Source organism: Crinia signifera, chromosome 1 (genome assembly GCF_055691185.1).
Source record: "Crinia signifera chromosome 1, ASM5569118v1, whole genome shotgun sequence".
In the NCBI taxonomy this organism is placed as follows: domain Eukaryota; kingdom Metazoa; phylum Chordata; class Amphibia; order Anura; family Myobatrachidae; genus Crinia; species Crinia signifera.
The window spans coordinates 332,684,069-332,813,195 of NC_139217.1; the positions used below are offsets into that span (position 1 = coordinate 332,684,069).

Here is a 129,127-nt window from a genome sequence, read left to right on the forward strand (position 1 = left end):
GGACTTCCTTGATGTCCGTATCACCAAAAATGGCAATATGATTAGTACCCAGCTTTACACCAAGCCCACTGACCGCAACATGATGTTGCAATATCAAAGCTTTCATCCCCGGGCCACTACGGCCAGTTTACCCTACTCACAATTTATACAAGTGTGTAGGGTGAACAGTGACAAGTCAGTGAGAGATTCCCAATTAGAAGGTACAAATTTCTAGAGAGGGGGTATCCCTACCAACTATTGCAGGAGGCCAAACAAAAGGCGATTAACATCTCCCATCTGGAATTGCTTAAAGCTAAAGCCCAAAAACCTAGTACCAACACAGGGACCTTCACATGGGTAAAGCACTTTACAGAAAAAAGCCCCAGAATAGTGAAGCAGGCCAAAAACATGTGGTCCATTGTCGCCACAGATCCTCATATCCCCAGCCTTAATAACACCCGGCTACAGACAGGCTACGTGAGAGGTAGAAGTATAGGGGACAGGATTGTGAAGACAGACATCTCCACTTTACAGAGTAAACCTACTCACTTCCTATCCCGCAAAGGGGGCAGCTACAGGTGCACTGGCTGTGTAACCTGTAGCTACATGACTTCTGGTACATCTTTCCGTCATCCCCACACGGGCAAGGTATATAACATCAAACATGTGCTAACGTGTATGTCAAACTATGTTGTTTATTTGTTGACATGCCCGTGTGGGTTGAACTATGTCGTTAAAACCATTTGCACAATTAAGGAGCGCATGGCAAACCACAGGACGGCCATTTGGGCAGCTTTAGAAAAGGGCCACAGTGAGCAAACAGTGGCCAGACATTTTCTGGAGGCCAGGCATGGGGTGGCTAATCTACGGTTCCAGTTAATTGACCAGGCACCCGAGTCCCTGAGAGGGGGGGACAGAGGGAAGAACCTCCTTCAAATTGAGAGTAGGTGGATCCATACATTGGGGACCCTAAAACCTGGAGGTCTTAACGAAACTCTGAATTTAGGTAGCTTCTTGTAGGAGCATGACAGGAGACACTAATACTCCTTATCATAATACATTTTTGAAGGGGGTCATATTATATTGCATCTTGTATAATAGCAGTGTTGAAGGATCTGCAGATGTTGTTTATTATTAGTAGGATTGTCTGGTATGTCCACGATTAATCCCTGAACGGCATAGATATTACAAAAGAAATACTAAGATCTATACAATAGTATTAACATCATTATATATGGATTATATGGCACCACACTGCCATCTGGTGGTTGCTCAATTGTAACAAGCCCAGGGAAGGTGCACTCGTTTTTTTACACAAAGATTCTTTTATTAAGTGTTGTTTTGTAATGTATTCACTGTCATTAGAGCACTGTTTAATATTGTATAACATTGATGACAAGCACTTAGCACTTTATCAGTATTTTAAAGTATTGGCATTATTTCACTTTTCCCTAGTGTGGCCTCCTCCACTGCCAAGACGGACGGGTCACTTCCGGGAGATCCCGGAAGTTGTCAGAAGGAGTCCCAGATGGAGGAGGAAGCTACATGGCGGGTCCCCTATATGTAAGTTCATTTTTTTCTGTACACTGTTGTTGCACGTTTGACTGTCTTCTGGTCCTGACGAAGGGTTAACTCCCGAAACGCCGTTGACCACCTAGAAGCTAATAAATCACTTTTGCTTTCACAAGTCCCGGAGTGACGCCTCTATTTTGGAAAGTGTACTGGTGGCTGCAACGCCACATAGGAAGGCACCCGGGCAAGCAAAATCATCGATAAGCGAGGAGTGCCGGACATTCACCTACCTGTGTATATATATATATATATATATAATCCACGTGAGCCCGGCACTCAGGCCCCCAAAGGGTTATCTTGCTCAGTTGCCCTCCGCACAAGCGAAATGCTTGATGTACACAGCTCCAGAACAGCACTCTGAGACTTGCTTGAAAATGACAAAAGTGAACTTTATTGTCTAAATGTTTCGGGGTGGCTACCCCGTCTTCAGGACAAAAAACAAAGTGAACACACTGTGATATAAATACCCCACACAAAACTTACCCCTCCCGTCGGCTTTCCCGCGCCTCCAGAGCCGCCTCCCATCGTCGCCGTCCATTCACCGGATGTCTGTAAGCCGGAAGTTGCTGCGCTGACTCCGGCGGTTGCCAAGGCGACCAGAGGACTCTCACCCCTCTGGTACGCCCATCACCATCCTGCATCATCACGTCTCCCTCCTCCATTCTCCGGGTACTTCCGGGGATGCCTGGGTGGGTTGTCATAGAAACGCTGAAGCCCCTGTATAAAATACACAATAGGTAGATATATTAAGAAAGTGTTACAGAACCAGACATATTATTTTAAACACAGTGTGGGCTAAGCCCTGAGCTAATATACTAATATTTTAAAACATTAGTGTACATTACAGGGTGATCCTGGTGAATAAAACACATATAAAACAGAGCTCCCAAAAAAAACTATTTTCTTATTGTTCTCGCACTCAATTTAATATGGGGAGCCCTTACGTTGAAGTGCACTAATTCTAAATGTGATATATGAAGTGCCAATACCATGCTAAAGAATGTATATTTGTGTCAAAAGTGCACATTAAAATGCAATGCCCCGGGGGGCACATACTGACATGGCTGGTCAAAAAGTGGAGACCCAATGCAGTTAACCTGGATTGGGGTCACCTTCCTCAATATTTATTGATGTCCTGCTGCTATATTACTTGACATGGGTAACACAGACTATAGCTATACCCAATCTGCTTCAAAAGAGGTTAGGGTGCCCTATCATTCTGATAAATGGTACTCATAAAAAATGTATGAGGCCTAGGGATTCATTAAGCCCTTTGGGTTTTAACATATGTAACCTAGAGATCCAATGGGCTTCTAATTGTAGTACAGGTCGAGTATCCCGTATCCGAGTATCCGTTATCCGAATTATTCCGAAATACGGACATTCCAGAAAGTGAAAAAAAAAATTTTTTTTGCTAAAAACTCACTGGGGACATTTGTAACAGCATCACTGGGGACATGATATGTAACTGGCACTATATATGTGCAAGACAATGATTGCTTGGCATTCAAATTCAGTGCTGAGATAGTACACACATTTTGTTTCACGTTTTGAAACCTTGTTTTTTGAACAATTAAAATATATTTGTGTGTATTTTATGTGGTAATAAAATATATTTGTGTGTATATTATGTGTTTATACAGCATACATGCAAGATACTTCAAAATACATCATTGAAATATTAAAATATTCCGAAATACGGAATAATCCGTTATCCAAAATTCTCCTGGTCCCGAGCATTTTGGATACGGGATACTCAACCTGTAGTGCTTTTCCCCGATTGCCACCTCTTAAGCTATCTGGTACTTGGTCTATGATTTTATATTTCAGGGTAGCCATGCCATGCTTCATGTTGGCAAAGTGCCTGGCAACTGGCTGTTCACTGGTCCCAGTGTTCAGGGCCTGGCGGATGGCCTGGCGGTGTTGTGCCATGCGGACCTTAAACTGGCACTCTGTTTTTCTGATGTAATAAAGCCCGCATGGACACATCACCGCATACACCACGAAATTCGAGGTGCAAGTTAGGGGCCCATTGATCTTATATCTCTTCCCAGAATTTGGGTGTAAAATGGTATCCCCTATGGCCATGTAACTACATTTCCGGCAGCCCAAACATTTATAGCATCCGTTACGTCTGCTCAAAAATGTTTCCGCAACCGTGGTCTTCTTCTTTTTAAATTGGGTGATGTCAGTCTTAACCACTAGGTCCCTGATGTTATGCCCTCTGGTGTAACAGGGCATGAGACGGGTTTGTTTGAAGCATTGTAGCTCAGGATCAGTGGCCACAATGGGCCAGAGTTCCTTTGCTCTTCTGGTTGTCTCACTACTATTTACCGTGTATTGGTTAACCCAAGGGAACACTTGTTCTGTTTTTTTTTCTTTTTTATTTGGGTAACAAGCTCTATTCTATTTTTCTGTCGAGCTTTCTGCAAGGCTGGTACCAGGGTACCCCCGTTCCCTAAATTTAGAAAACATCACTGTTAGTTGTTAATCAAGAATGTCCTGATCATTGGTAGTACAGCACACACGGATGAACTGGGAATATGGAAGGCTGCGCACCGCAGCTCATGGATGATGGCTCTCGTACCGCAAAAGCGTATTGCGGTCCGTGGGTTTGGTGTAAAGAGAGGTCTCAATTTTCCCCTTCTCTACCTTCAAAAGGATATCCAAAAAACAAATTTTCGTTTTGCTACTATTTAAAGTAAGATTTATGGGACTGTCCAAATGATGGATTGCTATCCTGAACAAGTGCGCAATGGACCTGATTTTATTGGTGGTGGAGGAGGCAACCAGGGAGCATACGTGACATTGGATAAAATCTCTGCATTCCAACAAGAACATCAGATTTCCAATGACCCAGAACATAAACCCACCTAGAATCACAGCTCGAACAATATCGAATTGAGCTGTTGAAATATAAAAGAGAAAAATTCTGCAAGGTGCAACAAGACTATGCCACTCATCGCGTATACAATTGGCTCAACAATATACAGTTAAATCCTAAGAAAACTTCTGGCCCCAGATTCCGTAGACAATACGCATATCCACATGTCTCTAGTACCTCAGCAAGTGAGTTGGAAGAACAGCCATCGGGATCCGCTTCCACAGGTTCCCTCCCTTTAGGGGTCAACACCCGGGCACTCACAACCGGCAGAGGCAGAGGCCGACCCGTCGGGGGGACAAACAAGGCGGCAAAAAGAGACCCCCCCGCGGAGAGCCAAAGTTTAATATTCAACCTATCTCCAGTTCCCCTTATGGTGACAGAAGAACAGGTCCTCAGTAAGGGACTGTCTTTTGTCCCCACCAATAGGGGTAACGCATTCCAATGGAAATTTGACACTTTTAAGTTGCATCGGGCTTTAAAATTAAAATAACATTTTCAAAAGAATCCAGTAATGGCTCAGAGCCCATCTCTACCCGACAGGATCCAGAAACTGGGGCCAAGGTCTCGTTTTGACCCACAGTCACACAGTGCGTCTATTAAGACTTTAAACTGTCTCCTAGAACAAGCAGAATCCCTCCCTGTCGACAGACCGGTCCATTCTAATTTAACCCGGGAAAAAGCCTCAGCATTAAAAGCATTAAGTCAAAGACAAGACATCATAATACGAGGGGCAGACAAAGGCGGGTCCATTGTCATACAAAGTATTGAGAAGTATGCCACAGAATGTCAAAGACTTTTAGGTGATTCTAACACGTATGAGCTGTTGTCCAGACACCCCACTTGGCCATTTCAACAAGAACTGAGTGGCATATTAGACGAGGCCATCACAGAAGGGACTATCTCCAAGTCACTAAGGGTCAAACTTTTTGTAGAGTTTCCCAAAGTCCCAATTTTTTATAGCATCCCAAAAATTCACAAGGATGCCCGGTGCCCCCATGGTCGGCCCATAATTTCGGCCAGGGGGTCATTGTGCGAGTCCTTGGCTATCTACCTGGATGCTTTTTTGCAAGGCACGTTCACTTAATTACGTGATTCAGGGATGTTGTTGCATAGAATGATGGAGATAGATGTTGTCCCAGAAGGCCTGGTGTTGGCAACTTTAGACGTGACAAGCCTCTACACATGTATTCCACATGAGATGGGACTCACAGCGTTAAGGAGGCTTGTCACGGGTAATCCCAGGTATACTGGTCCTGACATTGAACTGCTAGGGTTTACCCTCTCCCACAATAATTTCTTGTATGACGGGCAATTTTATCGCCAAGTCACAGGGTGTGCGATGGGGTCCCCAGTGGCCCCATCGTTCGCCAATATTTACATGTGGGAGACTGAATGTAACATTTTCTTTTCTTCTCCTAGTGTCACCCATTTTTGTTTATTTCCGGTACATAGATGATCTTATGGTTCTGTGGACCGGGGATGAACTTACACTAGAAGACATAGTAGTCCAACAGAATTTATCTGACAGTCCCATAAAACTTACATTAAATAGTAGCAAAATGGAAATTTGTTTTTTGGATATCCTTTTGAAGGTAGAGAAAGGGAAAATTGAGACCTCTCTTTACACCAAACCCATGGACCGCAATACGCTTTTGCGGTACAAGAGCCATCACCCATGAGCTGCAGTGCGCGGCCTTCCATATTCCCAGTTCATCCGTGTGTGCCGTACTACCAGTGATCAGGACATTCTTGATCAACAACTAACAGTGATGTTTTCTAAATTTAGGGAATGGGGGTACCCTGCTAAGGAATTACAAGCCTTGCAGAAAGCTCGACAGAAAAATAGAATAGAGCTTGTTACCTAAATAAAAAAGAAAAAAAAACAGAACAAGTGTTCCCTTGGGTTAACCAATACACGGTAAATAGTAGTGAGACAACCAGAAGAGCAAAGGAACTCTGGCCTATTATGGCCACTGATCCTGAGCTACAATGCTTCAAACAAACCCGTCTCATGCCCTGTTACACCAGAGGGTGTAACATCAGGGACCTAGTGGTTAAGACTGACATCACCCAATTTAAAAAGAAGAAGATCACGGTTGCGGAAACATTTTAGAGCAGACGTAACGGATGCTATAAATGTTTGGGCTGCCTGAAATGTAGTTACATGGCCATAGGGGATACCATTTTACACCCACATTCTGGGAAGAGATATAAGATCAATTGGCCCCTAATTTACACCTCGAATTTCGTGGTGTATGCGGTGATGTGTCCATGCGGGCTTTATTACATCGGAAAAACTGAGTGCCAGTTTAAGGTCCGCATGGCACAACACCGCCAGGCCATCCGCCAGGCCCTGAACACTGGGACCAGTGAACAGCCAGTCGCCAGGCACTTTGCCAGCATGAAGACCACGTGTCAGCTTTGGGGAGCCAGCAGTGTGTGGGGAGTGCCCGCCGTGAGGGCCCTGGGAAGTTGTTGTACCGGGGCCCAGGATTTCTCTTGGCGGCCCTGGGTTTGTGCTGTGCAGACTCAGAGGCGTGTTGTGCAGAGGGGTGTTGTGCAATGCAGAAGAGTTTGTGCTGTGCAGAGGGGTTTGTGGCAGTGCAGTGCAGAGCTGAGGGGTTTGTGCAGTGCAGAGGGGTGTGTGCTGTGCAAACTGCAGAGGGGTTTGTGTGCTGGGGTTTGTGCTAGGTTACATATATATATATATATATATATATATATATAGATAGATATATAGATAGATATATAGATATATATATATAGATAGATAGATAGATAGATAGATATATAGATAGATATGAATATATATCTATATCTATCTATATATATATATATATATATAGATATATATATATATATCTATATATATATAGGGTGGACAATTAGAGGCAAGCACACCAAATAAAGTTGAAAGCATGAGAGTCTTTATCATAAAAGTGAAGGCAAAAATCCAACTTGCAGTATAATCATGACAAAAGGTTTGTTACCAATGCAGGAGATCATCATCCAATATGCAAATAGCAAAAGTACAGGACTGCAGGGATGCCATATTCATAGCTCGATGTATATATATAAAATTAATTATACTGTAGTAATTGTACTGGTCGTACCGGCTGGCTGTCAGTCAGTGTAGTGGGGTACACAGGCAGGCAGGCAGTCAGTCAGCTTTTCATTGTTAATTTTTTTTTCATTGTGGTGTGTGGTCACTGTGGTGTACTGCAATCCAATACACCATGTACTACTGTCCGAAGCAGAACAAGTTCTGTGTGTGATTGTTCTGCCTCCACAGTCCACGCAGTGTTATACATGACCCATCCATTAAAAAAAAAATCAATAAAAATAAATTTTGCTGTTCTTTATTTCTTTGGTGTATACTGCACCCCAATAGTATACCACAAGTTCCGCGTGAGATTTTTCTGCATCCACACAGCGTTATACAAGCTGCGCATTAAAAATAATTAAAGTAATAAAATCCAATCAATTTTTCTCTTTAATTAATTTAATTTGTTTTTAATGTGCAGCTTGTATTATACAAGCTGCACATTAAAAACAAATTTAATTAATTATTATAAGGTCCATGTGTGATTGTTCGGCCTTCATGCAGCATTATACAAGCTGCGCATTAAAAACAACTTTAATTAAAGTAAAAACATCCAAATCAATTTTTCTCTTCTTTATTCATTGTTTGTGTGTACTGCACCCATAGTATACTGTCAGAAGTTCCGTGTGTGATTGTTCGGCCTTCATGCAGTATTATACAAGCTGCGCATTAAAAACAACTTTAATTAAAGTAAAAACATCCAAATCAATTTTTCTCTTCTTTATTCATTGTTTGTGTGTACTGCACCCATAGTATACTGTCAGAAGGTCCGTGTGATTGTTCGGCCTTCATGCAGCATTATACAAGTTGTGCATTAAAAATAAATTAAGATATTAAACTAAAAAAATCCAAATAAATTTTTCTCTTCTTTATTCTTTGTGTGTACTGCACCCCTAGTATACTGTCAGAAGTTCCGTGTGTGATTGTTCAGCCTCCACGCAGCGTTATACAAGCTGCGCATTAAACAAAATAAAATACAAAAAAAAAATATTTTGCTCTTCTTTATTGTTTGTGTGTACTGCACACCAATACACCATACTGATACTGTCAGAAGTTCTGTGTGTTACTAAACAGCCAGCTTGCTGCAGACCTTGGCCTAAATTGAATGAAAACAACATTGTGAGCTGTAAAGTGGTCAAAATTGTCTGGAAAGGTCTGGAAATGTATGTTATTGAGGTTAATATTACTCTAGGGCAGTGGTTCCCAAACTGTGCGCCGTGGCTCCCTGGGGTGCCTCGGTACACATGCAGGGATGCCCTGGATTGGTGCTCCAGGACCAACTCAAATTATTAATGGTTAATTGTTTATGAGCAAAATCAGTGCTGGTGGCTGCCAATCATAAAATGTGTACAAACAGAAGCAAATCCTGCCCTTTACCACACAACTAACCCTAAGAATCACATATAAACCCAATCTAATTAATTTAGGGGGGGCCTAGGGGTGCTGTAAAAAAAATTCTGATACTCTAGGGTGCCGTGAATTCAAAAAGATTGGGAACCCCTGCTCTAGGGACAAAAAATGCAAAAATTACGCGATTTTGGTCCAAAGCCTTTCACCGCTGTTTGACAAAGCCAAATCCAAATCCCGGCGACGAATCCAAATCCAAATCTTTGGCCCCGGCGCTCATCTCTAGTCTCTACCTGCCCACTGTACTATCTTGGAATATGGCATTGCCATCGACTGATACATACAATTGGTCAACCACTGAAGGTCGACAGGTCTTAGGTCGACACCTGAAATAGGTTGACCTGGTTAAGGTTGACAGGGTCGGAAGGTCGACACAAGCATTAGGTAGATAATAAGAAGGTCGACAGTCAATATGTCTAAATGATTTTTTCATGTTTTTTTCCCGAATGTCGACATAGATGACATGGACACACATGGCTTGTTGCACTTGCCATGCTTCGGGCATGGTGCCTCACTGCACTCGGCACACTATTATATTCTCTCACCATGCCATAATGAATGGTAGGGCATGAAGTAATGTGAAAGTGAAAAACTCATGTTGACCTTTTGACTGTTGACCATCCTATTGTCGACCTAATGATTGCGTCAACCTTCCACCTTTGTCAACCTTATCCAAGTTGACATATTTCAGTTGTCGACCTAAGCCCTTTCAACCTCCAATGGTTGACCCCGTGTACGTTAACCTAGTGACCATGGCCGTTATTCTGGTTCACTCGCAAAGGCAAATTACTTCTCAAAATGGATAAAACCATGTGCGCTGCAGATGGGGCAGATGTTACTTGTGCAGAGAGAATTAGATTTGGGTGGGGTTTTACTTCAAAGTGAGATCTATATTGCAGTGTAAAAATAAAGCAGTCAGTATTTTCCCTGCATGGAAACAAAACAACTCACCAAATCAAACTCTCTTTGCACATGTTACATCTGCCCCCCCCCCCCCCCCCCCCAGGGCCGGATTTGTGCCTAGGCCCGTGAGGCACCGGCCTCAGGGCGGCACCAATTAAGGGCGGCATGCAGGCTGACATTCTGTTAAATGGCAGAGTGGGTGGGCATCGGCGAGTGACAAGCGCCGCCGCCCCAGACATGAATTATCATATGTCGGCGGCAGCGCCGCTCGTCACCCGCCACTGCCTACCCACTCTGCCATGCACATTACATCACTTAGTGGCTGGGTCCGACGGTCCCCTGCATGTCTGGAACACACAGTCTATTGGCTGCTGTGTATCCAACAGCTGAGCTGAGCGGCGCGCAGATCCTCCTTGCGCTCAGTCAGTTACAGTGTGTGAGCCGGAGAGAGACTGATGGAGACACTGTGCTAATCACTGTACTAATAAGTGCCTCCCTCCCTCCGGATCCTCCGTACAGTGAGCAGTCCAGAGTGCTTAAAAAAATATTAAGGTGGGCTACAGTTTTTAATGAAATATATAAATAACAATGTATATACATATATGATTACTTTAAAATAGGGGGGGGGCACAAAAATGTTGTGCCTAGGGGCGGCCTGACCCCTAAATTCGCCCCTGAAGATAGAGCCAGGTCACTTGCCATCCTTTTTGTTTCTGTACATGTAAGCGTTACATGGTAAATAGTAACTACAAACAGATGAGAGGTGCAGGTAGAAAATGTTTTCTGTCTTCCTATTAATGATGATCAATTTCTAAAGATTGAGTACATTATGCACATGGACGATATAAAAACCATAATAAAAGTTAATAGTGTGAACAGAGCACTGATTAATAATGCCATCTGTTGTATCAAAGTTGTGTCATAATGCCATTAGGGGACCAAAGTCCCAATAAATGTGATTACTGGCATTAGCACCACAAAATTCTAGTTCACTCTGGGCCTTATTCTGGTCGATGCGTAATTTTCCGAATTCTTTCGGATGGTGTTTTTTAGCCGTCTGCGCATGCATGGGCAATGCTATGCGCATGTGCCACGCAAGGTCTCCGTACTCGTTCTCACTAATACCGTACATAAAAGTGCACCGTATTCACTCGGGAAATATGGGCGTAATATGGGCGTCATTCGGAAGTACACAGGGGCGTAGTCTCAAAGTGGGCTAAACTGGGCGTAAACATGGGCGTACACGAGGGAGTGCACTAATTCTGGTAGGCGTGCATTCGGACAGCACACCGACTGCACACGAACAAAAAGGCAGGAAATATGCGGTCTTCATAAGCAAGTATTGCTTTGCGGACACCACTCGGTCATGCGCTAGGCATTCGGAACGCCCAATCAGTATGGCCGCACCTGAACCAATGTCAGCTGAACACAATACAATCCACTCCTTTACTCATTAATTACACTGTTTTCATTGCTTCAATTGGAACCATTGCAGCTTAAATGGACCATTACAAAACACACAAATATATGCTGAAAGCACGGCTGCATTTTTTACACACATTTACACTGTAAGCAATGGACAGAACTTGCTATCACTAATATAAATGTATATGTCACTTTTACATTCACCAATAACAGCACACATTTGGGGATAAAAAGAAAAATTTATTACAGGAAGATTTAAAACATAACATTTTAAAAGCATGTTCTTTGGCACATGCCAAAAATTAAAGTTTCCATATCAGGAATTTTAAATTGAAAAAAAAAAAAATATGTATTCTTTGCATACATAACCACAGCAGAATCATTAGGAACACATCAGGTGGCTTCACAACAAAAGTATAGCACCAACACTTCAAATACAGCAGACAATAATGGTAGCCGAAAGAGGGCAACAGGGGAACCAAACAAAACATTCGAACCGAGGGCAAATGTGGGTACCCTGTGCACGGTATTGGATTGCACACAGGAAGCTGACACACACAGTTAAATGAAAGATTTGGGAAGACATAAGGGTGGAGATTAATGCGGACACAAGTTCATTTGCGGGACTTTTTGGCCGTGGTAGGGCCCTTGCCACGTGCAGCAGCTCCTTGGCCACGGCCAAGTTGGGATGGTGGGGCAGGTGGAGCAGATGCTGTTGAAGGGGGGGATGGTGTTCCCCTTCTGCCAGCAGGGAGTGCTGGTGTTGGAAATGCACCAGAAATGACTGACAATAGGGCCCTATTGGTGGTAACTAGCTCCACCATAAGCTCATTATGGTGGAGGAGGAGGTCATTTTGGCGCAGGGCTTGATCTGCCAGCACCTGGAGGCTGGCAGCTATGGCCTGCTGGGTGCCAGCCATGGCCTGCTGGGTGTCAGCAATTGCATGCTGGCTTCCAGCTATTGCCTGCTGGGTGCTGACAATACCCTGCATGACCTCCTCGGTCCTATGCAGCGGCTCTGATGCTAACTCTCCCTGCTGGCGAATCTGCCCAAGCATCTGCACCCACCTGTCCAAATCCGGTGTGGCCGTTGGCTGCTGCTGCTGCACATGGCTGCCACTGGTGGCAGGTGGCACTGACTCCTCCGCCTCCTCAAGAGATTCACGACCAAATGGTGGGGATGCTGCTGAAAGAGAAACTTACAATTACAACACATTCCTGGAAAATTAGTACAAACTACTTATGCCATGCAAACAAATTACCTTCTAAATCAGCAACAAAAACGTCCACTGGGGCCTCACTATCCATGTTGTTCACCCCCCGGACCTCCTCAATTGCTATACAGCCCTCAGCCATCTCCTCCAGGGGGGTGAGCTTCAGAGGTGTGGCTGTGTTCCCACCGTTTGGTCAGTTTCTTCTTGAGGTTGGTTTTGAAGTCATGCCACCTGCAACCAAAGTTTACATATTACTACATGTCACTCCTGACGTTTGATGTAGCAGCCATTGCAATCTGCTACAGATTACAACATGTGCTTCATTCCACATAATTTACATTATGTTAAACTATAAAACCAACCCTTAGAAGATACATTCACACTCACCCTACAATAAATATAGACTAAGTGACATGGCAATCATGTCTGTTGCTCCTAGCAACGTGACCGACCATTTACCAACTCCATCTAACATCTATTAAAGACATTACTGGTCTTGTTCTGCTCAAATGTAACATACTTGAACTTGCCTCTTCTTCACATGCTCCGCCTCACGAACTTGTGGAGCTACCGCATTAATCTCCACAGTTATGTCCTCCCAAATCTTCCATCTCCTTGTGTGTGTCAACCTCTCCTGTACACACTCTATCCAATCCCGTGCATGGGGTATCAGTATGGCAAGCTCCTGCGGTTCGAATGCCATGTTCCTGCTGCTTGGTTCCTCTGTTGGCCTCTTTCGGCCACGCCCACGGCCACGGCCACCAGTCACTGTACTTGAAGTGCTGGCCAGGCTACTCTCTTGGGAAGCCACCTGCTGTGTTCCCAATGATTCTGCTGAGGCAGAAGATGTCCCAGCTGCAGATTGGGCATCTGTCGATAGGGCTGATGTTGATGGCCCAGCTGCCTGCTCTCCTCCCAATGGCTGGTCTCTGTTGATGGGCACATAGGAGTCCAGCCGAGCTATGAGGCTCTGATACTCTTGCTCTCCCTCTGATTGAAAACCAGACATGTTTGCAACACCATTTTGTTATTCTAGCACACCTTTTTATACAATTTCTGTCATTGGCGTACATCAGCCACACCCTGCATTCTTTGCGGCAGCGTTTCATATAGCAGCGTTCCGTACAGCAGCGTACACCGTGCGGCGCTTAGGCCACGCCCATACCAGCGGACAAACAAAAGTACAAAACCAGGCATACTTTCAAAGTCTGATTTTGTACTTATTGGCAGATTTGAACACCAATAAACACCTACAACTTTGGCCAGACATAAAATCTATATGTGAATGTTCATTTGTACTGTGCACTTGTTTGGTATGTACAACAAATGACACTAACCCATTCCATATGTTAATCCAGTCCACAACTCATGCATTAGTAATCACTGCTTGCATCCAAATCACATGTGATAGGCCTATAAATACTGCCTTGATGCTAGGTACATAAATGGCACCATGGGAATGGGAAAAGGTATAGCACTATTTTGTATGTTAGTGGTGTATTGCTTTCTGAACAATAAGGCTGACTAATGTAGTACCTTGTACAGATATGTGTAACTGTATATTGTGGCACACTATTTCACCTGTCGTTTTCTGCCATGTTTGGTGATTATATTGGTTTTCAAACTTCTTTCACCCTGTCTGTTTTGAATATACTGGCAAGGTTAGCTCGGCGATGCCAACCTACAGCAAGTGTTGTTTTGCCATGCGATGTTTTAGCCGTTTGTTGTGGCGCATACACGTTGTTAATGTAAAAATGAACAATAAAGTTAATACCAAATAACAATCTTACCAACCAATTACAGTCCATGATTGTTTGTGGTGCCCCATTGGGAAAATGGTGACCTACCATCGTGCTGCGCCATTCTGTGCTGCTGAGCTAAGGACCCTGGTCTCTGTAATGGAGACCAGGCTAGGGCGTGCGGGGCCCTTTATTACAAATGCACAAAAGCGCCAGGCCTATTGTGCAACCCGCAGACGGATCTTCGCACGCTTACAGGTGCGGAGGTCCGTGGCCCAATTGGAGCGAAGGTGGTCAGATCTGCGGTGCCGGCAGCCTGAGCTACTGCAACGCCTAAGGCTACAGATCGCAAGTTGTGAGTTTTTATGCAAATATTACATGTTTACCAGTGAATGTTTTAAATAGATTATTTATGTAAATGTGGGTAAATGGCTGTTAATGATTTGAAAAATCATTCACTATATATGTGTGACTTCCTGTTTGACATGCTGTAATGTAGGTATAATATGTCATTGTTTTTGGTGAATGGTGAATGAAAAAATCATGTGCCTTAATTAACACTCTGCATTTTTTATTTTTTAACAGCACGTGAACGCGCAAGACAGGCCCGGGAGGAGGCCGAGGAGTAGCAGGGCCGGGAGGAGGTGGCAGAGGAAGATGTTGTGGAGGAGGAGGTTGTGGAGGAGGAGGTTGTGGGGGAGGAGGTTGTGGAGGAGGAGGCTGCAGAGGTGGTTGTCGAGGAGGAGACTGCAGAGGTGGTGATCGAGGAGGAGGCTGCAGAGGTGGAGGTTGCGGAGGAGGAGTTTACGGAGGAGGAAGTGGGAGAGGAGGTGCTGACGGAGGAGGAGGCCTGTGAGGTGCAGGTGGCAGAAAGTGGTAGGTATACTTAATGCATCACTACTAATTTGTAGCCCTAATATTTGTAATGTAGCACTGCAGAATCAATTGTGTATTACTATAGTATTCAGTAAAAAAACAAAGTGGGTAACAACATACACACTTAGGGGTTAGATAGGGTGACCAAGTCATCCCTTTCATCTGGGACACATCTTAATCACACAGGTTCTGGGGATGGCTTTCACCTCGATTGAAACTGCCACAGATCCTGTGTAGTTAATCTGTATCATGGATTAAAGGGATGAGTTGGTGACCTTAGGGTTACAGGCCCCTGCTGCAAGCGTACAATCTGTAGCCTCATATAGGTGATTAGAGTTTATAGTTGAATTTTATTTCTAAACAAGATTAAGTATGGCATAAATGGAGTATGGACAGGCGTTGCTTATAATGGAGTCACACAGGGCCGGTGTAAGGCTTCTCATCACCCTAGGCAAAACTTCAACCTACTGCCACTCCCCCCCCCCCCCCCCATAATGCCACCAATAACCATATTCCAACATCAATGCATACTTGCCTAACATTCTGGAATGCCAGGGAGCCTCCAAAAATTGAGTGGTCTTCCCAGCCCCTCGGGTAGGTGGGAAAGACCCTGCTTTCTCTGGAGGCCCCCAGCACCCTCCCCTTTGCCACCCACGACAGAGTACAGGAAGAGAAGGCATCAAAATAGGAAAGTATGCCTCTAGAGGAAGTATGGAGGTGAGGTCGTAGAGGTTCCACAGCAACCACCTGCATTAAGTACAACAAGGATCCTCACAGACATCCTTGATTTTTTGCTAGGCAGACTTGGTGGTGCCCCCCTAGATCCTGGCACCCTAGGCAGCTGCCTAAAGCTGCCTAGTGGTAGAGCCGGTCCTGCAGTCACAAGTGGTCAGTGCCCATGGGCCCTCCTCTAGCTAGCCACCCCCTGTGGTTGGAATGTATTTTTGCCAACATAATTGTTGGTTGATTTTGTCTTAATAATGATTTTGTGCATGGGAGTGGGTTAGTGCTGCAGCTTCACCTAACTGGCAATATGACAATGATTTATGGAGCAGACCATCAGCAGCCAAGCCATCCATGATTGCACAAGTGTACTGTGCATTCCTGAGAGTTGACTAAGTCCCATGCCACGTTGCATCAGAGAACAGACACTGAGCGGTTTTTGATGAGTTGTTATTGGTGGAGCTCATTACATGCTTCTCATAGCTTAGTCATGGGTGGGTTGGGATTCAGAAGGAGCACTATGACTGTGAGGTCTTCTACAGAGTAAAGGGTAGAGGGACAAAAACAGGCTTTACATTTAGTATGTATGCATGTATGTATAGATGTATATGTCATTTATATTTATATATGTCTCTATATATATATATATATATATATATATATTCACACATGTCACCTTGCATTTATTAGATTTATGTATGACTATGTTAAATGTATTCATGATTATCATTACTAATTTTACCCCCTTTAACACACCCACAGATGAGCCTACCCAAGCAGATGAGGGTGTACGTGGGGCCCTCCTGAGACTCAGAGAACACATGCACCTGGTCCTGGCAGATCTGCAGGACCTAACTGACCTGCTGCTGTAATTTTTTTTTTTATCCAGTTTTAATTTTAAATATTTTGTGACACAAATAAATAGTTGATTACAGTTAGAAGTTGTCTGTGTGTTTTTTGACATTAAACAGTATATGTGTAAATTGTTTAGAATATTTTTAAGTAGCAAAAGGTATATACTGTATATAGATGTATGTTATTGTAGTGTGCAGATCCTTGCAATACACAAATGTACTATAATTGTAGAGCAATTAACATTATCCGAACAACAAAATACACACACACACACTCTGTTTATAACTGTTGTTAAGTTTCCTTTAGTATGTGTTAGTAATAATTAGCACATTGTAGAATATTGCATTTCACGTGCAATTATGATATAATATGCATACATAAAACATAGATAAAGGGGTGACAATGAATAAATAGCACTTCACATGATGTAAGGGTTAATGTCTGTAATGAATGTGGTAGTAATGTGTTTAAGTATCTATTAGGATTTAATTGATTTCAATTCCAAACAAACACTTTTTAATGAGGTTGCCTAATTGCATAAGTGGGTCATGTGACCGATTTCGGAGTTCAGATAATAGTGGTGAGTTTTGCGAAAATACACCGCATCGGTGCGTACGGGCAGGTTCCCGTCCATTCTGACGCGGTTAGACCGTGCAAACGCTGTAAGACCGTGCAGAATATGTGTGTGTCCACCGCACATGCAAGGTTTGGATGTCGTCCGTAAACACGCCCTGTTCTTAAAGTGTGAGTCCGTCCGTATGCGGAGGACCGGTGGGCGTTTCTTCGTACGATGTCCGCACAGCGTGGCGTGCGGACCGCTCCGAAAGAATTCCGAAATTTACGCACCAACCTGAATAACCTCCACAGTGACATTGATATAATAGTGACAAATATAAAAGATATTAGACACAACCCAATAACCAGACGGAAACAAAGCCAGTTGCCTATAAGTGCAAAGTGCAGTAATGGCTTAGCAATGGCCAAATTCCTGTCATAGGAGTGTAAATGCAAACTCTCTATTGTTCCGTGTTCCAAATATATATATAGCCCAGGATAGAAGTAGTTACTCTCTCAGACAGAGGAAATAGCAGCAGGGTCCTATTCAATTAGGTCTTCCCCGACAGCACTGAACAGGGATCTCAGCAGAATGGGTTCGACTTTACAAGCAGTCGGGCCCGTTCTGCCGAGAATCGTTGAGCTTCCAGATGCAGCTTGATGATTTCAAGCTGTTTCTCACAGCCAACCCCCTTTTTCAGGGCTCTTTGGATCCCGCCTGCCGAGCTGACGTTGAGCCGGCCGAGAAGAGACCGGGTCACACCTGTCAGGCTAGATAAAATGCTTATTTAAAATGTATATGGTAATTTGAAGATGAAGGTTGGTGCACAATAATCAGGCAGTGTTCTAAGCAGGTCACCATATAAGCCAGTGGTTCCCAAACTTTTTGATCTCAGCTCCCTATATTAAAGGAAAATTTGTTGTGGCACCCCTAGGCCAAAAATTTCTTATTAAGTATTTTAGAAAAAAATATTAAATTAAGTAAATTGTGTTTGTCATCCTGAGGGTCAGTGAGGGTTAGGGTTTGCTTCTGTTTGTCCACATTTTTTATGATTGCAAGTCATAAGTACTGGTTTTGCCTGTTACAATAACCAAAAATAGATTTGAATTGGTCATGGACCAACAATCCAGAGCACCCCTGCAAGTGCTCTGAGGCATGCCAGGATGCCATGGCACACAGTTTGGGAACCACTGAGATAAGCCATCAGTAAGAAAGTAAATTATGAAATTTTAAATATATGTAGATCCCAGAATCCAGTACTTCAATGACAGCTGTACAATTTTCTTTCTGCGTTGCCTGCAAAGTAAATAAGAAAGGACGTAAGCAAAGGTGAAAAATGCATCAGATTATTGTTCATTGTAAATTATGTTTGAGATTATTCATAAGCAGATAAAATCTCATGTGATAAAACTAATTAACAGTATTGGCGGTATCCAATTACACCTTAAAAATAATGTTCACGCCCATGTGTATTTTCGTGCAACAAACAGGGTTTTTAAAAAAAAAAAAAGAAATTTAGAGCTTTCCTAAATCTCAAATTTTTCATGCAAAAATACACACGGTTCATGAAAAGCCACAGAAGTATCTATTTTTGCAGCTGTGTGGGAAAAAAAGCCAGTTTATTGTGCTGGTTGTAAAGAGACTGTGTAACAAAGCCTGCAGTCATACTACCTACGTGTCACTTGTGCTGTGCACCCACTTGTCAATTGCTTATCCCTGCTGGTTGTAAAGAGACTGTGTAACAAAGCCTACAACCACATTACCTGCCTGTTATGTGTGCACCTGCTTGTCAATTGTTTACCCCCAGATGCATACCTCCCAACATCTGGGATCCCGGTGGCGGGACAGGGTGCGCGGCGAAGGTGCGCGCCAAATTTTTTGGGGCATGACCTGTCTGAAAGGTGGCATGGCCTATACCGCGAGGCCACGCCCCCATTTTCCGCTGCGGTGGGAGCATGCCCAGCAGCTCTGTGAGCTGCTGGCCAGCCCCCAGCCCCTCTGCCTGCAAGAATAGACGCTGTGCACATGCGCACAGCGTCTATTCACGGACTATAGGGGGGGACTCCCAACTGCCCCCCCCCCCGCCGCGGGACACTGCCGGCGGCAGGAAGGACGCAGGAATGTCCCAAAATATCGGGACGTTCCCGCGATTAGCTGGGAGGTATGCAGATGGTTGTAAAGAGACTGTGTAACAAAGCCTGCAACTACACTCTCTGCCTGTCATGTGTGCACTTGCTTGTCACTTGCTCATCACTGCTGGTTGTAAAGAGACTGTTGAAAGGAAAAAAGTAAGAAACTCCGTGAGGTGCACGCTAAATCCCCAAAGTGAAGTTATTCTATGCTTGTTTAGAATTTTTGGTACTTGTGTATTTGCAGGGCGCCCACTAAGCTATTTGCTTAGTGGGCTATTCTGCGTAGTGAAATCGCATTGCATCACATGCAATTTTGCGGCACTATGCGATGTGATGCGATTTACCTTAGTTAATTTTTAGTGCACCCCTGCCCGCATCGCATGCCATTTGCGATGCGATTTTTCACTGTATAAGCATCCATGCGATGAGATGTGATGGTACTTCATTTGAAAAGCACCCATGCACACCCCCAGGTACTTGTGTATTATCACGGCGCCCCCGATATTAAGTTTAAAAAAAAAAAATTTGATCTAACTTAAATTCATTAATTGTGAGGCTTTAATGTCCAAAAAATATATATTTAATTAAGTTGCTTTAATACCTGGAAATGTTTGAATATTTATAATGATATTAATAATAATAACAGACGTATAATTGATGTTAGTTATTTATTTGTTAATTATCTGATTGTCCATCATATATCCTTAACATCGATACACCATTGATATTATAGGTGTTTCACTCAATCAATTTGAGATAAGGATTTAATCATAGGTCAAAAAATAAAAATTCAAAAAGACAAAAAAATAAAGTATGTACATTTTACCATATAAACATTTATACAACTCTCTCCTCTCAATTATTATGTCTTTTTTTACCTTGATTATGGAAAAAGAAATGCTGTTATCCATATTCCTATACAGTTCTCTACTTCCCCTGCCTATTTCTTAATGCTACGAGACTTCAACAATGTATTTGGAGGTGAATAGCAATAAAACATGAAGGGTGACATTTAATAGGATGAGAGTTTTAGCAGCTTTTCAAAATCACCCATTACCGCACTTTTTAAAATTGCATTTTTTGCAGTACATTTGCATATTTAATGAGCTGCATATTCAAGGCAAAAAAGTGCAATATGGTGCGATAATGGGCGATTTTTAGTCATGAAAATGTGTGAATTTCAGTTATGAAAATATGCGAATTTGAGGAAATGTGCGAATTTGTGTAAAAAAAAAAAAAGAAAAAAAATGGCGTGAGATCCCCCTCCTGAGCATAACCAGCCCCAGGCTCATTGAGCCAGACCTGATTCCAAAACTAAGGGGGACAAAAACGGTAGGGGTCCGCCGTATTTCTGAGCCCCAGGCTGATCACTGTGGCCGGCTGTAATAGCTATATTGATAGAGGATCTGTGAACAGCAGCTCATTCCTTGAATGCTCATTCCGTCTCACTGTATACCCAGCTTATCAAGTATACAACAAATGTAGAGGTGCAACTCAACCGATGTTTAACTTTGAATTTCATACCGGATTAAGATGGTTAAAAGAATCACCTTATGATAGAAAACTACAAGTTACACACCCGCAACATCAAAAACAACCCAATTTGGGTTTGTACAAAAATGTTGGGGTCATAGGAGGAGGAAATGTGATGTTGTTTTATACTAAATAATCCCTGGGGTTCTTTCCTCTAGTATATGCACTCATGAGATTTTTATTGTGTAGTGAGTGCAAAAATGGATCCTATTTAACTGTCAGCCATTGTGTTTTGGATATGCGGTTACTGTTGGTGCAGACTGCCTGCTGTGAGTTGACCCATATTAGTTTGTTATCTATGTTGTTCTTTGTGCTGGGAGATAAAGCTTTCTCCCTGGAGAGAGCTGCGACTCTTTTATTGACCACTTCAAGGTCTGTTCTGGGATATCCGTGTTCAATAAATCTGTCAACCATCACCGAAAGGGACCTTTCTAGATCGTTAAGGTCACTGGTTATATGGTGAATCCACAACATTTGTGAAAAAGGAAGGCTCTTTTTCAATGGAACTGGATGTAACAGGATGTTGTTCCTGTAGGTAGACTTGGCATACACAGATGTGGTAACCAGTGCCTCAATAAGTTTGATGTTGACATCGAGGTATTGTACTTCGTGTGGACCAATACCATTAGTTTGACCGGTGAATCCATGACATTTTGGGTATCAATGAGATTTATCAATGATAAATTAGGAGATCGTCGATGTATCTCTTGTATAGCATTAAGTGTTTACGACTACTGGAATTTTAGTGAACAGAGCCTGTTCAACTACAAACATATAAGAGTTGGCGAACTATGGGGCCACTGAAGACACCATCGCACACTCTTTGAGTTGCAGATAATACCTGCCATTAAACATAAAAAAATATATTTGTTCAAGAGTTAACTCTAGTAAGTTGAGAAAAAATGGTACAGTGGGGCCCATGTGAAGTGGGTTGTCAGAAATCAGTAATCTTACGGCATCCAAGCCTGCATCATGCGGTATGCATGTATACAGGATTGAGATGTCGAAAGTGCTAAGCACACAATTGGTAGTTACAGGGGATAAATTGGAGAGCTTTTTCAACAAGGAATTGGTATCTTTTAAATAGGCACTTTCCTCTTGGATGCATGGCTGTAAGCAAATAATCCAAATACACAGAGGTGGCTTGGTATAATGAACCCCAGGCAGTATCACTGTGTACATACACTTAACAACATGCAAAGCAGCTCATTGTCAGCTAATATAGCACCTACTTCACAAACCTGTGTTGAGCTTTCACATAGTTCTAACTTCAGTTATGATAAAGTCTTATTCAAGGAAGATCTGTTATCATTCAGTGGTACTCCAGATCCTATTCAGTTATACCAAAAATCTAGAAACCTAAAGAGACTGATAACCACTACCCTGGGGGGTAACCCTATCAAACCATGTAAGGAATAAGAAAATCCTGCATGGATTTCACATCAAAAATGGTCCCTCTATAGGGCATTATAATATCCCCTTTTGCACATTATGATGGTCCATACTTAACAAATGCTTGTTTGATATAATGGTTGTGGTCATTAAAGAAGTCACACGAGAATAAACTGCCATTCGCAGAAAGATTACAACTTTTGAACTCCAACACAAGTATACACTAATCAATGACCCTTCCACTAAATGGATGGAGAAAATAACTCTCCAGGTTGCTAAATACAAGAAGGAGCTTTTCAATTATAAGAAAAACAAAAAAAGACAAAGTCAATAAAAACTATGAAAAACACCTTGTTTATTCTTGGCTCACAGGAGGTGAGAGTTGGATTGGAAACCAAGTCTTCTAGAGACAAACAACCTTTGGTTAGTGATTTGAATAATGTAGCCATCAGCCAGGGGGAGCCGCCGTTAGGGGTTCGCACCCTGACCCAACTAGCATGCGGTCAAAAAAAATTTACTGGACAAGAATTTCCAGACTTAGGTTTTTCCAGAATCTTATGGAAGACAGAACCAGAAACAGGTAATAACCAAAATGCACGTACCAACTGAATATCACCGGCAAGAAGGTGTGGGCCGGAAACACATTTAAATTGAGTCTTAATAATAATAATAATAATAATAATAATAATATTTTTTATTGTCACTACAACATTAAAAATGCATAAGTGAAATTCAAAATGAAAAGAGAAGAGAGATAAGGAAATTCTCATCATATCACATACTACAATTCAAACACAAAACAACAGATGGGAAAAAACTATTCCGCAACCGACTAGTACGGCAGCTCAAGCACCTGTAACGTTTCCCAGAAGGCAACAAGGAGAAAAGAGAATTGCAAGGGTGACTAGAGTCTGAAATAATTTTTGTAGCCTTCGCTTTTCCTCTCTTTAAAAAAATTTCTGCCATCCTAGGTAGGGGTTGGCCAATGACTTTTTCAGCAGCCTTGACAATCCTGTCTAAAGATCTTCGATCAGAGCTCCTGGAATTTCCATACCATACCGCAATGGCATAAGTCAACAGACTCTCAATTACACAACTGTAGAAATTCATAAGCATGGGCCTAGATAGACCAGCTGCTCGTAATCTTCTCAGAAAAAAAAGGCGTTGCTGAGCCTTCCCAACTGCCACTGCGGTATGTTTGGACCAGGACAGATCTTCCGAAAACGTAATACCCAAAAATGTAGTGTCTGTAACCCTTTCCACCTCCTCACCATTTAAGACCAAAGGACTGGTGATTGAACTTCTGGATCTTCTAAAATCAACAACCACCTCCTTAGTCTTTTTACTATTCAGGAGTAGGTTGTTAGCCTCGCCCCACTCAATCAAATGCTGCACCTCTGACCTATAGCTTTCTTCCTTACCCCCACTAATCAAACCGACCACTGTAGTATCGTCAGCAAATTTAACAATGAGGTTAGACTCTGAGTTTGAGAAACAATCTGAAGTGTACAAAGAGTACAAAAAGGGACTAAAAACACTCCCTTGAGGGACACCAATGTTCAGGACAAGTTCTGACGAAGAAGAAGAACCCACCCTAACTGACTGAGGACGATTCGTCAGAAAGTCCAACAGCCAGTCACAGATGGGAAGACTATAACCTATCTCCCGAAGCTTCGCAATCAGCACCGCAGGCACAACCGTATTAAAAGCGGAGCTATAATCCACAAATAACAGTCTAACATAGGAGTCCTTTGTTTCCAAATGACAGAGAATCTTATGGAGGGCAGTAAGAGCAGCATCCTTGGTGGATCGGTTTGACCTATACGCAAACTGATAACGGTCAAAATCCACCGGGATGACGCTCTTTAAGTGATTCAAAACCACTCTCTCTAAGCACTTCATAACTAGAGAAGTGAGGGCAATCGGACGGTAATCGTTTAAACAAGATGCCCCCGCCAACTTAGGGACTGGGATAATTTTTGTAACTTTAAAACATTGTGGAACAAATACAAGATGCTAAATTCCTGATAATTGGTCAGCACAAACACGTAGGACCCTGCCTGGAATGCCATCTGGGCCAGGGGCTTTCCTAACATTAGTTTGCCGTAGACACAGCCTAACTTCTGACAATAACCAGAAATCGGGCTACAGACAGGTACTGTTAGTAAGACAGGTAAGGGATAGGTGTCCTGCTGTAGCTGTGTGGCCAAAGCGTAGCTAGCCAACCCAAGATGCGGAGAAAGCTCAGCATCCTGGCTGCCTAGCAACAGAGGAAGTCCCACTGATATGCGCAGTGACAAAATCTCAGCCGTTGGACAATGGCCGGCCCATACACCAGGTTCCAGCACCGCTGACACCTACAGGAAGGGCAGCACTGCAGGAAGGGAAAGCCTCCACAGGGTACCTCCAGACCGCCGTATTGTGGTGACTAACAGTACCCCCCTGCTTTAAATAATGAGCAATGAAACATATTGTTGATTTTCAATTACTTTGGCAACAACAATTGAAAAGCTACTGGATTCGCTTTGATAATATGAAATGGCCTAATGAAATGAAGACCACATTTCTAAGAAAGCTGGTGAAGCTTGATATTGCCAATGGAAAGCCACACTAAATCTCCCACCAGGCCTCCTACGTCAATCAACAATAGAGATTGCTCGGCCTCATGGACAAAGAAAGGCAGAGGTCTTGAAAAAGCCACCCTGTGAGTGGTGAAACATTTACTAGTTCACCAGCTGCTCTAGCGCCACACGACATACTTTATTTTAATTTAAAAAAAATATGCTGTGTTTTACACAAAAAAAGTAACAGCATAAGTGACAGGTTCAATACTTAATCCTCAACATTTTGATTCCCTCAGGATCTTCTTCAGAAGTCACACCATATCCAACAATTCAATATATCACAGGTTCTCAAACTTGGTCCTGAGGACCCCACGCATGTTTTGCAGGTCTCCTCACAGATTTATAACCTTTATAAGCTATCCTACTAAAGTACATCCCCTCTATACAGTCCACACATAGCCTTTCATATTTTGTCTTCATTTCACATCCTCCTGCCCCCTGGCCAACATTGCTGTGTGACTATATAATACAGCCATTTGCAATCTGGCTGGATCATTTTGCAATATTGTAGATGTTCTGAAAACACATCCCCTCGCATGTGCCCGTTGCTGGAGAAATCATTTGATGGTCCTCAAGCATCAAATGATTTCTTCAGGGCTCGCAAATATAAGTCAATGGAGACTTACAGTATACAGTATATGTGGGTTTCCAGCCAAAGACAGGGCAGGCTGCTGACATCATGTGATGTCAGCCACCCAGCCCCGGAACCCTATGTCACCAATTACATGGGAACACCCCTGAAACACTGGGTGTTCCCATGTCGGAGCGCCGCCACCACCCCCTTGCTTCCCCCCACCTCAGTGTGAGTGCCACGTCGATACTGCAGGTCAGCGAAGGAGCTCGTTTAGAACCCTGCACATGCGCATATGACAATAATATGCGCATGCGCAGCGGGGGTTTTACCATATTTTCCTATTTACCATTAGCCGTCCGCCCCATCTCCGCTGGGCAGGGTATCGCCACCCTCTGGGTGGCGATACCCTATGCAAGCCTATGGGCTTCTATCGCCGGCCACAGTCCGCCGTCCGCGCGCCCCCCCTCCCGTCCTCCATTGTCTCCTCCTCTCCCAGCAGGTGTCACAGCCAGGAGGACATCCGGGTGCAGGGGGGAGGAGGAGATGCAGGGGGACACTGCCAGCCGCCGGGATGTGACGGAGACCCCCGCAGACCACATCACAGGTATCGCGGGGGTCTCCGTCACCGCAACCCGATGCTAGCTGCATATGTTAGTACATATGCGGCAGCATCGCGGCGGCTGGCAGGCGAAGGGCGGCGATGTATATTTATACATCCCGCCCTAAGCCCCAGCGCAGAGACCTCAGTCACAGCAATGCCCCTTCCTGTTACAAGACAGCTAACCTGCATCCAGTGCTAATTGGAATAAACGTTCAGTGATATTTGCACAGGAGATTGATACTGTTAACCCTGCTAGCATGAGAGACTAATTAGATAGCCTATTTGTTATAGCTAAAACAAAAGAACAGGACATACAGTTAGCTTCAAGGAAAGATAACTGATTGGTGTAACGTCAGGGAAATAACTACAGAGAGGATACAGAGAAATAATCCACTCAGACATTCCTCAGGAGTTAGTAGCCTTTATTGTCTCCCACCCAACTATTTGACATCTAGGATATTACAGTCAACAGCATTATTGTGCAGGAGTTACCTGGTTTAAATTTCACCTTGGATTACAAATGCCTAGGGAGTAGACTGTTCAGCGTGGGACCTTAAAGCCTGCAAAGGAGCAAAACATATAGTCCAAATTAGCACTTAAATAGAAGGTAACTGCAGTAATAACAGGGTTAACCCAAGACTATTGTAGTTATAATGAATTATTGCGCAATAATAATAATAATAAGCTAAAGTAATTGAGCAAATAGAGGACTCATAGTGTTGGTAAAGTGTTGTTGAAACGTTTAACATTGTAACTGTTATTAATACATTGTAAGTGCATTGGCAACAACTGATTTATCTTATTGCAGTAGTATAAGTTATAGAGTTGATATCGTTATACACAAGTATTTTACCACTGTTACACGCAAAGTGATCTTACTATTTATCTCTATGGGCCTTATTCTGGTCTGTGCGTACTTTCACGCACTCTTTCGGATGGCGTTTTTTAGCCATCTGCTCATGCATGGGCAACGCTATGCGCATGCGCCACGCAAGGTCTCCGTACTTGTTCTCACCAATACCATACAGAAATGTTCACCGCATTCACTCGGGAAATATGGGCGTATTATGGGCGTCATTCGGAAATACACAGGGGCGTAGTTTCAAAGTGGGCTAAACTGGGCGTAAACATGGGCGTACACGAGGGAGTGCACTAATTCTGGTACGCGTACATTCGGACAGCACACCGAATGCACGCGAACAAAAAGGCAGGAAACATGCGGTCTTCATAAGCAAGTATTGCTTTGCGGACACCACTCGGTCATGCGCTAGGCATTCGGAACGCCCAATCAGTACGGGCGCACCTCAACCAATTTCAGCTGAACACAATACAATCCACTCCTTTACTCATTACTCATTAGTTACACTCTTGTCATTGCTTCAATTGGAAACCTTGTAGCTTAAATGGTCCATTACTAAACACACAAATATATGCTGCATTTTTGACACACATTTACACTGCAAGCAATGGAAAGAACTTACTATCACTAATATAAATATACATGTCACTTGTACATTTACCAATAAAACCACACATTTGGGGATCAAAATATAAATTTATTACACTAACGTCAAACATAAAATGGAAAAAGCATGTTTTCGGACACATGCAACAAATTAAAGGTACCATACCAGGAATGTAGAAAAATAAATAAAAATATAACAATGTATTATTGACATACATAGCCACAGCAGAATCATTAGGAACACATCAGGTGGCTTCACAACAAAAGTATAGCACCAACACTTCAAGTACAGCAGACAGTAATGGCAGCCAAAAGAGGCCAACAGAGGAACCAAACACAGCATTCGAACCGAGGGCAAATGTGGGTACCCTGTGCAGGGGATTGGTTTGCACACAGGAGGCTGACACACACACACAGCAAAATGAAAGATTTGTGAAGACATAAGGGTGGAGATTAATGTGGACATAAGTTCATGTGCGGGGCTTTTTTGCCTTGGAAGGGCCCTTGCCACATGCAGCAGCAGCTCCTCGCCCACGGCCATGGCCACGTTGGGATGATGGGGCAGGTGGGGCAGATGATGGCGAAGGGGATGATGCTCTTCCCCTTCTGCCAGCAGGGAGTGCTGGTGGTGGGAAAGCACCAGAGACAGCTGCCAATAGGGCCCGATTGGTGGTAACTAGGTCTTGGATGAGGTCATTCATCCGGCAGGATTGATCTGCCAGCACCCGCAAGGCTGGCAGCTACGGACTGCTGGGTGCTGACAAGACCCATCATGACCTCCTCCGTCCTACGCATCCGCTTTGATGCTATCTCTCCCTGCTGGTGAATCTGGCCAAGCATCTCCACCCACCTATCCACATCCTGTGTGGCCAGTGGCTGCTGCACATGTCTGGCAGTGGTGGCAGGTGGCACAGACTCCTCCACCTCCTGAAGACTTGCCTGACCAAACGGCGGGGATGCTGGTGAAAGAGAAAATTACAATTACAACACATTCCTTGAAAATTAGTACCAACTACTTATGCCATGCCAAATAATTACCTTCAACATAAGCAGCAAAGACTTCCACTGGGGCCTCGCTATCCATGTTGCTCACCCCCCGGATCTCCTCTATGGCTATGCAGCCAACTGCCATCTCTTCCAGGGGGGTGAGCTTCAATTTTGCTGGCATGGGGCCAGCCCCAGAGGTTTGGCTGTGTTCCCGCCGTTTGGTCAGCTTCTTCTTCAGGTTGGTTTTGAAGTTGTGCCACCTGCATGCAAAGTTCTCATATTAATACATTTCACCCCTAACGTTTGATGTAGCATGCATTGCAATCTGCTACCGATGTCAACGTGTGCTTCATTCTACATAACTTACATTATGTAAAACTATCAACACAACACTTAGAACAAACATTCCCACTCATCCTCCAATAAATATAGAAGAAGAGACATGCCATTCATGTCTGTTGCTCCTAGCAACGTCACCGACCATTCACCAACTCCATCTAACATATAATACAAACATTACTGGTCTACTTCGTCACAAATGTAGCACACTTTAACTTGCCTCTTCTTCACATGCTCCCTCTCACGAACTTGTGGAGCTACCACATTAATCTCCGCGGTTATGTCATCCCAAATCTTCCATTTCCTGGTGTGTGTCAGCTTCTCCTGTGGACACTCTATCCAATCCCTTGCTCGGGGTACCAGAATGGCAAGCTCCTGCGGTTCGAATGCCATGTTCCTGGTGTCTGGATCCTCTGTTGGGCTCTTTTGACCACGGCCACCTGTCGCTGTACCTGAAGTGCTGGCCATGCTACTATCTTGGGAAGCCACCTGCTGTGTTCCCAATGATTCTGCTGAGGCAGAAGATGGGCCAGCTGCCTGCTCTCCTCCAAATGCCTGTTGTTGGAGGGGCACATAGGAGGTGCTGGAGTCCAGGCGTTCCATGAGGCTCTGGAAGTCTTGCTCTCCCATTAGAATGAGAGCCAGCCATGTTTGCAACACCATTTTGTGGTTCTAGCACACCTTTATATACTATTTCTTTCAGTCGCGTACTTCAGCTCCACCCTGTGTTTTTTGCGGCAGCGTTCCGTACGGCAGCGTTCCGTACGGCAGCGTACGCCGTGCTGTTTGTGCGGAGCATAGGCCACGCCCATAGTAGCGGCAATTCGAATGTACAAAACCTGGCGTACCTTCAAAATCTAATTTAGGTGAAATCTGGTAATATTTTCTATAATGGCCACCTCCAACGTTATAAAATCATAAATGCTATCTGTGATTGTTCATTAGTACTGTGCTCTTGTTGTGAATGTACCAAAAATGTAAGTAACCCAATCCATTTGGAAATCCACCCCACAAGTCATGCAATATTCATCACTGATGTCATGCACAACACATGTGATAGGCCTATAAATAGTGGTTTGCTGCTAGATTCATTTGTCTCCAGATCTGTATTGTGGCCGGTTCTAAGGTAAGCTCTCCCATGGTCATTGTAGAGATGATATACATTAACAATGTAAGGGTAATAATGTATGCACCATTTGTTCACATATTACAGATTTTTTGTTCAGCAAAGGCTTGTTAGCATTAATGAATCATGTTACCTGGCCACCATTTAACACACAGGTGTTAAACCTGTGGGCCACCATATATTGGTGAACTACATGTCCCATCAATAGTTGAAATGTGTCCCATACTGTTACAGTTCACAATGGTGGTTATTCATGTTACAACATTCCCTTTCACACCATCAGAAGGCGCACACTTTGATGTCCCATGCATTTTCACCCAACATATTCTTTCAATTTGTCATACATGTGTCAGACTACATGATTTCATGATCAATTGTTCTTACATATAATACTTAATTAGTGTTTAGGTGTTAAATGTAATAGAGATATTTGTGTTTTAAAAGTTGTGTGGTGAGGTAATATTATTGTTACATCATTATGGATATTCGGGACTTCACTGGGCAGCCGTCTATTGTACGTATGGATTCATATAATTATACAAATTTTTTGGGATGAGCATTCTTTGTTCCATTTCATTTGATCTTTTCTTTGTAGGTTGCTGAAGCAATGATGGACTTTGTGGCTAATGGGCTAAGGGCACTTGCGGCTCAACCCACTCGTCGCCCAAGGAGGCCAGGACGTGCAAGAATCTTTCCTTCATGGGCTCACGACGGCAATTCCGCCTCACACTCAGCTGCTGGCGGTCTTGCATTTCTGCGCCTCAGGATCATTCCAACAAGTAGTAGCAGTACTTGCTGGAATATCCCAGCCGGCTTTCAGCAGAATCCTGAGGCGTGTGACGTCAGCCATGTTTAGGCGCAAGGGGCACTTCATGGCCATGTCTTTTGCCCAAGAGACCCTTCACAGAAGCCAGCAGGCATTCCCTCAAATTGTTGGCTTCCCTAATATGATAGGGGCTGTGGATGGCACCCATGTACCATTTGTGCTTCCATCACGAAGTAAGAAGATCTATAGGAACCGAAAATTGTTTCACTCACTCAACGTGATGGTGGTATGTGGCCCATCCATGGAAATTCTCGCCTTCAACTCGAAGTTTCCCGGAAGTGCCCATGACTCTCATGTTATCCGACAAACCAGGATTTGGCAGAGACTCCAAGAGCTTGAAGGCCGTGAAGCGTGGGTTCTGGGTGACTCCGGTTACCCATGTACGCCCTGGCTGCTTACGCCGTACAGCTCCCCAGCACCAGGCCCACAGGAGGCATTCAATAGGGCGCATTTTGCCACCAGGCAAGTGGTGGAGCGCTCAATTGGCCTGTTAAAGGGTCGATTTAGAGTGCTCCACCGGACTGGTGGTGACTTACAGTATGCGCCTGAAATGGTGTCGAGGATTGTGGGCTTGTGTGCATTCTTTCACAACATAGCTGTGCGGCGTGAGATACCCTTTGATGAGTGGGATGTTCCATCTGAGCCGCAAGATCCTCCCCTGCGCCCATCCCGCTCCCCGGAAAGCCGTCGGGGATACCAGCTGCGGGACTCTGTTGCCCAAAGATTCTTCAGGTACATTTTTGAATGTTGCACAGACCAACCCAATTTGTGATCAATTTCACCCATCAAGGTGGAAAATGATGTTAATTTTGTGTCCTCAAAATTAATAATTAGGCACCATGGCCTCTTAATGCCAATATCAATTGCACTACGTATTATGTTTGAGGTGTATTGGTTTTAGACCAATATTGCAGGTCACAGTTATACCTTGTTCATAGATTTTAAAATGTTTTTTATGTTTCCAATATTGTAGCTGAGGTTATCATCCATGTCTGGTGAGTAGATTGATTTTCATACTTTTTTCACTCATGTTTGGTATGTGTTGGTGATTATTTCATTTGTATATATATATATATATATATTTTTTTTTAATGGTTTAAATATTTTTGAAGTAGGAGCCAGGCAGGCAGGCAGCCAGCGTAGGTGTATAATGTGTCCAATATAATGGTGTAGTCAGGAGAACTGCACGTATGTGTATGTGTATTTTTTTATAAATGTACGCATACACATAAATGCATACATTAAGTAATGCGAAGTCCAGCTATGCGATGCCAAGCTATAGCACGCGTTGCTTGGCGGTGCGTTGCTTTAGCTGATTATTGTAGCGCATACACACTGTGCATGAAAAAATTAACAATAAAGTTAATACCAAATAACAATCTTGTTTGTGTTGGCCCATTGGGAAAATGGCGACCTCGCAACGTGCTGCGCCGTTCAGTGAGGCTGAACTAAGGGCCCTGGTCTCTGTAATGGAGACCAGGCTAGGGTGTGCAGGGCCCTTTATAACGAATGCCCAAAAGCGGCATGCCTATCGGGCAGCACGCAGACGGATCTTCGCACGCACACAGGTGCAGAGATCCGTCGCCCAATTGGAGCGTCACTGGTCGGATCTACGCCGCCGGCAGCCGGAGCTTTTGCAACGCCTAAGGCAGCAGATCGCAAGAGGTGAGTTTATATGCTAATATTACATATTTACCAGTGAATGTTTAAGATTCTTTATGTAAATGTGGGTAAATGGCTGTTAATGAATTGAAAAATCAATCACTATATATGTGTAACTTCCTGTTTGACATGCTGTAATGTGGGTATAATATGTCATTGTTTTTGGTGAATGATGAATGAAAAAACATGTGCCTTATTTAACACTCTGCATTTTGAATTTTTTAACAGCATGTAAACACGCAAGACAGGCCCATGAGGAGGCCCAGGAGGAGCAGGGCCAGGAGGAGCAGGCCCAGGAGGAGCAGGGCCAGGAGGAGCAGGGCCAGGAGGAGCAGGGCCAGGAGGAGCTGGCCGAGGAGGTGGTGGCCGAGGAGGAGCTGGCCGAGGAGATGGTGGCCGAGGAGGAGCTGGCCGAGGAGATGGTGGCCGAGGAGGTGGTGGGCGAGGAGGTCATCTTGTCGGAGGAGGAGGCCTGCGAGGTGGTGCAGCTGGAAGAAAGTGGTAGGTAAACATAAGGCATCATTAATAATTGTTGGTACTACTATTTGTTATGTACCACTGATGAATCTAGTGTGTTTTACTATATTATCAGCGGTGTAGCTAGGTGCCATGGTGCCCGGAGCAAGGGCATATTTCGCGCCCCCCCCCCCCCCCTCGGTAATGAATTGGGGGCGTGGCTAACATGTGTTGGCATGTTACGTTTGAAAAGAAAAAAATTAAAAAAATATAAATGGATAAAAGGGTCCATTCTTTACTGTAACGGAATCTGCTGCGTTATATAAGACGCTGTAACGGAATCTGCTGTGCTATATAAGATGCTGTAACGGAATCTGCTGCGCTATATAAGACGCTGTAACAGAATCTGCTGCGCTATATAAGACACTGTAATGGAATCTGCTGCGCTATATAAGACGCTGTAACGGAATCTGCTGTGCTATATAAGACGCTGTAATGGAATCTGCTGCGCTATATAAGACGCTGTAACGGAATCTGCTGCGCTATATAAGGCACTGTAACGGAATCTGCTGTGCTATATAAGACAATGTAACGGAATCGGCTGCGCTATATAAGACAATGTAATGCAATCTGCTGCGCTATATAAGATGCTGTAACTGAATCTGCTATGATCCGGCCCAGGGGGGGTTACATTGGGCACTGAGCAGGGCTTACAGCGGGCACTGAGCAGGGGTTACATCGGGTACTGAGCAGGGCTTACAGCGGGTACTGAGCAGGGCTTACAGCGAGCACTGAGCAGGGCTTACAGCGGGCACTGAGCAGATGTTACAGCGGGCACTGAGCAGGGGTTACACTGGGCACTGAGCAGGGCTTACAGGGGGCACTGAGCAGGGCTTACAGCGGACACTGAGCAGATGTTACAGCGGGCACTGAGCAGGGCTTACACGGGGCACTGAGCAGGGCTTACAGGGGGCACTGAGCAGGGCTTACAGGGGGCACTGAGCAGGGCTTACAGGGGGCACTGAGCAGGCTTTACAGGGGGCACTGAGCAGGGCTTACAGGGGGCACTGAGCAGGGGTTACAGTGGGCACTGAGCAGGTGTTACAGGAGGGGGGGGGGTGTTGTGCTGCTGGTGACACTCACCAGCTGGAGCTCCGTGCAGATCTCTCAGCGCTTTGTGCTGTTACAGCCCGGGACCCAGAAGCACATGAAAACTCCCCAGACGCTGCCTTCTCCCTCCTGATCAGTGCTGCAGCGTCCGTCTGAGCTTACTGAAGGGGTCTTTAGGCGACGGCGCCGCTGTTCTCCTCGGGAGCTTCCTCCAGCACTGTCGGTGGCGTGCGGAAGCTGCTGGAGGGCGCAGCGTGTATACATGGTGTGCCGCAGGCCGCCGTGTCATTCCGCGGGCGGACGGGCGTTGGGGGGGGGGCTGCAAACCGGGTGAGCTGAGCAGGGTAGGAGGCACGCGCCGGCGAACGCTTTGCGGAGGGGGGGCGGGCCAGCGGCGCCATTCGGCCAATCGGCGCCCGGAGCGTGAGCTCCAGTGGCTCCGCCCTCCCTACGCCTCTGTATATTATTAATTAATAAACAAAAGTGGGTTACAACAGACACACTTTGGGGTTATAGGGCCATGCTGCAAACGTGGAATCTGGAGGCTCACGTAGGTGATGAGTGTTTATTTATGGAGGGTCTTTCTATACAAGCACAAATAAAACATAAATGGAGTATGGCCAGGCCTGATTTATAATGGAGCCACAAGTGGGCAGTTCCCCTTGGCCCCCCTCTAGCCAGTGGGCCCGTGTTGTTGCCATGTATTTTTGAAAGCTATTATGTAGGATGGATTTACCTTAGAAATTGTTTGGTGCATGGAAGAGGATTAGTGCTGCACTTTCACCTATCTGGCAATGTAACAATGATTCATGAAGTAAGGGGTAGAGCAGTGTTTTTCAACCACTGTGCCGTGGCACACTAGTGTGCCTTGAGCTGTTCTCAAGTGTGCCCCCAGATCTAGAGATGCCCAAACCAGTTTACAGCCACCACCAGTTCAAATGTTATTTACTTGTCTCTTCTTTTCATGTAAAGGGCCAATGTATTTTATTTTGTTACCTGTGGGGACCAGTGTGATTGATTTTTATATGGGGGCCAATAGGTTTGTTATTTTTCCTGTAGGGGCCAATGTGTTTTGCCCTGTGGGGATCTCCTGGTGTGCCTTGGCAATTTTCAAAATCTTATTTAGTGAACCGCAAGGTAAAAAGGTTGAAAATCACTGGGGTAGAGGGAGTAGCCTAGCCTTTTAATGTGGTATCTATCTATCTATCTATCTATCTATCTATCTATCTATCTATCTACCTAACTATGATGCAGTTTAGCTATTAAGCAGTGACATGCAGGTTTATATGTATGGCAAAATGTGACAAGTTCTAGTGGATGTAGCTTTTTAGTACATTGGTGAGTGTTAAGGCAGGACAAGTGTGAGTGAGGCTCAAGTGTTGTTGTGATTTTGATACATACATTGGCAATTTTATCAGTCACATATTCTGTAGTGTAAGCCACTGTGTGTGTGTGTGGCACCATCATAGTTTTTTTTTTATTTGAAAGACTATTGCCTATGTAATTGTTTGTATGTATGATTTATCATGCTTTAGGTACTTAGGATTGACTGTACAAGGTCTACCTGAATAGCATAATTAATGTTGAACCCCCTTTAACATGCCCACAGATGATCAGCGGGAAGAAGGCGAGGGTGTGAGAGGGGCCCTCCTAAGGCTGCGCCAGCACCTGCTGATCCTGGCTGCAGATGTGCAGGACCTCTGCGACCTCCTGCTGTGAGTTTTTTTTTTTTTTTTTTTTTATGTAAATACATTTTTTGTTGAAAGTTAGAAGTGGTCTGTGTGTTATTGTATTATTTTACAGTATAAGTATAAATAGTGCTGTTTATTTATGTAAGGTGCAAAAGGTATATACAGTATATAGATGGGTTTATTGCATACAAGTGGTTGAAAGTGAAGGGTAATGTAAAGATGTACATAGTGTGTTGATGTGTATGTGTGTGTTTGCATGTGAAGAATAATTTATGATGTAATATGCATACATAACACATGGGCGTAAAGGGGAAAGAAAGTATGTTGTGAACTTAGCATGATGTAAGGGTTAATCTAAAGTGGTAGTAAAGTGTTTAATTATCAATTTGAGAACTAATAGATGACCATTAAAAAAAATCCCTTTTTAATGAGGTTGCCTAATTGCATAAGTGGGTCATGTTACAGATTTCGGTGTTCAGATAATAGTGGTGATTTTTGCGGAAATACACCGCATCCGTGCGTACGGGCACGTTCCCGTCCGTTCTGACGCGGTAAGACCGTGCAGACGCTGTAAGACCGTGCATACGCTGTAAGACCGTGCAGAATATGTGTGTGTCCACTGCACACGCAAAGGTTTGGATGTCGTCCATAAACACGCCCTCTTCTTAAAGAGTGAGTCCGTCCGAATGCGGAGGACCGGTGGGCGTTTCTTCGCACGATGTCCGCACAACGTGGCGTGCGGACCTCTCCGAAATAAATCGGAAATATACGCACCAACCAGAATGAGGGCCTATATGTTGTTACTTATACACTGGAATGACCTTGACTTTATTCATCCTCAAAGCTGAGTTCCAGTGTAATAAAGCATTTGTTATTGTTTTATTGATGTAATTTATTGTGGTGAACTGTTAAAGTCTGTTAACCCCTTCCCGACATTTGACGTATATATACGTCATGGCCGGGATGTACTTCCCGACACATGACGTATATATACGTCATGACTTTAAACTGTCCCCGCGTCTATAGACGCGGTGACAGTTTAAACATGTCTGCTGTCCCTGACAGCAGACATGTCCCTGCATGCCCAGGGGGGGCTGCGATGCCGCCCCCCCGTCGGCGATCGCTGTGATTGGCTGTTCAGTGTGAACAGCCATTCACAGCGTTTTCCTGTGTTACCGGCGAATCAGACGCTCGGTAACACAGGTGTCAATCACCGCCGGGCGTCAGGGGGCATGAGGGGGTCATCGGTGACGACGACACCTCACCCCACCTGCCCCCAAGGCTGTGATTGGCTCGTCGGACCGACGAGCCAATCACAGCCAAGGCGCGCCATTTAAACTAACGGTGACTGTGCTGCAGACGCCATTCCGGTCTGGAATTGCGTGCAGAGCGGTCACCGGACACTCTGTCCTGCTATACATACCTGAACCTTGCCTTATACTTACCTGATCACCGCTGATCACCGCTGGTAGCGTGCTGCCAGCAGCTGGATGCTTCCTGGATCTTGTGACTTCCTGTGTCCTGCTGCTGCAGTGTCATAGAGTCCAAGATAGTGATAGATAGTGAGAGATAGTGACAGAGAGTGACAGAGAGTGATAGAGAGTGATAGAGAGTGATAGAGAGTGAAATATTTTGTGTCTGCTGCACCCCCTTTTGTGCTGATCACTATATCAGCAACTTTTTGGGGGTGCAGAGGTTTTTTTTTTATATATATACCTGTCAGTTGCACCAAAGGTTGTGCTGCCTTTGCAACTGACTGCTGCCCCCCCTGCTGCCCCCCCTTTTTTGCTGATTAGTTTAAATTAATTAATCAGCAACTTTTTGGGGGTCCAGGGTTTTTTTTTTTATATATATATACCTGTCAGTTGCACCAAAGGTTGTGCTGCGTGTGCAACTGACTAATGCCCCCCCCCCCTGCTGCCCCCCCTTTTGTGCTGATTAGTTTAAATTAATTAATCAGCAACTTTTTGGGGGTCCAGGTTTTTTTTTTTATATATATACCCTGTCAGGTTGCACACAGTTGTGTGCCTGCTGCCCCTCACTGCTAATCAGTGTTCACTGATCACTGCATCACTGATCTGCAGTTTTTTTTTTTTGGAGAGTGTAGTGGGGTTTTGTTTTTACACCCACGTTGCTTTTGTGGGTGTCCTGTGGCCGCTGAGCGCTGATCAGTGACGTACAATCACTGAACAGCATTTTTGGCACAGGGTTGATTTAATTTTTTTTCTGCAGTTTTTTTAAATTTTTTTTATTTTTTTGGAGAGTGCTGTGGTATATTTTTTTTAATTGTTTTTACACCCACGTTGCTTTTGTGGGTGTCCTGTGGCCACTGATCAGTGACGTACATCACTGAACAACATTTTTGGCACAGGGTTGATATAATTTTTTTCTGCAGTTTTTTTTAATTGTTTTTTTTTTTGTTTTTACACCCACGTTGCTTTTGTGGGTGTCCTGTTGCCTTTGAGCGCTGTTCAGTGACGGTCATTACTGACCAACATCTGTGCTCAATTTTTGGCGCAGGACCTTTTTTTTTTTTTTTTAACCCCTTCAATTTTTATTTTTTTTAACCCCTTCAATTTTTTTTTTTTTATTGGGATCAAATTCCTGTGTAAAGTATTTTTTTTTTTCTGCACTACATACACACTACACACTACATTCTACCCGTGTTGAAATAAAGTTTGTACCCCCCCTACACTATACACGTGTTGAAACATTACACTTACAGAAACACAAAAATAAAAATGGCATCCCAAATGTCATCCCAAATGTCATCCCAGTCCTCCAGAAGAATGTATTCAGCGGAGGAGGCATATGCCATGCTTGCCTCTGACTCTGACACAGCCAGTGAGGCAAGCGGGGAATTTGAAGGATTCGTCTTAAGCTCCTCTTCCTCCTCTGGTGATGAGGGACCCCCTCAAAGACGCCCCCGTAGAGCAGCTGAGACACCCCCCCCCAAATGATTGATCCCGTATGGACCCCACCACCAGACAATTTTGAGCCCCAGGTTCCTGAGTTTTTGGCCATGCCAGGAATCCAATTTGATAGCAGAGGTCTCAGAGAAATTGACTTTTTCAAAAAAAAATTCTCTGATGATTTTATAAATTTAATGGTGGACCAAAGTAATTTATATGCCCAGCAGTTTATTGCTCAAAACCCCACGTCATCATTTGCTAGGTGGACCCCTGTAGATGCAGTAGAGATGATGACGTTTTGGGGTCTGGTGTTACATATGGGCATAGTAAAAAAGCCAGAAATTAGGCAATATTGGAGTACAGATGTTCTGTACAGCACCCCATTTTACCGTATGGCCATGACTCGGACTCGTTTTGAAGCAATCCTTAAATTTATACATTACACCGATAATGCACAGTGCCCACCCAGAGATGATCCCACCTTTGACCGGCTATTCAAAGTCAGGCCGGTCATTGATCATTTCAGTGCCAAATTTGCAGAGATGTACATCCCTGACAGATTTATTTGTATCGACGAGTCCCTTATACATTTTAAAGGAAGGGTTAAATTCCGCCAGTACCTTCCCAGTAAGAGGGCAAGGTATGGCATAAAAATGTATAAACTGTGTGAAAGCACCTCAGGGTACACCCACAGGTTTAGGGTTTATGAAGGGAAGGATTCAAGAATTGAACCGCCAGAATGCCCCCCCTCCCTCGTAGGTGTTAGTGGAAAAATTGTCTGGGATTTAGTGCACCCCTTCCTGGATAAAGGTTATCACCTCTATGTGGATAACTTTTACACTAGCATCCCCCTGTTTAAGGCCCTTGGTTCAAGAGGTACAGCAGCTTGCGGTACTGTGTGCAAGAACCAAAGAGGCCTCCCAAAAACGCACATTGCCCAAGTACTGAGAAGGGGTGAAAGCAGGGGAATATACACCGAAAATATGTTGTTGGTCAAATATAAGGACAAGAGGGATGTCCTTATACTGACAACAATTCATGGAGACAGTACCACCTCCGTCCCTGTACGAGGTACCAGTACCCACACCTCAAAACCTAATTGTATCCTAGATTACAATAGGTACATGGGCGGAGTGGATCTTTCAGATCAGGTACTGAAACCGTACAGTGCCCTGCGGAAAACAAAAATCTGGTACAAGAAGCTGGCCGTGTATATCATCCAGATGGCACTGTATAACGCTTACGTGCTATTCCGTTCTACCAGCCAGAGGGGGACATTTATGCACTTTCAAGAGGAAGTCATAAAGGGCCTAATATTTGGGAACCAGCAGGCAGAGGGCCCCAGTACTTCTAGTACTGGCCCCCGTATTGTACCAGGGCAGCATTTTCCAAACGAAATCCCCTCCACTGCAAGAAAGGGCAGGACACAAAAAAGGTGCAAAGTTTGCTATAAAAAGGGAATAAGAAAGGATACTAGGTACTTGTTTCCTAGAACGGCCACAATCGTGAGTGATCGTGGCTCTTAATTAAGGGACACGATCCTCACGATGTGGCCGATTTTTTACATTTTTTTCCCTTTGATTGACAGAAATCGGGTCAATCGGTCGGTCGCGACCAATTAAAATCGGCCGCGATGCGACCGACCGATTGACCCGATTTTTCCATAGACTTCAATGTTAAAAAATCTTTTAACATTGAAATCGGGAGGATCTTGTCGGTCTTGTGCCATTATAATGGCACAAGATGAGATGGACTTGATTAAGTCCATCTCACATAGGGAAAAATTTTAAAAAAGGTGAAATGGGCCAATATGACCCATTTCACATTTTTTATGTGCCCGCCATGACCCCACGATAGACGTCAACCCGAAGCGTGGCGAGCGCAGCGAGCCCGCGAGGGGCGGCGGTGCGCGTCCTCCGACCTTTTCATTCCCCTACTATCCACTAGGGCGTGGAGTGAGAATAGAATAGTGTGGCGAGCGCAGCGAGCCACCGAGCCCGAAGCGTGGCGAGCGCAGCGAGCCCCGCGAGGGGACGCGTATACCTGTGAAGTTAGACGCGTCCCCTCGCGGGGCTCGCTGCGCTCGCCACGCTTCGGGCTCGGTGGCTCGCTGCGCTCGCCACACTATTCTATTCTCACTCCACGCCCTAGTGGATAGTAGGGGAATGAAAAGGTCGGAGGACGCGCACCGCCGCCCCTCGCGGGCTCGCTGCGCTCGCCACGCTTCGGGTTGACGTCTATCGTGGGGTCTAGCCCACTTAGTAACATTTGTGGGGGCAATTGAAAATAATCAGGTGAAAAAAAAAAAAAATCGGGTGAAAAATCGGTCGATCGGATCGGTCGCATCGTATGCGACCAAATCGCATGCGATGCGATCGATCCGATTTTTTATCTTACGACCACAACGATCTAAATCGTTGTGGCCGTTCTAGGAAACAAGTACCGGATACTATTTTCCACTGTGAAACTTGCCCCAACAAACCCGGCCTATGTATAAAGGAGTGTTTTAAAATATACCACACATCTATGAATTATTAGGTTCATCATTTCACCAGAATCTGAGCTGCAAAATCCAAAAATCACTCCTTCCCTTCTGAGTCCTGCCATGCACCCAACTGGTATTTTTTGGTCACATATGAGGCATTGCCATACTCGGGAGAAATTGGGGCATAGATTTTCGGGTGCTTTTTCTCCTTCATACCTTATGAAAATGAAAAATTTTGAGTCAGAACTGCATTTTTGTGTAAAAAAATGTAATTTTTCATTTTCACTGCCCAGTTGTATCAAAATTGGTGAAACCCCTGGGGGTTTGAAATGTACACTATACCCCTAGATGAATTCCCTGAGGGGTGTAGTTTGCAAAATGGGGTCACTTGTGGGGGGGTTCCACTGTATTGGTGCTTCGGGGGTCTTGCTAATGCGACATAGCACCCACCAACATTCCACCAGAATCTGTGCTGCAAAATCCAAATATCACTCCTTCCCTTCTGAGTCCTGCCATTTTTTGGTCACACATGAGGCATTGCCGTACTCGGGAGAAATTGGGGCACAGATTTTGGGGTGCTTTGTCTCCTTCATTCCTTGTGAAAATGAAAAATTTTGAGCCAGAACTGCATTTTTGTGTAAAAAATGTAATTTTTCATTTGCACAGCCCAGTTGTATCAAAATTGGTGAAACCCCTGGGGGTTTGAAATGTACACTATAGCCCTAGATGAATTCCCTGAGGGGTGTAGTTTGCAAAATGGGGTCACTTGTGGGGGGTTCCACTGTATTGGTGCTTCGGGGGTCTTGCTAATGCGACATAGCACCCACCAACATTCCACCAGAATCTGAGCTGCAAAATCCAAAAATCACTCCTTCCCTTCTGAGTCCTGCCATGCACCCAAATGGTATTTTTTGGTCACATGTGAGGCATTGCCGTACTCGGGAGAAATTGGGGCACATATTTTGGGGTGCTTTGTCTCCTTCATTCCTTGGGAAAATGAAAAATTTTGAGCCAGAACTGCATTTTTGTGTAAAAAAATGTAATTTTTCATTTTCACTGCCCAGTTGTACCACAATTGGTGAAACCCCTGGGGGTTTGAAATGTACACTATACCCCTAGATGAATTCCCTGAGGGGTGTAGTTTGCAAAATGGGGTCACTTGTGGGGGGGTTCCACTGTATTGGTGCTTCGGGGGTCTTGCTAATGCGACATAGCACCCACCAACATTCCACCAGAATCTGAGCTGCAAAATCCAAAAATCACTCCTTCCCTTCTGAGTCCTGCCATGCACCCAAATGGTATTTTTTGGTCACATGTGAGGCATTGCCGTACTCGGGAGAAATTGGGGCACAGATTTTGGGGTGCTTTGTCTCCTTCATTCCTTGTGAAAATGAAAAATTTTGAGCCAGAACTGCATTTTTGTGTAAAAAATGTAATTTTTCATTTGCACAGCCCAGTTGTATCAAAATTGGTGAAACCCCTGGGGGTTTGAAATGTACACTATACCCCTAGATGAATTCCCTGAGGGGTGTAGTTTGCAAAATGGGATCACTTGTGGGGGGGTTCCTAACTTTTAGCATCTTATGGTGCCTAGAAACCTACATGGTGCCTAAAAAATAATCTCAGAAAAAGGAGGCTCCAAAATCAAGTAGGTGCTCCTTCTATTATGAAGCCTGTGGTTTGGTCAACGTGCACACTAGGGCCACATATAGGATATTTATGAAAACAAAAGAATTGGGGAATCAATTTTTAGTCACATTTCTCTAGTAAAATCTACTGTGTTCCTTAGAAAAATGTATTAAAATTGCAAATCTGCAAAAAAAAATGAAATTTTGAAATTTCACCTACACTTTGTTTTAATTCCTGTGAAACACCTAAAGGGTTAACAAACTTCCAAAATGCTGTTTTGAATACTGTGAGGGGTGCAGTTTTTGAAATGGCATCATTTATGAGGGTGTCTCACATACAAGTCCCTCAAAGTCACATCAGAACTGAACTGGTCCCTAAAAAAATCAGTGTTTGAAATTTTCTTGAAAATTTGAGAATTTGCTATTCATATTTTAAGCCTCCTAGTGTCCAAAAAAATTAAAAGGAGGTTGAAATAATGATGGAAACATAAAGTAGACATATGGTCTATGTTAGTTATTAACTATTTTGAGTGGTATGATTATTTGTCTCACAAGCAGAAAATTTAACATTTTGAAAATCGCAAAATTTTCCATTTTTTTACGACATTTTGGTATTTTTCACAAAAAAACACAGACTGTATCGACCAAAATTTACCACTAACTTGAAGTACAATGTGTCACGAGAAAACAATCTCAAAATCACTGGGATAAGTAAAAGCAAAAAAAAGTTATACCCACTTAAGTGATACATGTCAGATTTGAAAAAAATGGCTCTGTCAGGAAGGCAAAAACTGGCTGCGTCAGGAAGGGGTTAATAACAAAGTACCTGTGGAGCAAAAGAATACTTACCAGAGTGGATATTTCCCTCTGATAGATTTCACATTGCAGTGTAAAAATAAAGCAGCCAGTATTTACCCTGCACAGAAACAAAATAATTCACCCAAATCTAATTCTATCTGCACCTGTTACATCTGCCCCCCTGCAGTGCACATGGTTTTGTCCAGCTAAGAAGGAATTTGCCTCTAAGAGTGAACTATAATAAGGCCAATGTGCCACAGATTACACTTTCAAGGAGAAAGGGGAGGGACGCCACAGCCTCTAATGAAAGAAAGCATATAATGAATGACAGGTTAAAAATAGAAACCATATTCAAGATATTTCAGCCTCTACATAGAATTTCTATGGCATGCATTGTGGTTATGGTATCTGTATTAAATGCATAGATCTATAGCATAGGAGAAAAGGCAGCTTATGAAAACAATCTTATGAATGTTAACAAGTGGGAAGCTCTGATTCGCCGTATGGCAGATGCCAGGACCAGCATGCACTGCAAGTTTAACTGTCCTGTGAATCCTGCAAATGCTCATGACTGGAAGTAATCCACAGACATTAAAGGCAAAGCAGAGTATTTTCACCTTGTAGCCCTGGTGAATTCCTGACTCATTTTCTACAGAAATAGGGAGGTAAGTGTGACGGATCTTGTAGAAAAATGGCACGTCATGTTATAAATGTGTTGCTTTTTAAAGTGTTTCTTGTTTCAGATTTAGGATTTTCAATTATTATTTGTAAACAGAATAATAACTGTTTGCATCTGGTTTCCTACTGTGACCAGCATCACTGACAGATATCATATCAAGTTTTTTCTACCAAAAATCAGGACTAGCGTCTGGCAGGCAGCAACCATTTTCTCCTGATTATTTACTTTAAAAACGACATAGGGGTTTATTCTAGTTCATTCTTTCTGACAAAATTATTCTTAGATGGACAAAACCATGTGCACTGCAGGGGGGCAGATGTAACATGTGCAGAGAGAATTAGATTTGGGTGAGTTTTTTTGTTTCTGTGCAGGGAAAATACTGACTGCATGATTTTACACTGCAATATAGATCTCACTTTGAAGAAAAACCCCACCCAAATCTAATTCTCTCTGCACAAGTTACATCTGCCCCACCCGCAGTGCACATGGTTTTGTCCATCTAAGAAGGATTTTGTCAGAAAGAATGAACTAGAATAACCCCCATAGTTATTGCACTCTGTAAATTAATACGGTATAACTATTAAATAAATAAAAATGTAAGACTGTACAGCATATTTATATGCTAAATTTGTTACCTGATGTGTGGGGGGAAAAAATCATGCCTGTCTTTCAAGTTGTGTAATGTATGTCTTTATATTTCGCTGTCGACCCCCTGTTATTTCTCTAGACATAGAGAAATGTATGAATTCACTGATTGCGCAGCAGTCATTTTACCAGCAGTACAACTAAACTGTTGCCTGCTAATATACACTGTATTTAATTAGTCGTGCCTGGTGTACAGTAGAAGTTACATAAATTATGTAGTGCTTACAATTACATATGTATTTATATAGCAGGGTTGCCTACCCTCCAGGAATGGCCAGGAGGGTCCCGAAAATCGGTTCACCCTCCCGGCCCCCCGGAAAGGTGGCCAACCCTCCCGGATTCTGGGGGACCCCCGCTCCCCCCCTCTGATTGCGCCCCCCCCCCCCCCTGACCGCGGCGTTTAAATTACCTTATGTCTGCAGAACTCTGGGGAGGGGGCGGGGCTAAATTGTCATAATCGCGTCATTTAGCCCCGCCCCCTCCACGGAGATAGGCAAACTAAGTAACTTTCCTTCATGGGGGCGGGGCTTAATTATGTCACGTTAAAGCCCCGCCCCTGAGCTCCTGCTGAAAGTCTCCTCTCCGGGCTTCTCCCGGAGAGGAGCTTTTAAAAGTCGCAACCCTGTTAAATAGTGATCATGCTAACATTGTGTGTGCATTTTTTCAGAAAGGGCATAAAACTGAACAAAGTGTATATCTATACTTTTGGAATTGTGATGCAAGAGTTTTGAGTTTTGTTTAAGAAAAGGTATCAATGGGAAGTAAGGTATTTAAGAAGTCCAAAGGAAACTACCACTCTAGAGCAAATCATTCAGCATCTTTGCACCCTGGGGCGTCCATGATGGTTGATGGTCTGATTGCGATCTGTACCTAGTTGAAGGAATCATTTTCAAATCCTGACTGCAGCAGGTAGGACCTGCAAAACAACCAAACGACCAGCGGGAATGCGCATCAGATCGGAATCGGAACTAAAACCAAATTTACATACAATCAGTCGAGATTGTATCAAAATTGGGTGAACTGAGACCAAATCGTTCTGGTGTGTACCCAGCATTACACCACTAAGACAACCAATCAGATCCGGTCTATTATCTTCTAGAAGGTGCTAAATAAATAAGAAGTAGATTTCATTGTTTGCTATAACAATCTTTACTAGAACTCCCATCTTAGTAACTAAACCTTTCTGTGTCTGGGGCCAGGCTTGTGTCTTTTCTGCACTTGTCTAGTCTGCGCCGGCCATTGTGTGTTCGGAGCCAAGCTAGAGTCTGTAGTGTAGTAGGTTGGCTGTGTCGCAGCCATGGCCCGCCGAGAGGGGGGGGTGGAGCGAGTACTAAATACCAGGGCCTGGGCTTGATACAGGGGCCCAGCTGGGGGCCTGGGCTTGATACAGGGACCCAGCTGGGGGCCCAGGTCCGACCCCCTCACCCTCCCTCCAGGGCAGCAGCAGCAGCATGACCTCTCATTTTGTCAGTGCAGCACACACTGTAGTGTGCTGTGCTGCAGAGAGGCAATGGAGGGGGGAGGACGATGAAATTGTCCCCCTGATCGGTGGCTGTTTTAAAAAGGGGGTGTGGCTATGCCTCCCACAATTAGACCATGCCCCCAAATAAATAAATAAATTTCATAGCAATCTATCTATTTAACCTGACATCTAATTCCATGTCCAGGTACGTAATCCCTTTTGATGTGTACTTTTCAGTTTTTCTAAATAAATGACGTTTTATTACAATTCATAGTACAGACTGAGTAGTGTTTGTGTTTCTGAAAAGTGACTTTGAAAAATAAAGCTTAGAAAACTTGGGTGGTGGCCAAGGATACATGATCTTCTATATAAAGCGGAAGAGATGCATATTCATTATATTTTACAATCTGAACACAATCCCAGCACAAAGTACAAAGGCTCTAATACGGTAGCAATCAGTTATACTGTTGCTACATTTCATATCCTTTGAATCATTTATTTCAACTTTATTTTATTTCTTGTTATTGCAGGTAAGCTATTCCTTACTGAAACTGTAGCAAATCAGTATATCCTATGGAGACTAGAAAGGTGAGTGCCTTTTTATTTAAAGTAATTTGATAATACAGAGATTACACAGTGGTTCTTATTTAAAAATATTGTATAGCGATAAGTAATTGCAAATAGCTGTTAGCTTTAATGTTCATTTTCTGTGCTAGAAAAGAAACCTTTCACCAAATCAATTGATATAGTTGCATACCTCCCAACTGTCTCTTTTTTTTTTGCGTGACCGGGGCTGGCAGTGTCCCACAGTGGGGGGGGGGGGGGACAGTTGGGGCAGTTGGGGGCAGTTGGGAGTCCCCCCAGCCTGAAGTGAATAGACGCTGTGCTCATGAAACAATGAGGGTGAAATAATTGGTGCCCTCCTTTGCATATACCGCACCCTCACTTGCATAAGCCACACCCCCTTTCGGGCTCTGGCACCGATTCTGCAGATTAAGAAGTTGGGAGTTATGCAGTTGATAAATCATATGTGCATTGCACCTTTATTAATTGACTAAATATATAACTCTGTCTGTGCATATCTTCCTTATTGCATACAAAATATGCTATATTGTAGGTTGTAGGCCAGATGCACTAAGCTTCAAAAGTGATAAAATAAATATGATAAACAGCCAGCCAATCAGCTCCTACCTGCATTGTCACAGACTGTGTTTGAAAAATGTCAGATAGGAGTGGATTAGTTGGTTGTTTATCACGCTATAAGCACATGAATAAAAATAACATGCCCCTTCACAGAAAAAAAATCCTGATTTATTTTGACACCAAAATAAAAAAAAAAAAACCTTTTAGTTTAAAAGTTCACATTCCAGTTCTCCATGAAAAGATGGAGAATTGCTACACGGAGAGACACGGCGAAAATCACTTAAAAAGACGGCGAAAATATCACATTGAATAGGGTGGTTCACTTTTGGAGAGCAAAATGCTCCTTCCAACGCGAAAATAGCACAAACTCGCCATAAAACAAGGCAAATTTTTCTCATTGAATACTGGCCTAAGAGTCATTGCAAATTGTACATTCCGGATCTTCAAAGTAAAGGTTTAGCTATTATTACCCATCTACTGGCATATAGAGCTGTAACTGAAGCCCCATACACACAGTGAGATATTGGCTCATGGACAATGTTAACTAAGCAATTTTGACTAGATGCACAATAGATTTTGGCTAAATGATTTTGTGTAAGTAATGATAGTCTATAGCCATATACACAAGTGGCGATTTATCTAGGTATACGGTCATATTGTCTACAACAGGGGTGTCCAAACTTTTTGCGACGAGGGCCAGATTTGGTGAAGTGTAAATGTGTGAGGGCCAACCATTCAGCCTGACATTTTTTGAATCATTGATCACATCAGAATGGTCCCCCACTCTGCCCCCATTCACTCTATGTCCCCCAGCCTGCCCCTTCACTGTATTTACCCCAGCCTTCCCCCATTCACTGTATGTCCCCCAGCCTGCGCCTCCTTCACTGTATGTCCCCCATTCACTGTATGTTCCCCACTCTGCACCCATTCACTCTGTCCCCCAGCCTGCCCCCCTTCTCTTAATGTCCATTAGTGCCTCCATTCATTGTATGTCCCCAAGCCTGACCCTCCTTCACTCTATGACACCCATTCAATGTATAACCCCCATTCACAATGTACCCCACTCTGCCCCCATTCACTGTATGTCCCCCAGCCTGCCCCTGCTCCCCCTTCTCTGAATGGCCATCACTGCCTCCATTCACTGTATGTCCCCCAGCCTGACCCTCCTTCACTGTATGTCCCCCACTCTGCCCCCTCCCTTCTCTGTATGTTTCACAGCCCCTTGTGCAAGCCAGAGGAAGGAGAGGCAAAGCAGGCACTGCAAGGACAGGAGATGCTTGGGTTCCCACTGCTGCCCTCCTCCGCTCTGCATGTTTTACGGGAGCAAGCTTCCCCCTTGCTGCCCCCCTCCCCAAACACTGCTGTCACTGTGATTGTGGAGTAGGGTGATATCCGATTGCAGCAGTAGGGGTAGGACGCCAAACACATCTGACTGTGGCAGCTGACACCTCCTCACTGCAGGAGACAGCAAGGTAAAGGCGCGCTCGCCGGGGCCCCACCTTTAGTGTCCTGTGCTGTGCTTCCCACATCTGATGCTCTGCCCGCTTCCAGCTGGAGGCTGCGGGCCGCTTGAAATGACTGCACGGGCCGCAATTGGCCCCCGGGCCTGACTTTTGGACATGCCTGGTCTACAACAACTAGGTCGACAAGCATTGGGTTGACACCACTAGGCCAACATGCAGTAAGGTCGACATGGGTCTAGGTCGACATTGGTCTAGGTCGACGTGGGTTTAGGTCAACAGGTTATTAGGTCGACACAAGCATTAGGTCGTCATGGACAAGGTTGACAGTCAAAATGTCGACGTGGGGTTTTTCACCGTTTTTTGAGCCGACATGTGCCGACATACAGTATTTCATGCCCTACCATCCACTAGGGTATGGTGGGAGAGTAAAATAGTGTGCCAAGCGTAGCGAGGCACCATGCCGAAGCATCGCAAGTGCAGCGAGCGATGCGAGGGGATGCGGTGCACTCCAAAATGTGTCCATGTCAACATTCGGGTAAAAAAAACAGTGAAAAACCCCATGTTAACCTTTTGACTGTCAACCTTGCCCATGTCGACCTAATACTTGTGTTGACCTAATGACCCTGTCCCATGTCAACCTAAACCCATGTCGACCTTGCGTCATGTCGACCTAGTGGTGTCAACCCAATGCTTGTCGACCTAGTTGCTGTAGACAATATGATCCACACCCTTTATCTAAGCGATTTTTACTACATCGTCAAAATCGCTTAGAAGGGTTCCCTGAATTGCCCCGTGTTTAGCTAAGGTGCCAACAGGCCCCCCTACCATCTACTATCATGCCCTACCATCCACTAGGACATGGAGGGAGAATAGAATAGTGTGCCGATCGTATCGAGGCACCGTGCCGGAAGCATGGCGAGGAGATGCGGTGTACTGTTTCCATGTTGATTGTGTCGACATTCGGGACAAAAAGATGAAAAACACATGTCGACATTTTGACTGTTGACCATCACATTGTTGACATAATGCTTGTGTCAACGTTTTGGCCCTGTCGACTTTAGTCATGTCAACCTTTTTCAGGTGTCGACCTAAGGCCTGTTGACCTTCAGTGGTCAGATCAATCTATGTCGACCTTGATAGTGTCGACCCAACGACCCATACCATCCCTATCTGCTCCTGCCTCCAATCTCTGTCTTCACCGCTCCCTCTCTCCATATCCAGCAAGTTTAAAACAGATCAGTGTTCCTTCAAAAATTGCTTTCACTTTCTGTTATGACATCTTTTAGCACATAAAGGAGGAATTGTGTCCATTGAGTGGCCTCTAGAGGTTAAAGGTGGTACTTCACCTCATAGAGGTGAGGAGTAGTTAGTCTTTCATAAATATAGTGTAGATTGAGTCATTTATTACAAGTTTTGAAAACACTGCTGTTCTCTTAGGCTGTGTCTACACATTGCCTTTTGACAGTTGAACAGGATCCTGTTTAGAGGGATGACGCTTCTTGCGTCTACACACATCCTGTTTAGCAAGATGCAGCAGGCTTTTGTTTGTAAGTCTTAAATAGGCATCCTTTTAAACATCTCCTGTTGGACTGCATCCTGCTAAAAGGCAATGTGTAGACGCAGCCCTATAATTATAGTGCTATTAAGTATATGTGCTACTTACCTTGTATTTATAAACACTGTTACTTATTTTCCAGCAGAAGGAAATCAATATTGTGTATAAGGCATGTTCTCCTTCAGAGTAAGTATGACCAGCTGATTTGCAGCCATAACAATGGTTATGGAACACAATATTGCTGTATTTTGGGAGGGGTTGTTTACAGGAAAGGTGGACATTTTGTTATGTGTACTTACCTGACAAGTGTTACATGTATGGATTGTCCACCATGATATTACCAATAAAGCAATGTTAGTAACAATGAATTAGGGGTATCCGTTTGATATATCTGCAGTGTCTAGACAGTCAATAGGTTGACAACAAAAGGTCAACATTCAGATGGTGCCGGCTTAAACTTTGCAGGGGCTGGCGAACAGAGCCTCCTGCCGATCCCCGCCGCCTCCCCCGCTGGTCCCCCTCGCTCACCCCCCCCGAACTGGGCAGCGTCTCCCTGAAGATGGTCAGGGAGACGCTGTCCAGCTGCCGTGATACTGGGAGGCACATGTGTGTGGGAGGCACGCGTATCTCAGTCTCTATCGCCGGCGTTCGCCAGTGCAAGGGATCTGTCAAGCGCCGGCCAAAGATGAGCAATGCTCCATCTGTACACAATATCGACATTAACAAAAGGTCAACATCACAGTGGCCAATTCTGGGATCAGGATCCCAGGATATGTGCCCAAAATCGCCGGGATGTGAATCCTGGGATTGGAGCTTCCAATCCCGGGACTCGCGGATTAAACTGTGCACGACAAAATCTAATGCTGAGCACCCATGCAGATGCTGCGTGGCTGCTGCTGACCCCATTTGTGCGGCCCTGTGGATGTTTTCAGTGTGACGTGATAACAGAGGTCACGCTGCACAGCCAGCACCCTGTGGCGGTTTTTACGTATGGGCTGCAGGGCTGCAGCCCTCCATGGTAAAATCCGGGACACTTCTATGTGGGCTGCTGAGTGGCAGCCAATAAAAACCTGGTTCTGGGCATGAGCAGTACAAGGACGATAATGTGCATGTGCCGGACCTGGGACCGTGAATATGCCTCTTGGGACTGCTACAAAAGCAGTTCATAGAGGCAGGGGGCCAGCACATGCGCAGTACTGAAGAACCTACTGCACATGCACCAGCCCTGTGGCAGGGACCGACGGCTGAGACCGGGTTTGGCGGTGGCATCAGCAGGGACCAGGAGCACAGTGGAGGAGAGGCCCACATCATGGCAGCCCTGCTCCTCCACAGAGGTAAGAGCCACCGCTGCTAGCACCGCACCTTTCTAGCCTCAGCCGCACCTTGATTCCCGTCTCCACCTGCTTCACCACCGCTCTGCCAGCACCTCTCCGGACCATGTTGCTGCCGGCCAGGACCTGCCTAAATAAAACTGCAGGGTGCCCAGTTTTGAGAGGGACTCAATAAAAAATGTTGGCATCCCCAGTCGACATGCACAAGATCGACATTGACAACATGTCGACATGCACCCGTGGAGTGAGACGCTGGAGCAGCTCTTCTCTCTCTCTCTTTCCGTCAAACCCCCCTCCCTCCCCCGCTGCCGTGAAGCGAAGTGGCGCCGGCCGCTACAAACCCCCCCCCCCCTCCCGTCTGGGGCACTCCGGTGACTTGCACCGGCCCTGCAAGCGAATTGAGCCATGCAAAGGTACAAACTATAATATTTTGGGGACCACGTGGTCACGTAACGAAATTGACAGCAAAAAATGTGAAAAACTCATGATGACCTTTTCCTGTCAACCATTTGCATGTGTGCCTAGCACCACCTAATGGGCATGTCTTACACCGCCATTGGGTCTGTCTAATACCACCAATCAGGCGTGCACTCACTACAATATAAAACGTCTTTCAGCCACACCATTATATCCTGCCTATTTCAGTTTTAATCTTCGAATTACTCTGTGTAACAGTACGTGCAAATAAAGTCAAAATCATATCTGGATGACACAGATATGTAGTTATATGACAATGGTGTAATAATATTGCAAAACACACATAATTGAATGATGGGTGATTATTTTAATGGAATACAGGTCTAAAAAGCAAAAGTCTTTGGTAAAAGGTATTTCTGGTATTACTAGCAGCAATAAGTGTGGGGTGGGGGCACAGCATTAGGGGGTGCCTGTGCACCCTTAACACTCAATGTGCGCACGCCTATGCATATTGCTTGTGTCTACCTTTTGTGAATGTTGACGTTGTGCATGTTGACATTTTGGTGTTCACCTATTGACTGACTATCTAGGCACTGTAGATCTTTTAATTCGGCCCCAAATCAGAAGATAACTTGGGACTAGTAAGCAGCACATTATATCACTCTCCACAGGGACAAAGTGACATTCGCACACTACAAAACAGAAAGTATACAAACAACTGCTCTTTAATGGAACAAGATCAGCTCTAGCTTAAGCGCTACAGTATATCACACTTTAATATAAGCTATGTCAGAGCTAGTCAACTATGGGAGTGATTCAGGGTCAATCACAAAGCACATTTGGTTTACTAATGGACAAATCCATGTGCACTGCAGGTGGGGCAGATGTAACATGTGCAGAGAGTTACATTTTGGGTTATTTTGTTTCTGTGCAGAGTAAATACTGGCTGCTTTATTGTTACACTGCAATATACTGTAGATATCAGTTTGAAATACAAACCCCACCCAAATCTATCTCTCTTTGCACATGTTACATCTGTCCCACCTGCAGTGCACATGGTTTTGTCATTTAGCAAACCAAGGGCGTCACTCTGATTGCAAAGCTCGCAGCTTACCGAGTCCCTGTGGTGCTGCTTTGCCAAATTATTATCCACCTAGATTGTGATGCATTAAATGTAGAGATGTGCATGGGCCCCCGTTTTGGTTCTAATTCATCATCATATATTATGTTCGGGTACGGATTTTGGTTTGGTTTTAAGTACTTTAAAAGGGATTTAAAAAATAATAACCAATGATTTAAACAAAGTATACAAAATAAAAAAAATGATAAAGATTCATAAAAACAGCTTAAATCATATAATTTGGATCTGTTTACATGCAATCCAAAACCCCAGTCCAGGTTTTAAATCTGAGTTCCGAACTGACAATAGACCCATACCTCCCAACTGTCCCGCTAAACGCGGGAACGTCCCGGTTTTTGGGGGCGTTCCCGCATCCCTCCCGTGGCCGTCAGTATCCCGCCCCCAATGCGACAGAATATACGCATGCGTACAGCATCTATTCAGCAGCACAGTGGCCGAAAACGGGGACGCGGCCTGATTTGCATAATCCATGCCCTCATTAGCATACGTCCCACCCCCTTTTCGGGAGCTGGCTATTCTTCAACTTAAAAAGTTGGGAGGTATGTAGACCTGAGCTGGTGAATCCAACCTTGGAGTTGATTTGTCACAGAACTGCTAATTTCATGAAATCGAAAAGCACATCTGTAATTAAATGTAACAAAGGAGTAGCAACTTTTGTTTTTTCTTTACTTTTTTGTAGAAATCCCATAGCTTCTCCTGCATACAACAGAGGGGAAATGTTATCAATTAAAGCAAGACAGAGAAAGGTGTCAGCGGCCCTTCAGAAATTGGGTATTCATGAAACAAAGGTAATTGTCTTGAGTTGTTAATTTTCAATTTCTGTAACAGTTTCCATTGTGCAGAACTGCAGTCGAATGCACATTGCAACCTCCAACAACATTGTTATCAATTTCCTTTAATGTGAATATCAGACAGTTACAGATGAAAATATTTGAATTAGGGAGCCATATTGTACAACAGCAAGTTACAGTAAATGTGCCAAAAATCTATTTATAGATACATTTTCTCACTATTGATTTCGAGTGTTAGAACATTTTTGACAGTCGGAATGCACGTGGATTATCGAATCAAAGTGTATTTTGTCAAACACGGCTGCGGATTCCACAAACCAGTGGCGGTTTTAACAAAGCAGATTCGACTTTTGAATCTGCATGGGCTTCAATACAGTCAGAAACAGACGCATTGAATAGATGTGTGCTGATATTTCCAACTGAAATCAGCACACATTGCATACTCTCCCCCCTCCAACATCAGATACATTTTGGGATAAATATATAAGTGTTGTGAGATGTTAACTAATCTATATTTTACAGTGAGTCTACTATTAACATGAGAAATGTTCACTGACTTTTGGTCCACAAATATTTAGAACTGCATGAGCCAGGTCAGCTACTACAACATCTCCTGTTTCAAATATGCAACTGCTGATGGCAATGGGACTGCTTGATATGCTTATCAGTCAATCACTGGAATGTGCAGTATGTGAATGTTCTATTAAGAACCAAGAGAGGAAGATAAGAAAGAAACTATTTTTTTGGGGTGGGGGGGTGGGGGGGGGCACCCTTATGTGTCAGAGAAGGAATTTGTACAAATACTGATATTAAGATAATCATTTTTTATTAGGTATACATTAAAAAAATGAGTAATACAGTAAGTGTTTAAGCTTAAATAAGCTGTTTGTGGGGCCTGTCTGGATCCTATGGGTTTTAAGTAGAGACTATTGTCTCGCCTATTGTTAGGTTACCAACATTGTGGCAATAAATAAACAGGATCTAAATCATAGGTCACTTGTTAACCAATAAAAAATGTCATGAAATGTATCTTGCAGTCTCTTGCTCCAGCACAGATACCAAACAAAATAAATACTTTGCAACTAAAGCGTCTGACACTTATATCTAATAGAAATCTACTCATTAAGGGCCAGATGCACTAAGCTTCAAAAGTGAAAAAATGGAGAGTGATAAAGCACCAACCAAACAGCTCCTGTCTAACATTTTTCAAACACAGCCAGTGACATGGAAGCTAGGCGTTGATTGGTTGGTTGTTTATAACTCTCCATTTTATCACTTTTTGAATCTTAGTGCATTTGACCCTTAATGAGTAGATTTCTATTAGATATAAGTGTCATACGCTTTAGTTGCAAAGTATTTATTTTGTTTGGGATCTGTGCTGGAGCAAGAGTCTGCAAGCCCCCACAATCCTCTTGGGGGCAGCAATATTTATAGTTGGAGAGAGGACAGATGACTAACCTACAGTAGGTCAGCTTAAGGGCAATTTTCCTGCTGTGTACACACTTGTCCAATTCTCCAGGGATCCAACTCCAGACAATGTTGTTTACAAAATCCTACTTGAGACTTGGTTGCAGATTCTACATCCAACCTATGCGTACGCACCTGTCCAATTTTGTTGCTGATTTCCTATCCGCATTTGCAGAAACCATTGTGACTTCCAATTTTTAGCAGGCCAGTTGCCACTCTCATATAAATGTACATAATAATGGCCATAGCTACATGTATGACATGAGCAGGCTTTAATAAAACATCAAACAAATCGTTTCTTTAAAAAAATGCTGTGGGACCTCCACCCTCAAATCAGTAACCATTCTGGACCTCTATGTCTGGGCTAGAACTGGGAAATACAGGGTGGGTGGGGGGGGGGAGGGGGTATGGGCAGGGGGTGACTGAACACAATTTGTTTTTTGTTTTAAATTAACCATTCTCTGTTAAGTATCACCAAGCCTGCACAGATTGCACTGATCTGTCCATTGCTTTCTATCCATCGACAAAGGTGGAGCTCCTTGGGGGATGAATGTCACACTGTTTAATTGTTGCAGAGGTGGCCTTGGATCGGGATCATGTGTGCTAGCAGGTGTGATGTATGTAGATGGTTTAATGTATGACCTTCACCTAGACTGGGAAGACACTATAAATACTAGGCAGTTGGTGAAGACCCAGAACAGAGGAGCAGGGTCTAACGAGCTAGTGGTCTTCCAGGCACCCCACAAGGAACTTTGATGTTAGCTGCACCTGACATGAAGTTCAAGGCTATATGGGGGTTATTTTGGTTCACTCTGTCTGACAATTTCCTTCTTAGATGGACAAAACCATGTGCACTGCAGGGAGGCAGATGTAACCTGTGCAGAGAGAATTAGATTTGGGTGGGATTTTACTCCAAAGTGAGATCTATATTGCAGTGTAATAATAAAGCAGTCAGTATTTTCACTGCACAGAAACAAAACAACTCACCCAAAACTAATTCTCTCTGCACATGTTACATCTGCCCCACCTGCTGTGCACATGGTTTTGTCCATCTAAGAAGGAATTTGTCAGAAAGAGTGAACCAAAATATCCCCCTATGTCTGGGTCGGCTAAGAAGGCGACCTAGCAGGCTCTGAGAAAAATGGGTCATACACGCACATATATTATATATTGGTTAGGCAATTGCCGAATGGGTCTACTTATATTTTAAGCAGGTTCAAAAAAATTTTGATTTTGAGGACCAGGATTAGATGAAAGCAGAGGTCATGTGAGCTTAAATTATTTTACACTCTTCCAATGTCAGACCAACTAGTAGGTCGGGGGTCAGACTGGATGCAAATTGTACAAGTGTGTTACAAACTTTATCCTAAAGCAGAAGTTGCCTGAAGTAAAAGTTAAAACCAAAGATTAGAACCATTAAGAGGAGCAACACATCTTAAGTGACATTTTAAAGACAGCAGCAGAGAATAAACTGTGGTATCCATTTGAGAGATCATGAAAGAGAGAGAGAGAGAGAGAGAGACACTACTGTTACAATTTGAGACCGCTCTTAAGTGATAGAAAGAAGCAGACTGACAAGTTGCAGTAAAATGATAAGCTGCAGAAGTTTGGAGCTACCTATTAAAGTTTAAATATTGGAATGGCCTAGTCAAATTACCGATTCCAATTGAGATGCTCTGTCAGGATCTTAAATGGGCAGTTCATGCTCAATAATCCTTCAGCATAGCTGGATTAAAGCAATTCTACAAAATTCCAACCAGCCACTTCTCAAACAATACAAAAATCCTCCGTCCACAGCCATCGGAAATTATTGGTTGCAATTGTTGTTTGCTAAAGGTTGCACAGTTATTACATTTAGGGGGCATTTCATTTTTCACATGTTTGATCTACAGTAGCTGGATTACTTTTATGCCTCCAAATAACAAAATAATTATTTGAAAACTGTATTTTACATTTAATCAGGTCAGGAAAGGGCCAGATGCTGTAGGCAAATACTAAATTAGTTTTTTATAGATCATTATTAGTGCTCAATATTATTTGCTTAGTTTTTGCTGTTGCTCTTTTTAAATGTATTTTAAACATAGTTTCTTATATCATTATACAGGTATCCTAATACATTTAGCTTTAATATGCCATGCACCGCAAGGTGCATGGCATGAGCGAGCCGGCAGTTCTTGGGCAGCTCTATTAATGTCTGCATTTTTTTCCACTGAATATGCAGCCTATCCATAGAACTATGATATAAGACACACAAGCATATTTTACTGCTGAAAATTATATGGTATGCCTACATGGGCGGATTTAAAGGTGGGGCACTTTGGCACGTGCCCCCCCTGTCATTTTCATAGCTCATTTTGTAGCTGAGGACCGGGGCTTTTCAGCGAGCCCAGCTCTGTGTCGCTCGCCCCACGGGAACCAGAGATATCTCCTGGAACGTTTTCCCCATAGGATAACATGGGACCTGCTAATTCCGACCCCCACCCAGTTCCGATGGCTGCCAGTTACCCTTCTGGCATCACAGATGCTCATGGTTGATCTCATTCAAACCCAAATCACTGTGACTTCAATTTGATTCCAGGCAAATCCATATAGGTCAATTGTTTCAGAGATATTGCGGGTAAACTGATTTTTTTTATTTTTGAAATGTAATTTCATGGCTGTTCATGTTCTTTGAGGGCAGATTACTCTGGAACCAAATGGCCCAGTTCCACTGGAAAATCATTCAAAGCCCACTCAAACGTTCTTCAATATGATACTGATTTCATATAAATTTGTCAGTTGGTTCCGAAGATATAGCCGGTTAAACGAGATAGCCGGTTAAAGGGGGGGTTTCTCTCCCCCTCACACCAGAAAATGCAGGGGCTAGGCTGGTGTAAAAGGGACTAACCCAGGAATGCATTTTCTGGAGTGAAATGGGTATTATTTCAAATGATCAGAACCTGCAGTACTTTGAATACAGCCGGACAGCCTCTTGCTCTCTGCCCGGTTGTCAATGGCTGTCACTTCTGCCTGGCGGCGAGCATGTATTGCCCCTTGGCAATGAGCATGGAACCCCTGGCAATGAGCATGGAACCCTTTGCAAAGAGCATGTAGGTAAGCAGCACTCATGTAGCATAATTTTTAATAGGCATTATAGTGTTTGGCATAATATGTAATGGACATTATAATGTGTGGCTTAAAATGTAATGGGCATTATGGTGTAAATTTTTAATGCGCGCCTTTGCCATGCATTGTCCCTGTTTTTGAAGCATATTGTGAATTTTGGCTTAATCTGTGTAGCATTATGTGAATTTTGACTCTATCCGTGTGGCATTATGTTAATATGCCCCCAACTGGCAATATGGAGGAGGTTCATGTACAGCCTCCTCACTGCCAGACTAGACATGCGCAGATCTCTGTAAAAATGGCACTAGCAACTCTGAAGGGGTTAATTAAAAAAATGGGTTCAGCATGTGTGAACCCTGGACTTGGGCTAGTGTGTACCGCACACACTTCACCTATTATAAACACTCCACTGGTGATACTGTGTTCATGCTTTAGTTGTATATTTCTACATGCCCTAGTTATCACTGTCTGCTAAATATAGTGTAGTTCCAGTTGCAACTAGTGTATGTCTATAGATTGTTAAAGCTACAGTCTACTTATAGCATCATTCAGAACTGGTCTCAGCATGCACACTATCATCAAATATCTCTACAGGGCACATATCTCTTGTGTGTTTTGACTGTCTATATTCCTTTCCTATGGTGTCACTGACATGTCACCTATTTACTCACTCCAGTAATAACCAGACCTGCCCAGTGGCTGTAGCCTGGAGCAAAACAAATTCTAACCTGAGGCATAGGCAAACGTAGCGGAGTTTCTGGTTGCCCAGAAACCATTTCCTCTTGGCAAGTGCCTTAAATTATGACAACAATAGCACTGGTATATAATCAGATTAATGGAGCTACCACCACACCATGCTTTGTAAGGGACAAAGCAGAGCTGCTGCATATGCCTAGTGTTCCAGCTTCTTCTACCACATGTAATGTAAGTGTGTATCTTAAACCTCAAACATCACAATGGACCAGAGAGCAGCTACCAGGAGGAAGAGACAGGAGTCTTACCATGAATTGGGAGATTGTGAGCTTAGAAAGTGCAGTACTGGTTCTATTATGTTTGTATATTTATTTATGATGATATGTTTAACCCTTTCCTGACCACTTATCTTATTTAAATGTTCGAAACAGCCATTACTATAGACCCATCTGCACTGTTAAATATTAATACTGTATTACATACAGTATCCAGTGTATAAAAATAAAAATTTTCAGGGCTTTTGTCACTCCCCCAGACTCCCGTACTTACTCCAATGTGCTGCAGCATGGGAGATTTGTGGATTACATTTGGAAACCCCCCTCTAAAAATCGTTTGCCACTGCTGACAGCTACTCCTTTCTATGGCAACCTGAGAGCCCCTTGGTATTACCTTCACCATAAAAGTACTCTCTCCTCTGTCTGTCTATCCACCTTTATCTGCATGGCTCATATGATTTGGAAATGCTTGGGATCAGAAAAGTGGAGATTTTTAAAACGAAAAATATACCTCAGGATAGGATGTGGATACAACACTACAAAGTGACTAAATTAAACTGGAAAGGTGGGCTGAAAGGTGGAAAATGCAGCTTAACGTTGATAAATGTAAAGTAATTCATTATGGTTACCAAAATTAACAAGCTACTTATAGGCTAAATGGATTTATTATAGGGAATTCGGTACTTGTTTCCTAGCAGGGCGCCCAGTACGCATTTAGCGTACTGGGCTATTCACCATAGTGAAATCGCATCGCATGCCGCGTTATAGTAGCATGCGATGCGATGTGATGTCCATATAAAGTGCACAGGAGTGCTTATACAATGAAATATCGAATGCGATATTTCATTGTACAAGCACCCGTGCCACGATATGTGATGGGTGCTTACAATGAGATGTGATGGTATGAGATGTGATGTGTGCATAGTATGAGATGTGATGGGTGCTTACAATTGTAAGCACCTGCACCTATGCCATTGTTTAGGGTCAACCCCAGTATCAACGCCACCCTGAATCGTGGCGAGTGGCGACGGAACGCATCCTCTGACCTTTTCATACCCCCACTATCCACGTTGGCGTGGAGTTGATTTTCTATAGTGTGGCGAGCGCAGCTAACCACCGAGCCCGAAGCGTGGTGAGAGCGCAGCGAGCCCTGCGAGGTGACGAGCTCCAATCAGAGCTGACTGAGCGGCTACTTCCGCCAACCATGAAGACTCCGCCAACCGGAAGTACAATAGCCGGACACCTCCGCCAACCACGGAGGCTAGATTAATATATTCGCTATATACATGGCTAAAAACCATCTCTCAGAGACAATAGTCTCTCAGACGCCCGTTACACTTGTGTGCATATACGCTATCTACCATCTGTGCCATATACTATTAAATCTCATTGAGACAGATCGCAAATGTCACTTCCGGGGTCATGTGATCGGCCCGATCATGTGACATGATCACATGACTATTGTATTGTTTTTTAAAACTCGTTTTTTGCTCTTATTATGTATAATAATAGACTTTTGTACATTCCTCCTGTGCATGCCGACCACATTTGTTTTTAATGTATTTGATATGTGTTTTTATTAGTATTTAACATAATGATCATTGGAGTTCCCACACCTGTAATCATGGGAACAATCAATTTAGGGTACATATACAGGGTCCTTGGACAAGACCCCATACCCAAGCTCCTGATGAAGACGCGAGTTAGCGTCGAAACGCGTTGAGAAGCTTCCAGCATTATCATGCCAGGTATACATATACCATAAGGACTGCTTACAACAAATCTGCCTTGATTACCTGGACCCACTGGGCATTTATCCGGATCAGGACATATCCCATGCAGCCATACCATCAAGGAGACATTCTATTATCTCCCAGTCTCCCTCTGGTAAATATAACGTGCTGGTGCAATATATTGTGGAGCCCATTCACATCAGAGAGCCTCTGTCCAATCATATTAATTGTTTTTAATATATAATTTTACTGTATATGGTTCATTATGAGAGCTCTCATCTAATTATTTTTTGTATTAATAAATGTTATATTAATATTTACATGTGGTAGTGTATACTTTTTTCAGATTCAAACCTAGCGCTGTACACCCACCCTTTCTCTTGTTTTTCATATAATTGGGAGAATTACACACTCCCTGTACAGCAGCTTTGGCCGTGACTGTGGTTCTTTTCTTTTTTTCTACTTAACTAATAACTAATTTACTTAAATAGGAGCAGGAACGGGAAAATCGCATCGCATGCTACTACTATACGCGATGCGATGTGATTTCACTACGTTTGCGTATGTAAAAAATCTGGGCACCCTGCTAGGAAACAAGTACCGGGAATTCTGCTGTAGAGAAGGACTTGGGGGTCATCATAGATGATAAATTGGGTGATAGTGCACATTGCTGAAGTGCAGCAGCAAAAGCAAACCGGACACTAGCACGCATTAAAAGGGGTATGGATTCCAGGGATGCCAATGTGATAGGGCCTCTTTACAAGGCATTGGTGAGACCACACTTGGAATACTGTGTTCAGTTCTTAGTACCGTAACTTAAAAAATACATAAAAGAATTGGAACAGATACAGAGAAGGGTAACTAAGCTAGTAAAAGGTCTTGAATCAGTAGAATACAAAGATAGGTTAACCAGGCTGAATATGTTTTCACTGGAGAAACGGAGGTTGAGAGGTGATATTATTAGTACAGTATGTTCAAATACAGGAATCATATGGAACTGGGAGATGATTTGTTCACTAACAGGCCTGTACTTAGGACACGCAGGCATGTACTGATGCTCGAGGAAAATAAATACTGAATTAGAAGAGGATTCTTCACCATTACAGCAGTAAAATTCTGGAACTCATTGCCAGTGGGGGCGGTTACAGCAGCTACTGTTAAGGAATTTAAATCAAAACTGGATACATTCTTGGCCACTAAGGGAATCCTATAGATATGACTTACTTAAATCAGTAGTTACAAGTTAGATAGGGTCAACTTGATGGACTAACATATTTTTTCAGTTTTTAAAACTCATTTTTTGCTCATTATGAGAGCATAATGAGCTCTCATCTAATTATTTATTAGATTATATGTTAGAATAATTATTATGTTACTATGTTACCTGAAACTCCGAGGGATTAATATTCATTAATTTTCATATCATATATCAGAAACTGTTACTTGATGTTGGGGGCCTTTACACTGATATTTGTCCAGAGTCACCTACTATACACTTTTAAAAATGGGCACAAAAAATGCTAATTATTCTTAATTTCTTAATTTTTTCTTTTGTGTTTCACTGCAGTACAACAATATTTGTTTATTGTTACTGTAGGAAAAAGAACCTCCCATTATTTCAGTTCTGGCATCTGGCGGTGGACTTCGTGCAATGGTTAGTCTTCTGGGTACTCTTGGGGAACTAGCCAAAGAAGATCTCTTAGATGTCATAACATATGTTTCTGGCACCTCTGGATCAACCTGGTATGTATTTCTCACTGTAGAGACATAATTAGAAATGTAAGATCCTTTGGTGACAGAAAGCACCCTTTCCCTTCCCCTAACTTTTGATCAGTTCTCAGTCACTGTCTTCACAGTTCTCAAACAGTGACCAGTTACAGAGCACTAACACCCATAAGAGACCTCCCAAAACGCAGTACAACATCGCTTCGTCTGTATAAGCAGCTCTCTGCTAAGCGCCCTGGTTCCATTGCCAGATTGAATTGATTCACATCTTCAGGCTCCAGCCCAGTTGTTGTTCTGATTCAAGACCAATTAGTCTTCCTGAGTCCTGACATGTATTATATATTTTTTTAAAATATTACACATTAGCCAACACCCAAGTGTATTTTACCTTATTCTTCCAGGTGTATGGCCTCCCTGTATAATAATGACAAGTGGTCATCATGCATGGCAGAGATGGAGTGTCAAATAAGTGATCGTCTTATTCATTCTACATGGGACAAGTTTAAGGCATGGAAGAAGCTACAAGAGTTCTCTTCTAATGAAGTATACTCTTTGACTAATTTTTGGGCGTATGTGGTTGTTCATAAAATCATTAAGGAAGTAAGTACTGTGAACACCATTCCTTCATCATATAGACAAAGGCGCATTAACACTATTAATCAACAGTCTGTTTTGTAGTTATTACTTCCAACTAGGTGCAACATTTATAATTGTACACTGTGCATGGTTTAGTTTGTTAGTGATGGGAAATAGATATACTATCATTTACTATAAGCATGTGAGGTCAAACAATTTAGACATGAACGTAAGACTTATTACTAGACTTAGATGTACCATGGGTTGCAAGAAGAATTCAACAGGACTCAAAGTTCATCGTTCTGTTTTGTCCATAACATTCACTTTTATTAAGACTTATGCTTTTCTCAGAACAATCCAGCTTTTTATAGCTCTTCTTGTACATATACTTATGATCCCTTCTTCAGGATGCCGGCATTGGTATATTAAGAACCGGTTATACTGTATGTAAATCATTCACTTACCGTAATTTCATGAATGTTTGTAGAATATTGCCCAAGCCCTGCAATCCATTTCGTTACTACATATCGGTCTGTTTTGTAGAAAAGGTCATGATTAGACTGTAGCAAAATGCTCCATGCAGATAATTTAGACATCTTAGGGGGTATCCAGATGCAAAATTACCCTTTTTCGGGCAATAACACATGGTATACAGAATAAACTTCTGTGTTATCGTGACTCCAAGGGCTGCTTTTAACGGCTTTTATAGGTGCTAGTTTGATAGTCCCTTATGACCCCATTAGCAGCAGTAAATTACTTGCTTTCGCTATCATAAGGATATTAAAGTGAAGACTACAAAATAGGTCCATTTAGCATTAGTAGTAAAGGGGCTGTCCACTTTACAAATATTGTTATTGCCTTCACCAATGTTATTACTAGCAAAGACCCCCACCAACTTTCAGTAGAGGAAATGGTAGTCAAATGTAAATGTTGACATTCTTGTGACATCAGCTCAGCATTCAAAACAATAACTGTAGTAACATAGTACTATTAACAGTCTACCTGGCACATGCTGATATACTCTCATCTTACCTTTTCCAGATAAGTGAACAAACTCTCTCAGATCAACGTGCAGCCTGTGAAAGTGGGGAAAACCCTTATCCTGTATACTCTGCTGTGGAAAAGCGACATTTAAGCAAAAATGAGCCAGGTGAGGTTAACAAAACTGATTGATGACTTTGGCAGTAGGGAGAGGCGATAAAGTGAAAATTATTATTATTATTACAACATTGATAGTCTAATGTAGAGTTGGACTTATCCACCATTTTGTGAAAAATGCATATACTTATATCAATCAGTATGTAGACTAGCTCATATAAAGTCTCCTTAAAATAATGGAGGTGCAGTGTAGGAGGAAAAGGGCTTTCAAGTGTAGGCTGAGTACAGTAAGGGTGTTCTCACACAGGTCATAATGTAATCATCTTGGCTTGCTATGTCCCACAACTGTTAGGCTGTTTACACATTGGCCCTTATTCTGGTTCACTCTCAAAAGCAATTTCCTTCTCAAATGGACAGTACCATTTTCGACTAGCCTATCCCTCCTCCTAACCTCTTTTGATCCTCCTATCCTGCCTCCATTCCCCTCCGTTCCTACTTATCCTATTGTTTTTCGTTCTTCCACCCACCTCCTTTTAGTCTGTTAACTCTTATGAGTAGGGTCCTCCTTCCTCACGTACTCACCCTACCTCTTTACCTCACCTGTGCTCCTGTCCTGTTCTTCCCTTCCTCTACTTCATCTTCAGTCTCCTCGACAATTTTGACACCTACTTCTGAACTGATGCTGATTTTAGTTCTACCAGCTATACCCCTATTTATACTGTATTTTTCAACACACCCTGTACGTTACCTTGTAATTTGTTTTTTGTTTGCTATGTACGGCGCTGCGGACACTTTGCGGCGCCTTATAAATAAACGTACTACTACTACTACTACCACCATGTGCACTGCAGGTGGGGCAGATAAAGCATGCGCAGAGAGATTTAGATGTGGGTCAGTTATTTTGTTTCTGTGCAGGGAATATACTGACTGCTTTATTTTTACACCGCAATATAGATCTCACTTTGAAGTAAAACCCAAATCTAATTCTCTTTGCACATGTTACATCTGCCCCACCTGCAATGCACATGAGAAGGAATTTCCCTTTGCTAGTGAACCAGAATAAGGGCCATTGTGCGATATGCTATCCGATCGGACCGAAATATTGTCTTCAGTGTGTATCGGTGACTGCATGCGGTAAAGTTGAGTTTGATTTGCAGAACATCAAACTTGATGATATCACTAGCATCCTAATGCATGCTAATGAATGATGGAACAGTGGCATGACATTTTCATCGAGCTGGGGGCTTATATATTTGTCAGAGGATCCGCACTCACGGCCAGCCCCTGTCAACATATTGGGTGCTCCACTAAGGAAACATCAAGGCATGTTTCAACAATATCACAGGTGTAGAACTGTATAAAATCCACAAGGAGCACTCACCAATAAAATCACTGGATACTTTAATGGTTCTTTTAAGTATAAGTTACATCTTACTTTATTAAGTTGTAGTTGATGTTTCGGCCACTAGAGGGCCTTTATCAAGACAGATTACCACACACGTCCTTACAGCACAGAAGATGTTTGTCAAGACAGATTACCACACACGTCCTTACAGCACAGAAGATCCCAGTACCAGGGATCTTCTGTGCTATAAGGACGTGGGTGGTAATCTGTCTTGACAAAGGCCCTCTAGTGGCCGAAACGTCGACTACAACTTGATAAAGTAAGATGTAACTTATCCTTATAAGTACCATTAAAGTATCCAGTGATTAATTGGTGAGTGCTCCTTGTGGATCTTATACAGTTCTACACCTGTGCTATATATATATATATATATTTATAGTTTGTTGACCTGATCGATCAACTCGGTATGCGTACATATCTGGATGTTAAGATCATCAAAACAAGTAGTAGTAGTAGTTTGTTTATTTATAAGGCGCCACAAAGTGTCCGCAGTGCCGTACATAGCAAACAAAAAAACAAATGACAAGGTAACGTACAGGGTGTGTTGATAAAATACAGCATAAATAGGGGTATAGCTGGTGGAACTAAAATCAGCATCAGTTCTGAAGTAGGTGTCAAAATTGTCGAGGAGACTGAAGATGAAGTAGAGGAAGAGAAGAACAGGGCAGGAGCGCTGGTGAGGTAAAGAGGTAGGGTGAGTACGTGAGGAAGGAGGGCCCTAGTCATAAGAGTTAACAGACTAAAAGGAGGTGGGTGGAAGAACGAAAAACAATAGGATAAGTAGGAACGGATGGGAACAGATGGAGGGGTAGGGTAGGCAGGATAGGAGGAGCACACTCCATATAATTAATCAAAAATCAATCAATAATAGAGGTTCTTGGTATATTCATTGGCCAAGAAATATTTGCCCACCAACCAGCTTCACGGTAACCTCATTTCTGGTGGGTCCCTAATACTAAGAATCTGGGGCGCGGAACCCCAAAAAGGCCAGCATAAGCCAGTCACCCCAGGGCAGCACACAAGTGAAAAACTAAGCTATAAAAGTGTGTTAATAAGAAAGAAGCAGGAGCTAGAGGTTAAAAAGTGCAGTGCTAGGAAGTATAATATTAGTGAAAATAAATAGTGCTAAATAAATGTTAGGGTGTGCCACCCTGAAAGCAACTCAGCTACACCAACCCAAGGGGAGCCGCGCCCCAAATCCATATCCAAGACTAGCAAATAGTGTAAATTTTTAGGTCTTACCTTCATTGCGCCCTCAGTTTGCAGTCTGTGGCTACCAGGGACCAAACTGGTGAACTAATGTTCAGATCAGGTGGGCGGGGTGCTACTCTAAGTTGAAGGAGTCCCAACCTTCAGGTGTACAGGTGTACACAATGTTAGCTTATGGGGGGGGGATCTTAGAATGCACACCCGATTTACATGAGGTGCTATCATGCTGGGACTTGTAGTTCTGCAAAGAAAGACATGTGGTGCAGATGCACACTCCATATTATTAATCAAAAATCAATCAATAATAGAGGTTCTTGGTATATTCATTGGCCAAGAAATATTTGCCCACCAACCAGCTTCACGGTAACCTCATTTCTGGTGGGTCCCTAATACTAAGAATCTGGGGCGCGGAACCCCAAAAAGGCCAGCATAAGCCAGTCACCCCAGGGCAGCACACAAGTGAAAAACTAAGCTATAAAAGTGTGTTAATAAGAAAGAAGCAGGAGCTAGAGGTTAAAAAGTGCAGTGCTAGGAAGTATAATATTAGTGAAAATAAATAGTGCTAAATAAATGTTAGGGTGTGCCACCCTGAAAGCAACTCAGCTACACCAACCCAAGGGGAGCCGCGCCCCAAATCCATATCCAAGACTAGCAAATAGTGTAAATTTTTAGGTCTTACCTTCATTGCGCCCTCAGTTTGCAGTCTGTGGCTACCAGGGACCAAACTGGTGAACTAATGTTCAGATCAGGTGGGCGGGGTGCTACTCTAAGTTGAAGGAGTCCCAACCTTCAGGTGTACAGGTGTACACAATGTTAGCTTATGGGGGGGGGGGGGATCTTAGAATGCACACCCGATTTACATGAGGTGCTATCATGCTGGGACTTGTAGTTCTGCAAAGAAAGACATGTGGTGCAGATGCACACTCCATATTATTAATCAAAAATCAATCAATAATAGAGGTTCTTGGTATATTCATTGGCCAAGAAATATTTGCCCACCAACCAGCTTCACGGTAACCTCATTTCTGGTGGGTCCCTAATACTAAGAATCTGGGGCGCGGAACCCCAAAAAGGCCAGCATAAGCCAGTCACCCCAGGGCAGCACACAAGTGAAAAACTAAGCTATAAAAGTGTGTTAATAAGAAAGAAGCAGGAGCTAGAGGTTAAAAAGTGCAGTGCTAGGAAGTATAATATTAGTGAAAATAAATAGTGCTAAATAAATGTTAGGGTGTGCCACCCTGAAAGCAACTCAGCTACACCAACCCAAGGGGAGCCGCGCCCCAAATCCATATCCAAGACTAGCAAATAGTGTAAATTTTTAGGTCTTACCTTCATTGCGCCCTCAGTTTGCAGTCTGTGGCTACCAGGGACCAAACTGGTGAACTAATGTTCAGATCAGGTGGGCGGGGTGCTACTCTAAGTTGAAGGAGTCCCAACCTTCAGGTGTACAGGTGTACACAATGTTAGCTTATGGGGGGGGGGGGATCTTAGAATGCACACCCGATTTACATGAGGTGCTATCATGCTGGGACTTGTAGTTCTGCAAAGAAAGACATGTGGTGCAGATGCACACTCCATATTATTAATCAAAAATCAATCAATAATAGAGGTTCTTGGTATATTCATTGGCCAAGAAATATTTGCCCACCAACCAGCTTCACGGTAACCTCATTTCTGGTGGGTCCCTAATACTAAGAATCTGGGGCGCGGAACCCCAAAAAGGCCAGCATAATCCAGTCACCCCAGGGCAGCACACAAGTGAAAAACTAAGCTATAAAAGTGTGTTAATAAGAAAGAAGCAGGAGCTAGAGGTTAAAAAGTGCAGTGCTAGGAAGTATAATATTAGTGAAAATAAATAGTGCTAAATAAATGTTAGGGTGTGCCACCCTGAAAGCAACTCAGCTACACCAACCCAAGGGGAGCCGCGCCCCAAATCCATATCAAAGACTAGCAAATAGTGTAAATTTTTAGGTCTTACCTTCATTGCGCCCTCAGTTTGCAGTCTGTGGCTACCAGGGACCAAACTGGTGAACTAATGTTCAGATCAGGTGGGCGGGGTGCTACTCTAAGTTGAAGGAGTCCCAACCTTCAGGTGTACAGGTGTACACAATGTTAGCTTATGGGGGGGGGGGATCTTAGAATGCACACCCGATTTACATGAGGTGCTATCATGCTGGGACTTGTAGTTCTGCAAAGAAAGACATGTGGTGCAGATGCACACTCCATATTATTAATCAAAAATCAATCAATAATAGAGGTTCTTGGTATATTCATTGGCCAAGAAATATTTGCCCACCAACCAGCTTCACGGTAACCTCATTTCTGGTGGGTCCCTAATACTAAGAATCTGGGGCGCGGAACCCAAAAAAGGCCAGCATAAGCCAGTCACCCCAGGGCAGCACGCAAGTGAAAAACTAAGCTATAAAAGTGTGTTAATAAGAAAGAAGCAGGAGCTAGAGGTTAAAAAGTGCAGTGCTAGGAAGTATAATATTAGTGAAAAATAAATAGTGCTAAATAAATGTTAGGGTGTGCCACCCCATAAGCTAACATTGTGTACACCTGTACACCTGAAGGTTGGGACTCCTTCAACTTAGAGTAGCACCCCGCCCACCTGATCTGAACATTAGTTCACCAGTTTGGTCCCTGGTAGCCACAGACTGCAAACTGAGGGCGCAATGAAGGTAAGACCTAAAAATTTACACTATTTGCTAGTCTTGGATATGGATTTGGGGCGCGGCTCCCCTTGGGTTGGTGTAGCTGAGTTGCTTTCAGGGTGGCACACCCTAACATTTATTTAGCACTATTTATTTTCACTAATATTATACTTCCTAGCACTGCACTTTTTAACCTCTAGCTCCTGCTTCTTTCTTATTAACACACTTTTATAGCTTAGTTTTTCACTTGTGTGCTGCCCTGGGGTGACTGGCTTATGCTGGCCTTTTTGGGGTTCCGCGCCCCAGATTCTTAGTATTAGGGACCCACCAGAAATGAGGTTACCGTGAAGCTGGTTGGTGGGCAAATATTTCTTGGCCAATGAATATACCAAGAACCTCTATTATTGATTGATTTTTGATTAATAATATGGAGTGTGCATCTGCACCACATGTCTTTCTTTGCAGAACTACAAGTCCCAGCATGATAGCACCTCATGTAAATCGGGTGTGCATTCTAAGATCCCCCCCCCCCCCCCATAAGCTAACATTGTGTACACCTGTACACCTGAAGGTTGGGACTCCTTCAACTTAGAGTAGCACCCCGCCCACCTGATCTGAACATTAGTTCACCAGTTTGGTCCCTGGTAGCCACAGACTGCAAACTGAGGGCGCAATGAAGGTAAGACCTAAAAATTTACACTATTTGCTAGTCTTGGATATGGATTTGGGGCGCGGCTCCCCTTGGGTTGGTGTAGCTGAGTTGCTTTCAGGGTGGCACACCCTAACATTTATTTAGCACTATTTATTTTCACTAATATTATACTTCCTAGCACTGCACTTTTTAACCTCTAGCTCCTGCTTCTTTCTTATTAACACACTTTTATAGCTTAGTTTTTCACTTGTGTGCTGCCCTGGGGTGACTGGCTTATGCTGGCCTTTTTGGGGTTCCGCGCCCCAGATTCTTAGTATTAGGGACCCACCAGAAATGAGGTTACCGTGAAGCTGGTTGGTGGGCAAATATTTCTTGGCCAATGAATATACCAAGAACCTCTATTATTGATTGATTTTTGATTAATAATATGGAGTGTGCATCTGCACCACATGTCTTTCTTTGCAGAACTACAAGTCCCAGCATGATAGCACCTCATGTAAATCGGGTGTGCATTCTAAGATCCCCCCCCCCCCATAAGCTAACATTGTGTACACCTGTACACCTGAAGGTTGGGACTCCTTCAACTTAGAGTAGCACCCCGCCCACCTGATCTGAACATTAGTTCACCAGTTTGGTCCCTGGTAGCCACAGACTGCAAACTGAGGGCGCAATGAAGGTAAGACCTAAAAATTTACACTATTTGCTAGTCTTGGATATGGATTTGGGGCGCGGCTCCCCTTGGGTTGGTGTAGCTGAGTTGCTTTCAGGGTGGCACACCCTAACATTTATTTAGCACTATTTATTTTCACTAATATTATACTTCCTAGCACTGCACTTTTTAACCTCTAGCTCCTGCTTCTTTCTTATTAACATACTTTTATAGCTTAGTTTTTCACTTGTGTGCTGCCCTGGGGTGACTGGCTTATGCTGGCCTTTTTGGGGTTCCGCGCCCCAGATTCTTAGTATTAGGGACCCACCAGAAATGAGGTTACCGTGAAGCTGGTTGGTGGGCAAATATTTCTTGGCCAATGAATATACCAAGAACCTCTATTATTGATTGATTTTTGATTAATAATATGGAGTGTGCATCTGCACCACATGTCTTTCTTTGCAGAACTACAAGTCCCAGCATGATAGCACCTCATGTAAATCGGGTGTGCATTCTAAGATCCCCCCCCCCCCCCATAAGCTAACATTGTGTACACCTGTACACCTGAAGGTTGGGACTCCTTCAACTTAGAGTAGCACCCCGCCCACCTGATCTGAACATTAGTTCACCAGTTTGGTCCCTGGTAGCCACAGACTGCAAACTGAGGGCGCAATGAAGGTAAGACCTAAAAATTTACACTATTTGCTAGTCTTGGATATGGATTTGGGGCGCGGCTCCCCTTGGGTTGGTGTAGCTGAGTTGCTTTCAGGGTGGCACACCCTAACATTTATTTAGCACTATTTATTTTCACTAATATTATACTTCCTAGCACTGCACTTTTTAACCTCTAGCTCCTGCTTCTTTCTTATTAACACACTTTTATAGCTTAGTTTTTCACTTGTGTGCTGCCCTGGGGTGACTGGCTTATGCTGGCCTTTTTGGGGTTCCGCGCCCCAGATTCTTAGTATTAGGGACCCACCAGAAATGAGGTTACCGTGAAGCTGGTTGGTGGGCAAATATTTCTTGGCCAATGAATATACCAAGAACCTCTATTATTGATTAATAATTAATAATATGGAGTGTGCATCTGCACCACATGTCTTTCTTTGCAGGATAGGAGGAGCGAAAGAGGTTAGGAGGAGGAGGGATAGGCTAGTCGGAAGAAGTGGGTTTTGAGGGAGCGCTTGGCATTCTCGCCACTCTTTTCTCCAAGGAATCAGATTGTAATTACCTACTCCAATACCAGATTTTGCCGGGCTTCCTTACTCACAATTTTTGCGGGTGACAAGAATTAACAGTGATATAGCCCCTGCTCAAATGCAGATCAACAAAATGTTTGTCAGGCTTGAAGAAAGGGTTTATCCCAGAAATATCCTGGTGCAGGCTAAGGACAAGGCACTGTCATAGATTGAAAAAACTGATGACTGTTAAAAAAGATAGAAAGGATGCACCCATGTTCCCATGGGCCACGACCTACAATACAAACAGTGTTAAAATCAACAAGGTGGCCAAAAGACACCGGCCATTGATTACTTCTGACAGTAAATTGTCCCTAAAAGATACCTGGCTATTATCTTGCTATAAGAGGGGGAAAAAAACACCATCAATATGGCCCCAGCCATATTGTTACCAAGATTCTATTCAATAATGTTAATTATTTTTGTGTGACATTTGTTTTAAGTGAGTTGCAATGGTATGATGTTTTATTCATTAAAGTTTGACTTATTTTTAGTGATAAGAGCAATTATTGAGGCTTATGTGTTATGCAGTTTATCTGTAAGGCGTTAAATACCACAAGCTGTCATTTAGCTCCTTTAATATTATTGTTTATGCTAGGCAGCGCCTAACAGTGGTGATTGCTCCAAGGTCTGTGTCTGATGATGTCACTGAATGCGCCTGCATTCAGTGGCATGTTTGCTGACCAGAAGGGCCGCCGGTGAGTTGTTGTTGGTGGAGGGATTTTAAAGATGTTATTCTACATACACTGATTGTATCCTGATGAAAATGCTTTAAGCATTGAAACATTGATTTCCGCTATTTGGAGTACTGTCGATCTTTGTCCCTCTGAGTCCCACCGTCTGGATTAATTGTATGCTGCCACCCCTGTGGCTTGTTACAGGCATCGGGAGCTCCTCCATGGGACATGGTAGTGCCGGCTCTCTGGACTTGCCGCCGCACACATTCCGTATATATATATATCCACAGATGTACATTCCTTAATAGGCAGTATTTGTGTTCTTATTACAGGAGCCTGGTTTGAATTTACACCACACCTAGCTGGATTTCCTGCATACAAATCATTTGTAAATACGGAACTCCTCGGCAGCCAGTTTAAAGGAGGGGAGTTATTGAAGAATCACCCTGAAAAGGATCTGTGTTACCTACAAGGTAAGCGGAGATATATGGAACGGCTAACTCAAAATGTTCAAATATAATGACAATCAGGGGCTGGCTGGCAACTTTTAGCCCGGGGGGCAAGTACAGAGCACCGGCCCATAAGTAAAGGCAGAAATGGATCTTTGCCGTAAAAATAAAAAAACATATATAAAATATGTCACACAAGGCAGTCCCATTGGGAGTCCCCTCCCTCCGGGATGCCTCTACATGGGCTGCTGAGTGGCAGCCCATAAAACCGGGTCCCACGCATGCACAGTACGAGGACGATACTGCGCATGTGCCGAACCCGGGACCCAGAATATGCCTTTGGGGCTGCTGCAAAAGCAGCCCACAGAGGCTGGGGGCCAGAGGGTGCGCAGTACTAAAGAGGCTACTGCACATGCGCCAGCTGCACGATGGGGACCGGGACTGGCGCAGGCAGCTGAGGGGAGCAGGAACATGACAGCGGCAGTGGAGGGGGGGCCTGCATCACGGCAGCCCCCCTCCGCTGGAGAGGTAAGAGCCGCTACTGCTCTTATGCAAATTATGCAACACAATAGGGTTATATATAACCCCCTTATATGGAATAAGCCAAATTTCACAGAGATTGAGTAAAAATTCACATAATGTTACACATAATAAGCCATAATTCACACATAATGAGCCAAAATTCACATAATGCCACCTAGAATAAACCATAATTCACACAGAAGGAGTCAAAATGTACGTTATGCCACATGAATTGAGCCAAAATTCAAAATATGCCACACGGAATAAGCCAAAATTCACACACAATGATAAAAAAATTCACATTATTCCACAGAGAATAAGCCAAATACACATAGTAGGAGATAAAATTCACATTATGCCACATGGAGTGGGCCACAATGCAGGGACATTGTCGTGGGGATGCAGGTACATTGTCGGCGGGGATGCAGGGACAGTGACAGCAGGGAGAGATGCAGAGACAGGGACGGCAGGGAGAGACAGATCAATAGGGAGGGATAGAGAGATGTAGGGTGGGATAGAGAGACGCAGGCACTAGGGAGGGATAGGCAGAAAGATGCAGGGCGCTAGAGAGGCGTAGGGCGCTAGAGAGGGCGTAAAGATGTAGGTTGTGGTGGAAGCCTGGGAAAGCAGGAATTGGTACTGTATTAGGAGGAGGAGTGCTGCGTATTAGAGGAGAGCCAGGACAGAATAGGTGGGAGCTGGGGACAGCAGGAGTCCTGGCACAGGACAAGGACATAAGGAAGCTGAGTACTGCCCCACTTATTAAAGAGAGTGAGGGGACTGCTGGGGCCAGGGCAGGTGTGCTGTCATGCTGACACATCCCTAGGGATGGTACAATAGAGAGGGGGCGGAGCCATGTGTGTACCTGGTTCTTGCAGGGCTGTCATAGATGCGTCCAGAGCTCAGCTCAGCCCAGCCCCAGTGCTCAGCCCCAGCGCTCAGCCCCCAGCTGAACTCACACTGCCGCAGTGCCGCTGCCGCTGCTACCGGTAGTCCCTCCGGCAGCTATTTCAACTATGGCTCCAGTTCGTGAGCCAATCAGAGCTCGCGTTCCTGCAGCCAATCACCGCGGCTGCTGGAACTCGAGTTCTTATTGGCTGGCGGCCGGTGCCACATTTAAAATAGCCGCTGATTGGGTGGGGAAGCCTCAGCCTGCACTGTGCAATGCGCTGCGCTCTGTAAGAAGCGAGCGCAAGAGGGGGGGGATTCATGTGGCCCGAGACACTGGGTAACAGAGTGGCCCGGGGGGCATATGGCACCCTGCCCCCCGGCCCAGCCCGCCACTGATGACAATACCAATTAGGATGCGTCTACACATTGCCTAGCAGGATGCAGTTAAACAGGAGCTGTTTAGAAAGATGCTTACTCAAGACTTACAGACTTACTTACATACATACAAATCCTGCTGCATCCTGCTAAACAGGATGTGTGTAGATGCAAGATGCTTTATCCCTCTAAACAGGATCCTGTTCATCTGCATCCTGTCAAAAGGCAATGTGTAGACACAGCCTAAAGCAGATTAGATCTGATCTATCTAGCACATTACACAATAAAAAAAACAAATGTGTGCGACTTTTTACAGTAGGATAACTGTTAATTGCACTTTATTAGCAAATAACCCTCTGTTGCCACTGCTGTGAATGTTTTTGGGCAATGGATAAATTACACACAATCCACTCAACACTGCAACGAATATGTAGCACACTTGCAGAGAAAAAATAAGTACATTAGAGTGTGTGCATTACAGTATTATATATGATATAATAATTTCCAGTAACCATCTAGCACAGGCATGCAGGGCTGCCGCCAGCAATTGTGGGACCCGGAACTTAGAAAATAAGCAGGGCCCCCCCTCCCCTATTATTACAAGTGTACGCAGGCTGAATCAGCAAGCCTGCCTATAACTAACAGTGTTTCACCCTGGCTCGTTTTTTTTTTGTGGTGGTGAAACACTATTAGTTATAAGCAGGCTTACTGCATTAGACTGCACACACAAATCAGCCAGTCAGCCAGCCCTCCCGCTCCCACACACCCCCTCCCTCTCTGTGATTAACGATTTACCAGGACAGATGGATGGGCAGACTGGCAAGTGGCGACACACTGCTCTCCCTGTACTCTTCTTCTGCCAGGCCAGCTGAGGGCAGCAGGCACTAAAGATCAGCGGCGGGCTGCTGATGATACTGATAATGCTGTGGATGGGGGCTGGCAGCCGGGGGCAGCTGCTTGTGAAGAGGGGTGATGGTGGCCTTGTGGGGATAGAGCTGCCCGGACCCTACTCTCTGTCAGAGCAGCGGGGTCTGGGAGAGTTGTCCCTATAGCACCCCCTGTTGGCGACCCTGCAGGCATGACAGACACCCATACAGTACATACCGCTGGTGGTGACAGTACTTGTAGTTGACAGCTACTGCAGTGGAAACAGATAATCTAAGTGCTAGTTACAATGAGAGCTGAAGGTGGTAATCGGGAGAACCCGGGTAGTATGTAAACTCCTAGATGGTGTGTGGCAGCAACAATTCAACCCATTGGTAAGAGACACCCCCCCAAGCTAGATCAATGACTTTGATAGCATTAAAAATATAGAAAAGGTAGGGGGAGAATGGTGGGGTTGAACAAAGAGAAAGAAAGAGAGAGAACAAGAAAGACAGTGTGACAGACATCCAGTTGGGGTGCTTACGCAGAACTTGTCAGCTTGTTTTTCATCTTCATCTAAGTGGAGTTGCACTCAATGTGAGATCATGAGAGCACAAGGTGAGCTGACCAGGTACTGTAAGTGTAGTACTGTATAAAATACTAGTGAGTGCAGGTCAGCAAACTCCATCCATAAATATTGTAGCATTGATCATGAGGTAATAATTATGAGATACTTGTCTTGTACTTACAGATGGGTCAGGTCCCATCTTTGCAGGGGATGGCGCTGGCGTGGCCAGCCGCCATCCCCCGCCAGCGCCATGGCGATGGTGAGAAGGGGACGCGCGCGCACGAGCGGCGCGCGCGTCCCCTTCCGACGGCGCTTCCATCCGTTCCCCCGGGTCCCCGCCGGCTTGCCGGCGGTAACCCGGGGTCCCCGCCTACTGCCCGCACCCCCCCTAACCCCCCCTAACCCTGTCCGTCTCCCTGAGGCGGAGACGGACAGGGTTTCCGTCGCGCTAGGGTTTCAGTCTCCTCGCTGGCGAGGCTGCTGGCGGGTCGCCAGCGCGTACGTTCTGGCGACCCGCCAGCAAGGATGTAAAACATCACATACTGTATATCTGTAAATCTGTTTCATCATTATAGTTGAGGATGAGCCAGCCAGTTATCCATATATCAGTTGTAATTGCTTTTGTCTTCTTTCTTTAGGATTATGGGGCAGTGCACCTTCAAGTGATGATTTCCTGCAGGAAGTCATTAAAAGTAAGTCTATGCACACTGCTGCTCCTACAGAATGTAAAGAGTATATACGGCCGCTAATACGAATTAATACGAATTAATACGCCATCGGGGGTTTACAAAGCAGTCGTATCTGACTGCTTTGTAAATTACCCTCTGGAACACAAATTTGCATACGACTAAAACAGCCGTATGCCTTTGTATTCATTCGTATTAAGAATACGAATACGACCCAATGCATGTCGACCTTAGTGCTGTCGACCCTATGACCCACACCTTGAGTGTCCATAGTGATGCAAATACTGTAAGATCCATTTGATGGGGGAAAAGTGTAAAAATGATATGTACATACATGATTTACTTTGACAGATCAAAGTATATTTGATACCAGGTCTAATTATATCTGACTTTATAGAGCTGCTCTGTGTCTGACTTGGCTACTATGACATCAGTCGAGTTCTCTGTTTAACATGGGCAAAACATCTGAATTTTCCCCAGATGCTCTTTTTTGGAAACCTCTGAATGTTAATGAACTCAAGCTGTTACATTATATGACTTTGCAAAATGTCAGACTTTTGCAGAAAATCAGGTATTTCACAAAATTGGACCAAAAATGTCTGCTATTACATCCCAGCCAAACACACCATAGTGAGCAGGAACATAAAAAGAACTTTGTTTCAGTTGGGACTTCTCTTCTCTCAAAATATCTTCCAACCTGACCTCTACGCTCCTCACAAGATCTGCATCTCTCATTCACACTCATTATTTGCTCCCATTCCCGATTGCAGGACTTTCTTTCTCTGTGGAATGCCCTCCCAAGCACAATAAGACTCCATTCTCCAAACCTATAAGCGTTCCCTGAAAACTCACCTCTTCAGACAAGCTTATCAAATTCCAGAACCAGCCACTTAACCTTTACATACCATTCCTATCTAATCACATACCCACTGTACAAGACACACACATCCTCTCTTTCCTTTTCACATTTTACATCCTCCTGACCTGGCCAAACTTCTGGGTCACAGTATCATATGATACAGCACACCAGAAAACTTTGCATTCTAGTTAAAATAATGCAATAAAGATTACATTATCTCTTCTTATGTATCAATGCTTATTTCCCTGTAGATTGTAAGCTTGCGAGCAGGGCCCTCCTACCTTTTGACTGTCTGTAAATACCCAGTTTGTTGTATCACTGTCTCATTTTGTAAAGCGCAACGGAATATGCTGCGCTATATAAGAAACTGTTAATAATAAATAATAATAAATAATAAGTGCTGACTCAGTGGCGTAACTACTGTAAGCAGCCTCAGCTGCCGCTTGGGGGAGCAAGCCGCAGCAGGGTCTGTGTGGGCGCCAGCACTCGCTCGACGCACTGACATGCTGCTGCCTGCCGCTGCCCACTGGCTGAGCACCGGAGGTGAGTAAGCCGCATGGCGGGTGCGGCCATGGCAGAGACGACAAATCCCCCCCACTGATTCAATTGACTGTATATTGAGCCAGCTATTGGCTACTGTGTACAGGATGGGCGGGCAGATGGGCGTGCTAGGGCGGCCTGGGATGCGTCGGTGCCAAGGGAAGCAGCAGTGTCTGCTGGTCTCTTTTCCTCTATCCTGCTTCAGCTTCTCCGTTATGCCATTACACGCTTGGAAAACACGGTGGAGAGGAGCCGGGGGGAGGGGGGGGTGCCACAAACCTTTTGGCAGGGGGGGAGCAAAATTTATAGTTACGCCACTGTGCTGACTGTCTGTAAAGTGGGACAGTACCCTCCATGTTAATAAATTCTGTTAAAGTGAGACAATATAGGAAAATGGGCTCTAGACCGCACATCCTAGCTGCTTGTTATGAGAGCTGCTAAAAATAGACACATATATGTTGATATAATGAGGTTTGGTTCATATTATGTTAAATGCCTAAAATGTTGGTACATTTTGCCTGTAAGCAAATGATAAGAAGGACACCTAAAATAGCTTGCATATACATACCTCCCAAATGAGAAGCAGGACATCTACATTATATTGTTTAACCCCTTTCAGACATTTGACGTATATATACGTCATGGCCGGGATGTACTTCCCGACACATGACGTATATATATACGTCATGACTTTAAACTGTCACCGCGTCTAGGGACGCGGTGACAGAGGGACGATGTCTGCTGTCCCTGACAGCAGACATGTCCCAGCATGCCCAGGGGGGGCGGCGATGCCTCCCCTCGTCGGCGATCGCTACGATTGGCTGTTCAATGTGAACAGCCAATCGCAGCGTTTTCCTGTGTTACCGGCGAATCAGACGCTCGGTAACACAGGGATCAATCACCGCCGGGTGTGAGGGGGGTGTGAGGGGGTCACCAGTGATGACCACACCTCACCCCACCTGCCCCCAAGGCTGTGATTGGTCCGTCGGACCGACGGACCAATCACAGCCATGGCGCGTGATTTAAACTAACGGTGACTGCGCTGCAGACGCCATTCCGGTCTGGAATTGCGTGCAGAGCGGTCACCGTGCCAATCTGTCGTGATATACTGACCTGATCCTTGCCTGATACTTACCTGATCACCGCTGGTAGCGTGCTGCCAGCAGCTGGATGCTTCCTGGATCTTGTGACTTCCTGTGTGCTGCTGCTGCTGCAGTGTCATAGAGTGAGAGATAGTGAGAGATAGTGAGAGATAGTGAGAGATAGTGAGAGATAGTGAGAGATAGTGAGAGATAGTGAGAAATAGTGAGAGATAGTGAGAGATAGTGACAGAGAGTGATAGAGAGTGCTATATTTTGTGTCTGCTGCCCCCCCTTTTGTGCTGATCAGTATATCTGTGCTGATCAGCAACTTTTTGGGGGTGCAGGTTTTTTTTTTTATATATATATACCTGTCAGTTGCACCAAAGGTTGTGCTGCCTGTGCAACTGACTGCTGCCCCCCCTGCTGCCCCCCCTTTTGTGCTGATCAGTATAAATTAACTGATCAGCAACTTTTTGGGGGTGCAGGTTTTTTTATATATATATACCCTGTCAGGTTGCACCCACAGTTGTGTGCCTGTTCCCCCTCACTGCTAATCAGTGTTGCATCACTGCATCACTGATCTGCAGTTGTTGTTTTTTGGAGAGTGCAGTGGGGTTTTGTTTTTACACCCACGTTGCTTTTGTGGGTGTCCTGTGGCCGCTGAGCGCTGATCAGTGACGTACATCACTAAACAGCATTTTTGGCACAGGGTTGATATAATTTTTTTTCTGCAGTTTTTTTTAATTGTTTTTTTTTTGGAGAGTGCTGTGGTTTATTTTTTTTAAATAGTTTTTACACCCACGTTGCTTTTGTGGGTGTCCTGTGGCCGCTGGGCGCTGATCAGTGACGTACATCACTGAACAGCATTTTTGGCACAGGGTTGATATAATTTTTTTTCTGCAGTTTTTTTAAATTGTTTTTTTTTTTGGAGTGCTGTGGTTTATTTTTTTTAAATTGTTTTTACACCAACGTTGCTTTTGTGGGTGTCCTGTGGCCGCTGAGCGCTGATCAGTGACGTACATCACTGATCAGCATTTTCGGCACAGGGTTGATCTATTTTTTTTTTTTTTTTTTGGATCAAATCCCTGTTGCCTTTGAGCGTTGTTCAGTGACGGACGTTACTGACCAACATCTGTGCTCAATTTTTGGCGCAGGACCTTTTTTTTTTTTTTTTTAACCCCTTCAAGGTTGTACCAAAAGCTGCCTTGAAGTTGCTGAGTGACGTACATCACAGATCAGCATTTTTGCCACAGGGTTGATCTAATTTTTTTTTTTTTTATTGGGATCAAATTCCTGTATAAAGTATTTTTTTTTCTGCACTACATACACACTACACACTACATACCCCCCGTGTTGAAATAAAGTTTATACCCCCCCTATACTATACACGTGTTGAAACATTACACTTACAGAAACACAAAAATAAAAATGGCATCCCAAATGTCATCCCAAATGTCATCCCAAAGAATGTATTCAGCGGAGTAGGCATATGCCATGCTTGCCTCTGACTCTGACACAGCCAGTGATGCAAGCGGGGAATTTGAAGGATTCGTCTTAACCTCATCTTCCTCCTCTAGTGATGAGGGACCCCCTCAAAGACACCCCCGTAGAGCAGCTGAGACCCCCCCCCCAAATGATTGATCCCGTATGGACCCCACCACCAGACAATTTTGAGCCCCAGGTTCCTGAGTTTTTGGCCATCCCAGGAATCCAATTTGATTCAACAGGTCTCAGAGAAATTGACTTTTTCAAATTATTTTTCTCTGATGATTTTATAAATTTAATGGTGGACCAAAGTAATTTATATGCCCAGCAGTTTATTGCTCAAAACCCCACGTCATCATTTGCTAGGTGGACCCCTGTAGATGCAGTAGAGATGATGACGTTTTGGGGTCTGGTGTTACATATGAGCATAGTAAAAAAGCCAGAAATTAGGCAATATTGGAGTACAGATGTTCTGTACAGCACCCCACTTTACAGTATGGTCATGACTCGGACTCGTTTTGAGACAATCCTTAAATTTTTACATTACACCGATAATGCACAGTGCCCACCCAGAGATGATCCCACCTTTGACCGGCTATTCAAAGTCAGGCCGGTCATTGATCATTTCAGTGCCAAATTTGCAGAGATGTACATCCCTGAAAAATGTATTTGTATCGATGAGTCCCTTATACATTTTAAAGGAAGGGTTAAATTCCGCCAGTACCTTCCCAGTAAGAGGGCAAGGTATGGCATAAAAATGTATAAACTGTGTGAAAGCACCTCAGGGTACACCCACAGGTTTAGGGTATATGAAGGGAAGGATTCAAGAATTGAACCGCCAGAATGCCCCCCCTCCCTCGTAGGTGTTAGTGGAAAAATTGTCTGGGATTTAGTGCACCCCTTCCTGGATAAAGGTTATCACCTCTATGTGGATAACTTTTACACTAGCATCCCCCTGTTTAAGGCCCTTGGTTCAAGAGGTACAGCAGCTTGCGGTACTGTGCGCAAGAACCAAAGAGGCCTCCCAAAAACGCACATTGCCCAAGTACTGAGAAGGGGTGAAAGCAGGGCACAATCCACCGAAAATATGTTGTTGGTCAAATATAAGGACAAGAGGGATGTCCTTATACTGACAACAATTCATGGAGACAGTACCACCTCCGTCCCTGTACGAGGTACCAGTACCCACACCTCAAAACCTAATTGTATCCTAGATTACAATAAGTACATGGGCGGAGTGGATCTTTCAGATCAGGTACTGAAGCCGTACAGTGCCCTGCGGAAAACAAAAATCTGGTACAAGAAGCTGGCCGTGTATATCATCCAGATGGCACTGTATAACGCTTACGTGCTATTCCGTTCTACCAGCCAGAGGGGGACATTTATGCACTTTCAAGAGGAAGTCATAAAGGGCCTAATATTTGGGAACCAGCAGGCAGAGGGCCCCAGTACTTCTAGTACTGGCCCCCGTATTGTACCAGGGAAGCATTTTCCTAACGAAATCCCCTCCACTGCAAAAAAGGGCAGGACACAAAAAAGGTGCAAAGTTTGCTATAAAAAGGGAATAAGAAAGGATACTATTTTCCACTGTGAAACTTGCCCCGACAAACCCGGCCTATGTATAGAGGAGTGTTTTAAAATATACCACACATCTATGGATTATTAGGTTCATCATTTCACCGTGCTTCGGGGGTCTTGCTAATGCCACATAGCACCCACCATTCATTCCACCAGAATCTGAGCTGCAAAATCCAAAAATCACTCCTTCCCTTCTGAGTCCTGCCATGCACCCAACTGGTATTTTTTGGTCACATATGAGGCATTGCCATACTCGGGAGAAATTGGGGCACAGATTTTGGGGTGCTTTTTCTCCTTCATACCTTATGAAAATGAAAAATTTTGAGCCAGAACTGCATTTTTGTGTAAAAAAATGTAATTTTTCATTTGCACAGCCCAGTTGTATCAAAATTGGTGAAACCCCTGGGGGTTTGAAATGTACACTATACCCCTAGTTGAATTCCCTGAGGGGTGTAGTTTGCAAAATGGGGTCACTTGTGGGGGGGTTCCACTGTATTGGTGCTTCGGGGGTCTTGCTAATGCGACATTGCACCCACCATTCATTCCACCAGAATGTGTGCTGCAAAATCCAAATATCACTCCTTCCCTTCTGAGTCCTGCCATTTTTGGTCACATATGAGGCATTGCCGTACTCGGGAGAAATTGGGGCACAGATTTTGGGGTGCTTTTTCTCCTTCATTCCTTGTGAAAATGAAAAATTTTGAGCCCGAACTGCATTTTTGTGTAAAAAAATTTAATTTTTCATTTGCACAGCCCAGTTGTATCAAAATTGGTGAAACCCCTGGGGGTTTGAAATGTACACTATACCCCTAGTTGAATTCCCTGAGGGGTGTAGTTTGCAAAATGGGGTCACTTGTGGGGGGGTTCCACTGTATTGGTGCTTCGGGGGTCTTGCTAATGCGACATTGCACCCACCATTCATTCCACCAGAATGTGAGCTGCAAAATCCAAAAATCACTCCTTCCCTTCTGAGTCCTGCCATGCACCCAAATGGTATTTTTTGGTCACATATGAGGCATTGCCGTACTCGGGAGAAATTGGGGCACAGATTTTGGGGTGCTTCATTCCTTGTGAAAATGAAAAATTTTGAGCCCGAACTGCATTTTTGTGTAAAAAAATGTAATTTTTCATTTTCACAGCCCAGTTGTACCACAATTGGTGAAACCACTGGGGGTTAGAAATGTACACTATACCCCTAGATGAATTCCCTGAGGGGTGTAGTTTGCAAAATGGGGTCACTTGTGGGGGGGTTCCACTGTATTGGTGCTTCGGGGGTCTTGCTAATGCGACATAGCACCCACCATTCATTCCACCAGAATCTGTGCTGCAAAATCCAAAAATCACTCCTTCCCTTCTGAGTCCTGCCATGCACCCAAATGGTATTTTTTGGTCACATATGAGGCATTGCCGTACTCGGGAGAAATTGGGGCACAGATTTTGGGGTGCTTTGTCTCCTTCATTCCTTGTGAAAATGAAAAATTTTGAGCCAGAACTGCATTTTTGTGTAAAAAATGTAATTTTTCATTTGCACAGCCCAGTTGTACCACAATTGGTGAAACCCCTGGGGGTTTGAAATGTACACTATACCCCTAGATGAATTCCCTGAGGGGTGTAGTTTGCAAAATGGGGTCACTTGTGGGGGAGTTCCACTGTATTGGTGCTTCGGGGGTCTTGCTAATGCGACATAGCACCCACCATTCATTCCACCAGAATCTGTGCTGCAAAATCCAAAAATCACTCCTTCCCTTCTGAGTCCTGCCATGCACCCAAATGGTATTTTTTGGTCACATATGAGGCATTGCCATACTCGGGAGAAATTGGGGCACAGATTTTGGGGTGCTTTTTCTCCTTCATACCTTATGAAAATGAAAAATTTTGAGCCAGAACTGCATTTTTGTGTAAAAAAATGTAATTTTTCATTTGCACAGCCCAGTTGTATCAAAATTGGTGAAACCCCTGGGGGTTTGAAATGTACACTATACCCCTAGTTGAATTCCCTGAGGGGTGTAGTTTGCAAAATGGGGTCACTTGTGGGGGGGTTCCACTGTATTGGTGCTTCGGGGGTCTTGCTAATGCGACATTGCACCCACCATTCATTCCACCAGAATGTGTGCTGCAAAATCCAAATATCACTCCTTCCCTTCTGAGTCCTGCCATTTTTGGTCACATATGAGGCATTGCCGTACTCGGGAGAAATTGGGGCACAGATTTTGGGGTGCTTTGTCTCCTTCATTCCTTGTGAAAATGAAAAATTTTGAGCCAAAACTGCATTTTTGTGTAAAAAAATGTAATTTTTCATTTTCACAGCCCAGTTGTACCACAATTGGTGAAACCCCTGGGGGTTAGAAATGTACACTATACCCCTAGATGAATTCCCTGAGGGGTGTAGTTTGCAAAATGGGGTCACTTGCGGGGGGGTTCCACTGTATTGGTGCTTCGGGGGTCTTGCTAATGCGACATAGCACCCACCATTCATTCCACCAGAATCTGTGCTGCAAAATCCAAAAATCACTCCTGCCCTTCTGAGTCCTGCCATGCACCCAAATGGTATTTTTTGGTCACATATGAGGCATTGCCGTACTCGGGAGAAATTGGGGCACAGATTTTGGGGTGCTTTGTCTCCTTCATTCCTTGTGAAAATGAAATATTTTGAGCCAGAACTGCATTTTTGTGTAAAAAATGTAATTTTTTATTTTCACAGCCCAGTTGTACCACAATTGGTGAAACCCCTGGGGGTTTGAAATGTACACTATACCCCTAGATGAATTCCCTGAGGGGTGTAGTTTGCAAAATGGGGTCACTTGTGGGGGGGTTCCTAACTTTTAGCATCTTATGGTGCCTAGAAACCTACATGGTGCCTAAAAAATAATCTCATAAAAAGGAGGCTCCAAAATCAAGTAGGTGCTCCTTCTATTATGAAGCCTGTGGTTTGGTCAACGTGCACACTAGGGCCACATATAGGATATTTATGAAAACAAAAGAATTGGGGGAATCAATTTTTAGTCACATTTCTCTAGTAAAATCTACTGTGTTCCTTAGAAAAATGTATTAAAATTGAAAATCTGCAAAAAAAATGAAATTTTGAAATTTCACCTACACTTTGTTTTAATTCCTGTGAAACACCTAAAGGGTTAACAAACTTCCAAAATGCTGTTTTGAATACTGTGAGGGGTGCAGTTTTTGAAATGGCATCATTTATGGGGGTGTCTCACATACAAGTCCCTCAAAGTCACATCAGAACTGAACTGGTCCCTAAAAAAATCAGTGTTTGAAATTTTCTTGAAAATTTGAGAATTTGCTATTCATATTTTAAGCCTCCTAGTGTCCAAAAAAATTAAAAGGAGGTTGAAATAATGATGGCAACATAAAGTAGACATATGGTCTTTGTAAGTTATTAACTATTTTGAGTGGTATGATTATTTGTCTCACAAGCAGAAAATTTAACATTTTGCAAATTGCAAAATTTTCAATTTTTTTATGACATTTTGGTATTTTTCACAAAAAAACACAGACTGTATCGACCAAAATTTACCACTAACTTGAAGTACAATGTGTCACGAGAAAACAATCTCAAAATCACTGGGATAAGTAAAAGCAAAAAAAAGTTATCCCCACTTAAGTGATACCTGTCAGATTTGAAAAAAAGGGCTCTGTCAGGAAGGCAAAAACAGGCTGCGGCGGGAAGGGGTTAAATACTGTACCTCCCAATTTTGGAAGCCCCACCAAAAAAGTGGTGGTGCCACAGCAGGATGTGGTGGAGTCTCAGGAACAGGTGGCGTGGCTGAGTGTCGTGAATCCCTTTGCATCATTTTAGGAGTGGGCCCAGCACTCCCCAATAGAGATGGGCAAAACGGGTCACTAGCAAGAGCTGGGATCCAGTAGATCAGTCAGTGGAAAGATCCGTATCTTTTAGGCGGGGCAACGGTTCACTTTGAAAGAAGGGGTTATTTGTTAATAACGAAGCATACTTTGTCTTACAATCATTTATTCCCATTCTTTTTTACTTTTTAAAAATAAAAATATTGAGCTGAACAAATAAGAACATACATAACCGAGTAAAACACTGATCGATGGCTGGGTGCAGAATCGCCATCGATGGCAACCATTGATGGCGTCTGCACCGATGGCCATCCCTAGCAGTAGCAACCTTATTACAGGTACTCTTTCTTTTACTTGCAGAGTCAGTACATCTCAGCTGCCACAGGTGGCAGTGCTGAGATCAGGAAAATGCATTGTAATTAAAAACGAAACTGAAAATAAAGGAACGACGGATCACCTTTTTGGGATCGGTGGCTCACTCGTTCTTTCATGGGATCCGATTAAAAGATTTGCTTCGTTCGCGAACGACCCATCTCTACTCCCCAAGCTGCTGGGCTGCCTTTGGCTCTTTCCCCGCACTGAGTACATGCTGTGTGCAGGTGCAATACATCTATTCAACCATCACCAGCTTCACTGCTCTGTTATCGCCAGCTCCCACAACCTACCCCCGCCCGCAGGACACTGTGACCTGCAGGAGCAACAGCAGGACATTCTCCAATTAGGGGGGCTGTCTAGCTGGAATCGGGACAGTTGGGAGGTATGCATATAAACTTCAACTCATTCCTTGTTTATAAATAATTTGTATTTTGTTTTACAGCAATGATTCAAAAGATCTGCCCTATCAGTCATGCAAACACAAGTGAAGGTGAGACATGCAGCTTCAAATTTGAGTAAGATAAGTGGGCCTGATTCTGAGATGGAAGCAATGTCAATGTTTCCAGGAACTTAGCAATAATCTGCAGTCTACACATGCATAAAGGTGCTGCTGCGTGCCTGCACACAATAGGGATGCCCTCACAAAGTGATTGACAGGAAGTGCCCATATCGGTGTTAACATGGTGTTAGCAAGGAGTTGTTGTAAAAATGCAGGATGTCACTGCCTTTCTCAGGATGTGTATTTGAAGTCTTAATGTGTAAAAATATGGCGCCTGTGTTGCTACTGTTTCTGCGTAGCCATAGACTTCATCTTGCAGTTGGCATTTCCCATTCTTGCCTATGCATATGCGAATTAGTTGCGGTTTCTCCGATGGGCGTCTCTTTTAATTTTTGGGCGGCAGCTTTACTTGCGTAGAAAACCGCACTTGCAGCTACATTAGCGTACATCTATGAATTAGGCCCAAAGTGTCAAAACTCAGATATCTGTCCTCCAGAACACTTTCTAAAGTATATTTGTACGGCAAATTGTATGTAGTATTTTTATCCCAACGTTTGTAATACAGTTCAGTTGTGTGTAAAAGTATAAATGAAGGTGCAGCGTGACACTAATATTCTGACTGACTGTTTTGTGAATTTCTGGATACAAAGTAGCAGGGTTTGAGCACAATGGGCCTGATTCATACTGTATATAAGCTGGTCACGGCAGCCTAGCATATGTGATCCTATAGCAATACAAATGCAGAAGGAGGTGCATATAACCTTCTCCCTGCATTTGTGAGCACTAAAAACTAAATTGTGGTTGCAGTTCTAGAGGTCATGATTAGCGTGGCCAATCCCGGGATCGGAATTGGAGGGATCCCAGGATTTGGGCGCCAAATTGCCAGGATTTAAATCCCAGGGAAATTTCGGGATTGGGCAGTCTAATGCTGGCTGCATCTGAGCACCCTTCATTACATTGTAAAGCACAGACTTGTGGTGGTACATGACTTGATATTTATTTGTCTCAAATGAGCACAGACTAAACAGAATCAGGCCTATAGATAGGAACTGTACATACACTTTCACTCTTCATAAAGGGTACATCATGCTTAGGGGCACGGATGGTGTAATGGTTAGCATTACTGCCTCACAGCACTGAGGTCATGGGTTCAATTCCCACCATGGCCCTAACTGTGCAGAGTTTGTATATTCTCCCCGTGTTTGTGTGGGTTTACTCTGGGTGCTCCGGTTTCCTCCCAAATTCAAAAAATATACTGGTAGGTCAATTGGCTTCCAACAAAAATTAACCATAGAATGTCTGTGTGTGTGTGTGCTGAGTTGGAAACACAGCAAAAATATTAAGTAACTTTTCACATCTATAAACAACGTAATAATGCAAGTGAAGCAATCACATTTATCTTACATGTAGAATAAATACTGACTGCAGTCCTTCTGAAATTTTAATATTTCTGCACATGTTACATCTGCCCCACCTGCAGTGCAACATGGCTTAACCAAGGTGGAAAGTTACATTCTTTTTTTGCTGGGATGTAGTTGACTTCCCAGCAGATGGAAGACCAGCGCTGGAATCCCATCTCCTGTAAGAATATCGATGCTGTAATCCTGACAGCTGACATCCCGAATGTATGTCTCAGGGGTAGATTAGGGTTAGGCTGCAGAGGGAAGGTTACGGTTAGGCTATGGGGAGGGGGCGGTTAGTAGAGGTAAGGGGAAGGGAGGGGAGCATAGAACATTTAAAAAAAAAAAACGTACTGAGGGACTGTCAGGATCGTGGCCATTGGGGTCAGTCTTGTGACCACCTGCCAGTGGCAGAACTTATGGGTGGTGAGCCCAGGTGCAAAAATATCATTTGGGCCCCCTCATCCACTCTAAGCTAAGTTCACAATATACAACAGGGCAGGGGCGGATTGGGATGTAAAACCAGCCCGGGAAATTTATGGAAGCAGCCCTGGGGGCGGGGTCTGCTGGGGGGTGGAGTCTGTCAAGAGGGGGCGGATCACAACTAATAGAAACTGATTCAGAGTTGCATGCATTTGCGGCCTTCCTTGTATTTTTTGATGCAGTTGCATATGCAACTTTATACCAGGGTTGCCAGAATCAAAAGAAATAGGCCCTGGTACTCTGCAATAGAAAAATTGGTGTAATAAAAAAACCCTGTAGGGGTGGTTTATATACCCACCACTACATTATGGACCCCTCTATACCCACCACTACACCACTGACTCCTCTATAACCACCACTATTTTACTGACCCCCCTATACCCACCACTACATTACTGACCCCTCTATACCCATCACTACACTACTGACCCCTCTATACCCACCACTACATTACTGACCTCTCTATACCCACCACTACTGACTCCTCTATACCCACCACTACATTACTGACCCCCCTTTATACCCACCATTACATTATTGACCCCTCTATACCCGCCACTACACTACTGACCCCTCTATACCCGCCACTACACTACTGACCCCCCCTATACCCACCACTACACTACTGACCCCTCTATACCGCCACTACATTACTGATCCCTCTATACCCACCACAACATTACTGACCCCCCCCCCATACCCACCACTACACTACTGACCCCTCTATACCCGCCACTACATTACTGATCCCTCTATACCCACCACTACACTACTGACCCCTCTATACCCACCACAACATTACTGACCCCCCCCCCCCATACCCACCACTACACTACAGACCCCTCTATACCCGCCACTACATTACTGATTCCTCTATACCCACCACTACACTACTGACCCCTGGCAACAGGACAGCAAAGCAGCGTTAAGGTGCGTACACACGTACAGATTTTCTGTCTGATCTGTCTGGTGGGAACAAAAACCTGTAAATGTATGGGAGCAACTGACAATAAAAATTTCCACCCAAATGCAGGAAAAAATATATGCTTTGATAAATTTATTGTATCAGAACGATTAAACAATTTGTCTGACTGATCACTGTCTGTTTTCAAGTGCTTGGGAACAATTTTTTGATTGTCATATGCTCTATACATTTCCAGGTTTTTGTTCCCACCAGATAGATCAGACAGATAAATCTGTACGTGTGTACGCACCTTTAGGGGGGCATGGTCTGGACAATGCAAGCATGTCAGTAGCATTTTCGGACATCTGCCTGACATCACACACAGCCACAGCGATCCGGAAAATGCCGTCCCTGCACAAGCCTTTGCAGCCAGGCTCTGCAGGCAGAGGATTACCTTTGAGATGCGATCACATCGCATATCTAAGATGTTATCACATTTCTGCAGGGCGGGACCTTGCATGCCTTGCTCTGTGCTGGGCAGCCCTCAGCATGTGAGAGAAAGCAGTTGCAGTTTTGCTTTTGAAGCATAACTGCACACACAACTGCACACTATTGCCGACATCCTGCACCCCCCTCCCCACACACTACAGCCGCTACCCTGCACCTGCTCTCCACATACACTACACCAGGGGTGGCTGGACTTTTGTAACCCGGGATCTACTTTTTGTACACTTACTTTCCGGGGATCTACCAGCATTTCCCCATGTGCAAAAAATATTCCCTTTCCAGGGCAATACTCCCCTTACACATTATGCCACACAAAACAGGACAAAATTTGCATTAGGACGCACTGTATGAGGCAAAATTCATATTAGGACAAAGGTTTTGAGTCAAAATGTAACATTATGGCACAATCTGACACGTGGAATGAGCCGAAATTCACATTCTGACACAGGGAATGTGCTTGAAATTCACATTCTGACACAGGGAATGTGCCCGAAATTCACATATATGTGACAGTGCAGAGACAGTATTATACATAATGTAAAAAGTGATAGGCCAGGGGCTGAGCATATCAGACAAACTACCAAAGAAGAAAACTATGCCCACCAACCTTACACTGGGGGACACACATGCTGTGCCCAACCTACCTGCTACCTAACCTTCTGGTGACAAAAATAAAACCCCATTCCCTGGGGCAGTAGACCCTCGTGACTGCTGCCCCCCCTTTTTTTATAGACATTATGGGGGCCATAAAACAACATCCCATTTAGCTGGGATGAAGAGACACTGGGTGAGATTTAATAGGATGAGAGGTTCAGAAAGTGAGAGATTTTGAGAGAAATCTCCAGTTTTTTTAAAGCGGCAATCATTTACACTGCAAAATCAAACTGATTTAGCAGTGTAAATGATTGCCGCTTTAAAAAAACTGGAGATTTCTTACCAAATCTCTCACTTTCTGAATCTCTCATCCTATTAAATCTCATCCCCTGTTCCTCTCTCCCCCCAACCCCACCATAACTGCCTTAAGCACATGTTCAGGCTGCCTCTCAATATTCCAGCCCCACCATACCAAGCATCTTTGAAAAAAGCACCTTTTAAAAAAACTCACTCACTCTCAATTTTTCTTGTCGAGTAGTCTGAGATTCCAGCCACCGCTGCCACACTGCCTCCAGCCGCTGCTGTCGCTCTGCCTCCAGCCACCGCTCTGCCTTCATGCCTCCACATCTCTGCCTCCCCGCCTCCACCGCACAGCGGCCGCGCCTGTTCAAAGTGCCTCAGTCCTGCACTGCGCCATGCGTGGGTGCGTGGTGAAGTCACCAGTGCACCCGCGCAATGGACTACTGGGAATGCTGAAGCCAGGAGAGGCTTCTGAAGAAAATTTGCAGTAATGGAGGCTTCAAAGTGTAAAAAATCATCGCGATCTACTGGCAGAAGGTCTGTGATCGACCGGTAGATTGCGATCGACTGTTTGGCCACCCCTGCACTTCACTATAGTTACTATCCTGCACTCCACGCACACTACCATCGCCACCCTACATCCCTCTCCCGCACACACTTCTCTGACCTTCTATGGCCAGCTTTTTTCATCATGCAAGAGAGGTGCCGCAGCCATAAACAGATGACAGTGGAGCGCTGGAAATTTTTTTTTCTCTTTTCTATCTCCTCCCTCAAATGGGTTTTTAAAAAGGAAACCCAGCATGCAGGACACACTGTTAACCCCTTGAGTGGTATGCCCCAGAAAATTTCCGGGCATACCACTAATATAGAATAGGTGTGCGCCAGTGGTGTCCAGATGTGTACCACTGGCGCAGCCCCTCTGGAGCCCCCCGACCCCAAATCCCTCCAGTCCCCCATCACCTTTGCTCCGGCAATCGGTGCGCCGGAGCTCCCCTGCCCTGACCCGCCCGCCAGCCGGCCCGTCACTCATTTTACAGTGATGTCGGTGGCAGGCTCGAGTATGGTCGGCGAGGCTCGGGGGGTCTCGGGAGCACTCAGGCACCCGAGTCCTCCTGAGCGGCCGCGAACATCCCCCAGCCTGCCGCCGACATCACTGCAGTGCTGAATGTGACAGGCGGCTTAGGCAGGGGGGAGAGCGGCAGCAGGGAAGCTCCGGCGTACTAATGCCAGAGCGGAGGTGAGGGGGGATTCCAGCTTTCTGTGGTGGGTTTTGCTGGGGCAGGACAAACCAGCCCTGGTAGGTTTGTCCTGCCCCAGCAAAACCCACCACTCAAGGGGTTAATATGCCACCCTCCCAGAACATACTATACCACCCCCCCATCAAACATTACTCTGTGACACCCCACATTACTCTGACACTTTCCCCCCTCCAATACATTACTCTGTGACACTCCCCCCCTTCCCCACATTACTCTGACACTTTCTCCCTCATCCACATTACTCTGTGACACCTCCCCCCCACATTACTCTGACACTCCCCCCCCTTCCCCACATTACTCTGTGACAATATTCCCCCCACACACACACATTACTCTGTGACACGCCCCCTTCCCCACATTACTCTGACACTTTCTCCCTCATCCACATTACTCTGTGACACCCCCCCCCCACACACACACACACATTACTCTGTGACACCCCCCCCACACACACACACACACACATTACTCTGTGACACTCCCCCCCCCCTTCCCCACATTACTCTGTGACAATCTCTCCCCACCCCCCACATTACTCTGTGACACTTCCCCCTCCTTCCCCACATTACTGTGACACTTCCCCTCCCCCACATAACTCTGTGACATTTCCTCCCCTCCCCAGCAGTATTTACCAGATTGCTGCCAGTGCTGCTGCTCCGCTGCCTTGTCACTTCTGCCAGGCTCCTCCAGTGTGCTGTGCAGCCATCACGTGACTTCCCTTTAGTTTTACCATTTCCGGAAACAACTCGCAAAGGAGTGACAGGGGAAGGAGCATTGGTTCCCTCCCACTGATGGTAGGGGAGGGCCGTGCTACTGTTGTCAGACGATTCTATCCTCCAGCATTGATTGACAGCGCAGCTGAGCAGGGAAGACACAGGAGATCACACTGCCAGCCCCTGCCGCTGCAGCCTGTCAGTTAGAAAGTGTGACAGGCGCAGCAGCTGCAGCAACACACTGAGCACACACATACAAAGGCTCCTGCTGTCAGGCATTAGGAGCTGGCGGTGCTTCTATCGTGCGCACGCCTATGACTGCGCAGCGCTATAGTCTGCCACACCAAACAAAGTACCGCGGGAGGAGCTGCTTGTGGCCGCGCATGCGCAGCAGCCCTCCCGCGGCCATTTTAAGTTTGATCGAGCCGGGGCTGGCAGCGGCCATCTTTAATATGGGCACAGTGCTGCGCCCGCCTGCCGTTAACCGCGTAGATGGCGGTCCGCGGCCCAGCCAGGGTGGGTAAGCGGCCGCACACTAGCTTAAATGAGCCGGCCCACCGGGAAATTACCCGGTTTCCCGGCAGGCCAATCCGCCCCTGCAACAGGGCAGTGAGTGGCAGGGAGAGGCAGAGGGAGGCAGAGTGTGACATTTAAAAACAATGGGAGACAGGTAGAGGGTGACAGGTGCAGCAGTGGGACCCTTATTCCTTCTAGTTCAATGCACTTGCTGCTCTAATGTTAGTTTAGATCCTGCTGCCGGCATTCTCAGCTCTGGGCAACTCTTTTTGTTTTACACCCTAGAGAATCATTCCCTTGGCTTCTTGCTTACAATAGAAGTGTTGCACACTAAAACCATAATATTATAATACACAAATAACATTATCCTGACCAAAGCCTTTTTCATACAGTACCTCCCAACTGTCCCACTTTTCGCGGGAATGTCCTATTTTTTGGGGAGGTTCCTGCGTCCTGCCCGGGACCGGCAGTGTCCTGCGGTAGGGGGGGCAGTTGGAAGTACCCCCTGTCCCCGGGAGTCCCCCCCTGTCCCCCGTGAATAGGTGCTGTGTGCACAGCATCTATTTCTGCAGCCTGACAAACTGGAGACATAGCCAGCAGCTCCCAGAGCTGCTAGCCATGCCCCCAAAGTGGGCGTGAACTCGCTGCAATATGCCATGCCCCCAAAATTTCGTGTCCCTCTTCCCTCCCGTTCAATGTTGGTAGGCATGCTTTTCACATTCAAAACATAAACAAATATACTGTGATTTTTTTTTTCTCTGAAAACATTTGGGAAAAAGAGTTTAAAAAAGGTTTCAAGTAACTCCACAGACAATACAAAATAATCATGTAAATGGTAGAGCATTTTCTTTAATGTATTTCTAACCACTATGTGCTTATCCAATTAGAACCTTTCTGCTCATGTATCGGATGTCAGAAATTGATGACTCTTCTCTCTCATGATCTGGCTGAGATGACAGATGAGAAGATAAAGCTGTTCTGTAATGATATTGCTACAGCCTTAGAGGGTAATTCATTTCTTTGTATATCTTTTGTGTATATTTTGCTTTTTTAATGTGTCTTTTTCAATTAATATTTATTAACATACATTTGTCTTGTAGGGTTATCCACAGAAAAATTGCTGTAAAATGCTTATTTGTAACATTTGGTAATTGTTTTGATACAGCAGTATATAGAGATGTTTGTCATGTATTGTACTTTCTACAACTTCTGTATTTGCTACCATGACCTTTGGATACTATTACAGGACAACATATAAATAGTGAAATTCATGCAACAATTTGCAATTTAACACTTTGATCATTTATTTAGTATAATTTGAAATCCCCCTTTATAGCACCATACTGTTCTTTACATTTGCTGTTTTGTAAAATCCATTTTATACAACCAGGGGCATAAATAGACATGAGACAATGGATGGCAGTTCCAGCCCTGAAGGGGGCACCCTGACCACTTCCATCTCCCTGGGTGCTGGAAGAAAATGTGGAGTGAGGAGGGTGAATGTGATATGAAGGAAGCACAGCTCCTCCCACAGCAGCCAGCACCTATGGAAAAGACTGCACACTCCCCCTCTCTATGGACCCTTCCTCCTAGCAGCTCTACAAGGGGAACTAGTAGCTGCATGAGAACCATATCTCCCTTAGTAAATGACCCAGCCTAGGACCCTCTAACAAGGCTGAGCTCAGGTCATTTGTACCCACCACCCCCATCTCCATGCCCTGGAGAGAGTCTGTGTTTGGGACATGCTGTGATGGCATGTTGGTAGTGAATTAAAATGGTGGGGGTAGCGTCAACAGCTATCTCACCTCCAGGCTCCTAGTATGAACTTACACCTCTTTCTTCAACTAGTGTACTGTAGCGGGAACATGACGTGCATGAATCATGGTATGCCAGGCTCGTTCATATCACTTCCAGGTCCTCATTAAAAGAAATTGGAGGTGGGAGCATGCAAAGGCTAGCTCTTATACACTTCAATGGCATAGCCGGAGCATACAATTACTGGCCCCGGCTAGGCCGTGAAAATCTTCATTCAATGCAGACACAATGCAGTACAGATGTATAAAAAAATATCTGTATATGTGGACACCCGCTTGATTGGACACCTGCTAGATTTACTACCTTATGCAAATGCAAATATCTCTCCGTCTATACGAGTATCTGGCCATCTTCATGCTTATGCTCTGCACACGGTTTTTCCATCTGCAGCCATTATAATGCTGAGTGCAAAAATCTGTCACTATGGGGGTAATTCAGACTTGATTGCACGGCCGCAAATTCGCAGTGGCCAAAGTTCAGATAGTCACCACCCTGCCAGAGTGAAATCCCACCTTGTGTTCGCTGTGCAAATAGATGTGTACGGCTGTGCCAATATGTTCAAAACCTTTTATAAAAAGCTCACCATCAAATTTTTACACCAGGCAACAGTTATCACAGGCTCAAAGTAGTCAGAGACTTACTCGGCGGCTGCAATGAAAACAGGCATATCCGGCCTGTTGTTGATGTCACACATCCTCCAATAAAATGCTTGAGAACGTCTGTGTTTCCCTCTCACTCCCAGCATTTTTTCTGGCACGCCTTTTCTTACCACCATCAGACACCTACTTTCTGGCAATGACCTTATTGTACGGTGTACAGCGATTAACAAAGCAGCAGACTTTCATCACAGAATGGCCTTGCACATGTGTACTACACGCCATATACATGTGCGGTCTAACGATAATCAGCGGCCGCACGATCAGCTCTGAATTATCCCCCATGCTGATATAGGCATCCTATTGCAATCTAACAAGCACATATGTTGAGACACATAACACTCCCACAAGATGCATGTGTTCCATAACTTCCCATCTGTTTCCCAGAAATGCCCATTCTGCCAGCTGAGCACTTTGGGCATGCACGGAGGAAACCATCTGCTCTTGTATCTTCTGTCCTGCAAAGGTGCGTGTCTATTTCTTTGTGAATGGATGCTTCTGCTTTTGGATCGAAAAAAATTATCATATTTGTTTTCTTACAATGCTCACAGTTTACTCTGGCCTTAATTAAATAGATCAAATAAATAAATAGATAGACCTTCAGCTTAATCATTCTGTTACTTCCTCGGGTTCTTTTATAGGTTCGTGTGAAAAGGTCAAAGTTGTGTTAAACACTCTGCAGACTTTTATGGAATGGAAATGGGGGACAATAAACAACTTCCTCTATGAATGGCAAAGTGAGTCTTTTTTTTTCATGTTGAGTTTTATTTATATATCAGGGCCATAACTGGGGGGCTAGGAGTCACAACCCAGGCGCTGACCCGGGGGGGGGGGATGCATTAGTGACTCTCCGCTGTGGCTGCCAAAGCGCCTTCCTCCAACAGTTGAGCCTCGAGTGGAACAAGGCTAGAAGCTCAAGAGGGAGCGGAAGAGGCAGGGCTGGAGCAGCAGCACATGCCAAGGCCCACGTCTAGGGTTGCCACCTCACTCTTCATAAATTCCTGGAGATGACCCCCCATAATACAAATGCACGCACCAAAGGCACGCGCGCTCCGGGAAAGGGGGTGTGGTCTATACAAAAGTGGGTGTGGCCTATTTAAAAAAGGACGTGGTCTATTCAAAAGAATAAAACACCAGGAAGCAAAAAACATACACATACATACATATGTATACATACATAAACATACATACATACATATGTATACATGCACATACATATATACATACATACATATGTATCCATACACATACATACATATTTATACATACACATACATACATACATACATACATACATATGTATACATACACATACATACATATGTATACATACACATACATACATATGTATATATAGATACATATGTATACATACACATAGATACATATGTATACATACACATACATACATATGTATATATACATACATATGTATACATACACATACATACATATGTATACATACACATACATACATATGTATACATACACATACATACATATGTATACATACACATACATACATATGTATACATACACATACATAGGGGGGGGGAGCTGGCAGTCCGGGGGGAGGGGCAGTTCTTGGCTGGCCGGGGGTGGGAGGGGGCAGCCGCAGCTGGCAGGCTGGGGTGGGGCTGCTACGGTAGGCATGGGGTGGGCAGCGAGGGCGGGCCAGGAGGGGGATATTTGAAGTTGATAGGGAGGCTCCTCTCAACTCACCAGTGTGGACATGGTCCACACAGCGCACGTACTCAGGCTGCAGCCAGGGTGGAGGCAGGGCATGCTGGGAGTCTGGGACACTTGTCCCGATGCAGCCAGCACAAGATTAGACCAGCAGACGCGGCAGGTGGTGGGCTACAGCAGGGTTACTCGCAAGATGATGACATCATCATCTCGCGAGTGCGTCTGTCAGGCTGCGGAGGCAGTCCTGGCAGGCGCAATGTTAAGCGCCGCGACGGCTGGGGACAGGGGAGAGGCGGCGAATAGGGCTGGAGGCTTTTTCAGACACCCGAATTCCGGGAGAATCCCGGAATCCGGGAAACTGAAAAAGGCTCCTTGAGGGTTGCCACCAATTCCTGGAGATTCCCGGAAATCTGGGAGAGGTGGCAACCCTACCCACGTCCTATTTTATGACTTTGCAGCCACTCTAAATTGGATGGAATGGTATGGCTGATTTACACTGTAATTCACAGTACTGGCTGGCAGCCAGTACTGTGATTTACAGTGTACAGTATATCAGCCATAAATTTCCATACAATTTAATTAATCTGTAAAAAAAAATTAAAAAGTATTCTGCGATAATAAAACAACATACTGTACAGTATAACAAAGTGTATCTGCATTACAGATAATTTTATAGCACGGTGGTGTTATTTCTGTAACCTTACGGTGAAATCTATCTATAGTTATTGTGGTTTTTGGGGAGGCACCAAATCCTAGTTTAAATAAATCATTCATTTAGTATGATTTACTGGAACATCTGCCATTTTGTGCTTTTTAAGGTCAAAGAACAGTAAAAAATATATCTGATTTAAGAGATATGATAAAAAACTGTTTCAAATATTCAACTTAAGTATTTGTGTTTCAGAGATTAATTAAAAAATTTAATTTTAAGGTGATAAACCAGATAAATACAAACTAGTAAATCTTAATTTATTTGTTCTAAATGTATATTACAGGAATATATTCTGATCATTTTTCAGGTACTGCCCCTGAAGACATTTGCAGTCAGGAGTTCTTATACTTAGTCGATGCTGGGCTGGAAATAAACTCTGCATACCCCTTAATGTTGCCTCCAAATCGCAAAGTAGATCTCATTTTGTCTTTTGACTACAGTGAAGGAAATCCATTTCTGGTGAGTGTTCTCTAATTTGATATCAAAGCAACTCAAAAGACAATGCTGTCCTAAATACTTTTTCTACCTGAGCCGGACAACTCTTTCAATCACTTTAAAGATGAATAATCCAATTTGACCAATTGACCAATTTCCTAAAAATATCCCCAAATTTTATTTTTTAAGGGATATACAAATTTGTTATTAAAATGATACTCTAGCTAATTTAGTGGTATGGGGCAAGTTGTAATAGGGTGCGATTTTGTTTAGACATAAAAAATCGCACATGTCAAATGTGCAATTTTTTTTCCCTGAATTTGCACACGGGGCGACTTTAGTTACAGTGTTGTGCAAATTTTTAGGCATGTGCGTTTTTTAGTAGCATGAATGGGTACTTGTGTAGTAGCACGGCGCCCATCGCATCGCAGACCATAAGGCATACGATGGTATGCAATGCGATGTTACACAATGGCAGGCGATGTTATACATTTTAAATTGTATACCATCACATTGTATGGCATTGTATGCCATTGTATCGCATATACAATGGTATGCGATTTAAAATTGTATAAGCACCCTAATGTGTTTTTCAATGTTAAAAGTGCCCCCTATAAGATAATTAAACGTGGTAGGTGCTTAGTATCTTAAAAGCACCCCCAACGGCACCCCCACTATCAACGCCAACCCGAAGCATGGCGATCGCAGCGAGCCCACGAGGGGCTTTTTTTTCATACCCCCACTATCCACGTCGGCGTGGAGTCGATTTCATATAGTGTGGCGAGCGCAATGAGCCCCGCGAGGGGACGCGGAATGCATGTAAAGTAATACGCGTCCCCTCGCGGGGCTCGCTGCGCTCGCCACGCTTCGGGCTAGGTGGCTGCTTCCGGTTAGCGTTCATAGTGGGGGTGGCGTGGGGGTGCATTTAACATTGTAAGCCCCCATTAGGGTGCTTATACAATTCAAAATCGTATAGGGGGCTTATACAATTTAAAATCGCATCGCTGTGCATCGGATGTATGGCATGCGATGCTATGCGATTATATGTCGTACGACTTAATATCATGGGCGCCGTGATAATACACAAGTACCCATGAATGTATTATTTCTGTAATAATGGGAGTATGCGGAATATGTTCTAATTAAAAAAATAAAACGGCGCAGGGTCCCTCAGTATAACCAGGTTGAGACGGTTCCGGTTCCCCAAATAAGGGGGGGGAAATAGTGGGGATCCCGCGTATTTAAGAACCCAGCACCGGGCTCTTGGAAAAACAAGAAAATATTAATAAAATAAGGAATTAAAATAAATAGGACAACATTGTATATCAATGTGCGAAGGATAATGCTAGCTATAGTTTCATGTAATCATTTGTGATCAAATCCTTCAATATGACAATTTGTTTATATATCCAGACACTGAAACAGACAGCTGAATATTGCGAAACAAATGGAATTCCATTTCCCAAAGTAAATATAGAAGATAAAGAAATTGAGACTCCATCAAAATGTTGCTATGTCTTTGAAGGAGATGGCAGTGGGACACCTGATGTGATGCACTTCCCACTCTTCAACAACCAGAACGCTGAAGGTTAGATTATAGATTGGAAAATGCTGAGCTAAATGTTGTGTTGCTTCTTTATATATTGCTTAGGGCCGTTAAACACATTCTGATACATACAGTAAGGCCGGAATCTGATTTAAAAGCAAAGAAAAGAAGTAAGCAACTGGGTAAAACCATGTTGTCCTGCAGGTGTGGCAGATGTAACATGGGCAGATTTATGAGGCCTACACATGTAGCGATATAAAGGCATTTTCTAAGAGATCTCTAGATCACTTAGAAAATGCCCTTACATCTATCTGTGTGTAGGGGCCAAAGCGCGATAGTGATGCATGACGCTATCGCACGGCAATTAATATCCAGCATGCTGGATATTGATCGGTCAGGGCCAGTGTATACGAACACATCCCCTCGCATGTGGCCACCGGCTGAAAAATCATTTGATGGTCATTGACCATCGAATTATTTTTTTCTCTACTTTTATCTTGCGTAGAGATGGTTGAATTCGGGGCGGGTTCTGACGTCATCTGACATCAGCTGCCCACCCCACGCAGGCATCGACAGGAGAACGCCCAATGTTTTAATTGGGGACACTGCCCCTTGCCCACCCCCTTCACTCCTCTGCCAGCGCGAACACCTAGTGTGAGTGTGATACTCGCTGAAGGTGTTCAGACATAATCGCGCATGCGCAGACCCCCCACCATCAAACATTTGGACCCAACCGAACGTGTCTAAATTGGCCCCATAATTTGCTTCTGTATTTTTTTCTATGTTGTCCTAGACCCTTGATGGCTAACCTTGACACTCCAGATATTTTTAAACTACACATCCCAGCATGCTCCAGTTTTGCTATTTTGGCCATGCTAAATCTGATGCAGAGCATGCTGGGATGTGTAGTTCAACAACAGCTGGAGTGTCAAGGTTAGCTATCAAGGTCCTAGGCTAACCTAATTTACTAAGCACTTCTGAGTATCGACAGATTGTTTTTCACTATTTTGAGTTCCACAAATTCCAAATCCTCAATGTAGTACTATAGTATACAATACATTAAGTTTGACTTTAACCCCTTCCCGACATTTGACGTACATTTACGTCATGGTCGGGATGTACTTCCCGACGCATGGCATAAATGTACGTCATGACTTTAAACTGTCACCGCGTCTATAGACGCGGTGACAGAGGGACGATGGCTGCTGTCCCTGACAGCAGACATTTTCCCTCGTAGCCCAGGGGGGGCAGCAATGCCCCCCCCCCATTAGCGATCGCTGCGATTGGCTGTTCAAATGTGAACAGCCAATTGCAGCGTTTTCTGTGTTCTGTGTATAATTTTGTCTCTGCTGCCCCCTAGTGTCCAAAAAAACTAAAAGGAGGTTGAAATAATGATGGTAAAATAAAGTACACATATGGTCTTTGTTAGTTATTAACTATTTTGAGTGGTATGATTATTTGTCTCACAAGCAGAAAATTTTACATTTTGCAAATTGCAAAATGTTCAATTTTTTTACGACATTTTGGTATTTTTCACAAAAAAAAACAGACTGTATCGACCAAAATTTACCACTAACTTAAAGTACAATGTGTCACGAGAAAACAATCTCAAAATCACTGGGATAAGTAAAAGCAATAAAAAGTTATCCCCACATAAAGTGATACATGTCAGATTTGAAAAAAAGGGCTCTGTCAGGAAGTCAAAAACAGGCTGCGGCGGTAAGGGGTAAAGCGAATCATGACCACATTTTTTAGAGATCATGCATATAATGTGCAATAATATTTTACATTCTTATTTGAAGTTGGACCCCAATGACAAGGATGCTAGCATAAATACAGCAATGTATTTTCGCAAATACAGTAATGTAGATTCTAGAGCATTGTTCTCCTGTCTCATAGGCCCTTATTATAGTTCACTCTTTCTGACAAAATCCTTCTTAGATGGACAAAACCATGTGCACTGCAGGGGGGCAGATGTAACATGTGCAGAGAGAATTCGATTTGGGTGAGTTATTTTGTTTCTGTGCAGGGTAAATACTGGCTGCTTTATTTTTACACTGCAGTATATATCTCACTTTGAAGTAAAACCCCACCCAAATCTAATTCTCTCGGCAAAAGTAACATCTGCTGCACCTGCAGTGCAAATGGTTTTGTCCATCTACGAAGGATTATGTCAGAAAGAGTGAACTAGAATAAGGCCCATAATCTCAGTATCTCATAGTTAGACAGTCCAGAAAGGATGCACAGTCCTGAGATGTTCACCTGTAAGGATATACTCTACTGTAGCAAGCAAACTCTAAATAACAGGAATTGGATCACATGCACATCATGGACATAGCAGCAACCAGGGTTGAGATAGATATGTGATCCCCAGATAAACCCAATATTGTGTACACAGCCATTCATGCCAAGCAGCCTCTCAGTCATACAATATGGGAGCTGAAAGAAGAGGGGTCATAAGTGCAATTTTCGACTGAAAATCGCACATGTAGTAGGGTGCAATTTATTAGAACACACCAGAAATCAATTGCAAGCATAACCTGCCCAGGGCACTTTGAGCCAGTCCTGTTTCCAGAAATATGAAGGAAAAATTACCGTGGTTTCCCGTTGTTTTTTTTTTTTTTTTTTAAACAGCACCTGGCCTTTGGACCAGTTCTGGTTTCAAAAATACAGGAGCCAAAAGAAGCAGGGGTCCCCTGTACTTTTGCAACCAGCTTTGGGCTCCAACAGCCAGCATGGTTATGTCACAGCGGGGGGACAATTGTTATGCAAGTACCCCCATCCAAAGTATTACCCCATGACTGTTATGGGTGGCACCAGGGTGGTTCTAGGTTGCATTGTTGCTCTTACACAGCAGTTCTTAAAGACTAGTGCAAGCTAAGGCTTCACCTATAACAGCCACTTTTACACAGAAAATGATGCCCACCAGGTATTGGCGTGCCGCCAGATCTTAAGTTGGACAAGCAGAAGGAGGAGAGTGCAAGTGCACACCAAATATAAATGCTAAACCCAATAATAATATTGCTATATTGCATTTCAGGGGTTCTTAGCATAATGATGGGCATTATTATCGGCTTTCCCACTGCGCCCAGGTGACCTCTATCGGGCAAGTCCCTAAAACGACAATGAGATAAGTCCAGGCACGGGACCTCCCAAGCCAGCCCTGGACTTGTCCCATAGTAGTGTTAGACAATTGCCCGATAAGTAACACTTACACAAAGTGCTACTTAGTACCCAAAGTATTATTCATGGGGGGTCTGATGGGGATACGGTCATTGGGTCTGCAGCAAGTTGGTCGACAAGCGTTGGGTCAACACCGTTAGGTCGACATGGGGATAGGTCAACATGGTTCTAGGTCAACATGGGTTTAGGTCGACAGGTCGTTAGGTCGACACACGCATTAGGTCGACACACGCATTAGGTCGACAGTCAAAAGGTTGACATGGGGGTTTTCACAGTCTTTTGAGCTGACATGTGCCGACAGGTGGTATTTCATGCCCTACCATCCACTAGGGCGTGGTGGGAGAATAAAATAGTATGCCTAGCGCAGTGAGGCACTGTGTCTGAAGCATCTCGAGTGAAGCAAGCGATGCGAGGGGATGCGTTGTACTGGAAACTGTGTCCATGTCGACTGTGTCGACATTCAGGTAAAAAAAACAGTGGAAAAACCCCACGTCGACCTTTTGACTGTTGACCTAGACCCTGTTGACCTATTGCTTGTGTCGACCTATTGACCTGTCGACCTAAACCCATGTTGACCTAGACCCATGTCGACCTAACGGTGTTGACCTAAAGCTTGCCGACCAACTTGCTGTAGACCAAATGATCCCAACCCTTCTGATGGTGGGCCCATTATAGTCTATGGTAAAATGTGTCCATTGTGAACCCTTATAGAAAGGAGGCTGATGCCTCAGCAATCCTTGGAGAAAAGTGCCAGGCAACATTGAAAAAGGACCGACAGGGCCAAGACATGGACCTTGAGAGTTGCCAGACGTAAACCCAAGTCTAATCCAGACCGTAAGAAAGACAGATTTTTTTTACAAATGAAATAACTGAGGGATCTTATGCTGCAAGGCACACCAATTAAAGAAAGAGCACCAAACTCTAATAAATTCTGGCCGATGAATGCTGAGATCATAGTCTGGATGACTGCATTGCTCAGGATCACCCTTTCAAGAGCCAACCCGTTAAAGCCAGAGTTGGCAGACTGTGGTGGAGACATGGGTCTTGCGACAGAAGGTCTGGACACAGGCTCAGGGGCCATAGTGGAGCATAGTGGAGCAATGGTCAGTCCCAGAAGGTCCACGTACCAAGATCTCTGAGGCCAGTTGGGGGCTATTACTATGGCTACAACTGATTCCTGCTTCAAGCTTTGTAGAATATGTTGAAGCAGAGCTATTGGAGAAAAGATATAGACCATGTCAAAAGGCCATTGAGCGGACAGGGCGTTGACCAGAAAAGATGACAGATCTCGAGTGCAGGAAATTTGCGGTTTATCCGGGAGGCCATCAGATCTATCTGAGGCTTGCCCCAACATATGATCAAGGCCCAAAATCGGCTTCCCAGTGCCATCAAATGATGTTCCGCCCATTTGAGGATCAGTAGAAACTCCTTTATGGCTGCCTTGCTTTGGGTTCAACCACGGTACCCATAGAAATTGATTTAGTTGTTTTAGGTTCAGAATTGATCGAAAGGAGCCGTCTGGCTTCTGAACCAGAAATAGGTTGAAGTAAACACCTGTTCCCTTCTGTGATGCCAGAACTGGAACTATGATTTCCGCCTTTTGAAGGTCAATGGAGAGTTGGAGTGCCTCCGCTTTGTTTTGCAGAGACGGGAGTCCTGTGATAAAGAAACATACAGGTGGGGAACTGTGAAATTTTAGTGTGCAACCCTCCGGCATGATGCTCCTGACCCAAGCATCTGTCATTGTCTCCTGCCAGATAGTGGCGAAGTTTAGGAGATGAGCACCCACCTGCGAGGAACCCCCTTGTGAAGCATGGCCATCATCTCGCAGGCTTGTCAGGCTGTTTTGGTGCCTGACATCATCCTGACCAAGACTTGTGACCTTTAATACTGGGTGCTTTTCTGGAGTGAGGTGGTAATCTGGACAAGGACTGACCCTTAGACTTTCCATAGGGACGAAAGGACTGAAAGGAAATCTGTCTGGGATGGGGACCAGCTGATGGTAGGAAGGCCATCTTTGAATTAGCCACTGTCATCACTATTTTGACCATATCCAGTCCCAAAAAAATGTCTCCCGAAAACGGTAGTGATTCGTGAGCTTTCTTTGAGTCTGAATCCGCATTCCACTAATATAGCCAAAGAGCTCGTCTAGCGACTAGAGTCTGAGGCCAGTAGTGCTGTAAAAGCTGGCACCCCTGATAAGGAGCTAGGTTTAGAGGCTTTGCATTTAGACGCCAACCCTAGGAGGAACTGTAATGAGTTAGACATCTGTACTAAACCTTGTACAGTTGAGGATAGACCCTGAACCCATGCTGGTTCAGTTGCCTGGGGTACATTGTCTGTTATCTTGTGTCAATGGCATGGCTGGAGTTGACAAAGGTATGTCACTGTGAGCTGCAATGCCAACTCTTTCATTGCTGATGAAAGAGAGATAGCCCAGTCAGGTTCTGCAGGGGGAGTGGCCTCTGACGAGCATACGCTGGTATTATCCACAGAACAGCAGACACAGACCCCCCCCCCCCCATAGTCCACTGAATTCTCTTTGCACACAGGTATGTGTAAGCTCGCAATACAGGAGTGTCCCGCTCACCCCGAGAAGATTTAGCAGGTTTGGCAGAGGGACTCCTTGTAGACATAGCTAATGGCTGCACAATGCCAGTAATCTGAAAAAAAGCAGCCAGCAGCAACACACCGCCACTAACAGAGGAGGGACGCCGGGTCTCTTAACTGGTCTGGCTGCGGCAGTCCCTGTGTTCTGCAGAGGGATGGCTGGCAGGTCTGACCATAGAGGATAGAGAGCCGTCCCCGGACCAGTGGAGCAGACAGGCAGCAGCGCAGGCTTGCTCCTGTGTAAAAAAAATTTTTTTACAAAACTTCAAAATAAAGAAAAATATTGAGAAACGGGCTGGACACGGCCCAACTTGGCTCCTGTGCCCTGAGGCACCAAGCAAAAACTGGTGGCCTGGGGGCGTGGTATGGGGAGAAAGGGTCAAGGCTCTACCCACACCCACTGTCCCAGTGTCCACCATAGGAGGAAAGAAATAGTGCTCCACCACACACAACATCGTCATTGTGCCCATCTCTGAATGAAGCCCAGAATGCAGATATGCCATTAAGCATGCAGATGGAGTTTTTGGGCAAAAACTCCATGGGTGAAATTTAATAGGATGAGAGTTTCAGAAAGTGAGAGATTTGGTAAGAAATCTCCAGTTCTTTTAAAGTGGCAATCATTTACACTGCAAAATCAGATTGATACACGCTGGGAGATAAATATGAGAAATATCAAAGAATGTAAAGAACTTTAAGATCATACAAAAACATACAGTATGATGAGATAACTTTTATCACTACTACTGTATATCGTTTTGCAGCATGGGAAAATAATGAAACAAACTTTTCCTTTGATTACAGGTAAAGTACATGAACTGAGGGAAAAGTATGCTACCCGCAACCTTTCATATGATGAATCTGAGCTGAAAGAGCTTCTGCAAGTGTCAAAATTAAATGTGGAGCTGAGCAAACCACAGATATTACAGAAACTGCAACAATGTATTGATTCTAAATGAGCTAATCTGAAAATGTGTCTGTGCTATTCTTCAGTATACAGTATACTGTATGTGTCTGCGTCATTCTTCAGTATACAATACACATATATATATATATATATATATATATATCTGTACCATTCTTCAGTATACAGTACAGTGTATGCGTCTGTGCTATTCTTCAGTATACTGTATGTGCCTGCGCCATTCTTCAGTATACAGTATGTGTCAGCGCCTTTTTTCAGTATACAAGATATGTGTCTGCACCATTCTTCTACTCTCTATCTACCTTGCAGCATACACATGCTGATTAAATATGCTTTAAAATGGATTAACTTGTTTCTTTTCTTTTTTTAAATAATACATTTTAATTGGTTTAATAACACAAGTTGCCCTAGTTAACCACAAAGGTTAATTAGATCAGTCCACACAATTGACCTAATCAACTGTTATTGTTTTTGTTTAGGAAACCACAAAGTTCCCACGTCTGTTTAGAGCGGGGAATCTCCCCCCCATCCCCCCCCCTTTTTTTTTTAAAGAGAGCTCCACTTGACTGACAGGTAAGCGGGACTCAACCAATCAGGGGAGAGCTGCTGACGTTGGGCTCCCTAATTTGCTGCTGGAAATTGTAGTGACAGGAGTCACAGGGGGATCCAGCACACATGAGCAGGTTGCAGAATGGCCCACCGGGAAACCGGGCCATTTCCCGGTGGGCCTGTCCAGACCTGGCCACCTCCCCCCCTTGGCTGGGCCGCCGATGTTCCCCCTCGCTTGGCCGCGGGCCGCGCTACTACATCGTTTAGCGGCCGCGGCATCCATCCTGCCCATACTCAATAAGGCTGCGGCCGGCTATGATGTATTTAAAGCTGGCCGCGGGAGTGCTGTACACTGTGCTGTACGCTTCCGTTGTCCTGGCTGGCTTTGAACACCCAGGTGCTTCTCCTCAGGCCAGCGGTAAGCGGCATTAACACCTCCCCCCTCCCCGGGCTCCTGCTAGATACACCACAACCCCAGCCCCCCCTGCTAGATACACCACCAGCCCAACCCCCCTCCCCCTGGGCTCCTGCTAGATACACCACCAGCCACCACCCGGGTTGCTGCAAGATATACCAGCAGCACCGCAACCCACCCCCCCTCCCCCCGGGTTGCTGCAAGATATACTAGCAGCAAAGACCCCCCCCACACACTGCTGCAAGATATACCAGCAGCAAACACCCCCCCCCCCCCCCCCCCCGGGGCTGCTTCAATGAAATTCCCGGGCTGGATACAATTCCCAATCCACCCCTACACATTGTCTTCCTTCCGTTTGTACTGGTTTTTGCCATTTTTTTGTTTATTTGTCGTTTTTTTATTAATTTTTTAACCCCATGGAGGCCTACATGGACCGTAGGGAACACGATCTACACCAGATGGTTGGTGAGTATCATTTTTTTTTTCGCAAGTACTCCTGTGGATTATCTACTGGACAGGGGGAACGAGCCTATGGGATTCCAGCATTGGTATTATGACCTCCAGCATCCTGACCGTCGGTCCCACTAAAGGAAACTGTTTATTTCCTATTTGCTATTGCTTGCCTCACCGGCCTCATGGACATTTCTTGGCTTACTTCATACTTTGTGTTCAAAAGCTGTTTTATTCATAAAAGCGTTTTAACATTGTCCTGCTCAAATTACAGTCCAGGGACAATACTGTTTATTACCCAATTACACTTTATCTCACTGAAGAATTATCAGCTGGTGTGATGCACCAGCAATGTGTGCTGAGCGATCTGTGTGGGCCAGTGTTCTCTGGTGAGAGAATACTGGTGATGACTAGATTTTGACAGCACTACGTGCCCATCGCTGGGGGGTATACACATGGGGCGACGTGTTTTTAAACAGTAATGGGACCTACAGCCGTAGCAATTTAGGGGCATTTTATAAGTGACCTCACTAGGGGCCTTATTCTGATCGGTGCGGCCCGATCAGAATATGCGGCCGCAACCGTGCAGGCGAATCCCCGCCTTCCATACGGATCGCCACCTGCCGTCCGTACGCGGATATGTGGCGATCCGCATGAAATTGGACGGGGATACGCCTCCTCCGTCTTGGGAGCAGCCCCTGCATTCGATGGTCGCCGAACATCGAATGCAGGGCCGCACGCTCCACCAGGTCCCGCAACACAAGACCACACGGACACTTGTCCGTGTGAAATCATGTATGGGGGCGGGCAGCTGACATCCGGCGATGTCAGATGCCCGCCCCGTACCCACGCGTCACGGCCTCATTACCATGCATACGCCCCGCGTTTGCATGGGAACGCCCATGAAACGCGGGGCGTATGCATAGGGTAATGAGGCTAAGTAGCCCCTCACGCCCCTCTACGCCCCCTGTGCGGCGTATAAAGAATCCGTGCGGCGAAATCGCCTGCACATGCGCAGAGTGACCTCTGCACATGCGCAGACGATCAACATCGGCGGTCCGTCCGCATGCGGGAATATCCGCACCGATCAGAATAAGGCCCTAGATCTCACTGGAGAAAACTGGCCCTGACATCGCTCAGCACACAGCGCTGACACATTGATGTGTGCTGAGTGATCTTTATGAGCATTCTGAATGATCTATCATTGCTCAGAACGCTCAGCATATCTCCCTGTGTGTAGGCCCCTTAAGTGATATAGGGGCCCATTTATCATTCTATACTTGCAGCTAAATCCCTGAAAACACCTGTTTTAGGGGGTTAGCCGCAAATATTAAGTATCCTCTGAATGTATCAAGAGGGGCCGCAACAGGAATATCCAATCCCTGCTGCGATCCCTCCTGCACTGCCGCTGAACATCTCCCCCATAGTTTTCTATGGGGGATGCGAAGCTGCCAGATGTATCAACTGCCAGGGCAATGTAGTCAGTGGGGTCGGCGGGGGTCAGCGCTAACCGCGTATGTGCAGACCCCCCCGGCGCCCATCTCAGCACATCTCAGGGATGGGCTCCTTTTGGAGCCCTGTCCCTGCGAGCGGGGGATGATACATCCCATAGTTAGGATCGTATTTTACAATGCGATCCTGGGCGGTAACATTCCGCCCAATGCAATCATTGATAAATGGGCACCCTAGTCAGATCACTTCGAAATAGCCTTTAAATCACCCCTGTATGGTCCTTTAATCAATGTAGAAACTAATGCAGCATTGCCACCGTGTGGACATTTTAGAAAAATGCATTGATTGTGAATTTCATCACCACTAATTGTTTTCTTATTGTAAGGAATTACTTCTGTCTTAACTGTGACTGTATTAAAGAGTGTGAAGTGTATTTGCATTAACTGTGATTGTCTTACCAACAGAACAGTGATTTTCTTGCTTTTCAATAAAACCTTAGTCACTGTCCTAATTAGAGATGTGCGGGCATGAACGGCATGAATCCAAGCCCGGATACGAGCGGTGCCCGGAGATTCCCGCCTGACTCGGATCTGGCCGTGCGGGCAAAACTTCATTGTCCGGCGCCGGATTCTCGCGAGATCCAGACGTCTATATAAACCACGAGCATCCGGCGCCATTTGTCACTCGTGAGTTGAACGTCTTAGAGTAGGGAAGGGATAGTCAGACTCTGTGTTCGGAGCTTTGTTAGGTTAGATAGGTTAGGGAGCTGTCTTTCTTTTGCTGCTGGGGCGACTGCAAGTGCCTAGTGCCACTGTCTGCTCTGCTGGTGTGTGCTCTGCACTGCCAGTGGCTGCCAGCCCAGCCAGTACTACCTGGCCACTTCATTGTATATGTGCACTTTTAACCACTTTTATACCAGTCTGCTTGTGCATCTGCTGTATATTATTATTAATACCTCCCTGCTGGTGCATTTACTGCCATATATAACTAAAGTAAACTATATATATAAACTGTACTGCCATATAAATATTAAGTGTATTGGTGCATCTACTGCCGTATATATAATATCTCTCTGCTGGTCCATCTACTGTACTGCCGTATAAATAATACCAGTCTACTGGTGCATCTACTGCCTTATATATAATACCTCTCTGCTGATGCATCTACTGCTGTATAAATAATACCAGTCTACTGATGCATCTACTGCCGTATAAATAATACCAGTCTACTGATGCATCTACTGCCGTATATATATATATATATATATATATATATATATATATATATATATATATATATATATATATATATACACACACACTAGGTGATTCATCGCGCCCTCCGGGCGCTCTTCACACCGTTGTGAGGGGCTTCGCCCCATTAGAAGTAGAAATATATGTGAGTGTGTGAGATATAGTGTAATTTGCCGAATAATGTTCTTAAAGTGCATTTGTGTGGATGTGTGTGTGTGGAGGCATAGATGTGAGTGTGTATTTGACAATCACGTTGGTGTATTAGTGGGCAAATGTAGTAAAGTGTGCTGTCTTACACTGTGTGTTTTGAAGGGACCTTTAATGCCAAAGTAGTTGTGAGTATTGCCGGCATGGATGGGTGGGTGGGTGTGTACTTGGTAGTATTGGAGGCATGGATGGGTGTATGTGTGTGTGTAGTTGTGAGTATTGGATGCTGGGATGGGTGTGTGGTTGTGTGTACTCGGATGTTTGTGTGTGTGTGTGTGTGTATTTGTGAGTATTAGAGGCATGGATGGGTGTGTGTGTGTGTTTTGGTGTGAGTATTGGAGGTATGGATGGGTGTGTTGTGAGTATGGTGTGCTGGGTGCCACGAAGCAGGTACTGGCCTGAAATGGAAGGTAGCTGTGTTTGTAGATTAGTTGGTAGTGTAGTGGTATGGGGTGTTAGGTAGTACTTACAGATGGGTGGGGTAGAGTGTTGTTCTGCGGCCGGCGTCACGTGAATTTGGCAGGAGGTGGCAGCAGGTCGTAGAGGCTGGCGTTTTTTGGCAGCAGGTTGGGGACGTTGTTGAAGGAACCTTAAAGCAAAATCAAATATTAGAAGACACGAATAGGGGTTGTTGTGATTATAGTAGGCATGGATGGGTGTATGTGTGTGTGTGTGTGTGTGTGTGTGTACTTATGAGTATTGGATGCATGGATGGGTGTGTGTGGAGGCATAGATGTGAGTTTGACAATGACGTTGGTGCATCAGTGGGCAAAGGTCGTAAAGTGTGCTGTGTTATAGTGTGTGTTTTGAAGGGAGCTTAAATGCAAAAGTAGTTGTGAGTATTGGCGGCATGGATGGGTGGGTGGGTGGGTGTGTGGTTGGTAGTATTAGAGGCATGGATGGGTGTGTGTTTGTGTGTGTGTGTATATGTGTGTGTAGGTGTGAGTATTGGAGCTATGGATGGGTGTGTTGGGAGTTTGGGGTGCAGGGTGGCACGCCGCAGGTAGTGGTGTCCAAAGAGGTGTGACAATATAGTGGGAGCTGAAATGTTTAAGGGAGGAATGTTGTGTAAGAAGAGGCGTTTGTAGTGTAGTGGTATGGGGTAGTTGTGAGAATTGGAGGCATGGATGGGTGTGTGTGTGTAGTTGTGAGTATTGGAGGCATGGATGGTTGTGTATTTGTGTGTGTGTATATGTGTGTTTATTTGTGATTATTGGAGGTATGAATGGGTGTGTTTGTACTTGTTAGTATTGCAGGCACGGATGTGAGTGTGTGGTTGACGATGTAGTTGGTGTGTAAGTGGGCCGACGTAAAGTGTGAGTTTGTTAGGGTCATGTAAGCAAATGGAAATATTTAAACACATACTGTAAATGGAAGTGTGCAAAAGTTTAGGAGTTATGAAATGTTTAAGGGAGTACAATTTTGTTAGAAGAGATGTTGTTAGTGCAGTGGTATGGGGTGGTTGTGATTATGGTAGTCATGGATGGGTGTATGAGTGTGGACTTGTGAGTATTGTAGGCATGGATGTGTGTGTGTGGAGGCATAGATGTGAGTGTGTTTTTGACAATCACGTTGGTGTATCAGTGGGCAAACGTAGTAAAGTGTGCTGTCTTACACTGTGTGTTTTGAAGGGACCTTTAATGCAAAAGTAGTTGTGAGTATTGGCGGCATGGATGGGTGTGTGTGTGTGTACTTGGTAGTATTGGAGGCATGGATGGGTGTATGTGTGTGTGTAGTTGTGAGTATTGGATGCTGGGATGGGTGTGTGGTTGTGTGTACTTGGATGTTTGTGTGTGTGTGTATTTGTGAGTATTAGAGGGATGGATGGGTGTGTGTGTGTTTTGGTGCGAGTATTGGAGGTATGGATGGGTGTGTTGTGAGTATGGTGTGCTGGGTGCCACGAAGCAGGTACTGCCCTGAAATGGAAGGTAGCTGTGTTTGTAGATTAGTTGTTAGTGTAGTGGTATGGGGTGTTAGGTAGTTCTTACAGATGAATGGGGTAGAGTTGTGTTTTGCGGCAGGCGTCACGTGAATTTGGCAGGAGGCGGCAGCAGGTCGTAGAGGGTGTGGTTTTTTAGCAGCAGGTTGTGGACGTTGTTGAAGGAACCTTAAAGCAAAAGTAAATATTAGAAGACACGAATAGGGGTTGTTGTGAGTATTGGAGGCATGGATGGGTGTGTGTGGAGGCATAGATGTGAGTTTGACAATGACGTTGGTGCATCAGTGGGCAAACGTAGTAAAGTGTGCTGTGTTACAGTGTGTGTTTTGAAGGGAGCTGAAATGCAAAAGTAGTTGTAAGTATTGGCGGCATGGATGGGTGTGAGGTTGGTAGTATTAGAGGCATGGATGGGTGTGTGTTTGTGTGTGTGTATATGTGTGTGTAGGTGTGAGTATTGGAGCTATGGATGTGTGTGTTGTGAGTATGGGGTGCTGGGTGGCACGCAGCAGGAACTGGGCTAAAAATGGAAGGTAGCTGTGTTTGTAGATTACTTAGTGGTGTAGCGGTATGTGGTGTTAGGTAGTACTTACAAATGGGTGGGGTAGAGTTGTGTTCTGTGGCAGGCGTCACGTCAAATTTGCAGTAGGCGGCAGCAGGTCGTAGAGGGTGGCGTAGGTGGTAGAGGGTGGCGCTTTTAGGCAGCAGGTTGTGGAGTTTGTTGAGGGAACCTTAAAGCAAAATCAAATATTAGAAGACACGAATAGAAGTGTGCAAAAGTAGTAAAGGCTGCAGCTACCGGCGTGAGATGCATTAATGGGTGTGTGTGTGTAGGTGTGAGTTTTGGAGGCATGGATGGGTGTATGTAAGTTTAAGTGTAGCAAGCATATGTGTGTGTGTAGCTGTGATTATTGGAGGCATACTTTGGTGCATGAGTGGCCAGATATAGGTTAGTGTACTGTGTTAGACCGTGATGGGTGAAAGGGGCTGATGTGTGGTACAGTTGTAAACCCTGCAGGGCCGTGCCTGATATGGGAGGTGTGGGATGATAGGTGTGTTAGAAGTGGTGTACTGGGGTGCTGGTTGGCTGGGGTGAACTGGAAGGGAGCTGGGTTTGGTGTTTTTTGTGGTGTATTAGTATCGGGTGGTGGGTAGTACTTACAGATGGGTGAAGAAAAGATGTCGTGTGGCACTGGGAGTCTGGGAAAGTAGAGTTGTGCGGCATCAGGTCCTGGAGAGTGTTGCTTGTTGGCATCAGATCCTGGTGGGTGTTGTTTCGCATCAGATCCTGGTGGGTGTTGTTCGGCTGCTGCAGGTTTGAGAGAATGGAAATAAACGTGGGAAGGGGGTTGTGGGGGTGGGGGGTTTGGGGTGGGGGTGTTGGGTGGGGATGGGGTTATTTGGCTGAGGTGCACAGTGGGCTTCCAGATGGGTGTGGTTGAGATGTGGTGTGGCACTGGTGGTCTGGTAAAGTCGAGTTGTGTGGCATCAGGTCCTGGAGGGTGTTGCTTGTTGGCATCAGATCCTGGTGTGTGGTGTTCGGCTGCTGCAGGTTTGAGAGAATGGAAAGAAAAGTGTGAAGGTGGTTTGTGGGGGGAGGGGTGGGGTGCAATTTGGCTGAGGTGGACAGTGGACTTCCCTGGGCTGGTCCCCGTGGCCCCCGCTGCCACTGGCAGCCTCTATGATGGTGTTAGAAGACATGAATTGAAGTGTGCAAAAGTAATAAAGGCTGCAGCTACTGGCGTGAGATGCATTGATGGGTGTGTCTGTGTAGGTGTGAGTTTTTGAGGCATGGATGGGTGTGTGTGTGTGTGTGTGTGTAGGTGTGTTTATTGGAGGCATACGTTGGTGCATGAGTGGGCAGACATAGGTTACTGTACTGTGTTAGACCGTGATGTGTGAAAGGGCATGAAGTGTGTTAAAGTAGTAAAGCCTGCAGGCGTGCGCCTGATATGGGAGGTGGGGGATGAGTGGTGTGCTGAAAGTGGTGTACTGGGGTGCTGGGTGCCTGGGGTGAACTGGAACAGAGCTGGGTTTGGAGTTGGTGTATTGGTATGGGGTGGTGGGTAGTACTTACAGATGGGTGTGGTAGAGATGTGGTGTGGCACAGGTGGTCAGGGAAATTCGAGTTGTGCGGGCTCAGGTCCTGGAGGGTGTTGCTTGTTGGCATCAGATCCTGGTGGGTGTTGTTCGGTTGCTGCAGGTTTGAGAGAATGAAAAAAAAAACGTGGGAAGGGGGTTGTGGTTATTTTGTAGAGGTGCACAGTGGACTTCTAGATGGGTGTGGTAGCGATGTGGTGTGGTACAGGTGGTCTTGGAAAGTCGAGTTCTGTGGCATCAGGTCCAGGAGGGTGTCGGTTGTTGGCATCAGATCCTGGTGGGTGGTGTTTGGCGGCTGCAGGTTTGAGAAAATGAAATTAAAGGTGGTTGTGGGGGGTTTAGGGAAATCTGTGTTAGGTGGGAGCGTTAGGCAGCGTGTGCCCCGGGAGCCCTTGCTGTAAGGATCATCTGTGGTGTGTGTGTGTGTCAGCTAGGAGCGGACAGCTTTAGCTGGGAGCGTGAGGCAGCGGGTACCCTGGGAAGGCTTGCTGAGAGTGGCAGGCAGCGGTGGGTGGCTGGGAGGCAGCGTGTGTGTCTCAGCTAGGAGCGGACAGCTTTTGCTGGGAGGGTGAGGCAGCGGGTCCCCTGGGAGGCCTTGCTGAGAGTGGCAGGCAGCGGTGGGTGGCTGGGAGCCAGCGTGTGTGTTGAGGGGGGGGGGTGTGGGGGGGTTGGCCTTGCGTTGTGTAGACAGGGGCCGGCTGGGATGGGCGCCTGGTGGGGAGGGGGGTTGCGCGGTGCTTTTCCGTGGAGATGCGTGAGGCAGTGGGTCCCCTGGGAGGCCTTGCTGAGAGCGGCAGGCAGCGTCTGGGAGGCAGCGTTTGTGTCTTACCTGGGAGCGGACAGAGTTAGGTGTGAGCGTCAGGCAGCGGGTCCCCTGGGCGGCAGGTAGCGGTGTCTGGCTGGGAGGCAGCTGGGAGTGTCAGGCAGCGGGTCCCCTGGGTGGCAGGTAGCGGTGTCTGGGTGGGATCCAGCTGGGAGCGTCAGGCAGTGGGTCCCTTGGGCGGCAGGTAGCGGTGTCTGGGTGGGAGGTAGGTGGGAGCGTCAGGCAGCGGGTCCCATGGGCGGCAGGTGGTGTTGTCTGGGTGGGAGCCAGCTTGGAGCGTCGGCCAGCGGGTCCCCTGGGCGGCAGGTAGTGGTGTCTGGCTGGGAGCCAGCTCTGATCGTCAGCCAGCGGGTCCCCTGGGCGGCAGGTAGGGGTGTCTGGCTAGAAGGCTGCATCTGCGTCTCAGCTGGGCGACAGGCAGCTTCTGTTAGGCAGGCAGCGTGGCTGTTGATCCGTGCGGGTGTGTGACCTGAGTGGGATAATGGTGGGAAGGGGAGGTGACGTTGGGGGGTGGGGGTGGGGCACTGGGCGCATCCCCCTTGGTGGCGGGGAGGCGCTAGGCTGTTGTGGTCGCCTGGGGGGGTCTGCGGGACTATAGTTTCACCGGCTGCAGACTCCTGTCCTCCCCCCTCCTTACCCCATTGGCAGCAACACCCAACATTAACCCGCCCCCCTTCTGACTGTAACCCGACACGCAGATCTGTGTTTGGTGACGGGCGGTCCCCGGCTCCGGCTGCAGTGCTAATATAATAACAGACACTCAGAAAATGGCTGCCCCCATAATGCTGTATGGGGGCAGCAATTTTCCGAGTGTCTGTTATTATTGCTGCCGGAGCCGGGGACCGCCCGTCACCCGACACAGATCTGCGTGTCGGGTTACAGTCAGAAGGGGGGCGGGCTAAATGTGTTATTTTTGCTGCCGGAGCCGGGGACCGCTGTCGGGTTAGAGGCAGAAGGGGGGCGTGTTAATGTTGCTGCCGGAGCCGGGGGGTTAGAGGCAGAAGGGGGGCGGGCGATGTGCTATTATTGCCGCCGGAGCCAGGGACCGCTGTCAGGTCTGAGGCAGAAGGGGGGCGGGCAAAATGTCCGGCGGGGCGGTGGCAAAGCATTAGTTACGCCGCGTGTGAGCGCGTGTATGAGGGGGGGGCTGGGTGCGCGGTGTGTAGATGCGGAGATGCCCTATGGGCGGCCAGGGGATGAGTGTGTTGGGGGGGGGTTGTGGGCGGTGAGCAGCCGTGGGGTGGAGTTAGTGCATGTATGGGCAGGCATGGGGAGTGGTGGGCGAGGAGGGGTGTGTGCTTGTGGAGAGCAGAGGTGGTGTGTAGAACGGAAGTGCCTTGCTTTTGCAGTGTGGTTAACGGTGGATGGGCCTGTCAATCACCCGTGAAACCCCGCCCACCGTTTGCCACACTGCTCAGACTGACAGATCTGGCTAAATATACAAGATATATATATATATATATATATATATATATATATATATATAGATAGATATATTACCTCTCTGCTGGTGCATCTACTGCCGTATATATAATACCTGTCTGCTGGTGCATCTACTGCCGTATATATGATACCTCTCTGCTGGTGCATCTACTGTACTGCAGTATAAATAATACCAGTCTACTGGTGCATCTACTGCCATATATAAATAATACCCCTCTGCTGGTGCATCTATTGCCGTATAAATATTAATACCAGTCTACTGATGCATCTACTGCTGTATAAATAATACCAGTCTACTGGTGCATCTACTGCCGTATATATATAATATCTCTCTGCTGGTGCATCTACTGCCGTATAATTAATACCAGTCTACTGGTGCATCTACTGCCATATATAAATAATACCTCTCTGCTGGTGCATCTACTGCCGTATATATAATACATACATTATGACATAGACCACGGGTGTCAAACACAAGGCCCACGGGCCATATCCGGCCCGCCAGACCTCGTCATGTGGCCCGCACGAGGAGATAGCACGCAGGGGCAGTGTGTCTAAAACAGGAGTGCTGCGGGCCGCGTCCACGTCCGAGGCCGCCTTACCTGTTCCTCCACTGTCGGCGGCCATGTTCCTGTAGGCACATATGTATGCGGCTACAGAAACATGGCCGCCGGCCTCCACGGCTACGTGGAGGAGGGCCCGGACGCCTGTTCCCTCTGATGCCGGGCAGTGACAGACACTGGGTGGGGACGTCATGACGATGACGCCGCCCGCCCATGCGTCTGTAGAGAAGTAGGAGCAGGCAGGGAAGCTGGACCGGGAGTCGGGGACAGTGTGGCTGCAGCAAGCAGTGAAGAATGTATGGGGGCAGCAATTTTCCGAGTGTCTGTTATTATTGCTGCCGGAGCCGGGGACCGCCCGTCACCCGACACAGATCTGCGTGTCGGGTTACAGTCAGAAGGGGGGTGGGCTAAATGTGTTATTTTTGCTGCCGGAGCCGGGGACCGCTGTCGGGTTAGAGGCAGAAGGGGGGCGTGTTAATGTTGCTGCCGGAGCCGGGGGGTTAGAGGCAGAAGGGGGGCGGGCGATGTGCTATTATTGCCGCCGGAGCCAGGGACCGCTGTCAGGTCTGAGGCAGAAGGGGGGCGGGCAAAATGTCCGGCGGGGCGGTGGCAAAGCATTAGTTACGCCGCGTGTGAGCGCGTGTATGAGGGGGGGGCTGGGTGCGCGGTGTGTAGATGCGGAGATGCCCTATGGGCGGCCAGGGGATGAGTGTGTTGGGGGGGGGGTTGTGGGCGGTGAGCAGCCGTGGGGTGGAGTTAGTGCATGTATGGGCAGGCATGGGGAGTGGTGGGCGAGGAGGGGTGTGTGCTTGTGGAGAGCAGAGGTGGTGTGTAGAACGGAAGTGCCTTGCTTTTGCAGTGTGGTTAACGGTGGATGGGCCTGTCAATCACCCGTGAAACCCCGCCCACCGTTTGCCACACTGCTCAGACTGACAGATCTGGCTAAATATATAAGATATATATATATATATATATATATACTGTATATAGATATATTACCTCTCTGCTGGTGCATCTACTGCCGTATATATAATACCTGTCTGCTGGTGCATCTACTGCCGTATATATGATACCTCTCTGCTGGTGCATCTACTGTACTGCAGTATAAATAATACCAGTCTACTGGTGCATCTACTGCCATATATAAATAATACCCCTCTGCTGGTGCATCTATTGCCGTATAAATATTAATACCAGTCTACTGATGCATCTACTGCTGTATAAATAATACCAGTCTACTGGTGCATCTACTGCCGTATATATATAATATCTCTCTGCTGGTGCATCTACTGCCGTATAATTAATACCAGTCTACTGGTGCATCTACTGCCATATATAAATAATACCTCTCTGCTGGTGCATCTACTGCCGTATATATAATACATACATTATGACATAGACCACGGGTGTCAAACACAAGGCCCACGGGCCATATCCGGCCCGCCAGACCTCGTCATGTGGCCCGCACGAGGAGATAGCACGCAGGGGCAGTGTGTCTAAAACAGGAGTGCTGCGGGCCGCGTCCACGTCCGAGGCCGCCTTACCTGTTCCTCCACTGTCGGCGGCCATGTTCCTGTAGGCACATATGTATGCGGCTACAGAAACATGGCCGCCGGCCTCCACGGCTACGTGGAGGAGGGCCCGGCCGCCTGTTCCCTCTGATGCCGGGCAGTGACAGACACTGGGTGGGGACGTCATGACGATGACGCCGCCCGCCCATGCGTCTGTAGAGAAGTAGGAGCAGGCAGGGAAGCTGGACCGGGAGTCGGGGACAGTGTGGCTGCAGCAAGCAGTGAAGAAAAGCTGGAAGCCGCAGCAGCTGCAGGACAGACAGAGAAACAGTAAGTGAGAATGAGGATCACACTCACAATAAAAAAAAAAAAAATATATATATATATATATATACCTCTGACGAAAACCACTAGGAAGTGGTTGAAACGGCTGTTAGGTTACAGCTGACTGTTTGTGCAAAATTATGCTTGTACAATAAACTTCACTTTTTTTCTTCACTAAAACTCGTGTGCCGGTTCCATCCTCGCCTGCAAAGGAAGGGGGTAAGTGCTCTCTCTATATATATATATATATATATATATATATATCTGCTGTTTCCTGAGGTGTCCCCGTGTATAATAATAATAATGCCATGACACCACAGGCTGCTCCTCCTCTATAATCATTTATGTGTCATGGCATTACTTTTATTATATTATACAGGGGGAGCAGTCTGTGGTGTCATGGCATTAATATTATACAGGGGGAGCAGCCTGTGGTGTCATGGCATTCATTTTATATTATACAGGGGGAGCAGCCTGTGGTGTCATGGCATTATAATTATACAGGGGGACCTACAGATACAACCGGCCTTTTGAGGGTGACCAAACTGCTGATGCGGCCCCCGATGAATTTGAGTTTGACACCCCTGACATAGACTATGATACTGCATGCCATCAACGTCGTCTGCCAAGGCCGATGTCCAGTGTCAAAGTACAGGGCATGTACAATCCAAAAAGCCAAAGTTCAGTAAAAGGACCAAAAAAAATAAATTAAAATCATTGGAGGAGAAACGTAAAATTACCAATGTGCCATTTACGACAAGGAGTGGTAAGGAATGGTTAAGGCCCTGGCCTGTATTCATGACTGGTGGTTCAACTTCACATGACCATGCAAGCCCTCCTACTCCCCCCTTTAGAAATTTTAAGAGATTTCAGCTGTCATCAAAAACACAGCAAACATCTCTGCCTACTAAAGAAGACATGTTATCACAAACCCCCAAGGAGAGTCCAAGGGTGTTGGTGGTTGCGATGCCTGACCTTCCCATCGCTGTATGGGAAGAGGTGGCTCCTTCCACCATTTTCATCACTCCCTCTGCATATGCTGGTAGGATCACCCACAGTGCAGTTCCTGATTTTGATAATGAAGGTGTCAATGTTGTAGACCGGGAGGAGGATATTGATGTAGTTGGCGCTGAGGAGAAAGTTGACAAGGAGGATGCTGAGGTGGTTTCTTAAATGAGGCACATGGGGGGGGAAACAGTTGTTGTCCATGGGATAAAAAAGCCCATCATCATGCCTGGGAAGAGGACCAATAAATCCACCTCTTCGGTCTAGATTTTTTCTTATCCAAATCCGGACAACAAATGTATTGCCATACAGTATGTAGCTTATGTAAAGCCCCAATAAGCAGGGGTAAGGATCTTGCCCACCTAGGGACATTTTTATACATCACCTGAAGACCCTTCATAATACCTGAATACACTACATATAACAAGGGATAAGCTATTAAAGCCAAGGTTGAACTTGATGGACGCAAGTCTTTATTCGGCCTTATCAACTATGTAACTATAAATCAGTGTTTGGTTCAGGAACTGTGGCTAGGACCGTCAGCAGTCCAGGGACACCTAAATCCCTTGGTCCTCCTGTTGGAGCCAAGCACCTGAAAAGTACACCAGCAACTCCCTCCTCATCAATTTCCTCCTCGATCCGGATCGGGGGGAGTCCTGCAGGCCATGTCACCAGCATGACTGACTCCTCTTCTATTTGGGATTCGTCCAGAGGATCCTGCAGCGCTACGCCTACTACTGCCGCTGCTGCTGGGAGTCGGTCATCATCCTAGAGGGGAAGTCGTAAGACTGCTACATCTTTCACTAAGAAATTGACCGTCTAACAGTCGTTTGCCATGAGGACGAAATACGACAGTCATCCTATGGCAAAGCGGATAACTGCGGCCTTGACAGATATTGTATGTTGGTGTTAGACATGCGTCCAGTGTCTGCCATCAGTGGAGTGAGATTTAGAAGGTTGATGGAGGCATTGTGTTCCCAAAGGCGATACCCAGGATGTACAGAGACGTCAGAAAAAGTGTCCTCAGTGGCCTGAAAAATGCAGCTGTACCCACTGTCCACTTAACTACGAACACGTGGATCAGGGCAAACTAAGGACTATATGACTGTGACAGCCCACTGGGTAGATGCATCGCCTTACGCAGCAGCAGCATCTCCTGCATGCCAGCTCCTTCCAAGGCAGGCTATGCTGTGTATCACCTGTTTCAGGAAGAGGCACAATGCTGACAACCTCTTAGAGAAACTGAAGGAAATCATCTCCCAGTGGCTTACCCCCTTAGACTCTCCTGGAGATTTGGGGTGTCAGACAACGCCAGTAACATTGTGCGGGCATTACACATTTGCAATTTCCAGCATGTGCCATGTTTTGTACACACAATAAATTTGGTGGTGCAGCATTTCATCAGAAGTGACAGGAGTGTGCAAACACTTTCGGCATTCTGCCACTGCCTGCTGAAGGCTGGAGCGGCAGCAAAAACTCCTCAACCTGCCCTGCCATCAGAGGTGGTGACGCACTGGAACTACACCCTCTATATGCTGCAGAGGAGCAGTAAAAGGCCATTCAAGCCTACACGGCCACCTACAACAAATGCAGAGGCCACAGGGCTGCACCTGACTCAAGCGCAGTGGAGGCAGATTTCCATGTTGTGCAAGGTTCTCCAGCCTTTTGAACTTGCCACACGTGAAGTCAGTTCCGACACTGCCAGCTTGAGTCAGGTGATTCCCCTGATCAGGCTGTTGCAGAAGCAGCTGGAGAAAGTGAAATAGGAGCTAAAGCATTGCGATTCCGCAAAGCTTGTAGCTCTTGTGGATGAAGCCCTCCATAGGTTTTGCTAGGATACGAGGGTGGTCAGTCTGTTGAGGTCAGAGGAATACATTCTGGCCACCGTGCTCGGTACGCTTTAGTATGTTGTGTCTCTGTTTCCGGTGCACACAAGTCTACAAAGGTGCAAAGACCTGCTGGTCAGGAGATTGTCATCTGAAGGGGACCATGACACGGCCAAAGCTCCTCCTTCATTTTCTCCCACACATGTGGCTGCGAGGAAACAGCTGCAGTTTCCCACACAACCTGCTGGCGGGGGTTGCAGGGTAGGCAGGAGGGAGTTTGGACATCTGGTCCAGACTAAAGGACCTGCCAAAGATTGATGACATGTCTACTGTCGCTGCATTGGATGCTGTCACCATTGAAAAAATGGTTGAGGATTACTTTGGTGACAGCATCCAAGTAGACATGTCAGACAGTCCGTACCTGTAATGGCATGAAAAAAGGCAGTTTGGAAGCCCCTGTACAAACTGGCTCTGTTTTACCTGAGTTGTCCTGCCTCCAGTGTGTACTCCGAAAGAGATTTTAGTGCAGCGGGGAACCTAGTCAGTGAGCGGCGCAGTGAGCTTCTGCAAAATGTGGAAAAGATGATGTTCATAAAAATGAATTATCAATTATTCAATAAAGACCAGGAATTGCCTCCAGAGATTATAAAAGGACCTGTGATTGTGGAGTCCAGCGTGGACGAATTGATAATCTGTGAGGATGAGGAAGTACACACTGAAGGAGGCGAGGAATCAGAGGAAGACGATGATGAGTGATGATGACATCTTGTCTCTGTAGAGCCAATTTACACAGGGAGGTAAGAATTGTTTTTTTTGTGTGGGGGCCCAAACAAACCAATCAATTCAGCCACAGTTTGGTAGGCCCTGTCGTTGAAATGTTTGGTTTGTTAAAGTGTGCATGTCCTATTTCTGCAACATAAGGGTGGGTGGGAGGGCCCAAGGACAATTCCACCTTGCATCACCATTAATTAATCCCACTGCTGAGAGTCATTAATATGTAAGCTGCCCGAATCGCTCACTGCTCCTCGGCTGGAGGTAAACACGATCAAGCCAGGTAGGTGACTTATTGGATATTAACCTTTGCTTGTAAGTCAGGTTGAAAGTCTCGCCTAGCTTGCTTTAAAAAAGAAAGTTGATGCAGTTCTGTTGGAACCTCGTAGCAGATCTCAGTGCTGCACGAATCCCAACACTGCTCCTCAGCTGGTCATCGCCTGGTTATATCTGGTCAAAAGACTCCACTCCTTTGCAGCTCCACAGTGCAGCTATTGCATTGCTGCATGAATCACCCACTGCTCCTCCACCGGTGGTAAACACGATCAAGCCAGATAGGGATCTTATTGGGTATTAAACTGACAAAAACAGATACACAATCGCAGAACAACTCAGTGCTGCACGAATTGCCCACTGCTCCTCGGCTGGTCGTCGCCTGGTTATATCTGGTCAGATGGTTCCACTCCTTTGCAGCTCTGCAGCGCAGCTATTGCATTGCTGAACGAATCGCCCACTGCTCCTCGGCTGGTCATCACCTGGTTATATCTGGTCAAAAGGTTCCACTCCTTTGCAGTTCCGCAGTGCAGCTATTGCATTGCTGCACGAATCGCCCACTGCGCCTCGGCTGGTGGTAAACACGATCAAGCCAGATAGGGGTCTTATTGGGTATTAAACTGACAAAAACAGATACAGACTCGCAGAACAACTCAATGCTGCACGAATTGCCCACTGCTCCTCGTCTTGTCGTCGCCTGGTTATATCTGGTCAGAAGGTTCCACTCCTTTGCAGCTCCGCAGTGCAGCTATTGCATTGCTGCATGAGTCGCCCACTGCTCCTCGTCTGGTCGTTGCCTGGTTTATCTGGTCAGAAGGTTCCACTCCTTTGCAGCTCCACAGTGCAGCTATTGCATTGCTGCACAAATCGCCCACTTCCCCTCGGCTAGTCGTCGCCTGGTTATATCTGGTCAGAAGGTTCCACTCCTTTGCAGCTCAGCAGTGCAGCTATTGCATTGCTGCACAAATCGCCCACTGCGCCTCGGCTGGTGGCAAACATGATCAAGAAAGATAGGGGTCTTATTGGATATTAAACTGACAAAAACAGATACACACTCGCAGACCAACTCAGTGCTGCACGAATTACCCACTGCTCGGCTGGTCGTCACCTGGTTATATCTGGTCACTCCTTTGCAGCTCCGCAGTGCAGCTATTGCATTGCTGCACAAATCACCCGCTGCTCCTCGGCTGGTCGTCGCCTGGTTATACTGTATCTGGTCAGAACGTTCCACTCCTTTGCAGCTATTGCACTGCTGCACAAATAGCCCACTGCCCCTCGGCTGGTGGTAAACACGATCAAGCCAGATAAGGGTCTTATTGGATATTAAACTTTGCTTGTAAGTCAGGTTGAAAGTCTCGCCTAGCTTGGTATAAAAAAGAAAGTTGATGCAGTTCTGTTGAAACCTTGTAGCAGATCTCAGTGCTGATCTAATCGCCCACTGCTCCTCTGCTGGTCGTCGCCTAGTTATATCTGGTCAGTAGATTCCCCTCCTTTGCAGCTCCGCAGTGCAGCTATTGCATAGCTGCACAAATCGCCCACTGCTCCTCGGCTGGTGGTAAACACAATCAAGCCAGATAGGGGTCTTTTTGGGGCCTAGTTTTTCAAACTGCCATCCTGTCTGCCGCTGCAGTGCCACTCCTAGATGAGCCTTATGTTTGTGCCGCACATTTGTGTGGCTTAGCATAGTTATCCAGCTACCTCGGTGCAACCTTTTGCCCTAAAAACAATATTGTGAGGTGTGCGGTGTTCAGCATAGACTGGAAATGAGTGGAAATGAATGTTTTAAAGGTTAATAATAGTGTAGAAGCAAAAAATAATAATTCTGCGATTTTTGCAGTTTTTATGCTTTTAAAAAAAAAAAAATCCTATAACCCAAAACCCATAACATTTCGTGGATGTTTTGGCAAAACCCATTAGAACCCAAAACCTGAAGGTAATCAGAATTCAAAACCCAATACGCGAAAAGTGGCCGGGGCACATCCCTAGTCCTAATAAGTAGTGACTGTCTGTGGGCTTCCAAGGGATTTAGCTCTTCATTTGGGGCATCAGTACCATTTCAAATTACACCACACAGTAGTGTCTGTTATTTACATTACACTACACAGTAGGTAGGGTGACCAACTCATCCCTTTAATCTGGGACACAAATTAATTACACAGGTTCTGTGGCTGGCTTTCACCTGGTTTTAAACTGCCACACCTCAAGACTCCATTTCACCTGGTTTTAAACTGCCACAGAACCTGTGTAATTAATATGTGTCCCGGATTAAAGAGATGAGTTGTTCACCCTAACAGTAGGGGTCATTCAGACCCATTTACCGGGGTACGAATTCGCAGCCTGAGCAATTGTCGAACAACTGCACATAAGCGTAAGCGAGACATCCTGGCTCACTCAATTCTACGAGCAGGGGAAAAATCATTTCATGTTGAATGATTTCCCCCCCCTGTGCACAGCTGCAAATGTGCCCAGCGAGCAGGTCTGAATCGAGCCCAGTGCCAATTGTACACATTGCATGGCAGCTGCACACAGGATCGCACCACACTGCAGAGGCATACACATTAGGGGTGATTCAGGTTGGTTTGCAAAAACCAAACTCCTTCTTTAATGGACAAAACCATGTGCACTGCTGGTGGGGCAGATGTAACATGTGCAGAAAGCAGTGGCGGAACTACCACCGGTGCAGAGGGTGCAGTGCACCGGGGCCAAAGGATTAAAGGGGCCCAGTGTCGCCATCTGCCCGGCATGACAAATCACAATTATTATGTGCGCCATGTGGGTAGTACGTGGCTGGTGGCTGGGCCTGGCTGGTACAGTGTACTGGTAGGCAGCATGTGTCAGACAAGGAATGGATGCAGCGGCAGCAGCGGCCTGCACATTTGCATCCATTTCTGCCCAGGAATCAAAACCAAATAGATATAGGCAGAAAGATGAACATAGCTAGCAGCAGGAGAAGCACAAACACAACTTTAAGAGCTATGTGTGCAAATGCTAGAAGCTTAGGAAATAAAATCCCAGAACTAATTGCAATAATGACAAGGGATGAACTGGATATTGTGGCTATTACAGAGACATGGTGCAATGAAAATCATGACTGGGACATAGCTATACCAGGATATACTTTATTTAGGAAGGACAGAATGGGAAGAATTGGGGGAGGGGTTGCAATATATGTGAAAAAAAGTATAAAGACTACCTTAATACAAAGTATTGAAGAAAAAACTGAGGCCCTTTGGGTAACCATAGAAACAGGAGAGAAGGCGATTTTTCGTATAGGGGTGATCTACAGACCACCAGGTCAGGAAGAGGAACTTGACAAGAGCCTATTGCAGGACATCAATAAAATGGCATTAAAAGGAGAGGTGATAATCATGGGAGACTTTAATCTACCTGATGTAAACTGGGAGCTGCCTGTTGCAAGTTTCACCAGAAGTAGGGACATGCTGAATTCCTTGCAAGGAGCATCCCTCCAGCAATTGGTGAGGGAGCCCACTCGGAAGGACGCTATATTAGACTTAATACTTACAAATGGTGACAGAATATCTGACATAAATGTGGGTGAAAACCTGGGATCCAGTGACCATCAAGCAGTATGGTTCAAAATAAAGACAGAGACTGACTCATCGCACACAAAAACAAAAGGTGTTAGATTTTAGGAAGGCTGATTTTGTAGAGATGGGAAACTCTGTAAGGGATTCTTTGGCAGAGTGGAGGAACTTGGAAGGAGTGCAGGATAAGTGGGAAAAATTAAAAAGTGCAATTCTAAAAGCAACAGAACTTTGTGTCAAAAGAGTTAGGAAAAACACACGAAAAAGGAAGCCATTGTGGTTTGCAAAAGAAGTAGCAAGTATTGTGAAAGCAAAAAAGTTGGCCTTTAAGAAATTTAAGAAGACGCAGAAGAATGAGGACAAAGAGGTGTATCTTGTTAGACAGAAGGAGGCTAAGAAGGTAATCAGATGTGCAAAAGCACAGGCTGAAGAGAAAATGGCCCAATCAGTGGGTAAAGGGGGGAAAACTTTTTTTAGGTATATAAGTG

At 45.1% G+C, this 129,127-nt stretch overlaps 1 protein-coding gene and 2 long non-coding RNA genes across 7 annotated transcripts; 1 reads left to right on the forward strand and 2 right to left on the reverse strand.

Moving 5' to 3' along the window:
* Positions 1–1,467: 1,467 nt before the first annotated feature.
* On the forward strand, positions 1,468–108,537 carry PLA2G4C (phospholipase A2 group IVC). Of its 5 annotated transcripts, none has more exons than XM_083145248.1 (15): positions 1,468–1,542; positions 46,894–46,951; positions 50,667–50,710; positions 54,093–54,201; positions 63,075–63,220; positions 63,604–63,802; positions 64,820–64,928; positions 73,693–73,833; positions 77,668–77,721; positions 87,896–87,943; positions 95,516–95,635; positions 97,741–97,836; positions 99,805–99,956; positions 101,346–101,520; positions 108,073–108,537. In XM_083145248.1, the coding sequence occupies exons 2-15, from the start codon at positions 46,937–46,939 to the stop codon at positions 108,225–108,227; spliced, it is 1,563 nt and encodes a 520-aa protein (XP_083001374.1). In that variant the 5' UTR covers positions 1,468–1,542; positions 46,894–46,936; the 3' UTR covers positions 108,228–108,537. The 5 variants fall into 5 exon arrangements, with proteins under 5 accessions (XP_083001374.1, XP_083001383.1, XP_083001379.1 ...); XM_083145257.1 differs by having other exon boundaries at positions 1,524–1,542; positions 50,670–50,710; XM_083145253.1 differs by lacking the exon at positions 1,468–1,542 and adding an exon at positions 44,068–44,242 and having other exon boundaries at positions 50,670–50,710.
* On the reverse strand, positions 18,399–94,379 carry LOC146005838 (uncharacterized). Its single transcript, XR_014444057.1, has 3 exons — positions 94,032–94,379; positions 26,585–26,652; positions 18,399–18,532 (listed from the first exon to the last, which is right to left on the reverse strand). It is a non-coding gene; the product is annotated as an uncharacterized LOC146005838 (long non-coding RNA).
* Positions 108,538–114,505: 5,968 nt separating the features above from the next.
* On the reverse strand, positions 114,506–116,646 carry LOC146029748 (uncharacterized). Its single transcript, XR_014455384.1, has 3 exons — positions 116,533–116,646; positions 115,049–115,186; positions 114,506–114,626 (listed from the first exon to the last, which is right to left on the reverse strand). It is a non-coding gene; the product is annotated as an uncharacterized LOC146029748 (long non-coding RNA).
* Positions 116,647–129,127: the final 12,481 nt, after the last annotated feature.

What these genes read in the sequence shown, in the direction of transcription:
- PLA2G4C (XM_083145248.1), top strand. An exon ending in TTTAAGCAAAAATGAGCCAG is followed by an intron (nt 64,929 to 73,692) that starts GTGAGGTTAACA and finishes TTCTTATTACAG; the next exon opens with GAGCCTGGTTTGAATTTACA. An exon ending in GTGAAGGAAATCCATTTCTG is followed by an intron (nt 99,957 to 101,345) that starts GTGAGTGTTCTC and finishes TTATATATCCAG; the next exon opens with ACACTGAAACAGACAGCTGA.